Consider the following 144,179-nt stretch of genomic DNA (forward strand, 5'->3'; position numbering starts at 1 on the left):
TGGAAAATTATGCCGCATTATCCCCTTTCCTCCTCCTCTTCCTCCTCCTCTTCCTCCTCCCCAACTTCGTATCTGAATATATAACCTACATAGCCTAAAGCCCTTGTTGGAAAAAAATGGTTAGTTTGAACATTTTAAATTGGATTTCATGTAGCAAGAGAAGAATCTTCCGGATGTCATCCAATTTAGAGGAAATATATTTTTGACCATTCAAAAAAAAAAACGATGAGATTGAAGATGTTACATGTTACCATGTTTTTTTTTTGTGATGAAAGACACATCTCATTTGGGATTTAAATGATGAGAACATCAATAACCTGATGATACATCATGTCCCAAGCAGGTAGTCAACTATATCAACAGGAGCCAACAGCGAATAGCAGGTAAATGTCACTGCAAACCAACAGTAAGGATCTGAAGTCATTCAGACAATGATACAGTGGTGAATCACTGGCTACAAATATAACACTATAATCAATGAGGCTATTACTACAGCAGACTATACTGGCTACAAATATAACACTATAATCAATGAGGCTATTACTACAGCAGACTACACTGACTACAAATATAACACTATAATCAATGAGGCTATTACAAATATAACACTATAATCAATGAGGCTATTACTACAGCAGACTACACTGACTACAAATATAACACTATAATCAATGAGGCTATTACTACAGCAGACTATACTGACTACAAATATAACACTATAATCAATGAGGCTATTACTACAGCAGACTATACTGGCTACAAATATAACACTGACTACAGAAACTTGGCTACAAATATACCACTATAATCATGAGGCAGAAACAACCGACTACAAATATAACACTATAATCAATGAGGCTATTACTACACAGCAGACTACACTGACTCTATTGCCATAAATAAGAGACAATGTGATCATTTATGAGAAATAGAAATCATTCCCACATCCTTCTTTACCTTGAGGTAGTCGTTTTCAGAACGTAGGTCTTCAATTTCCCGTATCAAATCCTCCTCGATTATCTCCTCGCTGCATTCCAGTTTTATAAATGATGCGCTTGTTAATGATTTCTCCAGTTTATCTCCTCCGTGACCGTGAGCACCTGCTCCTGGAGCCTGAGACATGCCGCCTTTCCCCGCTGCTGCCACTACCGCACCCTCCGCGGTGCGCAATGAAACCCCACCACTACAAGCAGTAGCCCCTGCCGCGTCTGTTGCTGATGCTCCTGCCTGCAGAGGATAATCCGCTCCCACATGATCCCTGTCGCTGGGCCCAGAGCCCCCCGACTCCCCGTCGCTGCTGGCGGCCGCGGTCAGGCGTTGTTCTTCGGATAGGGGCTCAGAGGGACAGTCGGAGAGATCGGAGTTGCTGTCCGTCTGACTGACCCTGCCGACAGGAATAGCACCGGTTGGGACGCGGATTGGTGAGCCATGGCTGAGTGGGCGGTGGTGAGACGCGGTCAGAGTGGCTATTTTACTCTTCTTGGCTTTGAGGGCGAGGTGTTGACTGCTGTCCGATGTCGGTTTGCTGGCGGCGGTCGTTTTATGCTCCGGGGCTGCATGTTGGATTACCTTAACAGTCTTTCTCGTGCCTGTGGAGGACTTGGTGCTGTGACTTTTCACCGCGGCCGGTTTCTTATCCTTCGCTCCGGTTGGGGCGGTTCGCCTGGTGATGCGGCTTTGATTGGATGACACGGGCACAGGAGAAGAGTGCTGATGCTTGGTCAGTTTGGGGGATTTTGGTACCATAACCGTTGGTTTGGGCGAGGAGCGGAAGGAGTGGACATCCTTCAGGAACGGCCTGGCCGGAGACGATGCTCGGTTTAACCGTTTCTTCTCCAACTGGTGGTTTGGCGGTTTGGTGGATTCGCTGATCCCAGAGCCACTGGAGCTCTCCATGTTACAACCCCCAGACGACACCGGTGGAGGAGGGGAGGAGGAGGGTGCTGGAAGAATAAATGTTCAGTCCACAACACACATGAAGAATACCCTTGACAGGCGACAGCAGAAACACGGTCCTGTCTCCCGGTGGTTCTTCTCATCACTCCCGGTTGGTGATGCTCACTCGGAACGGTCCTTTATTCCGGTTGTATTGCATTCCTTTGGTTAGATAGATTATCCTACATTCACCAGGTTGTCATTGTACTCCGCTCTATGATAGTAGCCAGGTGGCTCTCCGCTTTTTCTCCTTGAATGAAGGAATCGCTGTAATACACACGGGATTATTGTACAAACCGATGCTAAACAGATGGCATCTGCGGTGTCGCTGGTTGTGAAGTGTAATGGTTTGAATTATTAATCCAGCCGTTTTCTTATTCCGTGATATGATTCCTTCATCTCGTCCTCTCTCTCTCTCTCTCTCTCTGGGCCCCTGTCTGTCCGTGTGTCAGTGGCTCCTTTCTCATTCCTTCCGTCTGTCTGACAGGGAAAATCTGCAATCACTGCCGTGTGGAGCCTGACGCCGGCCGTGCGGTGGTTCCTACCAGGGCGCATGCGCGTTATTTCTCACAAATACCGAAAACATGGCACCCAGGTCAGACCTGCCTTCGTGCGCATGCCCCAATATCGCACACTCAGTCACGCACGGGAGACAAGCACGAACACACACCATTTAAGATGACGGATATCAAAAAGTGAGTCACTCATCCACTACCTCTCCATACCCTGTTCAATTGTATTATAAAGATACTCATATTGTCCTACTACAAACTTTTTAGAAATGAGCAAGTGGTTGTTGTATAAAAGGGGAAATACACAAGAGATGGTGCTGAAGCAGGTGCTGAAGCAGGTGCGGTGCTGAAGAAGGTGCGGTGCTGAAGCAGGTGCTGAAGCAGGTGCTGAAGCAGGTGCGGTGCTGAAGCAGGTGCTGAAGAAGGTGAGGTGCTGAAGCAGGTGCTGAAGCTGAAGCAGGTGCTGAAGCAGGTGCTGAAGCAGGTGCTGAAGCTGAAGCAGGTGCTGAAGCAGGTGCTGAAGCAGGTGAGGTGCTGAAGAAGGTGCGGTGCTGAAGCAAGGTGCTGAAGCAGGTGCTGAAGCAGGTGAGGTGCTGAAGCAGGTGCGGTGCTGAAGAAGGTGCTGAAGCAGGTGCGGTGCTGAAGCAGGTGCTGAAGCAGGTGCTGAAGCAAGGTGAGGTGCTGAAGCAGGTGCGGTGCTGAAGCAAGGTGCTGAAGCAGGTGCTGAAGCAAGGTGCTGAAGCAAGTGCTGAAGCAGGTGCTGAGGGGTTTATAATGGTTTCTATATAACCGAAATGCTGACGTCGAACAAACTGAGTTTCAAGTAGCAAACGGAGGCAGAAAAAATACATTTCATTCACATAAATCCTTCACTTTCAAAGAATAAAATACATTTTAGTGTTTATATTCACTATCAAACAACACTGTCAGGTGGTCTACTGTCATCCTCACTCAGTAGTTGTGGTAATACAATTTTTAAACGCCTAACAGCCCTTAGCCATGATATATTGGTCATATACCCCCCCCCCCCCCCAGGTCTTCATGCTTAAATCTCTATGGAGGGACACTGCATTTTCCTGGGGTGGCAGCGTAGCCTAGTGGTTAGTGTTGGACTAGTAACCGAAAGGTTGTTAGATCGAATCCCCCGAGCTGCCAAGGTAAAAATCTGTCGTTCTGCCGCTGAACAAGGCAGTTAAACACACTGGTAGGCCATCATTGTAAATAAGAATTTGTTCTCAACTGACTTGCCTAGTTAAATCAAAAATGTCAACATAAAGGAGAGCAAAACCAATGGAAGATGGTCCAACTGTGAAACAGCAACATGCATCGACACATTGAACAGAGCAGTTTGGGTAATAAATATATATCTTTATTCGCACTTCATTAGTTAAAGAATGCAACAAAAAAATGTTATCAATACCAAAAATCCACTTCAAAACATGACAACTGTTTTTTTATTTTCCAAATAACTCAAACTTGTTTTATATAAAAGCAGGCTTGAGGTGAATTCAGTCAATTCAGGAAGTAAACTATAATTGGAACAAAAATTACTTCTAAGTAAACTGACATTTATATGAAAACTTATTTTACAAAATTCAATTTTAAATTCATATAATTTCCTTAATAAGTCACTGAGTTTAATACAAATGAACCCCAACTCTAATACACAGTGATGTCTTTCATCTTTAAAAAGATGGAATCTGCGGGGGGCACATGGACACGGTCCTCCCCCAGCATCGTTGGTATGGGTTTTGCTCTGTTGATGAAGCAGTGTTGGGGATCACCAAGGGAAAATAAATAGCAGGACATATACTGCTGTTCTAATCGCATGTGCAATGATGTCAGAGGGGGGAGGGGCCATGTTGGTTGTTTGTTTGCAATCATTTTGTTGTTGTTGTTGTTGTAATATCTCAAACAGACGTGTCAGTTTGAGTAGATTACAGCTTTAAAAGGATGTGTGTAACAGGTACCTGCCAAAACAAAGGTACCTGCCAAAACACAGGTACCTGCCAAAACAAAGGAAACAGCCAAAACACAGGTACCTGCCAAAACAAAGGAAACAGCCAAAACACAGGTACCTGCCAAAACAAAGGTACCTGCCAAAACAAAGGAAACAGCAGCATAAAGTAACCTCATAGGGCGTTAGGCCAACGCGAGCCGCCGGGCCAACGCGAGCCGCCGGGCCAACGCGAGCCGTCGGGCCAACGCGAGCCGTCGGGCCAATCCCTCTCCTCTTCCGAACCCCCCCACCAGAGAGTATAGATAGACTTGTCTGTAGAACGGAGATGGTCAATGCCATGTTTATTACTAACTGAGGGGGGGGGGGGGTAGTGTACATTTATTTAATACTTGATCTCAATCAATCTATCGATCTTTTGATTGATTGATTGATACTTGATCGGACTCCTTCTCAATCTAACAATCTAAAACATGTAACCAGGAGTGGAATTGAAGGTGGGGAAAAAGGCGAGTCACAACTGTTGTATCACTGAATGAATGTATCACATTCAGCTCAAAAATGTGGAGATTTTTTACGTGTCAATTCCACTCCTGTATGTAACCCGTAACCCGCACCAGAAACACATCCAAGAACCACAAAGAAATACGACCAAGAAAACAATAGACAATAGCAGCTCAAAGGGTTAAATTAGAGTTAATGTTATCATAGCCTAACAGTCAGCTGGTGACAGTCCAGCTGGTGACAGTCCCGTTGGTGACAGTCCCGTTGGTGACAGTCCAGCTGGTGACAGTCCGTTGGTGACAGTCCCGTTGGTGACAGTCCCGTTGGTGACAATCCAGCTGGTGACAGTCCAGCTGGTGACAATCCAGCTGGTGACAGTCAGCTGGTGACAGTCCCGTTGGTGACAGTCAGGTAAGGTCGGGCATTAGATTCTAAAAGATGTACTGGACTAGCCAATCAGCAATGACCAGTGCCTTGAGGGTTGGACCAGTGTAGCAGCTGAAGATGGGACCCTAAGTATGATGGGATGTGAATTGCTTAATTAACTCAGGAACCACACCTGTGTGGAAGCACCGGTTTTTCAAATGTATCCTTTCTTTGGCAGTTACCTGTATCTTGACTATGCATTTTGACCTAAACTATTATGTGTATATTGATAGGACAATCTAGACAACAATCAATTTGAGTGGGAGCCTTTCTTGACCCTTGACCCAACATTTCCATCACTGACATTTCATTAACAGTTGAAAGGTATAAACCTTCAATCTGAGGCCTTTCAAACAACCATTACTAAAGACAACCATTACTAAAGACAACTATTACTAAAGACAACCATTACTAAAGACAACTATTACTAAAGACAACCATTACTAAAGACAACTATTACTAAAAGACAACTATTACTGAAATACAACTATTACTAAAAGACAACTATTACTGAAATACAACTATTACTAAATACAACCATTACTAAAGACAACTATTACTAAAGACAACTATTACTGAAATACAACTATTACTAAAAGACAACTATTACTAAAGACAACTATTACTAAAAGACAACTATTACTCAATACAACTATTACTGAAATACAACTATTACTAAAAGACAACCATTACTAAAGACAACTATTACTAAAAGACAACTATTACTGAAATACAACCATTACTAAATACAACTATTACTGAAATACAACTATTACTGAAATACAACCATTACTAAATACAACTATTACTAAAGACAACTATTACTGAAATACAACTATTACTCAATACAACTATTACTAAAGTCACAATGACAAGAATCCTCCCCAGATAGCTGGTGTAACGGTACAAAAGCATTCCAAAACACATATCTTTAACTTCACAGAGATTTCTTGTTTTTGACCATTTCAATCATTTCTTGTTGGGGTTTGATCTATGTAGTAGACCTACCATGTTGAATTTAAGGAGTAGTTCACCATTAAAATGATCTACACGAGCCAATCGAGTCACTCAAAATCAATTCCTAATTCATCCCAAAACTGAATGTTGCACCACCAAAAACTTTCCCCGATAAACAAAACGAACATGTCGTCTTTACACTTTCATTTCTGTCCGCTCTAAAATGCAACACAGAAATAGTAACATATCTATGGAGGGACACAGATCACTTTTTTTTGGTAGTATTTCAACTTAAGAGGAAGTGAAAAACATGAGGATAATAACATTACCATGACAATATTAGTACCAAAAATAAAGTGTACTTCAAAAGCAACATGTTTTTTTGGAGTCTGTACAAAGAGAGAACCCTGTGACTGACTGTATAGACACCTCATATAGACTGACTATATAGACACCTCATATAGACTGACTGTATGTAGACACCTCATATAGACTGACTGTATGTAGACACCTCATATAGACTGACTGTATAGACACCTCATATAGACTGACTGTATGTAGTCAGTCTATATGAGGTGTCTACATAGACTGACTGTATGTAGACACCTCATATAGACTGACTGTATGTAGACACCTCATATAGACTGACTGTATGTAGACACCTCATATAGACTGACTGTATGTAGACACCTCATATAGACTGACTGTATGTAGACACCTCATATCTTCATAGAGACCTCATATAGACTGACTGTATGCAGACACCTCATATAGACTGACTGTATGTAGACACCTCATATAGACTGACTATATAGACACCTCATATAGACTGACTGTATGTAGACACCTCATATAGACTGACTATATAGACACCTCATATAGACTGACTGTATGCAGACACCTCATATAGACTGACTATATAGACACCTCATATAGACTGACTATATAGACACCTCATATAGACTGACTGTATGTAGACACCTCATATAGACTGACTATATAGACACCTCATATAGACTGCCTATGTAGACACCTCATATAGACTGACTGTATGTAGACACCTCATATAGACTGACTGTATAGACACCTCATATAGACTGACTGTATGTAGTCAGTCTATATGAGGTGTCTACATAGACTGACTGTATGTAGACACCTCATATAGACTGACTGTATGTAGACACCTCATATAGACTGACTGTATGTAGACACCTCATATCTTCATAGAGACCTCATATAGACTGACTGTATGCAGACACCTCATATAGACTGACTGTATGTAGACACCTCATATAGACTGACTGTATGTAGACACCTCATATAGACTGACTATATAGACACCTCATATAGACTGCCTATGTAGACACCTCATATAGACTGACTGTATGTAGACACCTCATATAGACTGACTATATAGACACCTCATATCGTCATAGACTGACTATATAGACACCTCATATCGTCATAGACTGACTATATAGACACCTCATATCGTCATAGACTGACTATGTAGACACCTCATATAGACACCTCATATAGACTGACTGTATGCAGACACCTCATATAGACTGACTATATAGACACCTCATATAGACTGACTATATAGACACCTCATATAGACTGACTATATAGACACCTCATATAGACTGACTATGTAGACACCTCATATAGACTGACTGTATGTAGACACCTCATATAGACTGACTATATAGACACCTCATATCGTCATAGACTGACTATATAGACACCTCATATCGTCATAGACTGACTATATAGACACCTCATATAGACTGACTATATAGACACCTCATATAGACTGCCTATGTAGACACCTCATATAGACTGACTATATAGACACCTCATATAGACTGCCTATGTAGACAACTCATATAGACTGACTATATAGACACCTCATATAGACTGACTATATAGACACCTCATATCATCATAGACTGACTATATAGACACCTCATATCATCATAGACTGACTATATAGACACCTCATATAGACTGACTGTATGTAGACACCTCATATAGACTGACTATGTAGACACCTCATATAGACTGACTATATAGACACCTCATATAGACTGACTATATAGACACCTCATATCTTCATAGAGATTGAGAGACTGAAATAGGGGACTAACCCAATTAGGGGGGGCAAAGTTTGTTGTTGTTGCAAAACGGTTTTGGTATAGTGTGCACGAATGAATGTGACCCCAGGAGTGGCACTGATAAGGTTTAACACTGAAAACAAGGTATTTGGGCATTATTAGTGCTGCTAACTAGTTTAATACTGAATCCATTTTAACCTGCCTTGCCTCACTTCAGCATAGGACCTGAACTAGCTATCGTGGATTGTAGTGCAAAACACTACAATGAAAACTAAAACGGATCAGAAAACCATCCAAGCCACTCATAATGAATGTAAGGCAACACAAAGTGTATTCGGGGAAAATAATTCAGACCGCTTCACTTTTTGTTACGTTAAAGCCTTACTCTAAAATGTATTAAATTGTTATTCAATTAAGCAAAAACAAGTTTAGATTTTTTTCTTTCTTCAAATTCATAAAAAATATAAAACTGAAACATCACATTTACATAAGTATTCAGACCCTTTATTCAGTACTTTGTTGAAGCACCTTTGCGATTATAGCCTCCAGTCTTCTTGGGTATGATGCTACAAGCTTGGCACACCTGTATTTGGGGAGTTTCTCCCATTCTTCTCTGCAGATCTTCTCAAGCTCTGTCAGGTTGGATGGGGAGTGTCGCTGCACAGTTATTTTCAGGTCTCTCCAGAGATGTTCGATTGGGTTTAAGTCTGTGCTCTGGCTGGGCCACTCAAGGACATTCAGAGACTTGTCCCGAAGCCACTCCTGCGTTGTCTTGGCTGTGTGCTTAGGGTCGTTGTCCTGTTGGAAGGTGAACCTTCGCCCCAGTCTGAGGTCCTGAGCAGGTTTTCATCAAGGATCTCTCTGTACTTTTCTCCGTTCATCTTTCCCTCAATCCTAACTAGTTGCCACCACGATGCTTCACCGTAGGGAAGGTGCCAGGTTTCCTCCAGATGTGATGCTTGGTTTCATCAGACCAGAGAATCTTGTTTCTCATGGGCAGAGTCCTTTAGGTGCCTTTTGGCAAACTCCAAGAGGGCTGTCATGTGCCTTTTACTGAGGAGTGGCTTCCATCTGGCCACTCTATCATAAAGGCCTGATTGGGGGAGTGCTGCAGAGATGGTTGTCCTTCTGGAAGGTTTTCCCATCTCCACAGAGGAGCTATGGAGCTCTGTCAGAGTGACCATCTGGTTCTTGGTCACCTCCCTGACCAAGGCCCTTATCCCCCGATTGCTCAGTTTGGCTGGGCGGCCAGCTCTAGGAAAAGTATTGGTGGTTCCAAACTTCTTCCATGTAAGAATGGAGGCCACTGTGTTCTTGGGGACCTTCAATGCTGCAGAAATGTTTTGGTACCCTTCCCCAGATCTGTGCCTCGACACAATCCTCTCTCAGAGCTCTACAGACAATTCCAACCTCATGGCTTGGTTTTTGCTCTGACATGCACTGTCAACTGTGAGACCTTATATAGACAGGTGTGTGCCTTTCCAAATCGTGTCCAATCAATTGAATTTACCACAGGTGGACTCCAATCAAGTTGTAGAAACATCTCAAGGACGATCAATGGAAACAGGATGCACCTGAGGTCAATGTTGAGTCTCATAGCAAAGGGTCTGAATATTTATGTCAATAAGGTATTTCTGTTTTTGTCATTATGGGGTATTGATGTCATTATGGGGTGTTGTGATGTCATTATAGCGTATTGTGATGTCATTATGGCGTATTGTGATGTCATTATGAGGTATTGTGATGTCATTATGGGGTATTGTGTGTAGATTGATGAGGACATTATTTTATTTAATCCATTTTAGAATAAGGCTGTAACTTTAACAAAATGTGGAAAAAGTCAAGGGGTCTGAATACTTTCCTAATGCACTGTAAATTAACACGACACCGGCGATTTGGCATTATTGTCCGTTTAAAAAAGAAAACACGTTGAAATTGTTGACACAGATGGTCCTGTCCAATACAAAATGGCCGCTAGGCGGTTTTCTGATAGAATATCCATGACGTCAGCCCCAAAATGACAACATATACAGTACCAGTCAAAAGTTTGAGTTTTTCTTTAGTTTTACTATTTTCCACATTGAATAATAGTGAAGACATCAAAACTATGAAATAACACATATGGAATCATATACTAACCCAAACATTTATATTTAAGATTCTTCAAAGTAGTCACCCTTTGCCTTGATGACAGCGTTACACCCTCTTGGCATTCTCTCAACCAGTAGTCACCTGGAATGCATTTCAATTAACAGGTGTGCCTTGTTAAAAGTTCATTTGTAGAATTTCTTTCCTTCGTAATGCGTTTGAGCCAATCAGGTGTGTTGTGACAATGTAGGGGTGGTATACAGAAGATAGCCCTATTTGGTAAAAGACCAAGTCCATATTATGGCAAGAACATCTCAAATAAGCAAAGAGAAATGAGTCCATAATTACTTTAAGCCATGACAGTCAGTCAACCCGGAACAATTCAAGAACTTTGAAAGTTCCTTCAAGTGCAGTCGCAAAAACCATCAAGCGCTAGGATGAAACTGGCTCTCATGAGGACCGCCACAGGAAATGAAGACCCAGAGTTACCTCTGCTGCAGAGGATACATTCACTGGAGTTACCAGCCTCAGATAGCAGCCCAAATAAATGTTTCAGAGAGTTCAAGTAACAGACACATCTCAACATCAACTGTTCAGAGGAGACTGTGTGAATCAGGCCTTCCTGGTCAAATTGCTGCAAAGAAACCACTACTAAAGAACACCAATAAGAAGAGACTTGTGTGGGCCAATAAACAATGTCCTTTGGTCTGATGAGTCCAAATTCGAGATCTTTGTTTCCAAACAACGTGTCTTTGTGAGACGCAGAGTAGGTGAACGGATGATCTCCGCATGTGTGGTTCCCACCGTGAAGCATGGAGGAGGAGGTGTGAGGGTGCTTTGCTGGAGACACTGTCAATGATTTATTTAGAATTCACGGCACACAACTAGCATGGTTACCACAGCATTCTGCAGCAATACGCCGCCATCCCATCTGGTTTGCTCTTAGTGGGACTATAATTTATTTTTCAACAGGACAACGACCCAACACACCTCCAGGCTGTGTAAGGGCTATTTGACCAAGAAGGAGAGTGATGGAGTGCTGCCTCAGATGACTTGGCCACCACAATCACCCGACCTCAACTCTATTGAGATGGTTTGGGACGAGTTGGACCGCAGAGCGAAGGAAAAGAAGCCAACAAGTGCTCAGCATACGTGGGAACTCCTTCAAGACAGTTGGAAAAGCATTCCAGGTGAAACTGGTTGAGAGAATGCCAAGAGTGTGCAAAAGGTGGCTACTTTGAAGAATCTCAAATATATTTTGATTTGTTTAACACTTTTTTTGGTTCCTACATGATTCCATATGTGTTATTTCATAGTTTTGACGTCTTCACAATTAGTCTACAATGTAGAAAATATATTTCTTTTTAAATGAAGAAAAACCCTTGAATGAGTAGGTTTGTCCAACATTTTGACTGGTACAGTACATCTGATTCTACACTAACTACCGTGTCTGTCTACTTGTATTTTTTTTGACCTAAGTTACTACGTGATAATCTATCATTTAAAAAAAAAACTGTCTATATTAAACTATGTACAAAAATACATTTCCATCCAAATGTACCTAAAGAAAGAATTGTGCAATGTGACACGTGTCCTTTTTCCATGTTGTTCAGTAGAGATACAGAGTCCTTACAGTTACTAGGTCTACAGAGCAGGAGGAACAAGGAGCTCCCTCATATAGAGTGTGTGTGTGTGTGTTGAACTGTGTTGAGCTATATGTGTGTGTGTGTGTGTGTGTGTGTAGGGTTCTCTCTCTCTCTCTCTAACTAGGATGCACCTGGCTGCAAGGCACAGCTAGCCAAGCGGGCCCCGGGACGAAGTAGTCTGGGGCAGGTATATACTGTACGTGTGTGTGTACAGGTGTATACTGTACGTGTGTGTGTGTACAGGTGTATACTGTACGTGTGTGTGTACAGGTGTATACTGTACGTGTGTGTGTACAGGTGTATACTGTACGTGTGTGTGTGTGTGTGTGTCTTAACAAGGTCTCTGTATTAGTTAGTGTGTGTGTCATATCATACAGCCCCAGAAGTAGAACTGGGAGGACGTCTATCAGAGCAGGTGTGTCTAAGCAGGAACACCTGAGCAGGTGTGTCTAAGCAGGAGCACCTGAGCCTGCGTCCCAAATGACAGCCTGTCCCCTAGAAAGACTGGTCAAAAGTAGTGCACTATGAAGAGAATAGTGCAATTTGGGAGGCTTCCAGACTGCTGCTTGGTTCTGCTGCCCTCCGGTGGCCAGAAGGGTTCTGCTCTCCTCCAGTGGCCAGAAGGGTTCTGCTCTCCTCCAGTGGCCAGAAGGGTTCTGCTCTCCTCCAGTGGCCAGAAGGGTTCTGCTCTCCTCCAGTGGCCAGTAGGGTTCTGCTCTCCTCCAGTGGCCAGAAGGGTTCTGCTCTCCTCCAGTGGCCAGAAGGGTTCTGCTCTCCTCCAGTGGCCAGAAGGGTTCTGCTCTCCTCCAGTGGCCAGAAGGGTTCTGCTCTCCTCCAGTGGCCAGAAGGGTTCTGCTCTCCTCCGGTGGCCAGAAGGGGTAGGGGGTCTCCGCAGGGTGGATGGTGGAAGGGGTAGGGGGTCTCAGCAGGGAGGATGGAGGATGGTGGAAGGGGTAGGGGGGTCTCAGCAGGGTGGATGGTGGACGGGGTAGGGGATCTCAGCAGGGTGGAGGGAGGATGGTGGAAGGGGGTCTCAGCAGGAAGGATGGTGGAAGGGGTAGGGGTTCTCAGCAGGGTGGAGGGAGGATGGTGGAAGGGGGTCTCAGCAGGAAGGATGGTGGAAGGGGTAGGGGTTCTCAGCAGGGTGGATGGTGGAAGGGGTAGGGGGTCTCAGCAGGGAGGATGGAGGATGGTGGAAGGGGTAGGGGGTCTCAGCAGGGAGGATGGATGATGGTGGAAGGGGTAGGGGGTCTCAGCAGGGAGGATGGAGGATGGTGGAAGGGGTTCTCAGCAGGGTGGATGGTGGAAGGGGTAGGGGGTCTCAGCAGGAAGGATGGTGGAAGGGGTAGGGGTTCTCAGCAGGGTGGATGGTGGAAGGGGTAGGGGGTCTCAGCAGGGAGGATGGAGGATGGTGGAAGGGGTAGGGGGTCTCAGCAGGGAGGATGGATGATGGTGGAAGGGGTAGGGGGTCTCAGCAGGGAGGATGGAGGAAGGGGTAGGGGGTCTCAGCAGGGAGGATGGAGGATGGTGGAAGGGGTAGGGGGTCTCAGCAGGGTGGAAGGGGTAGGGGGTCTCAGCAGGGAGGATGGAGGATGGTGGAAGGGGTAGGGGGTCTCAGCAGGGAGGATGGAGGATGGTGGAGGTGGAAGGGGTAGGGAGTCTCAGCAGGGAGGATGGTGGAAGGGGTAGGGGGTCTCAGCAGGGAGGATGGAGGAAGGGGTAAGGGTTCTCAGCAGGGAGGATGGAGGATGGTGGAGGTGGAAGGGGTAGGGGGTCTCAGCAGGGAGGATGGAGGATGGTGGAGGTGGAAGGGGTAGGGGGGTCTCAGCAACAGCGCATGCGTGGCGGGTTGAACTCAGGAGGAACGTCTGGTTCAGGCTGCAGAGACAGGATACTGTTGGAAAGCTCCCTACTGGGAATCTCCAGAGGCATCTGATGAGACAGGAAGACAGAACAGGAAGTTAACAGACAGTAGAAACAGAACATCTTTATTACAGGCTACAGCTACATGTTATTACAGGCTACATGTTATTACAGGCTACAGCTACATGTTATTACAGGCTACAGCTACATGTTATTACAGGCTACAGCTCCATGTTATTACAGGCTACAGCTACATGTTATTACAGGCTACATGTTATACAGGCTACAGCTCCATGTTATTACAGGCTACATGTTATTACAGGCTACAGCTACATGTTATTACAGGCTACAGCTACATGTTATTACAGGCTACATGTTATTACAGGCTACAGCTACATGTTATTACAGGCTACAGCTACATGTTATTACAGGCTACAGCTACATGTTATTACAGGCTACATGTTATTACAGGCTACAGCTACATGTTATTACAGGCTACATGTTATTACAGGCTACAGCTACATGTTATTACAGCTACATGTTATACAGGCTACAGCTACATGTTATTACAGGCTACATGTTATACAGGCTACAGCTACATGTTATTACAGGCTACAGCTACATGTTATACAGGCTTCAGCTACATGTTATTACAGGCTACAGCTACATGTTATACAGGCTTCAGCTACATGTTATTACAGGCTACAGCTACATGTTATTACAGGCTACATGTTATACAGGCTACAGCTACATGTTATTACAGGCTACATGTTATACAGGCTTCAGCTACATGTTATTACAGGCTACAGCTACATGTTATACAGGCTTCAGCTACATGTTATACAGGCTTCAGCTACATGTTATACAGGCTACAGCTACATGTTATTACAGGCTACAGCTACATGTTATTACAGGCTACAGCTACGTGTTATTACAGGCTACAGCTACGTGTTATTACAGGCTACAGCTACGTGTTATTACAGGCTACAGCTACATGTTATACAGGCTACAGCTACATGTTATACAGGCTACAGCTACATGTTATACAGGCTACAGCTACATGTTATTACAGGCTACAGCTACATGTTATTACAGGCTACATGTTATTACAGGCTACATGTTATTACAGGCTACAGCAACATGTTATTACAGGCTACAGCTACATGTTATTACAGGCTACAGCTACGTGTTATTACAGGCTACAGCTACGTGTTATTACAGGCTACAGCTACATGTTATTACAGGCTACAGCTACATGTTATTACAGGCTACAGCTACATGTTATTACAGGCTACAGCTACATGTTATTACAGGCTACAGGTACGTGTTATTACAGGCTACATGTTATTACAGGCTACAGCTACATGTTATTACAGGCTACAGCTACATGTTATTACAGGCTACAGCTACATGTTATTACAGGCTACAGCTACATGTTATTACAGGCTACAGCTACATGTTATTACAGGCTACAGCTACATGTTATTACAGGCTACAGCTACATGTTATTACAGGCTACATGTGATACAGGCTACAGCTACATGTTATTACAGGCTACAGCTACATGTTATTACAGGCTACAGCTACATGTTATACAGGCTACAGCTACATGTTATTACAGGCTACAGCTACATGTTATTACAGGCTACAGCTACATGTTATACAGGCTACAGCTACATGTTATTACAGGCTACAGCTCCATGTTATTACAGGCTACAGCTCCATGTTATTACAGGCTACAGCTCCATGTTATTACAGGCTACAGCTCCATGTTATTACAGGCTACAGCTCCGTGTTATTACAGGCTACAGGTACGTGTTATTACAGGCTACATGTGATACAGGCTACAGCTACATGTTATTACAGGCTACAGCTACATGTTATACAGGCTTCAGCTACATGTTATACAGGCTACAGCTACATGTTATTACAGGCTACAGCTACATGTTATTACAGGCTACAGCTACATGTTATTACAGGCTACAGCTACATGTTATTACAGGCTACATGTTATACAGGCTACATGTTATTACAGGCTACAGCTACATGTTATTACAGGCTACATGTTATTACAGGCTACAGCTACATGTTATTACAGGCTACATGTTATACAGGCTTCAGCTACATGTTATTACAGGCTACAGCTACGTGTTATTACAGGCTACATGTTATACAGGCTTCAGCTACATGTTATACAGGCTACAGCTACATGTTATTACAGGCTACAGCTACATGTTATTACAGGCTACAGCTACATGTTATACAGGCTTCAGCTACATGTTATTACAGGCTACAGCTACATGTTATTACAGGCTACAGTAACACACAAGACAATATTGGGAATTATAGGAAAACATTTAGGAAATACTCCATAGGCATTTGGTGAGACAGGAAGAAGACAGGAAGACAGGAAGCAGACAGGAAGAAGACAGGAAGAAGACAGGAAGTAGACAGGAAGTAGACAGGAAGAAGACAGGAAGTATACAGGAAGTAGACAGGAAGTAGACAGGAAGAAGAAGTAGTTAATAGGTACACACCTGATCACCAGATCACAAAGAATAGAAAATAGGGTTCAACGACCATCCTTCCTTGTCTGAGTCAATGCTTAAAGCAGCAGTTGGTGTGGCAAACAAAAATGACTAATCACAATACTATAAAACACATTCAAGACTATTATCACTTAATAATATACGTACAGTAACAGGAAACTATTGATTTCCTAACTAATACTGAAGAAAAAAAATCATTACATTGAAAATAATAAAAAATATATATATATATATATATATATTTGTTTTTTAGTTATAGCAGAGATAACAAGAGCACAGTGAGGTAACTACTCACCTTTGCTAGAATGTCGTCCACTAGTTTCAGAAAGCACTCCTCCACGTTAAAGTTATCCTTGGCACTGGCCTCGCAGAATCGCAACCCAGATATCCTGGAGACAAACTGCGGAGAGAAATGGAACTTCTGTAGTGTTGTTTCTCGGGGGAATAAGGAAAGATTATAATTTACCCCTTTTTTTCTCCCCAATTTCGTGATATCAAATTGGTAGTTACAGTCTTGTCCCATCGCTGCAACTCCCTGTACGGACTCGGGAGAGGCGAAGGTCGAGAGCCCTGCGTCCTCCAAAACACGACCCGCCAAGCCGCACTACTTCTTAACACACCGCTCGCTTAACCCGGAAGCCAGCCGCACCAATGTGTCGGAGGAAACATCGTCCAGCTGGTGACTATGTCGACTATGCGCCCGGCCCGCCACAAGGAGTCGCTAGGGCGCGATGGGTCAAGGAAATCATGGCCGGCCAAACCCTCCCCTAACCCGGACGACGCTGGGCCAAATGTGCGCCGCCTCATCGGTCACGGCCAGCTGTGGACACAGCCTGGGATTGAACCCGGGTCTGTAGTGACGCCTCAAGCACTGCGACACAGTACCTTAGACCTCTGTGCCACTTGGGAGGCTCCTGACCAAATTTTAAAGCACTCAGAACTCTGGTTAATGTACAACTTAAAGGCTTTCCAATTTGTAAGTCGCTCTGGATAAGAGCGTCTGCTAAATGACTTAAATGTAAATGTAAATGTAACTGTCAGATTTTTCAGTGGATCTTCAGAGGAATGTGAAGGAAGCAGTGACATTTACATTGTGCATTGATGAGGTGAGCAACAGTAACAGGAGCGACGTCTAACAGGAGCGACGTCTAACAGGAGCGACGTCTAACAGGAGCGACGTCTAACAGGAGCGACCTCTGTAACAGGAGCGACCTCTGTAACAGGAGCGACCTCTGTAACAGGAGCGACCTCTGTAACAGGAGCGACCTCTGTAACAGGAGCGACCTCTGTAACAGGAGCGACCTCTGTAACAGGAGCGACCTCTGTAACAGGAGCGACCTCTGTAACAGGAGCGACCTCTGTAACAGGAGCGACCTCTGTAACAGGAGAGACCTCTGTAACAGGAGAGACCTCTGTAACAGGAGCGACCTCTGTAACAGGAGCGACCTCTGTAACAGGAGCGACCTCTGTAACAGGAGCGACCTCTGTAACAGGAGCGACGTCTAACAGGAGCGACGTCTAACAGGAGAGACCTCTGTAACAGGAGCGACCTCTGTAACAGGAGCGACCTCTGTAACAGGAGCGACCTCTGTAACAGGAGCGACCTCTGTAACAGGAGCGACCTCTGTAACAGGAGCGACCTCTGTAACAGGAGCGACCTCTGTAACAGGAGCGACCTCTGTAACAGGAGCGACCTCTGTAACAGGAGCGACCTCTGTAACAGGAGCGACCTCTGTAACAGGAGCGACCTCTGTAACAGGAGCGACCTCTGTAACAGGAGCGACCTCTGTAACAGGAGCGACCTCTGTAACAGGAGCGACCTCTGTAACAGGAGAGACCTCTCTAACAGGAGCGACGTCTGTGTTTAATCTAGAGTGGAATTAACCCTTTACACTCGTGGGAATTGGCCTATATGGATAGGGCTCTATGGTAGAAGCTCTCAAGGGGGTTAAACACATTGAACGCTGCAGGTAGAAATGTAGTGAATAGAGCCGGCATGATTCCTCTCTCTACATGTCAGAGATGCATGCATGTTCTGTGTAATATGTTTATATCTGAACGTTCCACAGTGTGCAAACTGTTGTTGTGTTTCAGTATTCTGGCAGGTCTAGTCTGGCTTCTACTGTTTTTTGTTTTTTTTGTGGATTCTGATTGGTTGCTTGTATGATGGAATAGAAGCTCTATGGTGGTCCCCCTTCCCACTCCTTCATGTTACTCTGCCTCTCCTGGTTTAAGGATTTAACCACATCTTTTCTTTTTATTTAAACATCTTTGTCATTTTAAAACATATTCAGTGGGCATACTCTCCATGTTGTTGACCTCTAAGCCTTTACACTCTTGGGAATTGGCCTATATGGATAGGGCTAAATTGAAACGTTTCTAACAGAACAACTATAAAAGCAAATGCATAACAATGGTAGCAATTGAAAGAGAACAGTTTGGAGATAAATGGGGAAATAATTAGACCAAAAAGTTGAGGACACAACAGTTCACCTGACCAGACTGAATCCAAACATCACACTGTTGATGTGAATGTTACATTTACTGAACTTTTGACAGCATTTATTAATAACGACATCTGAATATACTGTGATACATTCAGTAACATAAGAATATTCCTGGACAATGTGGGGTAGGTGAAATATAAAACAAAACAAAAATGACGACAATGGGTTTGAGGGAGAGGACTAACTGGAGTCTCCAAGTCGACACACGACTCTCTTTCTGTGAGTCATTTCAAGTCATTTCAATGCAATGTGGGGTAGGTGAAATATAAAACAAAACAAAAATGACGACAATGGGTTTGAGGGAGAGGACTAACTGGAGTCTCCAAGTCGACACACGACTCTCTTTCTGTGAGTCATTTCAAGTCATTTCAATGTCATTCAAGTCATTTCAATTCAAGTCATTTCAAGTCATTTCAATGCAGTTTTATGACTCAAGGACGGATCCTCCAACTATAAGAGGTGTTTTTTTTTTGTAGCTCTCCTAGCTGTGTCGTTGAGGAACTGAAGTCAAGGACATTTGTCATTTTTGTTTTGTTTGGAACACAGCCCTGCATTCCCACCATCACACAACTACTGTTGCTGATTAACACAATCCTAAAAAATATCCATTATAAATCGCAATCTGGGTCAGGTGGGCTAGCTAAGTTATAAAATACAAAAACTTACAGTGTTAGGCTTTCAAGACGCACTTCAGACAGATTGTAATTATGGTGAGAATAGAACAGAGTGCATTCTGGTCCTCAACGTCTCCTCTTTCAGAACATATGGACTCCTCTTGACTTACAGCATTTCCCCTCACTCAGAAAAACAACAAAAGTTACCCAATGAATGGGCGGAATGGGGTCGACTTCTTGACGTTTCGCGCAGTGCTCAAGTTCAAAACGTCTGTCAGTCAAAACCCGTACAGAGCTGTGAAGCGGAGAGACGGAACTCCGACCTCATTGATACATTTCCTCCCTCTAATGATTTGAGGCGAGGATAACGTCGGTTATCTGATCCTAGATCAGTGTGTAACTCACCCTCTCGGCAGTCTGTTTAGTGACGATGCGGTCCGTCTCACAGTCCAGCTTGTTCCCCACTAGCAGCAGCTCTGCCTCCTCTGAAGCATACTGACCAATGAAAGAGGAGAGATTAGTGCACTAGTATGTCCTCTAAAAAGCGTTCTGACAAGGGAGGAAGGAAGGCAGGACCAGGGTTGGGGGGTACTGGAGGACCAGGGTTGGGGGGGTACTGGAGGACCAGGGTTGGGGGGTACTGGAGGACCAGGGTTGGGGGGGTACTGGAGGACCAGGGTTGGGGGGGGTACTGGAGGACCAGGGTTGGGGGGGGGTACTGGAGGACCAGGGTTGGGGGGGTACTGGAGGACCAGGGTTGGGGGGTACTGGAGGACCAGGGTTGGGGGGGGTACTGAAGGACCAGTGTTGGGGGGGGTACTGAAGGACCAGGTTTGGGGGGTACTGAAGGACCAGGGTTGGGGGTGGTACTGAAGGACCAGGGTTGGGGGGTGGTACTGGAGGACCAGGGTTGGGGGCGGGGTGGGGGGGGGGTACTGAAGGACCAGGGTTGGGGGGTACTGTAGGACCAGTGTTGGGGGGGGGAGTTACTGGAGGAAAAACACTGCTCTACTACATTGGGATTCTAAAACTCACTCTCTGAAAACCCACCAAGCTATCAAAAGCTGTTCCAAGAGTTTTTAGTCTGACCTTGTCGATCATCTTCATCCACTTGGGAAGGTCGTCGAAGGTTTCCTGCTTGGTGATGTCATAGACCAGTACTATCCCTTTGGCCCCACGGTAGTAGGCGGAGGTTATACTGTTGAACCTCTCCTGACCAGCTGTATCCCTGGAGGTACAGGACACGTCACATATCAGACTGGATCCATGAGTTAGAGAAAGGACACATCACAGACTGGATCCATGAGTTAGAGACAGGACACATCGCATATCAGACTGGATCCATTAGAGACAGGACACATCACATATAAGACTGGATCTATTAGAGACAGGACACGTCACATATCAGACTGGATCTATTAGAGACAGGACACATCACATATCAGACTGGATCCATTAGAGACAGGACACATCACAGACTGGATCCATTAGACAGGACACATCACAGACTGGATCCATTAGAGACAGGACACATCACATATCAGACTGGATCCATTAGAGACAGGACACATCACAGACTGGATCCATTAGAGACAGAACACATCACATATCAGACTGGATCCATTAGAGACAGAACACATCACATATCAGACGGAATATATTAGATAGAGATGGGACACATCACAGACTGGATCCATTTGTTAGGTTTTCCCAGAACATCTGACAAATTAGGGCCAGGAGGTTTTCCAGACCATCTGTCTAGACTGAGTGTGTCTTGTACAATGTTTTTTAAATATTTTTTGTTTACCTTTATTTAAATTAGGCAAGTCAGTTAATGAGAACAAATTCTTATTTACAATGACGACCTACAATGACGACCTGCACTCAGCACTGTCAACACTTCGTATTCAACACTTCTATACGACATAAAATGTACGTTCTTCCTATTTCCACTCAGCACTACAACAAGCACTGCAGCAGTAATGAACGAATAGGACAGTGTATCTATAGGCTTGCCTTGTTGTTATTATTAGTGGCTTGGGTCTACAGGCTTGCCTTGTTGTTATTATTAGTGGCTTGGGTCTATAGGCTTGCCTTGTTGTTATTATTAGTGGCTTGGGTCTATAGGCTTGCCTTGTTGTTATTATTAGTGGCTTGGGTCTATAGGCTTGCCTTGTTGTTATTATTAGTGGCTTGGGTCTATAGGCTTGCCTTGTTGTTATTATTAGTGGCTTGGGTCTATAGGCTTGCCTTGTTGTTATTATTAGTGGCTTGGGTCTACAGGCTTGCCTTGTTGTTATTATTAGTGGCTTGGGTCTATAGGCTTGCCTTGTTGTTATTATGAGTGGCTCGGGTCTGTAGGCTTGCCTTGTTGTTATTATTAGTGGCTCGGGTCTATAGGCTTGCCTTGTTGTTATTATTAGTGGCTCGGGTCTATAGGCTTGCCTTGTTGTTATTATTAGTGGCTCGGGTCTATAGGCTTGCCTTGTTGTTATTATTAGTGGCTCGGGTCTATAGGCTTGCCTTGTTGTTATTATTAGTGGCTCGGGTCTATAGGCTTGCCTTGTTGTTATTATTAGTGGCTCGGGTCTATAGGCTTGCCTTGTTGTTATTATTAGTGGCTCGAGTCTATAGGCTTGCCTTGTTGTTATTATTAGTGGCTTGGGTCTATAGGCTTGCCTTGTTGTTATTATTAGTGGCTTGGGTCTATAGGCTTGCCTTGTTGTTATTATTAGTGGCTTGGGTCTATAGGCTTGCCTTGTTGTTATTATGATTGGCTTGGGTCTATAGGCTTGCCTTGTTGTTATTATTAGTGGCTCGGGTCTATAGGCTTGCCTTGTTGTTATTATTAGTGGCTCGGGTCTATAGGCTTGCCTTGTTGTTATTATTATTAGTACGTACATATCCCAACCAGAAGCCATGGATTACAGGCAACATCCGCACTGAGCTAAAGGGTAGAGCTGCGGCTTTCAAGGAGCTGGACTCTAACCCGGAAGCTGATTAGAAATCCCGCTATGCCCTCTGAAGAACCATCAAACAGGCAAAACGTCAATTCAGGACTAAGATCGAACCGTACTACACCGGCTCTGATGCTCGTCGGCTGTAGCAGGGCTTGCAAACCATTACAGACGACAAAGGGAAGCACAGCCGAGAGCTGCCCAGTGACACGAGCCTACCAGACGAGCTAAACTACTTCTATGCTCGCTTCGAGGCAAAAAACACTGAAAGATGCATGAGAGCCCCAGCTGTTCCGGACAACTGTGTGATCACGCTCTGCGCAGCCGATGTGAGTAAGACCTTTAAACAGGTCAGCATTCACAAAGCCGCAGGGCCAGACGGATTACCAGGACGTGTACTGCGAACATGCGGTGACCAACTGGCAAGTGGCTTCACAGACATTTTCAACCTCTCCCTGTCCGAGTCTGTAATACCAACATGTTTTAAAAAGACCACCATAGTGCCTGTGCCCCAGAACACTAAGGTAACCTGCCTAAATGACTACCGACCCATAGCACTCACATCTGTAGCCATGAAGTGCTTTGAAAGGCCTTCATGGCTCACATCAACACCACTATCCCAGAAACCCTAGACCCACTCCAATTTGCATACCGCCCCAACAGATCAACAGATGATGCAATCTCTATTGCACTCCACACTGCCCTTTCCCATCTGGACAAAAGGAACACCTATGTGAAAAGTATGTTTATTGACTACAGCTCAGCGTTCAACACCATTGTGCCCTCAAAGCTCATCACTAACCTAAGGATCCTGGGACTAAACACCTCCCTCTGCAACTGGATCCTGGACTTCCTGACGGGCCGCCCCCAGGTGGTAAGGGTAGGTAACAACAAATCCGCCACGCTGATCCTCAACACAGGGGCCCCTCAGGGGTGCGTGCTCAGTCCACTCCTGTACTCCCTGTTCACTCATGACTGCACGGCCAGGCACGACTCTACACTAGAGGTCGACCGATTATGATTTTTCAACGCCGATACCAATTATTGGAGGACCCCCAAAAAAAAGCAGATACCGATTAATCTGACGATTTTTTAAATGTATTTATAATAATGACAATTACAACAATACTGAATTAACACTTATTTTAACTTAATATAATACATCAATAAAATAAATGTAGCCTCAAATAAATAATGAAACATGTTCAATTTGGTTTAAATAATGCAAAAACAAAGTGTTGGAGAAGAAAGTAAAAGTGCAATATGTGCCATGTAAAAAAGCTAACGTTTAAGTTCCTTGCTCAGAACATGAGAACATATGAAAGCTGGTGGTTCCTTTTAACATGAGTCTTCAATATTCCCAGGTAAGAAGTTTTAGGTTGTAGTTGTTATAGGAATTATAGGACTATTTCTCTTTATACCATTTGTATTTCATTAACCTTTGACAATTGGAAGTTCTTATAGGCACTTTAGTATTGCCAGTGTAACAGCATAGCTTCCGTCCCTCTCCTCGCCCTTACCTGGGCTCGAACCAGGAACACAACAGCCACCCTCGAAGCAGCGTTGCCAATGCAGAGCAAGGGGAACAACTACTCCAAGTCTCAGAGCGAGTGACGTTTGAAACGCTATTAGCAAGCACCCCGCTAACTAGCTAGCCATTTCACATCGGTTACACCAGCTTCATCTCGGGAGTTGATAGGCTTGAAGTCATAAACAGCTCAATGCTTGAAGCACAGCGAACAGCTGCTGGCAAAACGCACAAAAGTGCTGTTTGAATGAATGCTTACGAGTCTGCTGCTGCCTACCATCGCTCAGTCAGACTGCTCTATCAAATCATAGACTTAGTTATAACATAATAACACACAGAAATACGAGCCTTAGGTCATTAATATGGTCGAATCCGGAAACTATCATCTCGAAAACAAGATGTTTATTCTTTCAGTGAAATACAGTCATTGAAAATAAGAATGTGTTCTTAACTGACTTGCCTAGTTAAATAAAGATGAAATAAAGGTGTTAAAAAAAACAATATATATATATTTTAAATCGGCCAAATCGGTGTCCAAAAATACTAATTTCCGATTGGTATGAAAACTTGAAATCGGCCATTCCGACTAAACGGTCGACTTCTACTCTACACCATTAATAAGTTTGGCTATGACACAACAGCGTCATCACCAACAACGATGAGACAGCATATAGGGAGGAGATCAGACCTGGCCGTGTGGTACCAGGACAACAACCTCAATGTGATAAAGACAAAGGAGATGATCGTGGACTACAGGAAAAAGAGGACCGAGCACGCCCCCATTCTCATCGACGGGGCTGTAGTGGAGCAGGTTGAGAGCTTCAAGTTCCTCTGTGATCACATCACCAACTAACTAACATGATCCAAACACACCAAGATTGTCGTGAAGAGGGCACGACAAAACCTATTCCCCCTCGGGAGATTGAAAAGATTTGGCATGTGTCCTCAGATCCTCAAAAGGTTCTACAGCTGCACCATCGAGAGCATCCTGACTGGTTGCATCACTGCCTGGTATGGCAACTGCTCAGCCTCCGACCGCAAGGCATTACAGAGGGTAGTGCGTACGGCCCAGAACATCACTGGGGCCAAGCTTCTTGACATCCAGGACCTCTATACCAGGCGGCGTCGGAGGAAGGCCCTAAAAATTGTCAAGGACTCCAGCCACCCTAGTCACAGACTGTTCTCTCTGCTACCGCACGGCAAGTAGTACCGGAGCGCCAAAGTCTAGGTCCAAAAAGCTTCTAAACAGCTTCTACCTCCAAGCCATAAGACTCCTGAACACCTAATCAAAATGGCTACCCAGACTATTTGCATTGCCCCTCCCCCTCTCACACCGCTGCTACTCTCAGTTGTCATCAATGCATAGTCACTTTAATAACTCTACCTACATGTACATATTACCTCAATTACCTCGACACCGGTGCCCCCGCACATTGACTCTGTACCGGTACCCCCATGTATATAGTCTCGCTATTGTTATTTTACTGCTGCTCTTTAATTACTTTTATTTCTTATTCTTATCCACATTGTTTTTAAACTGCATTGTTGGTTAGGGGCTCATAAGTCAGCATTTAGCTGTATTCTGCACATGTGACTAATAAATCAAATTTGATTTGCTGTATCCTAGGTAGAGCAGGGTTACATAGAGGCTGACTGACAGTGGTGGAGCCCAGATCAATGGGTACAGTCCAGTACACTACTGTGCAGTAAGTCAGTCTGTGTGAGGTAGTGAGACAGAACAGTGAGACAGAGGAAATACACCAGGAAGTTATTAAAGAGACTGACTGATGATGACTTCCTGTTTCCGTTTGACTCACCAGATTTGCAACCTGATCTTCTTCCCTCTCAGCTCCACCGTCTTGATCTTAAAATCTACTCCTGCAGGGAGAGGGAAGAGGGAGAGAGAAAGAGCCTGAAAAAAGTAGTCATGTGCTCTACTCTAGTGCTCTACTGCAATGATCTACTACTCTAGTGCTCTACTACTCTAGTGCTCTACTACTCTAGTGCTCTGCCCTAGTGCTCTACTACTCTAGTGCTCTACTACTCTAGTGCTCTACCCTAGTGCTCTACTGCTCTACTCTAGTGCTCTACTGCTCTGCCCTAGTGCTCTACTGCTCTACTCTAGTGCTCTACTGCTCTACCCTAGTGCTCTACTCTAGTGCTCTACTACTACTCTACTCTAGTGCTCTACTCTAGTGCTCTGCCCTAGTGCTCTACTGCTCTGCCCTAGTGCTCTACTGCTCTACTACTCTAGTCTAGTGCTCTACTACTCTCGTCTAGCTCTCTGCCCTAGTGCTCTACTCTACTTTAGTGCTCTACTCTAGTGCTCTACTACTCTACTCTAGTGCTCTACTGCTCTACTCTAGAGCTCTACTGCTCTACTCTAGAGCTCTACTGCTCTACTCTAGAGCTCTACTGCTCTGCCCTAGTGCTCTACTGCTCTGCCCCAGTGCTCTACTGCTCTGCCCCAGTGCTCTACTACTCTACTGCTCTGCCCTAGTGCTCTACTACTCTACTCTAGTGCTCTACTGCTCTGCACTAGTGCTCTACTGCTCTGCCCTAGTGCTCTACTGCTCTGCCCTAGTGCTCTACTGCTCTGCCCTAGTGCTCTACTCTAGTGTTCTACTGCTCTACTCTAGTGCTCTACTCTAGTGCTCTACTGCAGTGCTCTACTGCAGTGCTCTACTGCTCTACTCTAGTGCTCGACTCTAGTGCTCTACTAATCTACTCTAGTGCTCTACTCTAGTGCTCTACTAATCTACTCTAGTGCTCTACTACTCTACTCTACTGCTCTACTCTAGTGCTCTACTAATCTACTCTAGTGCTCTACTAATCTACTCTAGTGCTCTACTCTAGTGCTCTACTCTAGTGTTCTACTCTAGTGTTCTACTCTAGTGCTCTACTATAGTGTTCTACTGCTCTACTCTAGTGCTCTACTGCACTGCTCTACTCTAGTGCTCTACTGCTCTACTATAGTGTTCTACTATAGTGCTCTACTATACTGCACTGCTCTACTCTAGTGTTCTGATACTGCCTGAGCAGAGTTGAGATGACTTTAAGGAATTAAAAATAATTACGTCATCAAATAAAAAACTAAGTGATTTCTAAGTGATTTCCCCCCCCGACAGAGACAATGGAATATTTTCAATGTTCTGGCAATTGAATGTTAACTATTTTTGGTTTTGGAATTAACTTTAAAAAGCTCTAAAATCATTGTAATATCATTATTTCTTAATGCACTTCATGTTTTTTAATTTTTTAAAAATATTAATTATCAAAATGAAATCCGTGATTTTTTTTTAAACGAATCGAACCGAAACCAATCAGACCTTAAAATGCACTGACCTAACAACAACAATCTCTAGCAAGAGAACAGTTCGTTCCCTCAGTCAGTAGTACCAAAGATCTGCATAACTAAACCCAGATACACCACAGCCTGTCTTTTCCAACGGGAACTATTGAGTCAAAGTGGGCAGAGCCAATCACGACATTGCGAGTTCCTATTGACGCGTTCATCTGCATATTTCCGTCAGGGAACGCCTCCTGCGTGAAGTACGCATGCGTGATAACTCTATTCGCTTTTGCAATGGGTAAAAGTCTACATAACTTAGTCCACTCTGTTTATAACAGTTTGTAGTTTTGGGTACCGAAAAATGTAATTGCGGACAAATGTTTAATCGATGATAAAATATGCAGAATTTCGGTAAGAATGAATCTCGATTCAAGCTTCTCCCACTGTCGGCCATATTTGTTAGTGAGTGGAAACGTCAAGCGGATGCTTCACATTTATACATCCGGTGACATATCTGTCTCATTGTTCTATCTGTGGTCGTACTGCTACATCTGCTGGACATGGCTCAAGTTACAGTAGTACTAGATGGCTGCTCTGTTGTCAGATTAGTGTCAACACATTCTCAAGGGTAATTCACCATATGGCAGTCTTTCCTTTTAGTTATTTACCAACTTCTGCTTTTCAGATAAGATTTTACGACAACTTTTGTCAACTACCATGGCCACACAGTAACGGGTGGGTATACGTTGTGTTACGTTCAAAACTGGAATCTGTTCCAAAATAACAAGGTTGTTCAACAAACAACGCATACCAAAGTAGCTCGATCAAATCAACTAGTTAACGAAATAGGCATCAACTCACCACGTAGTTTATTCTTAACGTTTGTCCATGGGATACCAGGAGTGAGGACAAACATTTTCCGGAATAAAACGTAGTGAGTGAAAAACTCCATGAAATTAACCCACTCCTTTACCCCTGGCATCTTATTCTGCAGTTAAACAACTTGTGTATGCGTTGTTTATTGAACAACCTTGTTATTTATGAAGTTTGTGTAATAGATTCCTGTTTTGAACGAAACACAAATTTATACCCACCCCACAGTAAGTAGATGTTCCAACGATAAAGGTTGGTTGCATTTCTCACTGACAAGTCATGCAACGCTGCAACGCAAACATGACCTAGACTTGGATAAAAAAAAACAACAACTTGCTTTCAGATAGTTTGGCTAGTAAAGGACCTTAGATGACCATTCCTTACCAACAGTTGATTTGCATGCTTCACAGAAAGTGTCGTCTGTAAATCTTTCCATTAGACTGGTTTTTCCCACGCCACGGGAGCCGATAATGATAATTTGAAGTTTGTAATCAGCGGGCCTCGGCGGCATCTTCCTGCGGCGAGACTGTGCCCCCAAAGCGGGGGAAGCATTCGCTGATCCCCCGCCACCGGCCATCCGCTTGATTTCATACCTCGAATCCATCAATAATTACACATTTGAACCCCTAGCTATATACGCTTTAAAATGGGAGAAGATCACTTTCCTATAGTCTTTTAAATGAGTTAGTTCAGGAAAGTTGTTCAACTTCCAAGTATGTTGTTTAGCTGCTGACTGTCAAGCGGATCCTGGGAGCATGTTCATTACGTCACCGCAGGCACCATAGAACCTCGCCAGTCTTCTTCTTCTTCGTTGGGATTTGGTTGGCAGGATCGCATCCAACTTTCAGGTGCATACATCGCCACCTACTGTACTGGTGTGTGTGAGCCCATTCATGTCCTTTCTACATTATATTCTTTTGATACAATAATGCAACATTGGGGGAAATTGCCCTGACAACTATTGTCCCTCTCTAAAAACCCACCACCCATTCCACTATTTAACCCTATAAAAATCCACCACACATTCCACTATTTAACCCTATAAAAACCCACCACCCATTCCACTATTTAACCCTATATTTAACCCTATAAAAATCCACCACACATTCCACTATTTAACCCTATAAAAACCCACCACCCATTCCACTATTTAACCCTATAAAAACCCACCACCCATTCCACTATTTAACCCTATAAAAACCCACCACCCATTACACTATTTAATAACCCACCACCCATTCCACTATTTAATAACCCTATCTAATCTGACTCCAGACCAACGGTTTGAGGATGTATCACGACCCTGCAGCGCTGTTCTGCAGTAAGTACTTCTCAGCCGCTGCCACCACAACCTCCTATTGTCTGTGACTTTGATCCATTTCTGCAGTATAATTAACAACCATGGCTATAAATGCTCAAATAAAAAATAAAAACACTTTACTGAAGCACTTATTCTTCCCATCGCTCTCTCATGGTCTCTGCCTACTCACAGGAATCCTCTCTGGATCCCTCACCCTGCACCCATCTCCCTCTACCACTCTCTCATGGTCTCTGCCTACTCACAGGAATCCTCTCAGGATCCCTTACCCTGTACCCATCTTCCTCTACCACTCTCTCATGGTCTCTGCCTATTCACAGGAATCCTCTCAGGATCCCTCACCCTGTACCCATCTTCCTCTACCACTCTCTCATGGTCTCTGCCTATTCACAGGAATCCTCTCAGGATCCCTCACCCTGTACCCATCTTCCTCTACCACTCTCTTCACTGCTTCAGCATACAACACTTTCTGTACTACTGTAACCCTGGCAACCTCAATCTGCCTTTCTCTCACCGGACACCTCCGATCTAACAGCCCTATAATCACCCCCACAACTAAACACACACAACTTTCTCCACCGATACCACAACTGCCTTTGTCTCATGCCCTCCTGCACACTTCTCACATCCACAACTGCCTTTGTCTCATGCCCTCCTGCACACTTCTCACATCCACAACTGCCTTTGTCTCATGCCCTCCTGCACACTTCTCACATCCACAACTGCCTTTGTCTCATGCCCTCCTGCACACTTCTCACATCCACAACTGCCTTTGTCTCATGCCCTCCTGCACACTTCTCACATCTAGGCATTTCCCTCCAACACCCTTCCATAAATTTGACACCTAAAACACGGTCCTATTTTCAGAACATAAAACTCTCGCGGGATAACTAACACTTCCTACCTTGACCTTATCTGGTCAAATAAAATAACCTCAGCATGATAGATAATGTCTTCTCCTTTCCCCCCACCGTAGTTACGTATCACCAACCGACAGGTGTCCCAGACACCAGGAATCTCCACTTTTAAACTGCTCCTCAACACTTAAATGCCACCCCCGTTTATCATTCCTTTCGACCTGCTCCTCCTCAACACTTAAACTCCACCCCGTTTATCATTCCTTTCGACCTGCTCCTCCTCAACACTTAAACTCCACCCCGTTTATCATTCCTTTCGACCTGCTCCTCCTCAACACTTAAACGCCACCCCCATTATCATTCCTTTCAACAGCGCCCTGCTCCAGAAAGGAAAACACGTCGCAATACTTGTCCCTTAATCTCGTAATCCAGAGAGCCCTTTCTCTCTGGACGGAGGAAACGCAATAAAATCGTCATGTCCACTCCGAGTTACCTTCACCAACTCAACAGTCCCCAAACCTCTCCTTCACCCAACCTGATATCACGTATGGATCAACCACAAAAAAAACACAATGGTGTTTTACAGTTTGATAAATAACATTGCTATGACCCAGTGTAACAAATGATGGCTTCTATTAATTGTGCAGTGTACCCTGGGATTAGCCTTGGATGTAATATATCCTAGACACGTTGGTAAACTAACGTTAGCTAGCCATGCTGCCTCATGCTAATTGTGTTAAACCAAGCTATAGTTTTGTTTCGTTACTGGTAGCTAGCATGTTTCAATTTATCAGTGATCATTGCTTTGGTGATATGATTCGATGGGTAGTCATGGATACAGCACCACTACTGATTACACAGCCAACTAATGTGTGCCTCACCATACAATAATTACTCCAAATGACATCTTCTCATGATTTATTACATACATTTGAACGTCTGTTAGAAACCCCCAGACGTCTCCAGGGATGGAGTCCATATAAACTAATAACTATAGCAGGACACGGTCAGTGACGATGTTAGAGGAGTAGCAACAAAGGCTGCTTTTCTTCTGACTTCTACATCACGTTCCTCTCACGCATACGGAGAGAGAAAAACAACAAAATGGCTGCCGTCTGAATGAACCGTAGAGTACTATTAAAAACAAATCAGGGTGAATAACAGAGATAGAGGACATAAACTATAAACTAGTATCTACAAACTACACTATACTACCACAGATGTTATAACAACCATGACACTACTAAATTAACTATTAAGCATAGACCCAACATCCAGCAGAAACTAGAGGAGAGAAAGAGAACAGGAGACCTTAAGCATAGACCCAACATCCAGCAGAAACTAGAGGAGAGAAAGAGAACAGGAGACCTTAAGCATAGACCCAACATCCAGCAGAAACTAGAGGAGAGAAAGAGAACAGGAGACCTTAAGCATAGACCCAACATCCAGCAGAAACTAGAGGAGAGAAAGAGAACAGGAGGCCTTAAGCATAGACCCAACATCCAGCAGAAACTAGAGGAGAGAAAGAGAACAGGAGACCTTAAGCATAGACCCAACATCCAGCAGAAACTAGAGGAGAGAAAGAGAACAGGAGACCTTAAGCATAGACCCAACATCCAGCAGAAACTAGAGGAGAGAAAGAGAACAGGAGACCTTAAGCATAGACCCAACATCTAGCAGAAACTAGAGGAGAGAAAGAGAACAGGAGACCTTAAGCATAGACCCAACATCCAGCAGATGATGCCTAATGTAGTTCAGATGGTCTGCAGGAGGTTCAGGTGACAGGAGGTGTCTTCAGACTCACGAGCATCTAAAGAACTATTTAAAACGTCAGTGTAGATGTATAAGAGAACGACGATGGATAACACAACCCTCACATTTAAACAGAACACTGGCCTATATACCCACACACACACACACACACACAATGGCCTGGAGTCCCAGAGAAGACATTAAAAAACAACTGGTGTTGTAGATTCCCAGAAACTGCTCAGGCCTCTTCTACTCCTGGAGAGGGTAGAAACTGCTCAGGCCTCTTCTACTCCTGGAGAGGGTAGAAACTGCTCAGGCCTCTTCTACTCCTGGAGAGGGTAGAAACTGCTCAGGCCTCTTCTACTCCTGGAGAGGGTAGAAACTGCTCAGGCCTCTTCTACTCCTGGAGAGGGTAGATGCTGCTCAGGTCACTTCTACTCCTGGAGAGGGTAGAAGCTGCTCAGGCCTCTTCTACTCCTGGAGAGGGTAGAAGCTGCTCTTGTAAGGCTCGAGATAATGGTCAGTCATGTTTCCATAAAATAAAATAAAAACAAAGCGTGAAATTCAATAAAAATGTGAGATTAAATCTTACACACTTTTTGCAATTATTCAGGAGGAAGATATGGCTGAGAAACATCAGGCGTAGAGGGGACATCAGTCAGAAGAGGTCCTTCAAGGACCTGAAGTAATGGGGCCATGCTGTGTGAGAAGAGCACTTTGAATAGCGTTTTTTTTTTTAAATTCTGATTAAAGATGCATCTACTATATTTTGTCAATAAAAATACATTTCAGTCATATGATATTTTTCTGGTCATAACGTCTCTTTCAACAACGCTCGCGGAAGACACTGTCCTGCGAGGCAGTACCTACCAGAATGCATTGCATGAATCCACCCCCTTCAATCTGCACAGGGAAATGCTTACTTACAGGCCCAATGCTGAATACAACAGGTGTAGGTAGACCTCACAGTGAAATGCTGAATACAACAGGTGTAGGTCGACCTTACAGTGAAATGCTGAATACAACAGGTGTAGTAGACCTCACAGTGAAATGCTGAATACAACAGGTGTAGGTCGACCTCACAGTGAAATGCTTAATAAAACAGGTGTAGGTAGACCTCACAGTGAAATGCTGAATACAACAGGTGTAGGTAGACCTCACAGTGAAATGCTGAATACAACAGGTGTAGGTCGACCTCACAGTGAAATGCTGAATGCAACAGGTGTAGTAGACCTTACAGTGAAATGCTGAATACAACAGGTGTAGGTAGACCTCACAGTGAAATGCTGAATGCAACAGGTGTAGTAGACCTTACAGTGAAATGCTGAATACAACAGGTGTAGTAGACCTGACAGTGAAATGCTGAATACAACAGGTGTAGTAGACCTGACAGTGAAATGCTGAATACAACAGGTGTAGTAGACCTTACAGTGAAATGCTGAATACAACAGGTGTAGTAGACCTTACAGTGAAATGCTGAATACAACAGGTGTAGGTCGACCTTACAGTGAAATGCTTAATACAACAGGTGTAGGTCGACCTCACAGTGAAATGCTGAATACAACAGGTGTAGGTAGACCTCACAGTGAAATGCTGAATACAACAGGTGTAGGTAGACCTCACAGTGAAATGCTGAATACAACAGGTGTAGGTCGACCTCACAGTGAAATGCTGAATGCAACAGGTGTAGTAGACCTTACAGTGAAATGCTGAATACAACAGGTGTAGGTAGACCTCACAGTGAAATGCTGAATACAACAGGTGTAGTAGACCTTACAGTGAAATGCTGAATACAACAGGTGTAGTAGACCTTACAGTGAAATGCTGAATACAACAGGTGTAGTAGACCTTACAGTGAAATGCTGAATACAACAGGTGTAGGTCGACCTTACAGTGAAATGCTGAATACAACAGGTGTAGTAGACCTCACAGTGAAATGCTGAATACAACAGGTGTAGTAGACCTCACAGTGAAATGCTGAATACAACAGGTGTAGTAGACCTCACAGTGAAATGCTGAATACAACAGGTGTAGTAGACCTCACAGTGAAATGCTGAATACAACAAGTGTAGACCTTACAGTGAAATGCTGAATACAACAGGTGTAGTAGACCTCACAGTGAAATGCTTAATACAACAAGTGTAGTAGACCTCACAGTGAAATGCTGAATACAACAGGTGTAGTAGACCTCACAGTGAAATGCTGAATACAACAGGTGTAGGTAGACCTTACAGTGAAATTCTGAATACAACAGGTGTAGGTAGACCTTACAGTGAAATGCTGAATACAACAGGTGTAGGTAGACCTTACAGTGAAATTCTGAATACAACAGGTGTAGGTAGACCTTACAGTGAAATGCTGAATACAACAGGTGTAGTAGACCTCACAGTGAAATGCTGAATACAACAAGTGTAGACCTTACCGTGAAATGCTTACTTTACAAGCCCTTAACCAACAGTGCAGTTCAAGAAGAGTTAAGAAAATATTTACCAAATTAACTAAAGTAAAAAGTCACATAATTACTTAACAATAACGAGGTTATATACAGGGGCTACCGGTACTGAGTCAGTGTGCGAGGTTAGAGGTCATTTGTACATGTAGGTAGGGGTAAAGTGACTATGCATAGATAATAAATAGAGAGTAGCAGCAGTGTACAAAACAAATGGGGGGGGTCAATGTAAATAGTCAGTGGGGGGGTCAATGTAAATAGTCAGGGGGGGGTAAATAGTCAGTGGGGGGGGGGTCAATGTAAATAGTCAGTGGGGGGTCAATGTAAATAGTCTGGTGGCGATTTGATTAATTGTTCAGCAGTCTTATGGCTCGGGGGTAGAAGCTGTTTAGAAGCCTCTTGGACCTAGATTTGGCGCTCCGGTTCAGTTTGTCGTGCGGTAGCAGAGAAAACAGTCTATGACTTGGGTGACTGGAGTCTCTTGACAATTTTATGGGCTTTCATCTGACACTGGTCCTGGATAACAGGAAGCTTGGCCCCAGTGATGTCCTGGGCCGTTCACACTACCCTCTGTGGCGCCTTACGGTCAGATGCCGAGCAGTTGCCATACCAGGCGGTGATGCAACTGGTCAGGATGCTCTCGATGGTGCAGCTGTAGAACCTTTTGAGGATCAGGGGACCCATGTCAAATCTTTTGAGTCTCCTGAAGGGGAAAAGTTTTTTATATTTTTTAAATACTTATTTCCCTCATTAAAATACAAATCAATTTATAACATTTTTGACATGTGTTTTTCTGGATTTTGTTGTTGTTATTCTGTCTCTCACTATTCAAATAAACCTTCCATTACAATTATAGACTGATCATTTCTTTGTCAGTGGGCAAACATACAAAATCAGCAGGGGATCAAATACTTTTTTCCCTCACTGTATATGAGAACTATGTCAAGATGTTACTATTCCCTCTGCTAAAATGTACTGGAATGCAGCCCTAAGACAAGTAAACTGGAACAAAGTCTCGTTGTCCTGCAAATATTGTATATCTAATAAAGTGAAAGAAGTATCATACAAACTCATTCATAGAATCTACCCTGTAAAGACCTTTATCATACACAGATTTAAAATAGCTATTGATAACAAATGTGTATTTTGTGGTTGTGACCCAGAAACTCAACCATTTATTTTGGGACTGTTCTTACGTCAGAACATCTTGGAGTTAGAAGATTTTATTTTAAAATAAATGACTAATGTTAATTTGAGAGACTCTGATATGTTTTTATTTTGATCCAAAATGATATGGAACCTGATTTAACTTTCATTGTTCATTTGTTTATCTTTCATGGAAGATTCTTTATCCATAAAATGAAGTGGGCGCAGAACAAACCCCCCTCTTCACATTATTTACGATATAATTTTTATATTATTTAGAAATTATCAGTAAATTTAAAAACAAAAAAAGCAATACTCACCATAAAACCTTTTGACAAATTGAAAATGTATCTCGATATGTAATACCTATCTGTTAGGTTTATGTACTCCTTTTGTATATTTCTGTTTTTGTTTTGTTCATAATTATAAAACAAATAAATGATAAAAATGACGAATTATATAAAAATATAAAAAACAGTGATGTATTAGACCTAGTGATGATTTCAAATGATTATTTAAAAAACTGCATGGGGAGCTTTAAATGATCCTAATAAAAAAGCACGTGCATTACTATGCCACAGAGACATATATTTTCATAAGTACAGTTTAGTTGAATAACTATTTTGTTGAATGAAAATCGATGAAATCGAATGAAAACCGTAAACACAATGTTATCAGATCTCTCTGTGATTGTGACCAATCTGTTTCTTTCTCGACAAGGAAATACTATCTTTTGGCTCTAAATTTATATTTTCTATTGACTAGCACATATATCTTTTCTACTATTAAAACCCTGTCTCAAATCTGTATACTCGAGTTTCCTCAAAAAGCAATAGATATTATAACAATTTTGATGTTGAAATGTTTTATAGAGCTCGCCAGTTTGTAGTCCTAAAATCCAGAAATGAGTGACCTCTGGTTCATTCAGCCATCCCTATGACAACAATGAATGGGGGAAAAATAATAGGGTTTTGGAATAAACGCCGAGAATAAGTTCGGAGTTTAACACAGGTTTAAGAGAGCTTGCACATTTTGTTCTATGAGATAATAGCAGTCAGTTAACATGACCTTATATGATCTTTAAAAAATATATATTATACATAAATTCTTCAAAATTCACAAAAAAAAGTGGAGTTAGTTGATGAATATAATTTCATAGAACAAAAAGTATCATATCTAACCCTGTGTTTTCTACATACGTGTTTATCCAAATGACCCATTCATTTTGTCCGACGAAGCATGGCGTGGTTAGTGCCTACAAAAAGACGCCATTACTATTTCTCTCTACGTCCAGCCTATAAAGAATTCTGCTGGTGCATTGCGCAATGACATCCGGGGAATCTGTAGTTCGACGTTGTGGACATATTTTATTTATCTTCTCTCTTCCATCCAAACACCAACAGAATTTGTTTATCATCGTCCTCGGTTAGATTTTTCCACAAATAACATCTGCTCGACAGATTGTCGAAGACCACAGACAGCACCATGGCCTCCAAAATAAACGAAGCCCATGAACACATCGCTAAAGCGGAGAAAAAGTATGTTGATGTAGCTAACGGTAGCTAACGGTAACTAACGGTACTGTAGCTAGCTAGCATCGCTGACCCGGTTAGACGCTTCATCGGTTCCTAGCTAACGTTAGTAACATTGTCCCTCAAAAAATATCTGACCTTAGTTGTTGACAAGATGTGAAATAACCCGAGTTTACTTACGAAATTGTCATTGAATTACAGTTAATGAATTAGTTGTATTTGTAGGAAGTAGCTAGCTAGCTATCTTCTAATCCGGCCGGTCAGCGGATGCATTCATTCATCACCTAGTTAACGTCAGCCAGCGAGCTGCGATAACGCTGCTTAGCTGTCCGCTCAGAGGCTGTGCATGCCTTTACATTTTAATATGCATATCCATTGTAATCCACAACAAGGCCACTTGTGTTATAGTGATATGCTGTTCGCCAACGATTCGTTTGTTGTTGTTGAACGACTCTGTTTACTGACTCGAGAGTCATGATTTCGTTTTCTCCCAAGTGATTCGTTCGTTTGACCTGACTGTAATTATTTCGACTACACAGTATAAGACGCGCTCAGCCTGCTCCGGAGATGCGCTCCGACCTGTATTCATGCGCGCAGAAAAATAAATAGATCATGTTGCAGGCAGCATAAGAGAATGAAAAAAAATACACTGATAATTGATATCATCATGGTGCAATAATTAATGTTCATGTTAGTGATATTACACCTCATTGTAGAACCAAAACACACACTGCCATTCTCTGATCAACACTCGAGGTGCAGTTTCTGCCAAGAGTCATTCACAGTCTAGTCCGGTTGTGGCCGCAACTATGTAACGTTTTTTTTAAAAGGCATCAATAAATAATCTTATTTGTATGTCTAGTAATCACAAATGCACATTGTTTGAAGCACACTTTTATAAGTCTGTCACAAACAACAACTCCAAATATGCGACAGCAACGGACAGGGTGACAGAAGATTAGTTGGAGAACAAAGCAAGCACTCGTGTAGGAACTTTTTTTTTTTGCTTGATGTGCAATCAAAATCTGGTAGGAACGTGATTTATGGTTAATGAGGAGATGATTGCAAATTATTTTTAGCATTCGCGTTAAATATTTATATAGATTTTTTTTTTTTATTTATTTTTTAGATATCAATACCAAATGGTGGTCAATCTTAGGGGACGTCCATGACAAGCGATGACATGTTTCAAGTTGATAAACCACTGTGGAGTGGATTCACAGTGATTTGATTGGTCAATAACTCCAATACATCTTTTGACCAATCCCTTAGCTTCAAACTGTGTTAAGACATGTACCATGGGCCTACATTCTAAATATGGTGTCATTTGGTACCGTGGTTCATGAGGAGACCATTTTTTAAGTATTTTGTTTGTGTAAGTGCTAATATGCAGTCTACTGGTGGCCATCTTGGAATGCATCAATGCTATTTTCTCAAAGTCTTTGGGGGACTATTGTGATCTGACTTTTAGTGCATAAGAATAATATTTTTTTTAAGCATAACTGTTACATACATAATTAACTTATTACATACTGCATTTGATTTTATTTGGACTTATTTCATGAGAATACATTTTTCCAAGATGGAGGAAAAATCAATTCTGATGGACCTTATGGGTCCTTGAGGCAAATTTGTTCACTATGAGGAAAGACTTCAACATACAACGTTTCATGTCTCGGTCAAACAGGGCAACGGATATGAAGGTTTAAGTGAGGACTGCTTATAACAGCGCCACCTATAGGCCAATCAGTGCCATTCTTTTAGACCAAGTTACTCATGGCTTTTTTAGTTTGGTAACTTTTTTTATTATTTCTAAATGAAAAACAATCTATGCTTTGAGTTATTGAACTGAAAAACAAAAACCTTATGGTGCACGAGACTTGTAGAGTCATGATTCTTTCGAGTTTTTAGTTCATCGTTTGCCAATAGGGGTGTGCTGGGTGGTATTGAATCAAATGAACAAAATTAGTTGAAAGAATAGTTATTTTTGACTGAATCAGTTGAAAAGACCTGATTCAGTAAACAGAGTCTAACTTCCCATCACTACTGTCTTAATGACTCACCTGATGTAGGTCAGCTCTTCTGTCCAGGTCTATTGTTATGGCTGTGTGTGTTGTTAACCCCTGAAAATAGACATTTTTCTTGCATGTCATTTTGCAGTTTAAAGACAAGCATGACAAAGTGGAAGCCAGATTTTGACAGTGCTGCATCAGAATATGCCAAAGCTGGTCAGTATGCCTACAGTCTGTAAACGTAGAGGAAGGATAACACTCCATACCATGTATTTACAGTCTGATAAATAATCTGTGTTTTGTATTCCCAGCGGTGTGCTTCAAGAATGCCAAACAGTTTGAGCAGGCTAAGGATGCCTACCTGAAGGAGGCAGAGTACCACACAGAAAATAAAGCTTTGTTTCACGCAGCAAAGTAAGGTTTTCCATATGAATACTTGAGATTAAGGGGCCAATGCAGATGTTTTTATTTTCGATTATCAAATCATTTCTGGGTAACAATTAACTACCTTACTGTGATTGTTGTCCATTTTTAAAATGGTTAAAAAAATATAAAAAAATATAAAAAATAGCTTCTTATAGCAAAGAACAATTTCTCAAGAAAGAATTTTGCTAAGACTGTCGGGGAGGGGGAAACTGAAAACTAGCCCTTATTGGCAGAGTGGTTTGGAACTCTTTCTTATTGGTCTATTAATTCATTTACCGCCTGGTGATGTCACCAGGCAGGCCAAAAACTCCATCCCACCAAAACAGGTAGAAATTTCAGGCTGTCTTTTCCAACAGAAAAATCACTTCTTTTTTTGGACTCCACTAAGGCCTTTTTTTTTTTTTTAAAGATTATTAATACCATTCAATACTTTTATATCTGAGACCCCTTCCCCCCTTTCTAAGAAATGCATTTATTTTTCAGAGCAATCGAACAAGCAGGTATGATGATGAAGGTGAGTTTCCCCCAATGTCCATGTAATATCGGTGTAATACCTCAAATAGAAACGCGTACACACATGGGAGAGAACAAGCTTTTATTTTTGATGTGATCGAGAGCATCATTCTCTCACAAAAAAATATATATTGATATTCTACCACAACATAGTATGTGTTAATAGAGGTCATTGAGGTAGCCATGTTTTCTGCTGTGTGACAGGACTTGAAGAAGATGCCTGAGGCGATCCAGTACATAGAAAAAGCCAGTATGATCTACGTAGAGAACGGTACTCCAGACACCGCTGCTATGGCTCTGGACAGAGCCGGGAAGTAAGTACTACTCTAGACTATACATGTCCGTCTACTTTATTGATTCGGTGGTTTTTGATATGTTCCTGACCATTGTTGTTTTTGGGGGAGTACATCACCCTGTTTTTTAAATTTGTATCGTACTTTAACATTCTTTTCCTATCTAGACTTATTGAGCCTGTGAGTTTAGAGAAAGCTGTGGACCTGTATCAGCAGGCTGCCGGTGTGTTTGAGGTTAGTCGGACGTTTCAATGTCATATTCTTAAGTAAGAGAAGTTGGCCTTTTAATAAGTTGATTTGATTCAACGGATTGTTTTGTGTGTGTGTGTGTGTGTGTGTGTGTGTGTGTATGTGCATATGTGTGTGTGTATGTGTGTATGTGCATGTGTGTGTGTATGTGTATGTGCGTATGTGTGTGTGTGTGTGTGTGTATGTGCATATGTGTGTGTGTATGTGCGTGTGTGTGTGTGCGTGTGCGTATGTGTGTGTGTGTGTGTGTGTGTGTGTGTGTGTGTGTATGTGCGTGTGTGTGTGTATGTGCGTGCGTGCGTGTGTGTATGTGCGTGCGTGCGTGTGTGTGTGTGTGTATGTGCGTGCGTGTGTGTGTAGAATGAGGACCGCCTACGTCAGTCAGCTGAGCTCCTGGGGAAAGCTTCCAGACTGTTGGTCAGATTACGCAGGTAAAGACAACGTTACGGCTTCATAAGCACTACATAGGATGCTTCATAAGCACTACATAGGATGCTTCATAAGCACTACATAGGATGCTTCATAAGCACTACATAAGATGCTTCATAAGCACTACATAGGATGCTTCATAAGCACTACATAGGATGCTTCATAAGCACTACATAGGATGCTTCATAAGCACTACATAGGATGCTTCATAAGCACTACATAGGATGCTTCATAAGCACTACATAGGATGCTTCATAAGCACTACATAGGATGCTTCATAAGCACTACATAGGATGCTTCATAAGCACTACATAGGATGCTTCATAAGCACTACATAGGATGCATTTATAAGCAGCAAAAGTATTGTGGCCGGTCCTGACCCACCTGTCTTTGTGAACTGGACGACAGACTGGATGAAGCAGCGACCGCCCTTCAAAAAGAGAAGAACATGTATAAAGATATAGAGAATTATCCCACTTGCTTTAAGGTACGTTCTTATGTCATTTGCATGTGCATTCTATTGGAATTATATCCTATTTGTGGATTTTCCAGCATTTCCCTTTCAAGCTATGTTCGGTGCAATGGTATTGGTGGAGGTGTAAAATTACAGATCAGTAAATGTTGATGAGGGGTCTTTTTTCTCTTAGAAAACAACAGCACAGGTGTTGGTTCATCTTCACAGAAATGACTTTGTGGCTGCAGACAAGTGTGTCAGAGAGAGCTACAGGTATGAACTTCCTTATGACTGAATACATTAGCGTGGCTAACGTCTATCTGACTGCGTGGCTAACGTCTATCTGACTGCGTGGCTAATGTCTATCTGACTGAGTGGCTAACGTCTATCTGACTGCGTGGCTAACGTCTATCTGACTGAGTGGCTAATGTCTATCTGACTGAGTGGCTAACGTCAATCTGACTGAGTGGCTAACGTCAATCTGACTGAGTGGCTAACGTCTATCTGACTGAGTGGCTAATGTCTATCTGACTGAGTGGCTAATGTCAATCTGACTGCGTGGCTAATGTCTATCTGACTGCGTGGCTAATGTCTATCTGACTGAGTGGCTAATGTCTATCTGACTGTGTGGCTAATGTCTATCTGACTGAGTGGCTAACGTCTATCTATCTGACTGAATACGTTAGCGTGGCTAATGTCTATCTGACTGCGTGGCTAATGTCTATCTGACTGAGTGGCTAATGTCTATCTGACTGAGTGGCTAACGTCTATCTGACTGAGTGGCTAATGTCTATCTGACTGAGTGGCTAACGTCTATCTGACTGAGTGGCTAACGTCTATCTGACTGAGTGGCTAATGTCTATCTGACTGAGTGGCTAATGTCTATCTGACTGAGTGGCTAACGTCTATCTGACTGAGTGGCTAACGTCTATCTGACTGAGTGGCTAACGTCTATCTGACTGAGTGGCTAATGTCTATCTGACTGAGTGGCTAATGTCTATCTGACTGCGTGGCTAACGTCTATCTGACTGCGTGGCTAATGTCTATCTGACTGAGTGGCTAATGTCTATCTGACTGTGTGGCTAATGTCTATCTGACTGAGTGGCTAACGTCTATCTGACTGAGTGGCTAATGTCTATCTGACTGTGTGGCTAACGTCTATCTGACTGCGTGGCTAACGTCTATCTGACTGAGTGGCTAATGTCTATCTGACTGAGTGGCTAATGTCTATCTGACTGTGTGGCTAATGTCTATCTGACTGCGTGGCTAATGTCTATCTGACTGAGTGGCTAATGTCTATCTGACTGAGTGGCTAATGTCTATCTGACTGAGTGGCTAATGTCTATCTGACTGCGTGGCTAACGTCTATCTGACTGAGTGGCTAACGTCTATCTGACTGAGTGGCTAACGTCTATCTGACTGAGTGGCTAACGTCTATCTGACTGAGTGGCTAATGTCTATCTGACTGCGTGGCTAACGTCTATCTGACTGCGTGGCTAACGTCTATCTGACTGCGTGGCTAACGTCTATCTGACTGCGTGGCTAACGTCTATCTGACTGCGTGGCTAACGTCTATCTGACTGCGTGGCTAACGTCTATCTGACTGAGTGGCTAACGTCTATCTGACTGCGTGGCTAATGTCTATCTGACTGCGTGGCTAATGTCTATCTGACTGAGTGGCTAATGTCTATCTGACTGAGTGGCTAATGTCTATCTGACTGCGTGGCTAATGTCTATCTGACTGTGTGGCTAATGTCTATCTGACTGAGTGGCTAATGTCTATCTGACTGCGTGGCTAACGTCTATCTGACTGCGTGGCTAACGTCTATCTGACTGAGTGGCTAACGTCTATCTGACTGCGTGGCTAATGTCTATCTGACTGCGTGGCTAATGTCTATCTGACTGAGTGGCTAATGTCTATCTGACTGAGTGGCTAATGTCTATCTGACTGCGTGGCTAATGTCTATCTGACTGTGTGGCTAATGTCTATCTGACTGAGTGGCTAATGTCTATCTGACTGCGTGGCTAACGTCTATCTGACTGCGTGGCTAACGTCTATCTGACTGCGTGGCTAATGTCTATCTGACTGCGTGGCTAATGTCTATCTGACTGCGTGGCTAATGTCTATCTGACTGAGTGGCTAATGTCTATCTGACTGAGTGGCTAATGTCTATCTGACTGCGTGGCTAATGTCTATCTGACTGCGTGGCTAACGTCTATCTGACTGCGTGGCTAATGTCTATCTGACTGAGTGGCTAATGTCTATCTGACTGCTTGGCTAATGTCTATCTGACTGCGTGGCTAACGTCTATCTGACTGCGTGGCTAATGTCTATCTGACTGAGTGGCTAATGTCTATCTGACTGAGTGGCTAATGTCTATCTGACTGAGTGGCTAATGTCTATCTGACTGAGTGGCTAATGTCTATCTGACTGCTTGGCTAATGTCTATCTGACTGCGTGGCTAACGTCTATCTGACTGAGTGGCTAATGTCTATCTGACTGAGTGGCTAATGTCTATCTGACTGAGTGGCTAACGTCTATCTGACTGAGTGGCTAATGTCTATCTGACTGAGTGGCTAATGTCTATCTGACTGAGTGGCTAACGTCTATCTGACTGCGTGGCTAATGTCTATCTGACTGAGTGGCTAATGTCTATCTGACTGAGTGGCTAATGTCTATCTGACTGAGTGGCTAATGTCTATCTGACTGAGTGGCTAATGTCTATCTGACTGCGTGGCTAACGTCTATCTGACTGAGTGGCTAACGTCTATCTGACTGAGTGGCTAATGTCTATCTGACTGAGTGGCTGACTGAGTGGCTAACGTCTATGACTCGTATCTGACTGCTATCTGACTGGAGTGGCTAATGTCTATCTGACTGCGTGGCTAATGTCTATCTGACTGCTAATGTCTATCTGACTGCGTGGCTAACGTCTATCTGACTGAGTGGCTAACGTCTATCTGACTGACTGGCTAACGTGGACTAATGGCTAATGTCTATCTGACTGAGTGGCTAATGTCTATCTGACTGAGTGGCTAACGTCTATCTGACTGCGTGGCTAACGTCTATCTGACTGAGTGGCTAACGTCTATCTGACTGCGTGGCTATTGTCTATCTGACTGAGTGGCTAACGTCTATCTGACTGAGTGGCTAATGTCTATCTGAATCGGTGCTTTCCTACTGTTGAATTTAAAAGGAACCAACTGGTGTGAGAAATACAGTGGAAGCCCCTTTTCAGCTCATGCTTTTCACTCGACGGCCAACGACTATTCAGCGATAACCGTAATTTGGGCTACAGACGACGACTTGTGACAGTAGTCTGATGATGTAATTAGCTGTTTTCCTGCAGCCTCCCAGGGTACAGTGGGAGTGAAGACTGCGTGGCCATGGAGACGTTGCTGCAGGGATATGACGAGCAGGACGAGGACCAGGTGCACCGCGTGTGTAACTCCGCTCTGCTGAAGTACATGGACAATGACGTGAGTAACACTTCATACAACTGTACCCTCACGGGGTCTGTACCCTCACGGGGTCTGTACCCTCACTGGGTCTGTACCCTCACGGGGTCTGTTATGTACCCTCATGGGGTCTGTACCCTCACGGGGTCTGTTATGTACCCTCACGGGGTCTGTACCCTCACGGGGTCTGTTATGTACCCTCACAGGGTCTGTTATGTACCCTCACGGGGTCTGTTATGTACCCTCACGGGGTCTGTACCCTCACGGGGTCTGTACCCTCACAGGCTCTGTTATGTACCCTCACAGGGTCTGTTATGTACCCATCACAGGGGTCTGTTACGCTATGTACCCATCACAGGGTATGTTACGTTATGTACCCATCACAGGGTCTGTTATGTACCCATCACAGGGTCTGTTATGTACCCATCCCAGGGTCTGTTATGTACCCATCACAGGGTCTGTTATGGTATGTACCCATCACAGGGTCTGCTACGTTATGTACCCATCACAGGGTCTGTTCCGTTATGTACCCATCACAGGGTCTGTTATGTACCCATCACAGGGTCTGTTATGGTATGTACCCATCACAGGGTCTGCTACGTTATGTACCCATCACAGGGTATGTTACGTTATGTACCCATCACAGGGTATGTTACGTTATGTACCCATCACAGGGTATGTTACGTTATGTACCCATCACAGGGTCTGTTATGTACCCATCACAGGGTCTGTTATGTACCCATCCCAGGGTCTGTTATGTACCCATCACAGGGTCTGTTATGGTATGTACCCATCACAGGGTCTGCTATGTTATGTACCCATCACAGGGTCTGTTACGTTATGTACCCATCACAGGGTCTGTTCCGTTATGTACCCATCACAGGGTCTCTTCCGTTATGTACCCATCACAGGGTCTGTTATGTAGCCATCACAGGGTCTGTTATGTACCCTTCACATGGTCTGTTACGTTATGTACCCATCCCGGGGTCTGGTATGTGCCCATCACAGGGTCTGTTACGTTATGTGCCCATCACAGGGTCTGTTCCGTTATGTACCCATCACAGGGTCTGTTATGTACCCATCACAGGGTCTGTTACGTTATGTACCCATCACCGGGTCTGGTCTGTTATGTACCCATCACAGGGTCTGTTACATTATGTACCCATCACCGGGTCTGGTCTGTTATGTACCCATCACAGGGTCTGTTATGTTATGTACCCATCACAGGGTCTGTTGCGTTATGTACCCATCACAGGGTATGTTGCGTTATGTACCCATCACAGGGTCTGTTGCGTTATGTACCCATCACAGGGTCTGTTACGTTATGTACCCATCACAGGATCTGTTACGTTATGTGCCCATCACAGGGTCTGTTGCGTTATGTAACCATCACAGGGTCTGGTCTGTTATGTACCCATCACCGGGTCTGGTCTGTTATGTACCCATCACGGGGTCTGTTATGTAACCATCACAGGGTCTGTTACGTTATGTACCCATCACGGGGTCTGTTATGTAACCATCACAGGGTCTGTTACGTTATGTACCCATCACAGGGTCTGGTCTGTTATGTAACCATCACAGGGTCTGTTACGTTATGTACCCATCACAGGGTATGTTACGTTATGTACCCATCACATGGTCTGTTATGTTATGTACCCATCACAGGGTCTGTTACGTTATGTACCCATCACAGGGTCTGTTATGTTATGTACCCATCACAGGGTCTGTTACATTATGTACCCATCACCGGGTCTTTTATGTACCCATCACAGGGTCTGTTATGTAGCCATCACAGGGTCTGTTATGTACCCATCCCAGGGTCTGTTCCGTTATGTACCCATCACGGGGTCTGTTATGTACCCATCACAGGGTCTGTTATGTTATGTACCCATCACAGGGTCTGTTACGTTATGTACCCATCACCGGGTCTTTTATGTACCCATCACAGGGTCTGTTATGTTATGTACCCATCACAGGGTCTGTTATGTACCCACCACAGGGTCTGTTACGTTATGTACCCATCACAGGGTCTGTTACGCTATGTACCCATCACAGGGTATGTTATGTACCCATCACAGGGTCTGGTCTGTCCCTGACCGAACTCTCACTCTGTCTAGCGATGGGTCCCTGACCGAACCCTCACTCTGTCTAGCGATGGGTCCCTGACCGAACCCTCACGCTGTCTAGCGATGGGTCCCTGACCGAACCCTCGCGCTGTCTAGCGATGGGTCCCTGACCGAACCCTCACTCTGTCTAGCGATGGGTCCCTGACCGAACCCTCACTCTGTCTAGCGATGGGTCCCTGACCGAACCCTCACGCTGTCTAGCGATGGGTCCCTGACCGAACCCTCACGCTGTCTAGCGATGGGTCCCTGACCGAACCCTCACGCTGTCTAGCGATGGGTCCCTGACCGAACCCTCACTCTGTCTAGCGATGGGTCCCTGACCGAACCCTCACTCTGTCTAGCGATGGGTCCCTGACCGAACCCTCACTCTGTCTAGCGATGGGTCCCTGACCGAACCCTCACGCTGTCTAGCGATGGGTCCCTGACCGAACCCTCACGCTGTCTAGCGATCTAGCGATGGGTCCCTGACCGAACCCTCACGCTGTCTAGCGATGGGTCCCTGACCGAACCCTCACGCTGTCTAGCGATGGGTCCCTGACCGAACCCTCACTCTGTCTAGCGATGGGTCCCTGACCGAACCCTCACTCTGTCTAGCGATGGGTCCCTGACCGAACCCTCACGCTGTCTAGCGATGGGTCCCTGACCGAACCCTCACTCTGTCTAGCGATGGGTCCCTGACCGAACCCTCACTCTGTCTAGCGATGGGTCCCTGACCGAACCCTCACTCTGTCTAGCGATGGGTCCCTGACCGAACCCTCACGCTGTCTAGCGATGGGTCCCTGACCGAACCCTCACTCTGTCTAGCGATGGGTCCCTGACCGAACCCTCACGCTGTCTAGCGATGGGTCCCTGACCGAACCCTCACTCTGTCTAGCGATGGGTCCCTGACCGAACCCTCACTCTGTCTAGCGATGGGTCCCTGACCGAACCCTCACTCTGTCTAGCGATGGGTCCCTGACCGAACCCTCACTCTGTCTAGCGATGGGTCCCTGACCGAACCCTCACTCTGTCTAGCGATGGGTCCCTGACCGAACCCTCACGCTGTCTAGCGATGTTGACACTTAACTCCTGTATAGAGGGTTACCCTCTGCAGGTTATCTTTTACACGGCCAGTCTGCCAATCTGCTACCACTGTCGATCGGTATTTGAAACCAATGCTTTTTTAAGACCCAATTCCACAAGTTTCATACACTTGAAGAAGCAATACTTGAGGTAGGAACAACCCTGTTGATGTAATCTATCCCCCGTTTACTCTCAGTATGCCAAGCTGGCCATCTCCCTGAAGGTTCCCGGAGGAGGAGCGAAGAAGAAGACTGCAAAGCCGCCACAGGGGGGCGCCGGAGCGCCTGCTGCTTCCGCCGAGGACGACGACGACTACGAGGGAGGGCTGTGTTAGCCGCAGAAAACACTGACCGCTATATACACACAATGCTAAACATACCAGGAAGTCCTGCTCATTGAGGTGAAACTCTCAGAATATGTTGCTCCACCCTGAACTAGACCCCAATATGTTGCCACCCCCTGAACTAGACCCCAATATGTTGCTCCCCCTGAACTAGACCCCAATATGTTGCTCCCCCCCTGAACTAGACCCCAATATGTTGCTCCCCCCCAAACTAGACCCCAATATGTTGCTCCCCCCTAAACTATACCCCAATATGTTGCCACCCCTGAACTAGACCCCAATATGTTGCTCCCCCTAAACTACACCCCAATATGTTGCTCCCCCCTAAACTACACCCCAATATGTTGCCACCCCTGAACTAGACCCCAATATGTTGCTCCCCCTGAACTAGACCCCAATATGTTGCTTCCCCTGAACTAGACCCCAATATGTTGCTCCCCCTAAACTAGACCCAATATGTTGCTTCCCCTGAACTAGACCCCAATATGTTTCTCCCCCTGAACTAGACCCCAATATGTTTCTCCCCCTGAACTAGACCCCAATATGATGCTCCCACTTATACTAGACCCAAATATGTTGCTCCCCCTATACTAGACCCCAATATGTTGCTTCCCCCTATACTAGACCCCAATATGTTGCTCCCCCTATACTAGACCCAATATGTCCCAATATGGTGCTCCCCCTGAACTAGACCCCAATATGTTGCTTCCCCTGAACTAGACCCCAATATGTTGCTCCCCCTGAACTAGACCCCAATATGTTGCTCCCCCTGAACTAGACCCCAATATGTTGCTCCCCCTGAACTAGACCCCAATATGTTGCTCCCCCTATACTAGACCCAATATGTCCCAATATGGTTCTCCCCCCCGAGCTAGACCCCAATATGTTGCTCACCCCTGAACTAGACCCCAATATGTTTCTCCCCCTGAACTAGACCCCAATATGTTGCTTCCCCCTGAACTAGACCCCAATATGTTGCTCCCCCTGAACTAGACCCCAATATGTTGCTTCCCCTGAACTAGACCCCAATATGTCCCCTCCCCCCCAAACTAGGTATCTAATTCCCTCCAGTCCCCTCAGTGTGAAACATGTCGATATCAGTGAAGTATACTCTTCCTATGTGTGGATCCATCCTCTTTAATGTATTCACATCAAACATCCTCCTCCCCCAAAAAAAAAACTAGATTAAATTCCAAGTGAAGGAAAGTTTTGACTAGGTCTATATCTATACTACAGAAAAGTATTTTACTTTGTCTACTGTTTTATACAGTGTAACAAAGACATATCGCCTGTGTGTTTTAAGATGTCTATTGAACATAACTTCCATCCGTTGTAAATGTTCATATTTTGTTGATCATGAATTCTCTTTAACTGTCAATCAGGGTTGTCAAACTAATTTTGGTCCGACGAGCCGCATTCGTTCTTCACCGAGGTCCGGAGGGCTGCACTTTAGAATTGGTTTATATTTGCAAAATCATCCATCTCTTTTGGGATGATAAATCATCCATCTCTTTTGGGATGATAAATCATCCATCTCTTTTGGGATGATAAATCATCCATCTCTGTTGGATGATAAATCATCCATCTCTGTTGGATGATAAATCATCCATCTCTGTTGGATGATAAATCATCCATCTCTTTTGGATGATAAATCATCCATCTCTTTTGGATGATAAATCATCCATCTCTTTTGGATGATAAATCATCCATCTCTTTTGGAAATTCGATGCTCACTTCTACAGTTTAAATTGCTGTTAGCACGTCGGACAGAGTAAAGAGACTATAGATGTAGGCTCGTTGTCACTTCTACAGTTTAAATTGCTGTTAGCACGTCGGACAGAGTAAAGAGACTATAGATGTAGGCTCGTTGTCACTTCTACAGTTTAAATTGCTGTTAGCACGTCGGACAGAGTAAAGAGACTATAGATGTAGGCTCGTTGTCACTTCTACAGTTTAAATGTAGTTTGAGATGGTTTTCTTCACCCCCACCTTGAAAAGAAAAAGGATCTGAATGGGCTCGAGGACCGGATGCGTGTGATACCCCTGCTGTATATGGTGCAGTTTTTGTAGGTATGTGTACAGATAAAACAAATATTTATTCATATATTGTTTATATTGTCGTGACTGATCAGTCTTATTGTCATATAGAGTGGGGAAATAAAAATTATATATATATATATACTACCGTTCAAAGGTTTGGGGTCACTTAGAAATGTCCTTGTTTTTGTTTGGTCCATTTTAAAATAACATCAAATTGATCAGAAATACAGTGTAGACATTGTTAATGTTGTAGCTGGAAATGGCAGATTTTTTATGGAATATCTACATAGGCGTACAGAGGCCCATTATCAGCAACCATCACTCCTGTGTTCCAATGGCACGTTGTGTTAGCTAATCCAAGTTGATCATTTTAAAAAGGCTAATTTATCCTTATAAAACGCTTTTGCAATTATGTTAGCACAGCTGAAAACTTTAAAGAAGCAATTAAACTGTCCTTCTTTAGACTAGTTGAGTATCCGGAGCATCTGCATTTGTGGGTTCGATTACAGGCTCAAAATGGCCAGAAACAAAGACCTTTCTTCTGAAACTCGTCAGTCTGTACTTGTTCTGAGATATGAAGGATATTCCATGTGATAAATTGCCAAGAAACTGAAGATCTCGTACAACACTGTGTACTACTCCCTTCACAGAACAGAGCAAACTGGCTCTAACCAGAATAGAAAGAGGAGTGGGAGGCCCCAGTGCACAACTGAGCAAGAGGACAAGTACATTAGAGTGTCTAGTTTGAGAAACAGACGCCTCACAAGTCCTCAACTGGCAGCTTCATTAAATATAGTACCCACAAAACACCAGTCTCAACGTCAACAGTGAAGAGGTGACTCCGGAATGCTGGTCTTCTAGGCAGAGTTGCAAAGAAAAAGCCATCTCTCAGACTGGCCAATGAAAAGCAAAGATTAAGATAGGCAAAAGAACACAACCACTGGACAGAGGAACTCAAAAGTGACCCCAAACTTTTGAACGGTAGCGTGTGTGTGTGTGTGTATAAATATATTACTATATTAGATGTTCAGTATGGTTTAATGTATGTTTATGTGTGTCTGTACAGATGTTTAAGGCTTTGAAATGTCAAAGATAACAGTTGCTGGGGCAATATGCAATACAGATATAGTGTAGTGGGATTGTAAATAATGTGTGTGTGTGTGAGGAAGAGAAACAGAAGTGTATTGACGGTTGAATACCGTTGCGACGGTTGAATACCGTTGCGAGGGTTGAATACCGTTGCCACGGTTGAATACCGTTGCCATGGTTGAATACCGTTGCCACGGTTGAATACCGTTGTGATGGTTGAATACCGTTGCGAGGGTTGAATACCGTTGCGAGAGTTGAATACCGTTGCGAGGGTTGAATACCGTTGCGAGGGTTGAATACCGTTGCCACGGTTGAATACCGTTGCGAGGGTTGAATACCGTTGCCACGGTTGAATACCGTGGCCACGGTTGAATACGGTTGAATACTGTTTGTGTTTGGAATGGATATACAAAAAGAGTCCTGAGTAAGATGAGGCATAGCAAAGATTTACATGACAGCAAGTTTTAAATTCATCGACCTTGGGGATGGTGTGTAGCATATGGTGAAGATATGTCTTCGTACCTTGCCATACAAACAGAGCGGATGTGACAGGATACTTTAAAAACAATTATAATAATGTATCTTTGTTCTATATTGTTGTTCAATTCCCGGAGACCGTAAAAGTGAGACCATGAACATGTGATTTTTGATTCCATTGTGTATTCCCATTATAATGTTCTAATTGGAAAATGTTGTTGTTATCTAGTTAGAGGTTCTAGCTTCTCCTCTTGTGTAAATGCACATGCAAGCAACTGGACTTATTTAAGCAAGCAAAATAGACATCTAGGCAGAGATCTATGTTTAAAAGAAGCTTATACATAGACCAGGGTTCTCCAACGCTGTTCCAGGAGAACATTCTTTCTGTAGGGTTTAATAGACCAGGGTTCTTCAACTCTGTTCCAGGAGAACATCCTTTCTGTAGGGTTTAATAGACCAGGGTTCTTCAACTCTGTTCCAGGAGAACATCCTTTCTGTAGGGTTTAATAGACCAGGGTTCTCCAATGCTGTTCCTGGAGAACATCCCCCTGTAGGTTTGAACTCCGACCCTGTTCCTGGAGAACATCCTCCTGTAGGTTTGAACTCTGACCCTGTTCCTGGAGAACATCCTTCCTGTAGGGTTTAACTCCAACCCTGTTCCTGGAGAGCTTCTGTCCTGTAGGATTTAACCGGGTTGGAGTTAAAACCTACAGGAGGGATGTTCTCCAGGAACAGGGTCGGAGTCAGAGTTCAAACCTACAGGAGGGATGTTCTCCAGGAACAGGGTCAGAGTTCAAACCTACAGGAGGGATGTTCTCCAGGAACAGGGTCAGAGTTCAAACCTACAGGAGGATGTTCTCCAGGAACAGGGTCAGAGTTCAAACCTACAGGAGGATGTTCTCCAGGAACAGGGTCAGAGTTCAAACCTACAGGAGGATGTTCTCCAGGAACAGGGTCAGAGTTCAAACCTACAGGAGGGATGTTCTCCAGGAACAGGGTCAGAGTTCAAACCTACAGGAGGGATGTTCTCCAGGAACAGGGTCAGAGTTCAAACCTACAGGAGGGATGTTCTCCAGGAACAGGGTCAGAGTTCAAACCTACAGGAGGGATGTTCTCCAGGAACAGGGTCGGAGTCAGAGTTCAAACCTACAGGAGGGATGTTCTCCAGGAACAGGGTCGGAGTTCAAACCTACAGGAAGGATGTTCTCCAGGAACAGGGTCAGAGAGCCCTGGTATAGACACTGTAGGTTTTGTTCTGTATTTCTTGTGGCTAAACTATATATATACGCCGACTGCGAGCCAGGCCTAATCGTCCAACATCAGTGCCCGACCTCACTAATGCTCCTGTGGCTGAATGGAAGCAAATCCTTGCAGTAATGATCCAACATCTAGTGAAAAGCCTTCCCAGAAGAGTGTAGGCTGTTATAGCAGCAATGTTCCAACATCTAGTGGAAAGCCTTCCTAGAAGAGTGGAGGCTGTTATAGCAGCAATGTTCCAACATCTAGTATAAAGTCTTCCCAGAAGAGTGGAGGCTGTTATAGCAGCAATGTTCCAACATCTAGTGGAAAGCCTTCCCAGAAGAGAGGAGGCTGTTATAGCAGCAATGTTCCATCATCTAGCGGAAAGCCTTCCCAGAAGAGTGGAGGCTGTTATAGCAGCAATGTTCCAACATCTAGTATAAAGTCTTCCCAGAAGAGTGGAGGCTGTTATAGCAGCAATGTTCCAACATCTAGTGGAAAGCCTTCCCAGAAGAGTGGAGGCTGTTATAGCAGCAATGTTCCAACATCTAGTGGAAAGCCTTCCCAGAAGAGTGGAGGCTGTTATAGCAGCAATGTTCCAACATCTAGTGGAAAGCCTTCCCAGAAGAGTGGAGGCTGTTATAGCAGCAATGTTCCAACATCTAGTGGAAAGCCTTCCCAGAAGAGTGGAGGCTGTTATAGCAGCAATGTTCCAACATCTAGTGGAAAGCCTTCCCAGAAGAGTGGAGGCTGTTATAGCAGCAATGTTCCAACATCTAGTGGAAAGCCTTCCCAGAAGAGTGGAGGCTGTTATAGCAGCAATGTTCCAACATCTAGTATAAAGTCTTCCCAGAAGAGTGGAGGCTGTTATAGCAGCAATGTTCCAACATCTAGTGGAAAGCTTTCCCAGAAAAGTGGAGGCTGTTATAGCAGCAATGTTCCAACATCTAGTGGAAAGCCTTCCCAGAAGAGTGGAGGCTGTTATAGCAGAAAAGGGGGGGGGGGCCAACTCCATATTAATGCCCACGATTTTGAAATGAGATGTTCGACGAGCAGTTGTCCACAGACTTTTGGTCATGTAGTGTATGTATTTCATGTGCATTCCTTTAAAGAAAAATGACCTCCCATTTAATTGATTTATTTAATTAACCTCATCGTCTATGGTTACAGCCGTGTCATGTTGTTGTAGTCCCTGTACCTACAGTACCGTGGTTACAGCCGTGTCATGTTGTTGTAGTCCCTGTACCTACAGTACCGTGGTTACAGCCGTGTCATGTTGTTGTAGTCCCTGTACCTACAGTACCGTGGTTACAGCCGTGTCATGTTGTTGTAGTCCCTGTACCTACAGTACCGTGGTAACAGCCGTGTCGTGTTGTTGTAGTCCCTGTACCTACAGTACCGTGGTTACAGCCGTGTCGTGTTGTTGTAGTCCCTGTACCTACAGTACCGTGGTTACAGCCGTGTCATGTTGTTGTAGTCCCTGTACCTACAGTACCGTGGTAACAGCCGTGTCGTGTTGTTGTAGTCCCTGTACCTACAGTACCGTGGTTACAGCCGTGTCATGTTGTAGTAGTCCCTGTACCTACAGTACCGTGGTAACAGCCGTGTCGTGTTGTTGTAGTCCCTGTACCTACAGTACCGTGGTTACAGCCGTGTCATGTTGTAGTAGTCCCTGTACCTACAGTACCGTGGTTACAGCCGTGTCACGTTGTCTTGGTCCCTGTACCTACAGTACCGTGGTTACAGCCGTGTCATGTTGTTGTAGTCCCTGTACCTACAGTACCGTGGTTACAGCCGTGTCATGTTGTTGTAGTCCCTGTACCTACAGTACCGTGGTTACAGCCGTGTCACGTTGTCTTGGTCCCTGTACCTACAGTACCGTGGTTACAGCCGTGTCGTGTTGTTGTAGTCCCTGTACCTACAGTACCGTGGTTACAGCCGTGTCATGTTGTAGTCCCTGTACCTACAGTACCGTGGTTACAGCCGTGTCATGTTGTTGTAGTCCCTGTACCTACAGTACCGTGGTTACAGCCGTGTCGTGTTGTTGTGGTCCCTGTACCTACAGTACCGTGGTTACAGCCGTGTTGTGTTGTTGTGGTCCCTGTACCTACAGTACCGTGGTTACAGCCGTGTCATGTTGTTGTAGTCCCTGTACCTACAGTACCGTGGTTACAGCCGTGTCATGTTGTTGTAGTCCCTGTACCTACAGTACCGTGGTTACAGCCGTGTCATGTTGTTGTAGTCCCTGTACCTACAGTACCGTGGTTACAGCCGTGTCATGTTGTTGTAGTCCCTGTACCTACAGTACCGTGGTTACAGCAGTGTCATGTTGTCGTAGTCCCTGTACCTACAGTACCGTGGTTACAGCCGTGTTACCGTGGTTACAGCCGTGTCATGTTGTTGTAGTCCCTGAGAATACTAGATGTTTGGGACGTATCCCGAGAGTTAATTCTAACAAGGTTCTCCCAGAAATGAACCGTGGAAAGGAAGCACCTTGTAATGGATGTCTAGCTTCTTAAGTCTCTGTGTGTATTTTAATGAGAGAGTTAGATCGTCTACCAATGCCTCTGTCCTTTTCCTTAGCAATGTCCTGTTTTTAAATGCACACCGGTGCTGCTTCTGTTGTGATGTTCTGTGTTTTGTGCATTAGTGACAATCCAAAATGGGGAGTGTACAACATACATGTGTCCATCCAGGGAAAATAAAAGGGACAAATCTCTTACAAATCTCTTACCTTTGTAACTGGAGTCGTGTTGAATGGAAAGTTCCTCCGTCTCCATGTGTTGCTAGTGAACACTGAACTCTGCTAACTAGCATTACAAAGCATTTATAGTCATGTATAATGGCTTATCAATAAAGGCCGAATAAATTCTGACTTGACAATTCATGATTTCTACACCTGTAAGTAAAATAAAGAAATGTTCTTCTGAAAGCTGTAAGTTGACCTTGTTTTAATTGTTGGCCATTAAAACCATACCTTTTAAACATACAACTGGCCCATAGCCATACCTTTTAAACATACAACTGGCCCATAGCCATACCTTTTAAACATACAACTGGCCCATAGCCATACCTTTTAAACATACAACTGGCCCATAGCCATACCTTTTAAACATACAACTGGCCCATAGCCATACCTTTTAAACATACAACGGGCCCATAGCCATACCTTTTAAACATACAACGGGCCCATAGCCATACCTTTTAAACATACAACGGGCCCATAGCCATACCTTTTAAACATACAACGGGCCCATAGCCATACCTTTTAAACATACAACGGGCCCATAGCCATACCTTTTAAACATACAACGGGCCCATAGCCATACCTTTTAAACATACAACTGGCCCATAGCCATACCTTTTAAACATACAACTGGCCCATAGCCATACCTTTTAAACATACAACTGGCCCATAGCCATACCTTTTAAACATACAACTGGCCCATAGCCATACCTTTTAAACATACAACGGGCCCATAGCCATACCTTTTAAACATACAACTGGCCCATAGCCATACCTTTTAAACATACAACTGGCCCATAGCCATACCTTTAAACATACAACTGGCCCATAGCCATACCTTTTAAACATACAACTAGCCATACCCATAAACATACAACTGGCCCATAGCCATACCTTTAAACATACAACGGGCCCATAGCCATACCTTTTAAACATACAACTGGCCCATAGCCATACCTTTTAAACATACAACGGGCCCATAGCCATACCTTTTAAACATACAACTGGCCCATAGCCATACCTTTTAAACATACAACGGGCCCATAGCCATACCTTTTAAACATACAACGGGCCCATAGCCATACCTTTTAAACATACAACTGGCCCATAGCCATACCTTTAAACATACAACGGGCCCATAGCCATACCTTTTAAACATACAACGGGCCCATAGCCATACCTTTTAAACATACAACAGGCCCATAGCCATACCTTTTAAACATACAACGGGCCCATAGCCATACCTTTTAAACATACAACGGGCCCATAGCCATACCTTTTAAACATACAACAGGCCCATAGCCATACCTTTTAAACATACAACGGGCCCATAGCCATACCTTTTAAACATACAACTGGCCCATAGCCATACCTTTTAAACATACAACTGGCCCATAGCCATACCTTTTAAACATACAACTGGCCCATAGCCATACCTTTTAAACATACAACTGGCCCATAGCCATACCTTTAAACATACAACTGGCCCATAGCCATACCTTTTAAACATACAACGGGCCCATAGCCATACCTTTTAAACATACAACTGGCCCATAGCCATACCTTTTAAACATACAACGGGCCCATAGCCATACCTTTTAAACATACAACGGGCCCATAGCCATACCTTTTAAACATACAACTGGCCCATAGCCATACCTTTTAAACATACAACTGGCCCATAGCCATACCTTTTAAACATACAACGGGCCCATAGCCATACCTTTTAAACATAAAACGGGCCCATAGCCATACCTTTTAAACATACAACGGGCCCATAGCCATACCTTTTAAACATACAACGGGCCCATAGCCATACCTTTTAAACATACAACGGGCCCATAGCCATACCTTTTAAACATACAACGGGCCCATAGCCATACCTTTTAAACATACAACGGGCCCATAGCCATACCTTTTAAACATACAACGGGCCCATAGCCATACCTTTTAAACATACAACTGGCCCATAGCCATACCTTTTAAACATACAACGGGCCCATAGCCATACCTTTTAAACATAAAACGGGCCCATAGCCATACCTTTTAAACATACAACAGGCCCATAGCCATACCTTTTAAACATACAACGGGCCCATAGCCATACCTTTTAAACATACAACTGGCCCATAGCCATACCTTTTAAACATACAACGGGCCCATAGCCATACCTTTTAAACATACAACGGGCCCATAGCCATACCTTTTAAACATACAACGGGCCCATAGCCATACCTTTTAAACATACAACGGGCCCATAGCCATACCATGTTTAAACCTTTAACCGTTGTGTGGTGTTCATGTTTTTGTTGTTCACCTAATGTTCTCAGGTCTGATGGACCCACAACGTCATTGGGTTTTTAAAACTATACAGCCATAACAATTAAGATGACATACATCTACATAACAATTTACATAAAAATAATTCATACTTAGATGTTGACTTATATAAATTACAATCAATATAGACACCATACATGGTTCAGAAACAGTATACATGGTTAATATAGACAGTATACAGTATACATGGTTAATATAGACAGTATACAGTATACATGGTTAATATAGACAGTATACATGGTTAATATAGACAGTATACAGTATACATGGTTAATATAGACAGTATACATAGTTCAGAAACAGTATACATGGTTAATATAGACAGTATACATGGTTAATATAGACAGTATACAGTATACATGGTTAATATAGACAGTATACATGGTTCAGAAACAGTATACATGGTTAATATAGACAGTATACATGGTTAATATAGACAGTATACATGGTTAATATAGACAGTATACATGGTTAATATAGACAGTATACAGTATACATGGTTAATATAGACAGTATACATGGTTAATATAGACAGTATACATGGTTAAGAAACAGTATACAGTATACATGGTTAATATAGACAGTATACATGGTTAATATAGACAGTATACATGGTTAATATAGACAGTATACATGGTTAATATAGACAGTATACATGGTTAATATAGACAGTATACATGGTTAATATAGACAGTATACATGGTTAATATAGACAGTATACATGGTTAATATAGACAGTATACATGGTTAAGAAACAGTATACAGTATACATGGTTAATATAGACAGTATACATGGTTAATATAGACAGTATACATGGTTAATATAGACAGTATACATGGTTAATATAGACAGTATACATGGTTAATATAGACAGTATACATGGTTAATATAGACAGTATACAGTATACATGGTTAATATAGACAGTATACATGGTTAATATAGACAGTATACATGGTTAATATAGACAGTATACATGGTTAATATAGACAGTATACATGGTTAATATAGACAGTATACATGGTTAATATAGACAGTATACATGGTTAATATAGATACAGTATACATGGTTAATATAGACAGTATACATGGTTAATATAGACAGTATACATGGTTAATATAGACAGTATACATGGTTAATATAGACAGTATACATGGTTAATATAGACAGTATACATGGTTAATATAGACAGTATACATGGTTAATATAGACAGTATACATGGTTAACATAGACAGTATACATGGTTAATATAGACAGTATACAGTATACATAGTTAATATAGACAGTATACAGTATACATGGTTAATATAGACAGTATACATGGTTAATATAGACAGTATACATGGTTAATATAGACAGTATACATGGTTAATATAGACAGTATACATGGTTAATATAGACAGTATACATGGTTAATATAGACAGTATACAGTATACATGGTTAATATAGACAGTATACATGGTTAATATAGACAGTATACAGTATACATGGTTAATATAGACAGTATACAGTATACATGGTTAATATAGACAGTATACATGGTTAATATAGACAGTATACATGGTTAATATAGACAGTATACATGGTTAATATAGACAGTATACAGTATACATGGTTAATATAGACAGTATACATGGTTAATATAGACAGTATACATGGTTAATATAGAATACAGTAGTATACATGGTTAATATAGACAGTATACATGGTTAATATAGACAGTATACATGGTTAATATAGACAGACAGTATACATGGTTAATATAGACAGTATACAGTATACATGGTTAATATAGACAGTATACATGGTTAATATAGACAGTATACAGTATACATGGTTAATATAGACAGTATACATGTTAATATAGACAGTATACATGGTTAATATAGACAGTATACATGGTTAATATAGACAGTATACAGTATACATGGTTAATATAGACAGTATACATGGTTAATATAGACAGTATACATGGTTAATATAGACAGTATACATATACATGGTTAATATAGACAGTATACATGGTTAATATAGACAGTATACATGGTTAATATAGACAGTATACAGTATACATGGTTAATATAGACAGTATACATGGTTAATATAGACAGTATACATGGTTAATATAGACAGTATACATGGTTAATATAGACAGTATACATGGTTAATATAGACAGTATACATGGTTAATATAGACAGTATACAGTATACATGGTTAATATAGACAGTATACATGGTTAATATAGACAGTATACATGGTTAAGAAACAGTATACATGGTTAATATAGACAGTATACATGGTTAATATAGACAGTATACATGGTTAATATAGACAGTATACATGGTTAATATAGACAGTATACAGTATACATGGTTAATATAGACAGTATACATGGTTAATATAGACAGTATACATATACATGGTTAATATAGACAGTATACATGGTTAATATAGACAGTATACATGGTTAATATAGACAGTATACATGGTTAATATAGACAGTATACATGGTTAATATAGACAGTATACATGGTTAATATAGACAGTATACATGGTTAATATAGACAGTATACAGTATACATGGTTAATATAGACAGTATACATGGTTAATATAGACAGTATACATGGTTAATATAGACAGTATACATGGTTAATATAGACAGTATACATGGTTAATATAGACAGTATACATGGTTAATATAGTTAATATAGACAGTATACATGGTTAATATAGACAGTATACATGGTTAATATAGACAGTATACATGGTTAATATAGACAGTATACATGGTTAATATAGACAGTATACATGGTTAATATAGACAGTATACATGTTAATATAGACAGTATACATGGTTAATATAGACAGTATACATGGTTAATATAGACAGTATACATGGTTAATATAGACAGTATACAGTATACATGGTTAATATAGACAGTATACAGTATACATGGTTAATATAGACAGTATACATGGTTAATATAGACAGTATACAGTATACATGGTTAATATAGACAGTATACAGTATACATGGTTAATATAGACAGTATACATGGTTAATATAGACAGTATACATGGTTAATATAGACAGTATACATGGTTAATATAGACAGTATACATGGTTAATATAGACAGTATACATGGTTAATATAGACAGTATACATGGTTAATATAGACAGTATACAGTAGACAGTATACATGGTTAATATAGACAGTATACATGGTTAATATAGACAGTATACATGGTTAATATAGACAGTATACATGGTTAATATAGACAGTATACAGTATACATGGTTAATATAGACAGTATACATGGTTAATATAGACAGTATACATGGTTAATATAGACAGTATACATGGTTAATATAGACAGTATACATGGTTAATATAGACAGTATACATGGTTAATATAGACAGTATACAGTATACATGGTTAATATAGACAGTATACATGGTTAATATAGACAGTATACATGGTTAATATAGACAGTATACATGGTTAATATAGACAGTATACATGGTTAATATAGACAGTATACATGGTTAATATAGACAGTATACATGGTTAATATAGACAGTATACATGGTTAATATAGACAGTATACATGGTTAATATAGACAGTATACATGGTTAATATAGACAGTATACATGGTTAATATAGACAGTATACATGGTTAATATAGACAGTATACAGTATACATGGTTAATATAGACAGTATACATGGTTAATATAGACAGTATACATGGTTAATATAGACAGTATACATGGTTAATATAGACAGTATACATGGTTAATATAGACAGTATACATGGTTAATATAGACAGTATACATGGTTAATATAGACAGTATACAGTATACATGGTTAATATAGACAGTATACATGGTTAATATAGACAGTATACATGGTTAATATAGACAGTATACATGGTTAATATAGACAGTATACATGGTTAATATAGACAGTATACATGGTTAATATAGACAGTATACATGGTTAATATAGACAGTATACATGGTTAATATAGACAGTATACATGGTTAATATAGACAGTATACATGGTTAATATAGACAGTATACATGGTTAATATACAGTATACATGGTTAATATAGACAGTATACATGGTTAATATAGACAGTATACATGGTTAATAGACAGTATACATGGTTAATATAGACAGTATACATGGTTAATATAGACAGTATAGACATGGTTAATATAGACAGTATACATGGTTAATATAGACAGTATAGATGGTTAATATAGACAGTATACATGGTTAATATAGACAGTATACAGTATACATGGTTAATATAGACAGTATACATGGTTAATATAGACAGTATACATGGTTAATATAGACAGTATACATGGTTAATATAGACAGTATACATGGTTAATATAGACAGTATACATGGTTAATATAGACAGTATACATGGTTAATATAGACAGTATACATGGTTAATATAGACAGTATACATGGTTAATATAGACATACATGGTTAATATAGACAGTATACATGGTTAATATAGACAGTATACATGGTTAATATAGACAGTATACATGGTTAATATAGACAGTTATGGTTAATATAGACAGTATACATGGTTAATATAGACAGTATACATGGTTAATATAGACAGTATACATGGTTAATATAGACAGTATACATGGTTAATATAGACAGTATACATGGTTAATATAGACAGTATACATGGTTAATATAGACAGTATACATGGTTAATATAGACAGTATACATGGTTAATATAGACAGTATACATGGTTAATATAGACAGTATACATGGTTAATATAGACAGTATACAGTATACATGGTTAATATAGACAGTATACATGGTTAATATAGACAGTATACATGGTTAATATAGACAGTATACAGTATACATGGTTAATATAGACAGTATACATGGTTAATATAGACAGTATACATGGTTAATATAGACAGTATACATGGTTAATATAGACAGTATACATGGTTAATATAGACAGTATACATGGTTAATATAGACAGTATACATGGTTAATATAGACAGTATACATGGTTAATATAGACAGTATACATGGTTAATATAGACAGTATACATGGTTAAGAAACAGTACACAGTATACATGGTTAATATAGACAGTATACATGGTTAATATAGACAGTATACATGGTTAATATAGACAGTATACATGGTTAATATAGACAGTATACATGGTTAATATAGACAGTATACATGGTTAATATAGACAGTATACATGGTTAATATAGACAGTATACAGTATACATGGTTAATATAGACAGTATACATGGTTAATATAGACAGTATACATGGTTAATATAGACAGTATATAGACAGTATACATAGTTAATATAGACAGTATACAGGTTATACATACATGGTTAATATAGACAGTATACATGGTTAATATAGACAGTATACATGGTTAATATAGACAGTATACATGGTTAATATAGACAGTATACATGGTTAATATAGACAGTATACATGGTTAATATAGACAGTATACATGGTTAATATAGACAGTATACATGGTTAATATAGACAGTATACATGGTTAATATAGACAGTATACATGGTTAATATAGACAGTATACATGGTTAATAGTATATACATGGTTAATATAGACAGTATACATGGTTAATATAGACAGTATACAGTATACATGGTTAATATAGACAGTATACATGGTTAATATAGACAGTATACAGTATACATGGTTAATATAGACAGTATACAGTATACATGGTTAATATAGACAGTATACATGGTTAATATAGACAGTATACATGGTTAATATAGACAGTATACAGTATACATGGTTAATATAGACAGTATACAGTATACATGGTTAATATAGACAGTATACATGGTTAATATAGACAGTATACATGGTTAATATAGACAGTATAGACAGTATACATGGTTAATATAGACAGTATACATGGTTAATATAGACAGTATACATGGTTAATATAGACAGTATACATGGTTAATATAGACAGTATACAGTATACATGGTTAATATAGACAGTATACATGGTTAATATAGACAGTATACAGTATACATGGTTAATATAGACAGTATACATGGTTAATATAGACAGTATACAGTATACATATACATGTTAATATAGACAGTATACATGGTTAATATAGACAGTATACATGGTTAATATAGACAGTATACATGGTTAATATAGACAGTATACAGTATACATGGTTAATATAGACAGTATACATGGTTAATATAGACAGTATACAGTATACATGGTTAATATAGACAGTATACATGGTTAATATAGACAGTATACATGGTTAATATAGACAGTATACATGGTTAATATAGACAGTATACATGGTTAATATAGACAGTATACATGGTTAATATAGACATACATGGTTAATATAGACAGTATACATGGTTAATATAGACAGTATACATGGTTAATATAGACAGTATACAGTATACATGGTTAATATAGACAGTATACAGTATACATGGTTAATATAGACAGTATACATGGTTAATATAGACAGTACACAGTATACATGGTTAATATAGACAGTATACATGGTTAATATAGACAGTATACAGTATACATGTATTAATATAGACAGTATACAGTATACATGGTTAATATAGACAGTATACATGGTTAATATAGACAGTATACATGGTTAATATAGACAGTATACATGGTTAATATAGACAGTATACATGGTTAATATAGACAGTATACATGGTTAATATAGACAGTATACAGTATACATGGTTAATATAGACAGTATACAGTATACATGGTTAATATAGACAGTATACATGGTTAATATAGACAGTATACATGGTTAATATAGACAGTATACATGGTTAATATAGACAGTATACAGTATGGTTAATATAGACAGTATACATGGTTAATATAGACAGTATACAGTATACATGGTTAATATAGACAGTATACATGGTTAATATAGACAGTATACATGGTTAATATAGACAGTATACATGGTTAATATAGACAGTATACAGTATACATGGTTAATATAGACAGTATACATGGTTAATATAGACAGTATACATGGTTAATATAGACAGTATACATGGTTAATATAGACAGTATACAGTATACATGGTTAATATAGACAGTATACAGTATAGATGGTTAATATAGACAGTATACATGGTTAATATAGACAGTATACAGTATACATGGTTAATATAGACAGTATACAGTATACATGGTTAATATAGACAGTAGACAGTATACATGGTTAATATAGACAGTATACAGTATACATGGTTAATATAGACAGTATACATGGTTAAGAAACAGTATACAGTATACATGGTTAATATAGACAGTATACAGTATAGATGGTTAATATAGACAGCATGGTTAATATAGATAGTATTCATGGTTAATATAGACAGTATACATGGTTAATATAGACAGTATACATGGTTAATATAGACAGGATACATGGTTAATATAGACAGTATACATGGTTAATATAGACAGTATACATGGTTAATATAGACAGTATACATGGTTAATATAGACAGTATACATGGTTAATATAGACAGTATACATGGTTAATATAGACAGTATACATGGTTAATATAGACAGTATACATGGTTAATATAGACAGTATACATGGTTAATATAGACAGTATACATGGTTAATATAGACAGTATACAGTATACATGGTTAATATAGACAGTATACATGGTTAATATAGACAGTATACATACATGGTTAATATAGACAGTATACATGGTTAATATAGACAGTATACATGGTTAATATAGACAGTATACATGGTTAATATAGACAGTATACATGGTTAATATAGACAGTATACATGGTTAATATAGACAGTATACATGGTTAATATAGACAGTATACATGGTTAATATAGACATGTATACATATACATGGTTAATATAGACAGTATACATGGTTAATATAGACAGTATACATGGTTAATATAGACAGTATACATGGTTAATATAGACAGTATACATGGTTAATATAGACAGTATACATGGTTAATATAGACAGTATACATGGTTAATATAGACAGTATACATGGTTAATATAGACAGTATACATGGTTAATATAGACAGTATACATGGTTAATATAGACAGTATACATGGTTAATATAGACAGTATACAGTATACATGGTTAATATAGACAGTATACATGGTTAATATAGACAGTATACATGGTTAATATAGACAGTATACATGGTTAATATAGACAGTATACATGGTTAATATAGACAGTATACATGGTTAATATAGACAGTATACATGGTTAATATAGACAGTATACATGGTTAATATAGACAGTATACATGGTTAATATAGACAGTATACAGTATACATGGTTAATATAGACAGTATACAGTATAGATGGTTAATATAGACAGTATACATGGTTAATATAGACAGTATACATGGTTAATATAGACAGTATACATGGTTAATATAGACAGTATACAGTATACATGGTTAATATAGACAGTAGACAGTATACATGGTTAATATAGACAGTATACAGTATACATGGTTAATATAGACAGTATACATGGTTAAGAAACAGTATACAGTATACATGGTTAATATAGACAGTATACAGTATAGATGGTTAATATAGACAACATGGTTAATATAGACAGTATACATGGTTAATATAGACAGTATACATGGTTAATATAGACAGTATACATGGTTAATATAGACAGTATACATGGTTAATATAGACAGTATACATGGTTAATATAGACAGTATACATGGTTAATATAGACAGTATACATGGTTAATATAGACAGTATACATGGTTAATATAGACAGTATACATGGTTAATATAGACAGTATACATGGTTAATATAGACAGTATACATGGTTAATATAGACAGTATACATGGTTAATATAGACAGTATACATGGTTAATATAGACAGTATACATGGTTAATATAGACAGTATACATGGTTAATATAGACAGTATACAGTATACATGGTTAATATAGACAGTATACATGGTTAATATAGACAGTATACATGGTTAAGAAACAGTATACAGTATACATGGTTAATATAGACAGTATACATGGTTAATATAGACAGTATACATGGTTAATATAGACAGTATACATGGTTAATATAGACAGTATACAGTATACATGGTTAATATAGACAGTATACATGGTTAATATAGACAGTATACAGTATACATGGTTAATATAGACAGTATACATGGTTAATATAGACAGTATACAGTATACATGGTTAATATTAATATAGACAGTATACATGGTTAATATAGACAGTATACATGGTTAATATAGACAGTATACATGGTTAATATAGACAGTATACATGGTTAATATAGACAGTATACATGGTTAATATAGACAGTATACATGGTTAATATAGACAGTATACAGTATACATGGTTAATATAGACAGTATACATGGTTAATATAGAAGTACAGTTAATATAGACAGTATACATGGTTAATATAGACAGTATACATGGTTAATATAGACAGTATACATGGTTAATATAGACAGTATACATGGTTAATATAGACAGTATACATGGTTAATATAGACAGTATACATGGTTAATATAGACAGTATACATGGTTAATATAGACAGTATACATGGTTAATATAGACATGGTTAATATAGACAGTATACATGGTTAATATAGACAGTATACATGGTTAATATAGACAGTATACAGTATACATGGTTAATATAGACAGTATACAGTATACATGGTTAATATAGACAGTATACATGGTTAATATAGACAGTATACATGGTTAATATAGACAGTATACATGGTTAATATAGACAGTATACATGGTTAATATAGACAGTATACATGGTTAATATAGACAGTATACATGGTTAATATAGACAGTATACAATATAGACAGTATACATGGTTAATATAGACAGTATACATGGTTAATATAGACAGTATACATGGTTAATATAGACAGTATACAGTATACATGGTTAATATAGACAGTATACATGGTTAATATAGACAGTATACATGGTTAATATAGACAGTATACATGGTTAATATAGACAGTATACATGGTTAATATAGACAGTATACAGTATACATGGTTAATATAGACAGTATACATACATGGTTAATACATACATGGTTAATATAGACAGTATACATGGTTAATATAGACAGTATACATGGTTAATATAGACAGTATACATGGTTAATATAGACAGTATACAGTATACATGGTTAATATAGACAGTATACATGGTTAATATAGACAGTATACATGGTTAAGAAACAGTATACAGTATACATGGTTAATATAGACAGTATACATGGTTAATATAGACAGTATACATGGTTAATATAGACAGTATACATGGTTAATATAGACAGTATACAGTATACATGGTTAATATAGACAGTATACATGGTTAATATAGACAGTATACAGTATACATGGTTAATATAGACAGTATACATGGTTAATATAGACAGTATACAGTATACATGGTTAATATAGACAGTATACATGGTTAATATAGACAGTATACATGGTTAATATAGACAGTATACATGGTTAATATAGACAGTATACAGTATACATGGTTAATATAGACAGTATACATGGTTAAGAAACAGTATACAGTATACATGGTTAATATAGACAGTATACATGGTTAATATAGACAGTATACATGGTTAATATAGACAGTATACATGGTTAATATAGACAGTATACATGGTTAATATAGACAGTATACAGTATACATGGTTAATATAGACAGTATACATGGTTAATATAGACAGTATACATGGTTAATATAGACAGTATACATGGTTAATATAGACAGTATACAGTATACATGGTTAATATAGACAGTATACAGTATACATGGTTAATATAGACAGTATACATGGTTAATATAGACAGTAGACAGTATACATGGTTAATATAGACAGTATACATGGTTAATATAGACAGTATACAGTATACATGGTTAATATAGACAGTATACAGTATACATGGTTAATATAGACAGTATACATGGTTAATATAGACAGTATACATGGTTAATATAGACAGTATACATGGTTAATATAGACAGTATACATGGTTAATATAGACAGTATAGGTTAATATAGACAGTATACATGGTTAATATAGACAGTATACATGGTTAATATAGACAGTATAATATAGACAGTATACATGGTTAATATAGACAGTATACATGGTTAATATAGACAGTATACATGGTTAATATAGACAGTATACATGGTTAATATAGACAGTATACATGGTTAATATAGACAGTATACATGGTTAATATAGACAGTATACAGTATACATGGTTAATATAGACAGTATACATGGTTAATATAGACAGTATACATGGTTAATATAGACAGTATACATGGTTAATATAGACAGTATACAGTATACATATACATGGTTAATATAGACAGTATACATGGTTAATATAGACAGTATACATGGTTAATATAGACAGTATACATGGTTAATATAGACAGTATACAGTATACATGGTTAATATAGACAGTATACAGTATAGATGGTTAATATAGACAGTATACATGGTTAATATAGACAGTATACAGTATACATGGTTAATATAGACAGTATACAGTATACATGGTTAATATAGACAGTAGACAGTATACATGGTTAATATAGACAGTATACAGTATACATGGTTAATATAGACAGTATACATGGTTAATAAACAGTAGACAGTATACATGGTTAATATAGACAGTATACATGGTTAATATAGACAGTATACAGTATACATGGTTAATATAGACAGTATACATGGTTAATATAGACAGTATACATGGTTAATATAGACAGTATATACATGGTTAATATAGACAGTATACATGGTTAATATAGACAGTATACATGGTTAATATAGACAGTATACATGGTTAATATAGACAGTATACATGGTTAATATAGACAGTATACATGGTTAATATAGACAGTATACATGGTTAATATAGACAGTATACATGGTTAATATAGACAGTATACATGGTTAATATAGACAGTATACATGGTTAATATAGACAGTATACAGTATACATGGTTAATATAGACAGTATACATGGTTAATATAGACAGTATACAGTATACATGGTTAATATAGACAGTATACATGGTTAATATAGACAGTATACATGGTTAATATAGACAGTATACATGGTTAATATAGACAGTATACATGGTTAATATAGACAGTATACATGGTTAATATAGACAGTATACATGGTTAATATAGACAGTATACATGGTTAATATAGACAGTATACAGGTATATATAGACAGTATATACATGGTTAATATAGACAGTATACATGGTTAATATAGACAGTATACATGGTTAATATAGACAGTATACATGGTTAATATAGACAGTATACATGGTTAATATAGACAGTATACATGGTTAATATAGACAGTATACATGGTTAATATAGACAGTATACATGGTTAATATAGACAGTATACATGGTTAATATAGACAGTATACATGGTTAATATAGACAGTATACATGGTTAATATAGACAGTATACAGTATACATGGTTAATATAGACAGTATACATGGTTAATATAGACAGTATACATGGTTAATATAGACAGTATACATGGTTAATATAGACAGTATACATGGTTAATATAGACAGTATACAGTATACATGGTTAATATAGACAGTATACATGGTTAATATAGACAGTATACATGGTTAATATAGACAGTATACATGGTTAATATAGACAGTATACATATACATGGTTAATATAGACAGTATACAGTATATGGTTAATATAGACATGTTATACGTATACATGGTTAATATAGACAGTATACAGTATACATGGTTAATATAGACAGTATACATATACATGGTTAATATAGACAGTATACATGGTTAATATAGACAGTATACAGTTAATATAGACAGTATACATGGTTAATATAGACAGTATACATGGTTAATATGTATACAGTATACATGGTTAATATAGACAGTATACATATACATGGTTAATATAGACAGTATACATGGTTAATATAGACAGTATACATGGTTAATATAGACAGTATACATGGTTAATATAGACAGTATACATGGTTAATATAGACAGTATACATGGTTAATATAGACAGTATACATGGTTAATATAGACAGTATACATGGTTAATATAGACAGTATACATGGTTAATATAGACAGTATACATGGTTAATATAGACAGTATACATGGTTAATATAGACAGTATACATGGTTAATATAGACAGTATACATGGTTAATATAGACAGATACATGGTTAATATAGACAGTATACATGGTTAATATAGACAGTATACATGGTTAATATAGACAGTATACATGGTTAATATAGACAGTATACATGGTTAATATAGACAGTATACATGTTAATATAGACAGTATACATGGTTAATATAGACAGTATACATGTAATACAGTATACATGGTTAATATAGACAGTATACATGGTTAATATAGACAGTATACATGGTTAATATAGACAGTATACATGGTTAATATAGACAGTATACAGTATACATAATATAGACAGTATACATGGTTAATATAGACAGTATACATGGTTAATATAGACAGTATACATGGTTAATATAGACAGTATACATGGTTAATATAGACAGTATACATGGTTAATATAGACAGTATACAGTATGGTTAATATAGACAGTATACATGGTTAATATAGACAGTATACATGGTTAATATAGACAGTATACATGGTTAATATAGACAGTATACATGGTTAATATAGACAGTATACATGGTTAATATAGACAGTATACATGGTTAATAGTATACAGTATACATGGTTAATATAGACAGTATACATGGTTAATATAGACAGTATACATGGTTAATATAGACAGTATACATGGTTAATATAGACAGTATACATGGTTAATATAGACAGTATACATGGTTAATATAGACAGTATACATGGTTAATATAGACAGTATACATGGTTAATATAGACAGTATACATGGTTAATATAGACAGTATACATGGTTAATATAGACAGTATACATGGTTAATATAGACAGTATACATGGTTAATATAGACAGTATACATGGTTAATATAGACAGTATACATGGTTAATATAGACAGTATACAGTATACATGGTTAATATAGACAGTACAGTATATAGACAGTATACATGGTTAATATAGACAGTATACATGGTTAATATAGACAGTATACATGGTTAATATAGACAGTATACATGGTTAATATAGACAGTATACATGGTTAATATAGACAGTATACATGGTTAATATAGACAGTATACATGGTTAATATAGACAGTATACATGGTTAATATGACAGTACATGGTTAATATAGACAGTATACATGGTTAATATAGACAGTATACATGGTTAATATAGACAGTATACATATACATGGTTAATATAGACAGTATACATGGTTAATATAGACAGTATACATATACATGGTTAATATAGACAGTATACATGGTTAATATAGACAGTATACATGGTTAATATAGACAGTATACATGGTTAATACATAGACAGTATACATGGTTAATATAGACAGTATACATGGTTAATATAGACAGTATACAGTATAATGGTATACATATAGACAGTATACATGGTTAATATAGACAGTATACATGGTTAATATAGACAGTATACATGGTTAATATAGACAGTATACATGGTTAATATAGACAGTATACATGGTTAATATAGACAGTATATAGACAGTATACATGGTTAATATAGACAGTATACATGGTTAATATAGACAGTATACATGGTTAATATAGACAGTATACATGGTTAATATAGACAGTATACATGGTTAATATAGACAGTATACATGGTTAATATAGACAGTATACATGGTTAATATAGACAGTATACATGGTTAATATAGACATATAGACAGTATACATGGTTAATATAGACAGTATACATGGTTAATATAATATACAGTATACATGGTTAATATAGACAGTATACAGTATACATGGTTAATATAGACAGTATACATGGTTAATATAGACAGTATACATGGTTAATATAGACAGTATACATGGTTAATATAGACAGTATACAGTATACATGGTTAATATAGACAGTATACATGGTTAATATAGACAGTATACATATACATGGTTAATATAGACAGTATACATGGTTAATATAGACAGTATACATGGTTAATATAGACAGTATACATGGTTAATATAGACAGTATACACAGTATACATGGTTAATATAGACAGTATACATGGTTAATATAGACATACATGGTTAATATAGACAGTATACATGGTTAATATAGACAGTATACATGGTTAATATAGACAGTATACATGGTTAATATAGACAGTATACAGTATACATGGTTAAATAGACAGTATACAGTATACATATTAATATAGACAGTATACATGGTTAATATAGACAGTATACAGTATACATGGTTAATATAGACAGTATACATGGTTAATATAGACAGTATACATGGTTAATATAGACAGTATACAGTTAATACATGGTTAATATAGACAGTATACATGGTTAATATAGACAGTATACATGGTTAATATAGACAGTATACATGGTTAATATAGACAGTATACATGGTTAATATAGACAGTATACATGGTTAATATAGACAGTATACATGGTTAATATAGACAGTATACATGGTTAATATAGACAGTATACATGGTTAATATAGACAGTATACATGGTTAATATAGACAGTATACAGTATACATGGTTAATATAGACAGTATACATGGTTAATATAGACAGTATACATGGTTAATATAGACAGTATACATGGTTAATATAGACAGTATACATGGTTAATATAGACAGTATACATGGTTAATATAGACAGTATACAGTATACATGGTTAATATAGACAGTATACATGGTTAATATAGACAGTATACATGGTTAATATAGACAGTATACATGGTTAATATAGACAGTATACAGTATACATGGTTAATATAGACAGTATACAGTATAGATGGTTAATATAGACAGTATACATGGTTAATATAGACAGTATACAGTATACATGGTTAATATAGACAGTATACATGGTTAATATAGACAGTAGACAGTATACATGGTTAATATAGACAGTATACATGGTTAATATAGACAGTATACATGGTTAATATAACATATACAGTATACATGGTTAATATAGACAGTATACAGTATACATGGTTAATATAGACAGTATACATGGTTAATATAGACAGTATACATGGTTAATATAGACAGTATACATGGTTAATATAGACAGTATACATGGTTAATATAGACAGTATACATGGTTAATATAGACAGTATACATGGTTAATATAGACAGTATACATGGTTAATATAGACAGTATACATGGTTAATATAGACAGTATACATGGTTAATATAGACAGTATACATGGTTAATATAGACAGTATACATGGTTAATATAGACAGTATACATGGTTATACATGGTTAATATAGACAGTATACATGGTTAATATAGACAGTATACATGGTTAATATAGACAGTATACAGTATACATGGTTAATATAGACAGTATACATGGTTAATATAGACAGTATACATGGTTAATATAGACAGTATACATGGTTAATATAGACAGTATACATGGTTAATATAGACAGTATACATGGTTAATATAGACAGTATACATGGTTAATATAGACAGTATACATATACATGGTTAATATAGACAGTATACAGTATACATGGTTAATATAGACAGTATACATGGTTAATATAGACAGTGGTTAATATAGACAGTATACATGGTTAATATAGACAGTATACAGTATACATGGTTAATATAGACAGTAGACAGTATACATGGTTAATATAGACAGTATACAGTATACATGGTTAATATAGACAGTATACATGGTTAAGAAACAGTATACAGTATACATGGTTAATATAGACAGTATACATGGTTAATATAGACAGTATACATGGTTAATATAGACAGTATACATGGTTAATATAGACAGATAGTATACATACATGTTAATATAGACAGTATACAGTATACATTAATATAGACAGTATACATGGTTAATATAGACAGTATACATGGTTAATATAGACAGTATACATGGTTAATATAGACAGTATACATGGTTAATATAGACAGTATACATGGTTAATATAGACAGTATACATGGTTAATATAGACAGTATACATGGTTAATATAGACAGTATACATGGTTAATATAGACAGTATACATGGTTAATATAGACAGTATACATGGTTAATATAGACAGTATACATGGTTAATATAGACAGTATACAGTATACATGGTTAATATAGACAGTATACATGGTTAATATAGACAGTATACATGGTTAATATAGACAGTATACATGGTTAATATAGACAGTATACATGGTTAATATAGACAGTATACATGGTTAATATAGACAGTATACATGGTTAATATAGACAGTATACAGTATAGATGGTTAATATAGACAGTATATACAGTATACATGGTTAATATAGACAGTATACATGGTTAATATAGACAGTATACATGGTTAATATAGACAGTATACATGGTTAATATAGACAGTATACATGGTTAATATAGACAGTATACATGGTTAATATAGACAGTATACATGGTTAATATAGACAGTATACATGGTTAATATAGACAGTATACATGGTTAATATAGACAGTATACATATACATGGTTAATATAGACAGTATACATGGTTAATATAGACAGTATACATAGACAGTATACATGGTTAATATAGACAGTATACATGGTTAATATAGACAGTATACATGGTTAATATAGACAGTATACATGGTTAATATAGACAGTATACATGGTTAATATAGACAGTATACATGGTTAATATAGACAGTATACATGGTTAATATAGACAGTATACAGTATACATGGTTAATATAGACAGTATACATGGTTAATATAGACAGTATACATGGTTAATATAGACAGTATACATGGTTAATATAGACAGTATACATGTTAATATAGACAGTATACAGTATAGATGGTTAATACAGACAGTATACATGGTTAATATAGACAGTATACATGGTTAATATAGACAGTATACATGGTTAATATACAGGTTACATGGTTAATATAGACAGTATACATGGTTAATATAGACAGTATACATGGTTAATATAGACAGTATACAGTATACATGGTTAATATAGACAGTATACATGGTTAATATAGACAGTATACATGGTTAATATAGACAGTATACATGGTTAATATAGACAGTATACATGGTTAATATAGACAGTATACATTAATATAGACAGTTAAATATAGACAGTATACATGGTTAATATAGACAGTATACATGGTTAATATAGACAGTATACAGTATACATGGTTAATATAGACAGTATACATGGTTAATATAGACAGTATACATGGTTAATATGACAGTATACATGGTTAATATAGACAGTATACATGGTTAATATAGACAGTATACATGGTTAATATAGACAGTATACATGGTTAATATAGACAGTATACATGGTTAATATAGACAGTATACATGGTTAATATAGACAGTATACATGGTTAATATAGACAGTATACATGGTTAATATAGACAGTATACATGGTTAATATAGACAGTATACATGGTTAATATAGACAGTATACATGGTTAATATAGACAGTATACATGGTTAATATAGACAGTATACATGGTTAATATAGACAGTATACAGTATACATGGTTAATATAGACAGTATACATGGTTAATATAGACAGTATACATGGTTAATATAGACAGTATACATGGTTAATACAGTATACATGGTAATACAGTATACATGGTTAATATAGACAGTATACAGTATAGATGGTTAATATAGACAGTATACATGGTTAATATAGACAGTATACAGTATACATGGTTAATATAGACAGTATACAGTATACATGGTTAATATAGACAGTATACATGAATAGTATACATGGTTAATATAGACAGTATACATATACATGGTTAATATAGACAGTATACAGTATACATGGTTAATATAGACACTATACATGGTTAATATAGACAGTATACATGGTTAATATAGACAGTATACATGGTTAATATAGACACTATACATGGTTAATATATACAGTATACATGGTTAATATAGACAGTATACAGTATACATGGTTAATATAGACAGTATACATGGTTAATATAGACAGTATACATGGTTAATATAGACAGTATACATGGTTAATATAGACAGTATACATGGTTAATATAGACAGTATACATGGTTAATATAGACAGTATACATGGTTAATATAGACAGTATACAATATTAGTATACATGGTTACAGTATACATGGTTAATATAGACAGTATACATGGTTAATATAGACAGTATACATGGTTAATATAGACAGTATACATGGTTAATATAGACAGTATACATGGTTAATATAGACAGTATACATGGTTAATATAGACAGTATACATGGTTAATATAGACAGTATACATGGTTAATATAGACAGTATACATGGTTAATATAGACAGTATACAGTATACATGGTTAATATAGACAGTATACATGGTTAATATAGACAGTATACATGGTTAATATAGACAGTATACATGGTTAATATAGACAGTATACATGGTTAATATAGACAGTATACATGGTTAATATAGACAGTATACATGGTTAAGAAACAGTATACAGTATACATGGTTAATATAGACAGTATACATGGTTAATATAGACAGTATACAGTATACATGGTTAATATAGACAGTATACATGGTTAATATAGACAGTATACAGTATACATGGTTAATATAGACAGTATACATGGTTAATATAGACAGTATACATGGTTAATATAGACAGTATACAATATAGACAGGTTAATATAGACAGTATACATGGTTAATATAGACAGTATACATGGTTAATATAGACAGTATACATGGTTAATATAGACAGTATACAGTATACATGGTTAATATAGACAGTATACATGGTTAATATAGACAGTATACAGTATACATGGTTAATATAGACAGTATACATGGTTAATATAGACAGTATACATGGTTAATATAGACAGTATACATGGTTAATATAGACAGTATACATGGTTAATATAGACAGTATACATGGTTAATATAGACAGTATACATGGTTAATATAGACAGTATACATGGTTAATATAGACAGTATACATACATGGTTAATATAGACAGTATACATGGTTAATATAGACAGTATACAGTATACATGGTTAATATAGACAGTATACATATACATGGTTAATATAGACAGTATACATGGTTAATATAGACAGTATACATGGTTAATATAGACAGTATACATGGTTAATATAGACAGTATACATGGTTAATATAGACAGTATACATGGTTAATATAGACAGTATACATGGTTAATATAGACAGTATACATGGTTAATATAGACAGTATACATGGTTAATATAGACAGTATACATGGTTAATATAGACAGTATACAGGTTAATATAGACAGTATACATGGTTAATATAGACAGTATACATGGTTAATATAGACAGTATACATGGTTAATATAGACAGTATACATGGTTAATATAGACAGTATATAGACAGTATACATGGTTAATATAGACAGTATACATGGTTAATATAGACAGTATACAGTATACATGGTTAATATAGACAGTATACAGTATACATGGTTAATATAGACAGTATATACATGGTTAATATAGACAGTATACATGGTTAATATAGACAGTATACATGGTTAATATAGACAGTATACATGGTTAATATAGACAGTATACAGTTACATGGTTAATATAGACAGTATACATGGTTAATATAGACAGTATACATGGTTAATATAGACAGTATACAGTATACATGGTTAATATAGACAGTATACATGGTTAATATAGACAGTATACATGGTTAATATAGACAGTATACATGGTTAATATAGACAGTATACAGTATACATGGTTAATATAGACAGTATACATGGTTAATATAGACAGTATACAGTATACATGGTTAATATAGACAGTATACATGGTTAATATAGACAGTATACAGTATACATGGTTAATATAGACAGTATACATGGTTAATATAGACAGTATACATGGTTAATATAGACAGTATACATGGTTAATATAGACAGTATACAGTATACATGGTTAATATAGACAGTATACATGGTTAAGAAACAGTATACATGGTTAATATAGACAGTATACATGGTTAATATAGACAGTATACATGGTTAATATAGACAGTATACATGGTTAATATAGACAGTATACATGGTTAATATAGACAGTATACAGTATACATGGTTAATATAGACAGTATACATGGTTAATATAGACAGTATACATGGTTAATATAGACAGTATACATGGTTAATATAGACAGTATACAGTATACATGGTTAATATAGACAGTATACAGTATACATGGTTAATATAGACAGTATACATGGTTAATATAGACAGTAGACAGTATACATGGTTAATATAGACAGTATACATGGTTAATATAGACAGTATACAGTATACATGGTTAATATAGACAGTATACAGTATACATGGTTAATATAGACAGTATACATGGTTAATATAGACAGTATACATGGTTAATATAGACAGTATACATGGTTAATATAGACAGTATACATGGTTAATATAGACAGTATACATGGTTAATATAGACAGTATACATGGTTAATATAGACAGTATACATGGTTAATATAGACAGTATACAGTATACATGGTTAATATAGACAGTATACATGGTTAATATAGACAGTATACATGGTTAATATAGACAGTATACATGGTTAATATAGACAGTATAGATGGTTAATATAGACAGTATACATGGTTAATATAGACAGTATACAGTATACATGGTTAATATAGACAGTATACATGGTTAATATAGACAGTATACATGGTTAATATAGACAGTATACATGGTTAATATAGACAGTATACATGGTTAATATAGACAGTATACAGTATAGATGGTTAATATTACAGTATACATATACATGGTTAATATAGACAGTATACATGGTTAATATAGACAGTATACATGGTTAATATAGACAGTATACATGGTTAATATAGACAGTATACATGGTTAATATAGACAGTATACATGGTTAAGTATACAGTATACATGGTTAATATAGACAGTAATACAGTATACATGGTTGGTTAATATATACAGTATACATGGTTAATATAGACAGTATACATGGTTAATATAGACAGTATACATGGTTAATATAGACAGTATACATGGTTAATATAGACAGTATACATGGTTAATATAGACAGTATACATGGTTAATATAGACAGTATACATGGTTAATATAGACAGTATACATGGTTAATATAGACAGTATACATGGTTAATATAGACAGTATACATGGTTAATATAGACAGTATACATGGTTAATATAGACAGTATACATGGTTAATATAGACAGTATACATGGTTAATATAGACAGTATACATGGTTAATATAGACAGTATACAGTATACATGGTTAATATAGACAGTATACATGGTTAAGAAACAGTATACAGTATACATGGTTAATATAGACAGTATACATGGTTAATATAGACAGTATACATGGTTAATATAGACAGTATACATGGTTAATATAGACAGTATACATGGTTAATATAGACAGTATACAGTATACATGGTTAATATAGACAGTATACATGGTTAATATAGACAGTATACATGGTTAATATAGACAGTATACATGGTTAATATAGACAGTATACAGTATACATGGTTAATATAGACAGTATACATGGTTAATATAGACAGTATACATGGTTAATATAGACAGTATACATGGTTAATATAGACAGTATACATGGTTAATATAGACAGTATACATGGTTAATATAGACAGTATAGATGGTTAATATAGACAGTATACATGGTTAATATAGACAGTATACAGTATAGATGGTTAATATAGACAGCATGGTTAATATAGACAGTATACATGGTTAATATAGACAGTATACATGGTTAATATAGACAGTATACATGGTTAATATAGACAGTATACATGGTTAATATAGACAGTATACATGGTTAATATAGACAGTATACATGGTTAATATAGACAGTATACATGGTTAATATAGACAGTATACATGGTTATACAGTATACATGGTTAATATAGACAGTATACATGGTTAATATAGACAGTATACATGGTATAATGGTTAATATACAGTATACATGGTTAATATAGACAGTATACATGGTTAATATAGACAGTATACATGGTTAATATAGACAGTATACATGGTTAATATAGACAGTATACATGGTTAATATAGACAGTATACATGGTTAATATAGACAGTATACATGGTTAATATAGACAGTATACATGGTTAATATAGACAGTATACAGTATACATGGTTAATATAGACAGTATACATGGTTAATATAGACAGTATACATGGTTAATATAGACAGTATACATGGTTAATATAGACAGTATACATGGTTAATATAGACAGTATACATGGTTAATATAGACAGTATACATGGTTAATATAGACAGTATACATGGTTAATATAGACAGTATACATGGTTAATATAGACAGTATACATGGTTAATATAGACAGTATACAGTATACATGGTTAATATAGACAGTATACATGGTTAATATAGACAGTATACATGGTTAATATAGACAGTATACATGGTTAATATAGACAGTATACATGGTTAATATAGACAGTATACATGGTTAATATAGACAGTATACATGGTTAATATAGACAGTATACATGGTTAATATAGACAGTATACAGTATACATGGTTAATATAGACAGTATACATGGTTAATATAGACAGTATACATGGTTATACATGGTTAATATAGACAGTATACATGGTTAATATAGATGTTATATAGACAGTATACAGTATACATGGTTAATATAGACAGTATACATGGTTAATATAGACAGTATACATGGTTAATATAGACAGTATACAGGTTAATATTAGACAGTATACAGTATACATGGTTAATATAGACAGTATACATGGTTAATATAGACAGTATACATGGTTAATATAGACAGTATACATGGTTAATATAGACAGTATACATGGTTAATATAGACAGTATACATGGTTAATATAGACAGTATACATGGTTAATATAGACAGTATACATGGTTAATATAGACAGTATACATGGTTAATATAGACAGTATACATGGTTAATATAGACAGTATACAGTATACATGGTTAATATAGACAGTATACAGTATACATGGTTAATATAGACAGTATACATGGTTAATATAGACAGTATACAGTATACATGGTTAATATAGACAGTATACATGGTTAATATAGACATGGTTATACAGTATACATGGTTAATATAGACAGTATACAGTATACATGGTTAATATAGACAGTATACATGGTTAATATAGACAGTATACATGGTTAATATAGACAGTATACATGGTTAATATAGACAGTATACATGGTTAATATAGACAGTATACATGGTTAATATAGACAGTATACATGGTTAATATAGACAGTATACAGTATACATGGTTAATATAGACAGTATACATGGTTAATATAGACAGTATACATGGTTAATATAGACAGTATACATGGTTAATATAGACAGTATACATGGTTAATATAGACAGTATACATGGTTAATATAGACAGTATACATGGTTAATATAGACAGTATACATGGTTAATATAGACAGTATACATGGTTAATATAGACAGTATACATGGTTAATATAGACAGTATACATGGTTAATATAGACATACAGTATACATGGTTAATATAGACAGTATACATGGTTAATATAGACAGTATACATGGTTAATATAGACAGTATACATGGTTAATATAGACAGTATACATGGTTAATATAGACAGTATACAGTATATAGACATGGTTAATATAGACAGTATACATGGTTAATATAGACAGTATACATGGTTAATATAGACAGTATACATGGTTAATATAGACAGTATACAGTATACATGGTTAATATAGACAGTATACATATACATGGTTAATATAGACAGTATACATGGTTAATATAGACAGTATACAGTATACATGGTTAATATAGACAGTATACATGTATACATGACAGTTATATAGACATATAGACAGTATACATGGTTAATATAGACAGTATACATGGTTAATATAGACAGTATACATGGTTAATATAGATAGTATACATGGTTAATATAGACAGTATACAGTATAATGGTTAATATAGACAGTATACATGGTTAATATAGACAGTATACATGGTTAATATAGACAGTATACATGGTTAATATAGACAGTATACATGGTTAATATAGACAGTATACATGGTTAATATAGACAGTATACATGGTTAATATAGACAGTATACATGGTTAATATAGACAGTATACATATACATGGTTAATATAGACAGTATACATGGTTAATATAGACAGTATACATGGTTAATATAGACAGTATACATGGTTAATATAGACAGTATACAGTATACATGGTTAATATAGACAGTATACATGGTTAATATAGACAGTATACATGGTTAATATAGACAGTATACATGGTTAATATAGACAGTATACATGGTAATACAGTATACATGGTTAATATAGACAGTATACATGGTTAATATAGACAGTATACATGGTTAATATAGACAGTATACATGGTTAATATAGACAGTATACATGGTTAATATAGACAGTATACATGGTTAATATAGACAGTATACATGGTTAATATAGACAGTATACATGGTTAATATAGACAGTATACATGGTTAATATAGACAGTATACAGTATACATGGTTAATATAGACAGTATACATGGTTAATATAGACAGTATACAGTATACATGGTTAATATAGACAGTATACATGGTTAATATAGACAGTATACATGGTTAATATAGACAGTATACATGGTTAATATAGACAGTATACATGGTTAATATAGACAGTATACATGGTTAATATAGACAGTATACATGGTTAATATAGACAGTATACAGTATACATGGTTAATATAGACAGTATACATGGTTAATATAGACAGTATACAGTATACATGGTTAATATAGACAGTATACATGGTTAATATAGACAGTATACATGGTTAATATAGACAGTATACATGGTTAATATAGACAGTATACATGGTTAATATAGACAGTATACATGGTTAATATAGACAGTATACATGGTTAATATAGACAGTATACATGGTTAATATAGACAGTATACATGGTTAATATAGACAGTATACATGGTTAATATAGACAGTATACATGGTTAATATAGACAGTATACAGTATACATGGTTAATATAGACAGTATACATATACATGGTTAATATAGACAGTATACATGGTTAATATAGACAGTATACATGGTTAATATAGACAGTATACATGGTTAATATAGACAGTATACATGGTTAATATAGACAGTATACATGGTTAATATAGACAGTATACAGTATACATGGTTAATATAGACAGTATACATGGTTAATATAGACAGTATACATGGTTAATATAGACAGTATACATGGTTAATATAGACAGTATACATGGTTAATATAGACAGTATACATGGTATAATGGTTAATATAGACAGTATACATGGTTAATATAGACAGTATACATGGTTAATATAGACATATACAGTATACATGGTTAATATAGACAGTATACATGGTTAATATAGACAGTATACATGGTTATACAGTATACATGGTTAATATAGACAGTATACATGGTTAATATAGACAGTATACATGGTTAATATAGACAGTATACATGGTTAATATAGACAGTATACAGTATACATGGTTAATATAGACAGTATACAGTATACATGGTTAATATAGACAGTATACATGGTTAATATAGACAGTATACATGGTTAATATACAGTATACATGTTATATAGACATGGTTAATATAGACAGTATACATGGTTAATATAGACAGTATACATGTATACATGGTTAATATAGACAGTATACATGGTTAATATAGACAGTATACATATACATGGTTAATATAGACAGTATACATGGTTAATATAGACAGTATACATGGTTAATATAGACAGTATACATGGTTAATATAGACAGTATACATGGTTAATATAGACAGTATACATGGTTAATATAGACAGTATACAGTATACATGGTTAATATAGACAGTATACATGGTTAATATAGACAGTATACATGGTTAATATAGACAGTATACATGGTTAATATAGACAGTATACATGGTTAATATAGACAGTATACATGGTTAATATAGACAGTATACATGGTTAATATAGACAGTATACATGGTTAATATAGACAGTATACACATGGTTAATATAGACAGTATACATGGTTAATATAGACAGTATACAGTATACATGGTTAATATAGACAGTATACAGTATACATGGTTAATATAGACAGTATACATGGTTAATATAGACATGGTATAAATGGTTAATATAGACAGTATACATGGTTAATATAGACAGTATACATATACATGGTTAATATAGACAGTATACAGTATACATGGTTAATATAGACAGTATACATGGTTAATATAGACAGTATACATATACATGGTTAATATAGACAGTATACATGGTTAATATAGACAGTATACATGGTTAATATAGACAGTATACATGGTTAATATAGACAGTATACATGGTTAATATAGACAGTATACATGGTTAATATAGACATGGTTATAGACAGTATACATGGTTAATATAGACAGTATACATGGTTAATATAGACAGTATACATGGTTAATCTAGACAGTATACATGGTTAATATAGACAGTATACATGGTTAATATAGACAGTATACATGGTTAATATAGACAGTATACAGGTATGATGGTTAATATAGACAGTATACATGGTTAACATCACTCAGTTTACATGGTTAATATAGACAGTTGTACATGGTTAATATGACAGTATACATGGTTAATATAGACAGTATACATCCTCCTTTAATCCTCCCTCACGATGGCTGCAGAAGCTGGGGGGTCCTTAGGATATGTTGCCCCCTCTGGATTTGAGGTCTTACCAGCTCCTCGAGAAAGAGACATCTCCTCTGGATGTGAGGTCTTACCAATGCCTTGCCCAGCTCCTCGAGAAAGAGACATCTCCTCTGGATGTGAGGTCTTACCAATGCCTTGCCCAGCTCCTCGAGAAAGAGACATCTCCTCTGGATGTGAGGTCTTACCAATGCCCTGCCCTGCCCAGCTCCTCTAGAAAGAGCCGTCTCCTCTGGATTTGAGGTCTTACCAATGCCTTGACCAGCTCCTCGAGAAAGAGCCATCTCTTCTGGAGCTTCCCTCTGTTCCAATCTGGATTCAGCGCCATCCAGATGCCAAACGCGTTGTACGCCGAGATGTCCAAGATGTTGAAGTATATCACAAGACGCCAGCGTAGGGTTCTTCTTTTGAAGCTGTAGCCAGTCACCAGCTTGTCGAAATTGTCCACCCCTCCTTTTGTGGCATTGTAATCCATTATTATTTCTGGTTGTTGATGTTCCTGGTCACAGATTCTCCCATCCCTATACAGCGTACTCATGAGTACCACATTGTTGCCCTTCTTTGGCACGTAGGACACTAGGGACGAGTCGGACGTGAACACAAACGTAGAGGGATTGATAGGCCTGTTCGGTGTATTTAACACCTGAGGTGGGAGCTCTGGCTTGTTGTTTCATACTGTTCCTACCATCGTCAGCTTCCTCCTGAGGACCTCCTGTCCCAGCTTGTGTGAAGTAAAAGAGTTATCGCATGTGATGTTGTGGCCACTGTGTCCCTGTGTCACATCCAGGACAACCTGCATCCCTTGGTTCTTCTCAGGGGCTCCTCCATCTGGCTTCTCCGTATACACTTGCAAGTTCCACGCATATGATGAAGCAGCATCACAGATCACAGGCAGCAGCATCACAGGCAGCAGATTCACAGGCAGCAGCATCACAGGCAGCCCACATCTTGTCTCTCTGCACTGACCTGATAGCAGCTAGCTTGTCTCTCTGCACTAACCTGATTGCAGCTAGCTTGTCTCTCTGCACTGACCTGATTGCAGCTAGCTTGTCTCTCTACACTGACCTGATTACAGCTAGCTGGTCTCTCTGCACTGACCTGATAGCAGCTAGCTTGTCTCTCTGCACTGACCTGATAGCAGCTAGCTTGTCTCTCTGCACTAACCTGATAGCAGCTAGCTTGTCTCTCTGCACTGACCTGATAGCAGCTAGCTTGTCTCTCTGCACTAACCTGATAGCAGCTAGCTTGTCTCTCTGCACTGACCTGATAGCAGCTAGCTTGTCTCTCTGCACTGACCTGATAACAGCTAGCTTGTCTCTCTGCACTGACCTGATTGCAGCTAGCTTGTCTCTCTGCACTGACCTGATTACAGCTAGCTTGTCTCTTTGCTCTGACCTGATTACAGCTAGCTTGTCTCTCTGCACTGACCTGATAGCAGCTAGCTTGTCTCTCTGCACTGACCTGATTACAGCTAGCTTGTCTCTCTGCACTGACCTGATTACAGCTAGCTTGTTTCTCTGCACTGACCTGATTACAACTAGCTTGTCTCTCTGCACTGACCTGATTACAGCTAGCTTGTTTCTCTGCACTGACTGACCTGATTACAGCTAGCTTGTCTCTCTGCACTGACCTGATTACAGCTAGCTTGTCTCTCTGCACTGACCTGATTACAGCTAGCTTGTTTCTCTGCACTGACCTGATTACAGCTAGCTTGTCTCTCTGCACTGACCTGATTACAGCAGCTAGTTGGTCTCTCTGCACTGACCTGATTACAGCAGCTAGTTGGTATCTCTGCACTGACCTGATTACAGCAGCTAGCTTGTCTCTCTGCACTGATCTGATAGCAGCTAGCTTGTCTCTCTGCCGCCGAGCTGGTCTGGAGTCTCGGTTATCGAAGCGGATAATCCTGGAAATAATATGGAAGTTTTCCAGAGACGTTGTTGCACAGATAAGTTCTCTGCCAGTTTCTGCATCCCACAGGGATTCTGGAGATTCCCCCATTGGATCTGAAAACACCAGCAAGGATAACAACCCACAAAACTATGCATGAGTTTGGTCGATCTCTCTCCAAAAACATGCCTTCCCTCCAAATTAGTGCAGTTCAGTATGATTTTCTGGATGGTGTCTGGAATTAACAGTTAGTAGACTCTATGTCCTGCACATGAGTAACCGCCATCCACGTTGGCCCTGGTTGCATCCTTATCACTTTGGCAGACATGCGGGGGGTGGCTCATTCCTTGGGCAAAGAAAACCATTCAATTTCACAATTTTTTTTACATCCATATTTCTCCTCCTGCAGGCTGCTGATGAGCTGGTTGCTGACGGGCTGGTCCTGGTTGCTGATGGGCTGGTTGCTGATGGGCTGGTTGCTGACGGGCTGGTCCTGGGGCTGGTTGATGACGGGCTGGTCCTGGGGCTGGCTGCTGATGGGCTGGTCCTGGGGCTGGCTGCTGATGGGCTGGTCCTGGGGCTGGCTGCTGACGGGCTGGTCCTGGGGCTGGCTGCTGACGGGCTGGTCCTGGTCCTGAGGCTGGTTGCTGACGGGCTGGTCCTGGTTGCTGACGGGCTGGTCCTGGGGCTGGTTGCTGACGGGCTGGTCCTGGGGCTGGTTGCTGACGAGCTGGTCCTGGGGCTGGTTGCTGATGGGCTGGTCCTGGGGCTGGCTGCTGACGGGCTGGTCCTGGTCCTGAGGCTGGTTGCTGAAGGGCTGGGTCCTGGTTGCTGATGAGCTGGTTGCTGACGGGCTGGTCCTGGGGCTGGTTGCTGATGGGTTGGTCCTGGGGCTGGCTGCTGATGGGCTGGTCCTGGGGCTGGCTGCTGACGGGCTGGTCCTGGGGCTGGTTGCTGATGGGCTGGTCCTGGTTGCTGATGAGCTGGTTGCTGACGGGCTGATTGCTGACGGGCTGGTCCTGGGGCTGGTTGCTGATGGGCTGGTCCTGGTTGCTGATGAGCTGGTTGCTGACGGGCTGGTCCTGTTTGCTGATGAGCTGGTTCTGGTTGCCTATGAGCTGGTTGCTGAAGGGCTGGTACTGGGGCTGGTTGCTGATGGGCTGGACCTGGTTGCTGATGAGCTGGTTGCTGACGGGCTGGTCCTGTTTGCTGATGAGCTGGTTCTGGTTGCCTATGAGCTGGTTGCTGAAGGGCTGGTACTGGGGCTGGTTGATGACGGGCTGGTCCTGTTTGCTGATGAGCTGGTTCTGGTTGCCTATGAGCTGGTTGCTGAAGGGCTGGTACTGGGGCTGGTTGCTGAAGGGCTGGTTGCTGGTGGGCTGGTCCTGGTTGCTGATGAGCTGGTTGCTGACGGGCTGGTCCTGTTTGCTGATGAGCTGGTTCTGGTTGCCTATGAGCTGGTTACTGATGGGCTGGTCCTGGTTGCTGATGAGCTGGTTGCTGAAGGGCTGGTACTGGGGCTGGTTGCTGAAGGGCTGGTCGCTGGTGGGCTGGTCCTGGGGCTGGCTAAGGGTCAATCTCATCCTCCAACTCACTGTCAGACTCTGAATTGACAGAGACATGATCCTTATATTCTGAAAATTCTTCACCTTCCAAAGTGTAAGACGCTCCTTCCATGCTAGCTTCTCTCTCTACAAAAAATATTTCTAAAGCCCTCTGAGCAGAGATTATTTTTGCCATACTGATTGTGGTAAGGAACCACACATGCAAAGCTATTCATTTGTTGTGTCCCTCCCCCAATTTGCACCTGCTGGGGTAGAGTGTAGGGAAAATACAGATTTTAATTGTAATTTCTATAATGTATTGAAATAATATATTGTAATAACATTGTGCAGGTTCCCACAATACAAAGGGTAAAGAGTGTGAGAAAAGCGGGAGACAGGCAGACAGGCAGGGAGACCGACAGACAGGGAGACAGGCAGACAGACAGGCAGACAGGCAGGCAGACAGGCAGGGAGACAGGCAGGGAGACAGGCAGACAGGCAGGGAGACAGGCAGGGAGACAGACAGGGAGACAGACAGACAGGCAGGGAGACAGACAGGGAGACAGGCAGGGAGACAGGCAGACAGGCAGGGAGACAGACATGGAGACAGGCAGGGAGACAGGCAGGGAGACAGACAGACAGACAGACAGACAGGCTGACAGGGAGGGAGACAGACAGGGAGACAGACAGACAGGCAGGGAGACAGGCTGACAGGCAGGGAGACAGACAGACAGACAGGCAGGGAGACAGGCTGACAGGCAGGGAGACAGGCTGACAGGCAGGGAGACAGACAGACAGGCAGGGAGACAGGCTGACAGGCAGGGAGACAGACAGACAGGCAGGGAGACAGGCTGACAGGCAGGGAGACAGACAGACAGGCAGGGAGACAGGCTGACAGGCAGGGAGACAGGCGGACAGGTTCTTGGTGCTGTGTTGAAACAGCAGGCCCAGAGAGGAGGAAGACCGAGTGAAGGCACACAGCTTACTTTTTTGTTTCATTTTTACTTGTTTTCACCTATACACACACTTTTCCACATTTTTATTACCCTCGGGTCCAGTGGACCTGAACACCACATATGTAATAAATGTGTGTGTGTGTGTGTGTGTGTGTGTGTGTGTGTGTGTGTGTGTGTGTATTTGACATGTTCTTCACAGAAAATGAGCCAAAGCCAATGAGTCGCAGGTTGAAAAGATTATTCATTGTATCATTTTTCTTTTTGTAAACATTGAAAATGGGTCCTACAGACCCAAACAAGGGTTAAACATACAACTGGACCATTAAAACCATCCCTTTAAAACTGGACCATAGCTATACCATGTTTTATACCTTTAAACATACAACTGGACCATTAAAACCATCCCTTTAAAACTGGACCATAGCTATACCATGTTTTATACCTTTAAACATACAACTGGACCATTAAAACCATCCCTTTAAAACTGGACCATAGCTATACCATGTTTTATACCTTTAAACATACAACTGGACCATTAAAACCATCCCTTTAAAACTGGACCATAGCTATACCATGTTTTATACCTTTAAACATACAACTGGACCATTAAAACCATCCCTTTAAAACTGGACCATAGCTATACCATGTTTTATACCTTTAAACATACAACTGGACCATTAAAACCATCCCTTTAAAACTGGACCATAGCTATACCATGTTTTATACCTTTAAACATACAACTGGACCATTAAAACCATCCCTTTAAAACTGGACCATAGCTATACCATGTTTTATACCTTTAAACATACAACTGGACCATTAAAACCATCCCTTTAAAACTGGACCATAGCTATACCATGTTTTATACCTTTAAACATACAACTGGACCATTAAAACCATCCCTTTAAAACTGGACCATAGCTATACCATGTTTTATACCTTTAAACATACAACTGGACCATTAAAACCATCCCTTTAAAACTGGACCATAGCTATACCATGTTTTATACCTTTAAACATACAACTGGACCATTAAAACCATCCCTTTAAAACTGGACCATAGCTATACCATGTTTTATACCTTTAAACATACAACTACTTTTATTAAAGCTCCTTTAAGACAAAGAGACAAAATGACAGTTTACATTTAATCCCCCCTCACCCCCTTCCTTCCCTCCCTCCCTAAAACAGCTATGTATGTAATGGAAAATTATTCATGACAATACTGGACGTTTTCTTTCATGCTACAATGTCCTCTGGTGCATAGCTCGGAACCAAAGGTTCTAACAAAACATTGTCCTCTGATGCATAGCTCGGAACTAAAGGTTCTAACAAAACAATGTCCTCTGGTGCATAGCTCGGAACCAAAGGTTCTAACAAAACAATGTCCTCTGGTGCATAGCTCTCGGAACCAAAGGTTCTAACAAAACATTGTCCTCTGGTGCATAGCTCGGAACCAAAGGTTCTAACAAAACATTGTCCTTTGGTGCATAGCTCGGAACCAAAGGTTCTAACAAAACATTGTCCTCTGGTGCATAGCTCGGAACCAAAGTTCTAACAAAACATTGTCCTCTGGTGCATAGCTCGGAACCAAAGGTTCTAACAAAACCATGCGTGTTTGTGTTTTTGTATGAATAGCTGTTTTCTCCATTATCTTATCTTTTGAATGTTGATGAAACTCAAGTCCTATTGATGTCATACGGAAGTCATTCTGTACATGAGACGAGAGTTCTACAAATCGCTGGACGAAGTCGAACAATGGATGAGTCCAGCAACAGTGTCCACGAGAACGCTCCAGACAGTCCAGTAGCTTCATGATACAGTATATTAAACTCTTGAGTCAAAATACACCCACTGCCTCGGGCTTGGGTCAAACTGTAGAAGATCAACTGTGTGTGGGTGTGGTGTCTGAGGAGAAGCCCATCTCCTCTCTAAATGGGTCCTTGGAGCCAGAGAGAACAGGAAAATAAGATGATCTAATAGCAGCTATATCCTGAACAGAGCCTGTATTCAGCTCTTGAAGTTGATTGCAATACATGCAAGTACTCATGTTTAGGTGCCGGTACTCTGCAATACTTTGAAGACAATATTGTATAAGAGGTGCCAGTATTCAATCAGGAGAAGATCTGACTATCTACACAATTAACATATCATTGTACCCATTGGTCAAAAGATGCGTTAATATTCAGTGAACTACTTTTGACCAGATCCTTATATGGGCCTTGATAAAAACATACTGGAAACGGGTTTCAATTTGGATAAAGAACATGTTCTTCTTCTCAATTACTTACAGACAGTCTGGAGTGGTCCCCCCCCCCCCCCAGCTAATATACATACTGGGAAATAGACCAACAGGAAATAGACCAACAGGAAATAGACCAACATCAATCTTAAATCTATCACAGTTTTGTTTTTATATTATATTATTATTTTATATTATTCTCATCTTTTTATGATCTTTAAGTAGGTCAATCAATTCAACCGTCTATTAGCTACCAAAACAACATATTAAAGTGTCTATACTCTAAACATTACATTGAGTAAAAGTGAAACCTTTCTTGATGAAACAACAACAACTCTTGTCCTTTCCTGAGAAATCATTAACACAGGTTTAGTTTCTCATACAAACAAACAAACTAAACAAGTATAGAAGTTTAGAAGTAGTTCTCTGTTTTAGACATAAACAAGATGGCGTAGTCGCCTGCAATCTTGGTCGTCTCGTATGGAATAATGACAACACCCTTCAAAATGGCCGTCTCGTATGGAATAATGACAACACCCTTCAAAATGGCCGTCTCGTATGTAGCAATGACAACATCCTTCAAAATGGCCGTCTCGTATGGAATAATGACAACACCCTTCAAAATGGCCGTCTCGTATGGAATAATGACAACACTCTTCAAAATGGCCGTCTCGTATGGAATAATGACAACACCCTTCAAAATGGCCGTCTCGTATGGAATAATGACAACACCCTTCAAAATGGCCGTCTCGTATAATGACAACACTCTTCAAAATGCAAATAATGACAACACCCTTCAAAATGGCCGTCAAAATGACAACATCCTTCAAAATGGCCGTCTCGTATGTAGCAATGACAACATCCTTCAAAATGGCCGTCTCGTATGGAATAATGACAACACCCTTCAAAATGGCCGTCTCGTATGTAGCAATGACAACACCCTTCAAAATGGCCGTCTCGTATGTAGCAATGACAACATCTTTCAAAATGGCCGTCTCGTATGTATCAATGACAACATCTTTCAAAATGGCCGTCTCGTATGTAGCAATGACAACATCTTTCAAAATGGCCGTCTCGTATGTAGCAATGACAACATCTTTCAAAATGGCCGTCTCGTATGTAGCAATGACAACATCTTTCAAAATGGCCGTCTCGTATGTAGCAATGAAAACGTCCTTCAAAATGGTCGTCTCGGGGGACACGACGAAGAGCTCTATAATATTGCACAATCACATGAACCAGGAGCTCCAATCAGGAAAAAGTTGGAAATTTAAACTGACCAATCCTGTGTAAGGTCATTTTCATGGTTATCATCCATTGGTGGGAAGCCCTTTTTAAAACACTGACCTGTATCATCCACACTGCTGTCGGGAAAAGACAACGAGGAACGATACAGGGGACAGGGGGTTACTTTGTAGTATTTGACACATCATTGGTCTAAAGTAGAATAGTCAGGCCAGTATTTGAAGCTCATACCACCAGAGCTTTGTAGATAATATTTAACCTCACCCATATGTCCTCTCAGTGAAGACCCCCGTTCTTTGTCCTAATTTTCATTGTTTCCTGACGCCTCGGTCACGTTATTTTAGCAATTGTGTTCTAAGGCAGTGTTTCTCAACCGTTTTCTCAACCGTTTTCTCAACAGGGGCCGGCAAGCTTCGGTCCTTCCTTCCTTTCTTACATAAAAGTCAATAACAATAGTTCTCAGGTCAGTCAGTAACATCAACGTCCCAGAGACTGGTCAAGTATTCACGGACTAGTCAGAGGTTGAGAAACACTGTTAAACTTCTAATGGATAACTACCCTATACAACCAGGCTCACTGAGTCTTGTCCCTGGTCCATTTGATAATAGTCTCAGGCGAGCGATAGAGGAAGATGAGTTTAGCGTACATGTCTTCCTCCAGGTCCAGCTCTCCCGTCTCTCGGACCAGGAAGATGTCGACGCAGAGCTTCAGGATGCGGTCCACGTTGGGCAGCTCCTCGAACATGATGGTGTGGGAGACACCGCTGAAGAACTCACGGACGAACTTACCGATGACGAGCACCACGGAGGCGTACAGACCCATGATCCTGGAGGGAAAGATCCATACATACTTAGTTAATGTAGTTATGCCCATTATACACAGCACAGTACAGAGTATACGTTTTCTTATTCAACATCGATGGGTACTTGACTAACTATGTTGGAGTAAGTATCTCTACTTGCACATCATCATCTGTGCATCAATCACTCCCATGTTTAACTGCTAAATTTTAATTATTTCGCCACTATTGGCCTATTTATTGCCTTACCTCCCAATTCTTACTACATTTGCACACACTGTACATTGATTTTTCTATTGAGTGTTATTGACTGTATGTTTGTTTATCCCATCTGTCACTCTGTGTTGTTTGTGTCTTGGCCAGGTCACAGTTGTAAATGAGAACTTGTTCTCAACTAGCCTACCTGGATATATAAAGGTGAAATAAAATTTAAAAAAAATAAAAAATTGACTGGTACACCTGCACTACAGGTCCTGTCTGCTATGTGATGGGATGGACACAAGCTACTGCTTGGTTAGCGGATGGCTTACAGGAGCCGATACTTTCATGAGATCAAATTAAATACTTGTGTGACGGGATGCTATGCTATATTATGCCATTCCATGCTACGCTATGCTCTGTTTTTTGTTGTCTACTCACCCGTATCCAGCCAGGAAACCCAGACTAGGAGGGCTGACCTGGTCACTGAAGACATAGAGCTCCAGCCCAGCGTCGTACAGGTGCTTGGGCCTACGAACGCTGATCTGTCCCGGATCTGTCTGGTTCACGATCCACCACTCCTGGACCTCTGCTGAGTCGTTATGGGAACGCTCCAACGCCAAAGTGATGCTCATGTACACCTTCTCTGGAATTGAATAGAATGAAATATATTATAAGAAAATAGAATACAATAAAATAAAATATTGTTTTTAATGTTCATATACACCTTCTCTGAATTGAATAGAATGAAATATATAATAAAATAGAACAAAATAGAATAAAATAACACCCCTACTCTTACGATGAGTACCATGGTATCTTTAATGACCTCAGACAGTCAGGACACCGGGGTTAACACCCCTACTCTTACGATAAGTACCATGGTATCTTTAATGACCTCAGAGAGTCAGGACACCGGGGTTAACACCCCTACTCTTACGATGAGTACCATGGTATCTTTAATGACCTCAGACAGTCAGGACACCGGGGTTAACACCCCTACTCTTACGATAAGTACCATGGTATCTTTAATGACCTCAGAGAGTCAGGACACCGGGGTTAACACCCCTACTCTTACGATAAGTACCATGGTATCTTTACTGACCTCAGAGAGTCAGGACACCGGGGTTAACACCCCTACTCTTACGATAAGTACCATGGTATCTTTAATGACCTCAGAGAGTCAGGACACCGGGCTTAACACCCCTACTCTTACGATAAGTACCATGGTATCTTTAATGACCTCAGAGAGTCAGGACACCGGGCTTAACACCCCTACTCTTACGATAAGTACCATGGTATCTTTAATGACCTCAGAGAGTCAGGACACCGGGCTTAACACCCCTACTCTTACGATAAGTACCATGGTATCTTTACTGACCTCAGAGAGTCAGGACACCGGGCTTAACACCCCTACTCTTACGATAAGTACCATGGTATCTTTACTGACCTCAGAGAGTCAGGACACCGGGCTTAACACCCCTACTCTTACGATAAGTACCATGGTATCTTTAATGACCTCAGACAGTCAGGACACCGGGGTTAACACCCCTACTCTTACGATAAGTACCATGGTATCTTTAATGACCTCAGACAGTCAGGACACCGGGGTTAACACCCCTACTCTTACGATGAGTACCATGGTATCTTTAATGACCTCAGAGAGTCAGGACACCGGGGTTAACACCCCTACTCTTACGATAAGTACCATGGTATCTTTAATGACCTCAGACAGTCAGGACACCGGGGTTAACACCCCTACTCTTACGATGAGTACCATGGTATCTTTAATGACCTCAGACAGTCAGGACACCGGGGTTAACACCCCTACTCTTACGATGAGTACCATGGTATCTTTAATGACCTCAGACAGTCAGGACACCGGGGTTAACACCCCTACTCTTACGATGAGTACCATGGTATCTTTAATGACCTCAGACAGTCAGGACACCGGGGTTAACACCCCTACTCTTACGATAAGTACCATGGTATCTTTAATGACCTCAGAGAGTCAGGACACCGGGGTTAACACCCCTACTCTTACGATAAGTACCATGGTATCTTTAATGACCTCAGAGAGTCAGGACACCGGGGTTAACACCCCTACTCTTACGATAAGTACCATGGTATCTTTAATGACCTCAGAGAGTCAGGACACCGGGGTTAACACCCCTACTCTTACGATAAGTACCATGGTATCTTTAATGACCTCAGAGAGTCAGGACACCGGGCTTAACACCCCTACTCTTACGATAAGTACCATGGTATCTTTAATGACCTCAGACAGTCAGGACACCGGGGTTAACACCCCTACTCTTACGATGAGTACCATGGTATCTTTAATGACCTCAGACAGTCAGGACACCGGGGTTAACACCCCTACTCTTACGATGAGTACCATGGTATCTTTAATGACCTCAGACAGTCAGGACACCGGGGTTAACACCCCTACTCTTACGATGAGTACCATGGTATCTTTAATGACCTCAGAGAGTCAGGACACCGGGCTTAACACCCCTACTCTTACGATGAGTACCATGGTATCTTTAATGACCTCAGAGAGTCAGGACACCGGAGTTAACACCCCTACTCTTACGATAAGTACCATGGTATCTTTAATGACCTCAGACAGTCAGGACACCGGGCTTAACACCCCTACTCTTACGATAAGTACCATGGTATCTTTAATGACCTCAGACAGTCAGGACACCGGGGTTAACACCCCTACTCTTACGATGAGTACCATGGTATCTTTAATGACCTCAGACAGTCAGGACACCGGGGTTAACACCCCTACTCTTACGATGAGTACCATGGTATCTTTAATGACCTCAGAGAGTCAGGACACCGGGGTTAACACCCCTACTCTTACGATGAGTACCATGGTATCTTTAATGACCTCAGACAGTCAGGACACCGGGGTTAACACCCCTACTCTTACGATAAGTACCATGGTATCTTTAATGACCTCAGACAGTCAGGACACCGGGCTTAACACCCCTACTCTTACGATGAGTACCATGGTATCTTTAATGACCTCAGAGAGTCAGGACACCGGGGTTAACACCCCTACTCTTACGATGAGTACCATGGTATCTTTAATGACCTCAGACAGTCAGGACACCGGGGTTAACACCCCTACTCTTACGATGAGTACCATGGTATCTTTAATGACCTCAGAGAGTCAGGACACCGGGCTTAACACCCCTACTCTTACGATAAGTACCATGGTATCTTTAATGACCTCAGACAGTCAGGACACCGGGGTTAACACCCCTACTCTTACGATAAGTACCATGGTATCTTTAATGACCTCAGACAGTCAGGACACCGGGGTTAACACCCCTACTCTTACGATGAGTACCATGGTATCTTTAATGACCTCAGAGAGTCAGGACACCGGGGTTAACACCCCTACTCTTACGATAAGTACAATGGTATCTTTAATGACCTCAGACAGTCAGGACACCGGGCTTAACACCCCTACTCTTACGATAAGTACCATGGTATCTTTAATGACCTCAGACAGTCAGGACACCGGGCTTAACACCCCTACTCTTACGATGAGTACCATGGTATCTTTAATGACCTCAGACAGTCAGGACACCGGGGTTAACACCCCTACCCTTACGATGAGTACCATGGTATCTTTAATGACCTCAGAGAGTCAGGACACCGGGGTTAACACCCCTACTCTTACGATGAGTACCATGGGATCTTTACTGACCTCAGAGAGTCAGGACACCCGGGGTTAACACCCCTACTCTTACGATGAGTACCATGGTATCTTTAATGACCTCAGAGAGTCAGGACACCCGTTTAACGTCCCGGGCCGAAAGACGGCACCCGACACAGGGTATTTGTTTACAATGCAGGGGTAAATGTGAAAATAAAAGCCTCCAGATGAAAGGAACACCCCCATCTCTCTGTCATGGTTTAATCCATTTATTTCTATATGACACGCTGTCCATTCAGTAGAGATGAATTTGAACTCCTTTATGCATCCATTTTCCTTTTGACTTCCTCATTTTCTCCATTTGTTCGCCATGCGTCCTTGATTTAAAAAAAAATAAAAAATAGCCTTTATTCCAAAGCATCAGATTGAACGTTCTGTTGTGTAGTTGAGCCCACGAGTGGATAACTCATGACATTCCATGCCAAGATGTGTGTAGTGAGTGGATAACTCATGACATTCCATGCCAAGATGTGTGTAGTGAGTGGATAACTCATGACATTCCATGCCAAGATGTGTGTAGTGAGTGGATAACTCATGACATTCCATGCCAAGATGTGTGTAGTGAGTGGATAACTCATGACATTCCATGCCAAGATGTGTGTAGTGAGTGGATAACTCATGACATTCCATGCCAAGATGTGTGTAGCGAGTGGATAACTCATGACATTCCATGCCAAGATGTGTGTAGCGAGTGGATAACTCATGACATTCCATGCCAAGATGTGTGTGGATAGCATTCCAGTGGATAACTCATGACATTCCATGCCAAGATGTGTGTAGTGAGTGGATAACTCATGACATTCCATGCCAAGATGTGTGTAGTGAGTGGATAACTCATGACATTCCATGCCAAGATGTGTGTAGTGAGTGGATAACTCATGACATTCCATGCCAAGATGTGTGTAGTGAGTGGATAACTCATGACATTCCATGCCAAGATGTGTGTAGTGAGTGGATAACTCATGACATTCCATGCCAAGATGTGTGTAGTGAGTGGATAACTCATGACATTCCATGCCAAGATGTGTGTAGTGAGTGGATAACTCATGACATTCCATGCCAAGATGTGTGTAGTGAGTGGATAACTCATGACATTCCATGCCAAGATGTGTGTAGTGAGTGGATAACTCATGACATTCCATGCCAAGATGTGTGTAGTGAGTGGATAACTCATGACATTCCATGCCAAGATGTACACATTCTGTAATTGACAGCGGCCTTGTCAAGCCTCCCTCAAGACAAACAGACCACTCTTCCCAACATCCTGTCACGAACAGAAATGGTCGGGTGAATGTCATACACATTGTCATCTAGTCTAGTAGGTTCACTGTGTGTTGACTGTGTATTGACTGTGTGTTAGGGTGACCATCATGTTTTAAGGCACATTGTTGTCTAGTCTAGTAGGTTGACTGTGTGTTGACTGTGTGTTAGGGTGACCATCATGTTTTAAGGCACATTGTAGTCTAGTCTAGTAGGTTGACTGTGTGTTGATTGTGTATTGACTGTGTGTTAGGGTGACCATCATGTTTTAAGGCACATTGTAGTCTAGTCTAGTAGGTTCACTGTGTGATGACTGTGTATTGACTGTGTGTTAGGGTGACCATCATGTTTTAAGGCACATTGTTGTCTAGTCTAGTAGGTTGACTGTGTGTTGACTGTGTGTGTTAGAGTGACCATCATGTTTTAAGGCACATTGTAGTCTAGTCTAGTAGGTTCACTGTGTGTTGACTGTGTGTTGACTGTGTGTTAGGGTGACCATCATGTTTTAAGGCACATTGTAGTCTAGTCTAGTAGGTTCACTGTGTGTTGACTGTGTGTTGACTGTGTGTTAGGGTGACCATCATGTTTTAAGGCACATTGTAGTCTAGTCTAGTAGGTTCACTGTGTGGTTCATCACATTTATCTCGGGACAGTTTTAGCCCCATTTGAGGTGTCCTGACTTTTCAGGCTACAAAAAAAGTTACATTTGTCAGGAAGACGCATCAGTCAATATAGACCTACTCAATATAGACCTAATCGATATAGACCTAATCAATATAGACCTACTCAATATAGACCTACTCAATATAGACCTACTCAATATAGACCTAATCAATATAGACCTACTCAATATAGACCTACTCAATATAGACCTAATCAATATAGACCTACTCAATATAGACCTACTCAATATAAACCTACTCAATATAGACCTAATCAATATAGACCTACTCAATATAGACCTACTCAATATAGACCTAATCAATATAGACCTACTCAATATAGACCTACTCAATATAGACCTACTCGATATAGACCTACTCGATATAGACCTACTCGATATAGACCTAATCGATATAGACCTACTCGATATAGACCTAATCGATATAGACCTAATCGATATAGACCTAATCGATATAGACCTACTTGATATAGACCTAATCGATATAGACCTAATCAATATAGACCTAATCAATATAGACCTACTCAATATAGACCTACTCAATATAGACCTAATCAATATAGACCTACTCAATATAGACCTACTCAATATAGACCTACTCGATATAGACCTACTCGATATAGACCTAATCGATATAGACCTAATCAATATAGACCTAATCAATATAGACCTACTCAATATAGACCTACTCAATATAGACCTAATCAATATAGACCTACTCAATATAGACCTACTCAATATAGACCTAATCAATATAGACCTACTCAATATAGACCTACTCAATATAGACCTACTCAATATAGACCTACTCGATATAGACCTAATCGATATAGACCTACTCGATATAGACCTAATCGATATAGACCTACTCGATATAGACCTAATCGATATAGACCTAATCGATATAGACCTAATCGATATAGACCTAATCGATATAGACCTAATCAATATAGACCGAATCAATATAGACCTACTCAATAGCTGAATGTCACTAGGAACACTTCAGGTGTTTTGTAACAGATGTCTATTTACATGCACAAGTACACATGCAGTTTGGTTGGAGTGGATGAACATGCACAGGTAGCCTGCTTTTTGAAGTGATTTATTTAGACAATCATATGAAAATACCACGACTGGTTGTGTTCATGTCACATTGAAAAGTAATGCATGTTTACAGTTTAAATGGCATCTGTATTCTTAGACGCCATCTTTATTCTTAGACTCCCAAGCGAATATCACGGTGTAATTCACACGGTGTTTAAATGCTGCTTTACCTTTATACAGTTGTTCTATTGGCTTGGCCTCGGAGTCACTAGGGGCTCGGAGGTACCGCGGGAAGACATGTTTTATCACCCTGGTAACAGAAGAACACAACAGGCTGTTTGTTACTAACAACAGTTATGACATAGAGAAATATGTCAGATTAAGTTTATAAAGCTAGAATACTTATGACATCCATTTTTGGAGATTTATAAATAAATGATATACACAACACATTAAGAACACCTGCTCTTTCCATGACGTAGACTGACCAGGTGAATCCAGGTAAAAGCTGTGATCCCTTATTGATGTCACCTGTTAAATCCACTTCAATCAGTGTAGGTGAAGGGGAGGAGACCAGTTAAAGAAGGATTTTTAAGCCTTGAGACAATTGAGACATGGATTGTGTATCTGTGCCATTCAGAGGATGAATGGGCAAGACAAAATATTTAAGTGCCTTTGAGCTGGGTAGGTTCCTGTGTTTATCAAGAATGGTCCCCCACCTAGCCAAATTTACACAACTGTGAGAAGCATTGGAGTCAACATGGGTCAGCATCCCTGTGGAATGCTTAAGACACCTTGTAGAGTCCTGACGAACTGAGGCTGTTCTGAGGAAAAAGGGTTCCTAATGTTTGATGTAATCAGAATATAACATGCCGTAAAACTTAAATTAATAGCCTGGGCCTTTATTTGCGTAAATCACTGAACAGGCGCTTATTAATCTTGGCGCACCGATCCCTTTAGCGGGATCATTTTCGTCAACATCCGGTGAATTGCAGAGCGACAAATTCAAATTAAATTACTAAAAATATTTAATTTTCATGAAATCATAAGTGCAATATACCAAAACACAGTTTAGCTTGTTCTTAATCCACCTGACGTGTCAGATTTCAAAAAAGCTTTACGGTGAAATCAAACCATGCGATTATGTGAGGACAGCTCTCTCAGCAGACAAAACATTACAAACAGCTAGCAGCAAAGTAGATTGGCCACGAATGTCAGAAAAGCAATACAATTAATCTCTTACCTTTGATGATCTTCGTATGTTTGCACTCACGAGGCTCCCAGTTAAACAATAAATGTTGGTTTTGTTCGATAAAGATTATTTTTCTATCCAAAAACCTCGCGTTAGGTTCAGAAATCCACAGGCTCTTTCGGTCACGACGGGGCAGATGAAAATTCCAAATAGTATCCGTAAAGTTCGTAGAAACAAACGTTTTTTATAATCAATCCCCAGGTTGTTTTTACAATAAATAATCGATAATATTTCAAGCGGACGGTAGCCTTTTCAATAGGAGAGAGTGAGAAAAGGTCTCGCTCCAGTGGCTCTCGCATGCACAAATCTGGGGACACCTAGCTATCCACTGACGCGATGTGATCATTCTCGCTCATTTTGCAGAATAAAAGCCTGAAACTATGTCTAAAGACTGTTAACACCCTGTGGAAGCCATAGGGAAAGGAATCTGGTTGATATCCCTTTAAATTGAGGATAGGCTTGCAATGAAAAAGAGAGGTTTCAGAAAAACAGCACTTCCTGGTTGGATTTTCCCCAGGTTTTCGCCTGCAATATCAGTTCTGTTATACTCACAGACAATATTTTGACAGTTTTGGAAATTATATGCATATTCTCGCTTCTGAGCCTGGGAAATAGGCAGGTTATTCTGGGCACATTTTTCATCCAAACATCAAAATACTGCCCCCTAGTCTCAAGAGGTTTTAAAGACAGGCTTCTATTTGAGCCAGTCGTCTATTTCCTTAATGCACACAGCTTTTGCTCATTTGCTCATAGTTAATTGTTTAATTCCAGCATTTACTTTCAGCAATTTAATCAATTTCTTAATTTCCTGCACTAACCTGTTATCATTTACACACAGTAACCAAGTTTCCTTCCAACCTTTTTATGCGAGTAGAGTAGGTTGGACACAAAATGTCACAACGGGCCTGATGGAAACAGCTATTTTTTCCGGTAAACTTTCCAAATGTCGACAAGATAACATACGCTAGACAAGGTGCGATCTTTTTGTGTCAGTAAAAATTAATTATGTGAGAAATGGCGGAGGAAACACTTTAATGTGTAAATATTAATATAATAACCATATCGTGATCCTCCCACTATGACTCGGGGTTGCATGCAGCTTATTAGATGAAATATGTTACACTATTACACACAAAAGTATGTGGACTGGAAGCAACGTCAGCACAATAACTGTTTGTTGGGGTTTACATGGCTCACCACTATTGGACTCTGGAGCAGTGGAAACCTGTTCTCTGGAGCAATGTTCTCTGGAGCAGTGTTCTCTGGAGTAGTGGAAACCTGTTCTCTGGAGTAGTGGAAACCTGTTCTCTGGAGCAGTGGAAACCTGTTCTCTGGAGCAGTGGAAACCTGTTCTCTGGAGCAGTGGAAACCTGTTCTCTGGAGCAGTGTTCTCTGGAGTAGTGGAAACCTGTTCTCTGGAGCAGTGGAAACCTGTTCTCTGGAGCAGTGTTCTCTGGAGCAGTGGAAACCTGTTCTCTGGGGCAGTGGAAACCTGTTCTCTGGAGCAGTGGAAACGTGTTCTCTGGAGCAGTGGAAACCTGTTCTCTGGAGCAGTGGAAACCTGCTCTCTGGAGCAGTGGAAACCTGTTCTCTGGAGCAGTGTTCTCTGGAGTAGTGGAAACCTGTTCTCTGGAGCAGTGGAAACCTGTTCTCTGGAGCAGTGGAAACCTGTTCTCTGGAGCAGTGGAAACCTGTTCTCTGGAGCAGTGGAAACCTGTTCTCTGGAGCAGTGGAAACCTGCTCTCTGGAGCAGTGGAAACCTGTTCTCTGGAGCAGTGTTCTCTGGAGTAGTGGAAACCTGTTCTCTGGAGCAGTGGAAACCTGTTCTCTGGAGCAGTGGAAACCTGTTCTCTGGAGTAGTGGAAACCTGTTCTCTGGAGCAGTGGAAACCTGTTCTCTGGAGCAGTGGAAACCTGTTCTCTGGAGTAGTGGAAACCTGTTCTCTGGAGCAGTGGAAACCTGTTCTCTGGAGTAGTGGAAACCTGTTCTCTGGAGCAGTGGAAACCTGTTCTCTGGAGCAGTGGAAACCTGTTCTCTCTGGAGCAGTGGAAACCTGTTCTCTGGAGCAGTGGAAACCTGTTCTCTGGAGCAGTGGAAACCTGTTCTCTGGAGCAGTGGAAACCTGTTCTCTGGAGCAGTGTTCTCTGGAGTAGTGGAAACCTGTTCTCTGGAGCAGTGGAAACCTGTTCTCTGGAGCAGTGGAAACCTGTTCTCTGGAGCAGTGTTCTCTGGAGCAGTGGAAACCTGTTCTCTGGGGCAGTGGAAACCTGTTCTCTGGAGCAGTGGAAACCTGTTCTCTGGAGCAGTGGAAACCTGTTCTCTGGAGCAGTGGAAACCTGTTCTCTGGAGCAGTGTTCTCTGGAGTAGTGGAAACCTGTTCTCTGGAGCAGTGGAAACCTGTTCTCTGGAGCAGTGGAAACCTGTTCTCTGGAGTAGTGGAAACCTGTTCTCTGGAGCAGTGGAAACCTGTTCTCTGGAGTAGTGGAAACCTGTTCTCTGGAGCAGTGGAAACCTGTTATCTGGAGTAGTGGAAACCTGTTCTCTGGAGCAGTGGAAACCTGTTCTCTGGAGCAGTGGAAACCTGTTCTCTCTGGAGCAGTGGAAACCTGTTCTCTGGAGCAGTGGAAACCTGTTCTCTGGAGCAGTGTTCTCTGGAGTAGTGGAAACCTGTTCTCTGGAGCAGTGGAAACCTGTTCTCTGGAGCAGTGTTCTCTGGAGTAGTGGAAACCTGTTCTCTGGAGCAGTGGAAACCTGTTCTCTGGAGCAGTGTTCTCTGGAGCAGTGGAAACCTGTTCTCTGGAGCAGTGGAAACCTGTTCTCTGGAGCAGTGGAAACCTGTTCTCTGGAGCAGTGTTCTCTGGAGTAGTGGAAACCTGTTCTCTGGAGCAGTGTTCTCTGGAGTAGTGGAAACCTGTTCTCTGGAGCAGTGGAAACCTGTTCTCTGGAGCAGTGGAAACCTGTTATCTGGAGCAGTGGAAACCTGTTCTCTGGAGCAGTGTTCTCTGGAGTAGTGGAAACCTGTTCTCTGGAGCAGTGGAAACCTATTCTCTGGAGCAGTGTTCTCTGGAGCAGTGGAAACCTGTTCTCTGGAGCAGTGGAAACCTGTTCTCTGGAGCAGTGGAAACCTGTTCTCTGGAGCAGTGTTCTCTGGAGTAGTGGAAACCTGTTCTCTGGAGCAGTGTTCTCTGGAGTAGTGGAAACCTGTTCTCTGGAGCAGTGGAAACCTGTTCTCTGGAGCAGTGGAAACCTGTTATCTGGAGCAGTGGAAACCTGCTCTCTGGAGCAGTGAAAACCTGTTCTCTGGAACAGTGGAAACCTGTTCTCTGGAACAGTGGAAACCTGTTCTCTGGAGCAGTGTTCTCTGGAGCAGTGGAAACCTGTTCTCTGGAGTAGTGGAAACCTGTTCTCTGGAACAGTGGAAACCTGTTCTCTGGAACAGTGGAAACCTGTTCTCTGGAGCAGTGAAAACCTGTTCTCTGGAGCAGTGGAAACCTGTTCTCTGGAGCAGTGGAAACCTGTTCTCTGGAGCAGTGGAAACCTGTTCTCTGGAGCAGTGGAAACCTGTTCTCTGGAGCAGTGGAAACCTGTTCTCTGGAGCAGTGGAAACCTGTTCTCTGGAGCAGTGGAAACCTGTTCTCTGGAGCAGTGTTCTCTGGAGCAGTGGAAACCTGTTCTCTGGAGCAGTGGAAACCTGTTCTCTCTGGAGCAGTGGAAACCTGTTCTCTGGAGTAGTGTTCTCTGGAGCAGTGGAAACCTATTCTCTGGAGCAGTGGAAACCTGTTCTCTGGAGCAGTGTTCTCTGGAGTAGTGGAAACCTGTTCTCTGGAGCAGTGGAAACCTGTTCTCTGGAGCAGTGTTCTCTGGAGTAGTGGAAACCTGTTCTCTGGAGCAGTGTTCCCTGGAGTAGTGGAAACCTGTTCTCTGGAGCAGTGTTCTCTGGAGTAGTGGAAACCTGTTCTCTGGAGCAGTGGAAACCTGTTCTCTGGAGCAGTGGAAACCTGTTATCTGGAGCAGTGGAAACCTGCTCTCTGGAGCAGTGGAAACCTGTTCTCTGGAGCAGTGGAAACCTGCTCTCTGGAGCAGTGGAAACCTGCTCTCTGGAGCAGTGGAAACCTGTTCTCTGGAGCAGTGGAAACCTGTTCTCTGGAGCAGTGGAAACCTGTTCTCTGGAGCAGTGGAAACCTGTTCTCTGGAGCAGTGGAAACCTGTTCTCTGGAGCAGTGTTCTCTGGAGCAGTGGAAACCTGTTCTCTGGAGTGATGAATCACGCTTCACCATCTGGTAGTCCGACGGACGAATCTGGGTTTGGCGGATGCCAGGAGAATGCTACCTGGTCGAATGCATAGTGCCAACTGTACAGTTTGGTGGTCGAGGACTGTTTTTCAGTGAAGTGAAATCTGAACTATTTCTGAGTTTTGTGTCGTGCCTGGCGGGTTGAAGTATGATTTTCATGTGTTTGTTTGATGGGGTGCTGTCCTCAGATAATAGCATGGTTTGCTTTTGCCGTAAAGCCTTTTTGAAATCTGACACTGTGGATTAACAAGAAGTTCATCTTTAAACTGATGGATAACACTTGTATGATTTATGAATTATTATTGAGTATTTCTGTTTTTGAATTTGGCGCACTGCTATTTCACTGGGTGTTGTCAAATCAATCCCATAAACGGGATTGGCGCGCGAAGGGATCACTATAAGGAATTTGAAATGATTTATACTTCTTATATTTAAAACCAAATACTTTTAGACTTTTATTCAAGTAGTATTTTACTGGGTGACTTTCATTTTTACTTGAGTCATTTTCTTTTAAGGTATCTTTCCTTATACTTGAGTATGACAATTGGATACTTTTTCCACCACTGAATGTAACAAATCAAACATGAAACCTCAAACAATTCATGGTAATTAATTGTGACCTCGTAAATAGTTCATTTAGACCCGGCATTAATGTGACTCAGCGTTGAAGTTTTACGATATAAATGCCTCATGAGCTTAATTCAACTGTCGTACTTCATCAGAACCCCAAAATATATATATATATATTTTTTTTAAATTTGACCTTTATTTAACCAGGTAGGCTAGTTGAGAACAAGTTCTCATTTGCAACTGCGACCTGCGATATGTTTGTAAACAACGTAAATGTAAACAAACACGGCATAGGCTTAAAACATTGTTACAATTTTGAAAGTGGTTCTATTTCTCCAAAACAGAGACGCTTGAGCTTCATTATTGTTTCAACTCCTGATTCAAGCTATATAATAAAAGTAGTTTGATATATATCTATATATTTTTTTAAAAATTAATTGACAAATAAATAGAAAGTACACTCACACTCTGTCTCGTCTGGTCCCGTTGAGCAGTAGGCTCAGCTCCAGTTTGGTTGCATCATCCAGGAACGTCACTTTCTTCCCAGTCGCAAACTCAGCCTTCGCTCCCAGAGTCAGGTTCCTGGTTGAAATGATCAGATCATTTCACGTCTCAAACAGGTGTATGAGATTATAAAGCCAAAAAGTAACATGACACATTTATGTGACTAAAATGAATCTGTATGGCTGAGAAAATAAAGATCCTTTTATCTCTACTCTACTATTCTCTACTCTACTCTACTATTCTCTACTCTACTAATCTCTACTCTACTAATCCCTACTCTACTAATCCCTACTCTACAAAACTCTACTAATCCCTACTCTACTCTACTAAACTCTACTCTACTAATCTCTACTCTACTAATCCCTACTCTACTCTACTAAACTCTACTAATCTCTACTCTACTAAACTCTAATCTACTAATCTCTACTCTACTAAACTCTAATCTACTAATCTCTACTCTACTAATCCCTACTCTACTAATCTCTACTCTACTAATCTCTACTCTACTAAACTCTACTCTACTAATCCCTACTCTACTCTACTAAACTCTACTCTACTCTACTAAACTCTACTAATCTCTACTCTACACTACTAATCCCTACTCTACTAAACTCTACTCTACTCTACTAAACTCTACTCTACTAATCCCTACTCTACTCTACTAAACTCTACTCTACTCTACTAATCCCTACTCTTACTCTACTAATATCTACTCTACTAATCCCTACTCTACTCTACTAAACTCTACTCTACTAATCCCTACTCTACTCTACTAAACTCTACTCTACTCTACTAAACTCTACTAATCTCTACTCTACCAAACTCTACTCTACTAATCCCCACTCTACTCTACTCTACTAAACTCTACTAATCAGTACTCCTTTTATTTGTATTCCAGAGGGGAGAGAGAGAGACACAGCCGCATGTGAGCTCCTGCATTTTTCAGCATGTTTTTATAAAAAGATAGATTTGAAGTTAGATAAACTTGGAGTTTTTGGCAGGGACATATACAGGATGCTTCCCTCCACAGCATAACCTTCACCCCAGATAAAAACTCCAAACCTACAACCTGATTTTGGGCAAAATTACCTGGAAGGATTCCTACTACCAAGGATTCCTTTTTCCAAGATATACAGTGGGTGCTCTGGCAAACAAACAGCAGAGACCTGAGGACACCATCCAACCTGGAACTGGAGTGAGTCATGTTTGGTTTGATGCTATTTTGGAAGCCAAGATGAAAAATAAAAAATAAAGTACATTACAATGCTATATTTTACTTTATGGGGACTGAACGCTAAGTTCAGGCTGCCAAGCCTACTAGGACAGACAAGATACAACTTCAATTACCACTGAGGTGTGAAGTGAGAGGTGTCAAAACCTTTGAGCCCAGCAATGGCAGGAGTCTCTCCCAGCCTATCCCACCCAAATCCAGAGGCTAATTAAGCCCCGCTGTTCAGAGACCATCCCCAGGCATTTTCAACAAGAACTCTGCCTCCTGAAAAATGGTTCTCCCAAGTGGGTGTGACACCTACTCCTGTTGCCTGCTGCGCCCCCAGCGAAAAAGGTGCAGGAAGATCAGGCTCTATAGGGCGGCGAAACTATTTGTTGTTTCCTCTCCGGGCCTCTCGCTGGGAGAGTAGGCTGCTTTGCGGCAGGCCGCTGTCTTCGGCTTCCATGGCTCGTGACATGCCACCAACGTTGGTTGTCATGCTCTTCTTGCTGTGCTCCTTCGACTCCGCTATCAGATAGGGAGAGGAGAGGCAGGAGATGGCTCCCCTGGCGAACAAACTCCGGGCAACACCGGCCAGTCGGATAACGACAAACGACAAGACGGAGATGCATTCAACATGCGTGAACGCCGACCCAGCCACCGGTGTAGAAAAGGTAAGAATTCAGTTACTGTTCGATTGAATGTTAGAATGGGCAAAACTAGTGACCTAAGTGACATTGAGTGTGGTATTATCGTTCGTGACAGGTGTGTCAGTTCCAGTATCTCAGAAACGGCCTCCTGGGCTTTTCACGCACGACAGTGTGCAGGGTTTACCGAGAAAGGTGAGACAAACAAAACACATCCAGTCAGCGGCAGTCCTGTGGCTGAAAACAGCTCGTTGATGAGAGAGGTCGAAGGAGAAAGGCAAGAATCGTGCAAGCTAACAGGCTGTGCAGAACGGCATCTCGGACCGCACAACCCGTAGGTTCTTGTCACGGATTGGCTATTGGCGGCAGACAACCACACTGGATTTGCGGCACACAACCACACTGGATTGGCGGCAGACAACCACACTGGATTGGCGGCACACAACCACACTGGATTGGCGGCAGACAACCACACTGGATTGGCGGCAGACAACCACACTGGATTGGCGGCACACAACCACACTGGATTGGCGGCAGACAACCACACTGGGTTCCTATCAGTGGGAAAACATTGCCTGGCCCGACGAAATCCCAGATCCTGTTGCGTCATGCTGGCGGCAGAGTCAGTATTTGGCGTAATCAGCATGAGTCCATGGTCCCATCCCGCCTGGTGTCAACGGTACACACATTTTAAAGAAAAATAAGAGTTCTATAAAAAAAGAAATTCACTAAATAAACTAAAAGTGAGCGGACCAAAGTCATTTGGCGTCACTCTAAAGCGGAAAGGTGGAATAAACGAGTCAGGAGTAGGTTTTCTTGATCGAACACAGCTCTCTATTGAGGGATTTCTGTCAATACAAGTTGGGCTACTATCCGTGAGTCCAGCCTGCCCTCTGGTGGTCCTTCCACATTAACTAAAAAACTAAAGAGCAAAAATAACGAGGCTATATACAGGGGGTACCGGTACAGAGTCAATGTGGAGGCTATATACAGGGGGTATCGGTACAGAGTCAATGTGGAGGCTATATACAGGGGGTACCGGTACAGAGTCAATGTGGAGGCTATATACAGGGGGTACCGGTACAGAGTCAATGTGGAGGTTATATACAGGGGGTACCGGTACAGAGTCAATGTGGAGGCTATATACAGGGGGTACCGGTGCAGAGTCAATGTGGAGGCTATATACAGGGGGTACCGGTACAGAGTCAATGTGGAGGCTATATACAGGGGGTACCAGTACAGAGTCAATGTGGAGGCTATATACAGGGGGTACCGGTGCAGAGTCAATGTGGAGGCTATATACAGGGGTACCGGTACAGAGTCAATGTGGAGGCTATATACAGGGGTACCGGTACAGAGTCAATGTGGAGGCTATATACAGGGGGTACCAGTACAGAGTCAATGTGGAGGCTATATACAGGGGGTACCAGTACAGAGTCAATGTGGAGGTTATATACAGGGGGTACCGGTACCGAGTTAATGTGTGGGGGTACAGGTTAGTCGAGGTAATTGAGGTCATATGTACAGTACCAGCCAAAGGTTTGGACACACCAACTCATTCAAGGGTTTTTCTTTATTTTTTTATACTATTTTCTACATTGTAGAATAAGCAGTTTACCCTACTATACTGCTCTACTCTACTATACTGCTCTACTCTACTATACTGCTCTACTCTACCCTACTATACTGCTCTACTCTACTATACTGCTCTACTCTACTATACTGCTCTACTCTACCCTACTATACTGCTCTACTCTACTATACTATACTGCTCTACCCTACTATACTGCTCTACTCTACTCTACTGCTCTACTCTACTATACTGCTCTACCCTACTATACTGCTCTACTCTACTATACTACTCTACCCTACTATACTGCTCTACTCTACTATACTGCTCTACTATACTGCTCTACTCTACTATACTACTCTACTCTACTATACTACTCTACCCTACTATACTGCTCTACTCTACTATACTGCTCTACTCTACCCTACTATACTGCTCTACTCTACTATACTGCTCTACTCTACCCTACTATACTGCTCTACTCTACTCTACTATACTGCTCTACCCTACTATACTACTCTACTATACTCTACTATACTGCTCTACTCTACTCTACTATACTGCTCTACTCTACTCTACTATACTGCTCTACTCTACTATACTGCTCTACCCTACTATACTGCTCTACTCTACTATACTACTCTACCCTACTATACTGCTCTACTCTACTATACTGCTCTACTATACTGCTCTACTCTACTATACTACTCTACTCTACTCTACTACTCTACCCTACTATACTGCTCTACTCTACTGCTCTACTCTACCCTACTATACTGCTCTACTCTACTATACTGCTCTACTCTACTGCTCTACTCTACCCTACTATACTTCTCTACTCTACCCTACTATACTGCTCTACTCTACTATACTGCTCTACTCTACCCTACTATACTGCTCTACTCTACTATACTGCTCTACCCTACCCTACTATACTGCTCTACTCTACTATACTGCTCTACTCTACTATACTGCTCTACTCTACTATACTGCTCTACCCTACTATACTGCTCTACTCTACTATACTGCTCTACTCTACTATACTGCTCTACTCTACTATACTGCTCTACTCTACTATACTGCTCTACTCTACTATACTGCTCTACTCTACTATACTGCTCTACCCTACTATACTGCTCTACCCTACTATACTGCTCTACTCTACTATACTGCTCTACTCTACTATACTGCTCTACCCTACTATACTGCTCTACTCTACTATACTGCTCTACTCTACTAACTGCTCTACTCTACTATACTGCTCTACTCTACCCTACTATACTGCTCTACTCTACTATACTGCTCTACTCTACTATACTGCTCTACTCTACTATACTGCTCTACTCTACTATACTGCTCTACTCTACTATACTGCTCTACTCTACTATACTGCTCTACTCTACTAACTGCTCTACTCTACTATACTGCTCTACTCTACCCTACTATACTGCTCTACTCTACTCTACTATACTGCTCTACCCTACTATACTGCTCTACTCTACTCTACTATACTGCTCTACTCTACTATACTGCTCTACTCTACTATACTGCTCTACCCTACTATACTGCTCTACTCTACTATACTACTCTACCCTACTATACTGCTCTACTCTACTATACTGCTCTACTATACTGCTCTACTCTACTATACTACTCTACTCTACTATACTACTCTACCCTACTACACTGCTCTACTCTACTATACTGCTCTACTCTACCCTACTATACTGCTCTACTCTACTATACTGCTCTACTCTACTATACTGCTCTACTCTACCCTACTATACTGCTCTACTCTACCCTACTATACTGCTCTACCCTACTATACTGCTCTACTATACTCTACTATACTGCTCTACTCTACTCTACTATACTGCTCTACTCTACTATACTGCTCTACTCTACTCTACTGCTCTACCCTACTATACTGCTCTACTCTACTATACTACTCTACCCTACTATACTGCTCTACTCTACTATACTGCTCTACTATACTGCTCTACTCTACTATACTACTCTACTCTACTATACTACTCTACCCTACTATACTGCTCTACTCTACTATACTGCTCTACTCTACCCTACTATACTGCTCTACTCTACTATACTGCTCTACTCTACTATACTGCTCTACTCTATCCTACTATACTGCTCTACTCTACCCTACTATACTGCTCTACTCTACTATACTGCTCTACTCTACCCTACTATACTGCTCTACTCTACTATACTGCTCTACTCTACCCTACTATACTGCTCTACTCTACTATACTGCTCTACTCTACTATACTGCTCTACTCTACTATACTGCTCTAACTATACTGCTCTACTCTACTATACTGCTCTACTCTACTATACTGCTCTACTCTACTATACTGCTCTACTCTACTATACTGCTCTACTCTACTATACTGCTCTACCCTACTATACTGCTCTACCCTACTATACTGCTCTACTCTACTATACTGCTCTACTCTACTATACTGCTCTACTCTACTATACTGCTCTACCCTACTATACTGCTCTACCCTACTATACCGCTCTACTCTACCCTACTATACTGCTCTACTCTACCCTACTATACTGCTCTACCCTACTATACTGCTCTACTCTACTGCTCTACCCTACTATACTGCTCTACTCTACTATACTGCTCTACTCTACTATACTGCTCTACTCTACTCTACTATACTGCTCTACTCTACTATACTGCTCTACTCTACTCTACTATACTGCTCTACTCTACTATACTGCTCTACTCTACTCTACTATACTGCTCTACTCTACTATACTGCTCTACTCTACTCTACTGCTCTACTCTACTATACTGCTCTACTCTACTATACTGCTCTAAACTCTACTGCCTACTCTACTATACTGCTCTACTCTACTCTACTATACTGCTCTACCCTACTATACTGCTCTACTCTACTATACTGCTCTACTCTACTCTACTATACTGCTCTACTCTACTATACTGCCTACTCTACTACTCTACACTCTACTATACTGCTCTACTCTACTATACTGCTCTACTCTACCCTACTATACTGCTCTACTCTACCCCTACTATACTGCTCTACTCTACCATACTGCTCTACTCTACCCTACTATACTGCTCTACTCTACCCTACTGCTACTGCCCTACTACTCTACCCTACTATACTGCTCTACTCTACTATACTATACTGCTCTACTCTACCCTACTATACTGCTCTACTCTACCCTACTATACTGCTCTACTCTACCCTACTGCTCTACTCTACCCTACTATACTCTACTCTACCCTACTATACTGCTCTACTCTACCCTACTATACTGCTCTACTCTACCCTACTATACTGCTCTACTCTACTATACTGCTCTACTCTACTGCTCTACCCTACTGCTCTACTCTACTGCTCTACCCTACTATACTGCTCTACTCTACTGCTCTACTATACTGCTCTACCCTACTATACTGCTCTACCCTACTATACTGCTCTACTCTACTGCTCTACTCAACTATACTGCTCTACTCAACTGCTCTACTCTACTGCTCTACCCTACTATACTGCTCTACTCTACTATACTGCTCTACTCTACTATACTGCTCTACTCTACTGCTCTACACTACTATACTGCTCTACTCTACTGCTCTACTCTACTCTACTGCTCTACTCTACTGCTCTACACTACTATACTGCTCTACTCTACTGCTCTACTCTACTGCTCTACACTACTATACTGCTCTACTCTACTCTACTGCTCTACTCTACTATACTGCTCTACTCTACACTATTATAATGCTCTACTCTACACTACTATACTGCTCTACTATACTGCTCTACACTACTATACTGCTCTACCCTACTATACTGCTCTACTCTACTATACTGCTCTACTCTACTGCTCTACTTGCTCTACACTACTATACTGCTCTACTCTACTCTACTGCTCTACCCTACTATACTGCTCTACACTACTATACTGCTCTACTCTACTCTACTGCTCTACACTACTATACTGCTCTACTCTACTCTACTGCTCTATACTACTATCCTGCTCTACTCTACTCTACTGCTCTACCCTACTATACCGCTCTACTCTACTATACTGCTCTACTCTACACTACTATACTGCTCTACTCTACACTATTATAATGCTCTACTCTACTGCTCTACTCTACACTACTATACTGCTCTACTATACTGCTCTACTCTACTCTACTGCTCTACTATACTGCTCTACACTACTATACTGCTCTACACTACTATACTGCTCTACACTACTGCTCTACTCTACTGCTCTACACTACTATACTGCTCTACTCAACTATACTGCTCTACTCAACTGCTCTACTCTACTGCTCTACCCTACTATACTGCTCTACTCTACTATACTGCTCTACTCTACTATACTGCTCTACTCTACTGCTCTACTCTACTCTACTGCTCTACTGCTCTACACTACTATACTGCTCTACTCTACTGCTCTACACTACTATACTGCTCTACTCTACTGCTCTACTCTACTGCTCTACACTACTATACTGCTCTACTCTACTCTACTGCTCTACTCTACTATACTGCTCTACTCTACACTATTATAATGCTCTACTCTACACTACTATACTGCTCTACTATACTGCTCTACTCTACTGCTATACTATACTGCTCTACCCTACTATACTGCTCTACTCTACTATACTGCTCTACTCTACTATACTGCTCTACTCTACCTACTGCTCTACTCTACTGCTCTACTGTACTGCTCTACACTACTATACTGCTCTACTCTACTGCTATACTCTACTCTACTGCTCTACCCTACTATACTGCCTACTCTACTGCTCTACTCTACTGCTCTACTCTACTTACTGCTCTACACTACTATACTACTCTACTCTACTGCTCCACACTACTATACTGCTCTAACTCTACTGCTCTACCCTACTATACCGCTCTACTCTACTATACTGCTCTACTCTACACTATTATAATGCTCTACTCTACTGCTCTACTCTACTATACTGCTCTACTCTACTCTACTGCTCTACTCTACTATACTGCTCTACACTACTATACTGCTCTACTATACTGCTCTACTCTACTCTACTGCTCTACTCTACTATACTGCTCTACTCTACCCTACTATACTGCTCTACTCTACTCTACTATACTGCTCTACTCTACTCTACTGCTCTACACTACTATACTGCTCTACTATACTGCTCTACTCTACTCTACTGCTCTACTCTACTATACTGCTCTACACTACTATACTGCTCTACACTACTATACTGCTCTACACTACTGCTCTACTCTACTTTACTGCTCTACTGCTCTACACTACTATACTGCTCTACACTACTATACTGCTCTACACTACTACTCTACTATACTGCTCTACTCTACTGATCTACTCTACTGCTCTACACTACTATACTGCTCACTCTACTATACTGCTCTACTCTACTATACTGCTCTAACTCTACTCTACTGCTCTACTCTACTCTACTGCTCTACTCTACAATATGATACGGCTCTACTCTACTGCTCTGCTATACTGCTCTACTCTGCTCTACTCTACTCAACTCTACTGCTCTACACTACTATACTGCTCTACTCTACACTAATCTACTATACTGCTCTACTCTGCTCTACTCTACTGCTCTACTCTACTCAACTCTACTACTCTACACTACTATACTGCTCTACTATACTGCTCTACTCTACTCTACTGCTCTACTATACTGCTCTACACTACTATACTGCTCTACACTACTATACTGCTCTACACTACTGCTCTACTCTACTGCTCTACACTACTATACTGCTCTACTCAACTATACTGCTCTACTCAACTGCTCTACTCTACTGCTCTACCCTACTATACTGCTCTACTCTACTATACTGCTCTACTCTACTATACTGCTCTACTCTACTGCTCTACTCTACTGCTCTACACTACTATACTGCTCTACTCTACTGCTCTACACTACTATACTGCTCTACTCTACTCTACTGCTCTACTCTACTATACTGCTCTACTCTACAACTATACTGCTCTACTCAACTGCTCTACTCTACTGCTCTACCCTACTATACTGCTCTACTCTACTATACTGCTCTACTCTACTATACTGCTCTATTACTGCTCTACACTACTATACTGCTCTACTCTACTGCTCTACTCTACTCTACTGCTCTACTCTACTGCTCTACACTACTATACTGCTCTACTCTACTGCTCTACTCTACTGCTCTACACTACTATACTGCTCTACTCTACTCTACTGCTCTACTCTACTATACTGCTCTACTCTACACTATTATAATGCTCTACTCTACACTACTATACTGCTCTACTATACTGCTCTACACTACTATACTGCTCTACCCTACTATACTGCTCTACTCTACTATACTGCTCTACTCTACTGCTCTACTCTACTGCTCTACACTACTATACTGCTCTACTCTACTCTACTGCTCTACCCTACTATACTGCTCTACACTACTATACTGCTCTACTCTACTCTACTGCTCTACACTACTATACTGCTCTACTCTACTCTACTGCTCTATACTACTATCCTGCTCTACTCTACTCTACTGCTCTACCCTACTATACCGCTCTACTCTACTATACTGCTCTACTCTACACTACTATACTGCTCTACTCTACACTATTATAATGCTCTACTCTACTGCTCTACTCTACACTACTATACTGCTCTACTATACTGCTCTACTCTACTCTACTGCTCTACTATACTGCTCTACACTACTATACTGCTCTACACTACTATACTGCTCTACACTACTGCTCTACTCTACTGCTCTACAAACTATACTGCTCTACTCAACTATACTGAGCTCTACTCAACTGCTCTACTCTACTGCTCTACCCTACTATACTGCTCTACTCTACTATACTGCTCTACTCTACTATACTGCTCTACTCTACTGCTCTACTCTACTCTACTGCTCTACTGCTCTACACTACTATACTGCTCTACTCTACTGCTCTACACTACTATACTGCTCTACTCTACTGCTCTACTCTACTGCTCTACACTACTATACTGCTCTACTCTACTGCTCTACTCTACTGCTCTACTCTACTCTACTGCTCTACTCTACTATACTGCTCTACTCTACACTATTATAATGCTCTACTCTACACTACTATACTGCTCTACTATACTGCTCTACTCTACTGCTCTACTATACTGCTCTACCCTACTATACTGCTCTACTCTACTATACTGCTCTACTCTACTATACTGCTCTACTCTACTCTACTGCTCTACTCTACTGCTCTACTGTACTGCTCTACACTACTATACTGCTCTACTCTACTGCTATACTCTACTCTACTGCTCTACCCTACTATACTGCTCTACTCTACTGCTCTACTCTACTGCTCTACTCTACTCTACTGCTCTACACTACTATACTACTCTACTCTACTGCTCTACACTACTATACTGCTCTACTCTACTCTACTGCTCTACCCTACTATACCGCTCTACTCTACTATACTGCTCTACTCTACACTATTATAATGCTCTACTCTACTGCTCTACTCTACTATACTGCTCTACTCTACTCTACTGCTCTACTCTACTATACTGCTCTACACTACTATACTGCTCTACTATACTGCTCTACTCTACTCTACTGCTCTACTCTACTATACTGCTCTACTCTACCCTACTATACTGCTCTACTCTACTCTACTATACTGCTCTACTCTACTATACTACTCTACCCTACTATACTGCTCTACTCTACTATACTGCTCTACTATACTGCTCTACTCTACTATACTACTCTACTCTACTATACTACTCTACCCTACTATACTGCTCTACTCTACTATACTGCTCTACTCTACCCTACTATACTGCTCTACTCTACTATACTGCTCTACTCTACTATACTGCTCTACTCTATCCTACTATACTGCTCTACTCTACCCTACTATACTGCTCTACTCTACTATACTGCTCTACTCTACCCTACTATACTGCTCTACTCTACTATACTGCTCTACTCTACCCTACTATACTGCTCTACTCTACTATACTGCTCTACTCTACTATACTGCTCTACTCTACTATACTGCTCTACCCTACTATACTGCTCTACTCTACTATACTGCTCTACTCTACTATACTGCTCTACTCTACTATACTGCTCTACTCTACTATACTGCTCTACCCTACTATACTGCTCTACCCTACTATACTGCTCTACTCTACTATACTGCTCTACTCTACTATACTGCTCTACTCTACTATACTGCTCTACCCTACTATACTGCTCTACCCTACTATACCGCTCTACTCTACCCTACTATACTGCTCTACTCTACCCTACTATACTGCTCTACCCTACTATACTGCTCTACTCTACTGCTCTACCCTACTATACTGCTCTACTCTACTATACTGCTCTACTCTACTATACTGCTCTACTCTACTCTACTATACTGCTCTACTCTACTATACTGCTCTACTCTACTCTACTATACTGCTCTACTCTACTATACTGCTCTACTCTACTCTACTATACTGCTCTACTCTACTATACTGCTCTACTCTACTATACTGCTCTACTCTACTCTACTGCTCTACTCTACTATACTGCTCTACTCTACTATACTGCTCTACTCTACTCTACTGCTCTACTCTACTATACTGCTCTACTCTACTCTACTATACTGCTCTACCCTACTATACTGCTCTACTCTACTATACTGCTCTACTCTACTCTACTATACTGCTCTACTCTACTATACTGCTCTACTCTACTATACTGCTCTACTCTACTCTACTATACTGCTCTACTCTACTATACTGCTCTACTCTACCCTACTATACTGCTCTACTCTACCCTACTATACTGCTCTACTCTACCATACTGCTCTACTCTACCCTACTATACTGCTCTACTCTACCCTACTATACTGCTCTACTCTACCCTACTATACTGCTCTACTCTACTATACTATACTGCTCTACTCTACCCTACTATACTGCTCTACTCTACCCTACTATACTGCTCTACTCTACCCTACTGCTCTACTCTACCCTACTATACTGCTCTACTCTACCCTACTATACTGCTCTACTCTACCCTACTATACTGCTCTACTCTACCCTACTATACTGCTCTACTCTACTATACTGCTCTACTCTACTGCTCTACCCTACTGCTCTACTCTACTGCTCTACCCTACTATACTGCTCTACTCTACTGCTCTACTATACTGCTCTACCCTACTATACTGCTCTACCCTACTATACTGCTCTACTCTACTGCTCTACTCAACTATACTGCTCTACTCAACTGCTCTACTCTACTGCTCTACCCTACTATACTGCTCTACTCTACTATACTGCTCTACTCTACTATACTGCTCTACTCTACACTACTATACTGCTCTACTCTACTGCTCTACTCTACTCTACTGCTCTACTCTACTGCTCTACACTACTATACTGCTCTACTCTACTGCTCTACTCTACTGCTCTACACTACTATACTGCTCTACTCTACTCTACTGCTCTACTCTACTATACTGCTCTACTCTACACTATACTGCTCTACTCTACACTACTATACTGCTCTACTATACTGCTCTACACTACTATACTGCTCTACCCTACTATACTGCTCTACTCTACTATACTGCTCTACTCTACTGCTCTACTCTACTGCTCTACTATACTGCTCTACTCTACTATACTGCTCTACTCTACTGCTACTACTGCTCTACACTACTATACTGCTCTACTCTACTCTACTGCTCTATACTACTATACTGCTCTACTCTATACTGCTCTACCCTACTATACCTGCTCTACTCTACTATACTGCTCTACTACTACCGCTCTACTACTATACTGCTCTACTACTACTACTGCTCTACTATTATAATGCTCTACTCTACTGCTCTACTCTACACTACTATACTGCTCTACTATACTGCTCTACTCTACTCTACTGCTCTACTATACTGCTCTACACTACTATACTGCTCTACACTACTGCTCTACTCTACTGCTCTACACTACTATACTGCTCTACTCAACTATACTGCTCTACTCAACTGCTCTACTCTACTGCTCTACCCTACTATACTGCTCTACTCTACTATACTGCTCTACTCTACTATACTGCTCTACTCTACTGCTCTACTCTACTCTACTGCTCTACTGCTCTACACTACTATACTGCTCTACTCTACTGCTCTACACTACTATACTGCTCTACTCTACTGCTCTACTCTACTGCTCTACACTACTATACTGCTCTACTCTACTCTACTGCTCTACTCTACTATACTGCTCTACTCTACACTATTATAATGCTCTACTCTACACTACTATACTGCTCTACTATACTGCTCTACTCTACTGCTATACTATACTGCTCTACCCTACTATACTGCTCTACTCTACTATACTGCTCTACTCTACTATACTGCTCTACTCTACTCTACTGCTCTACTCTACTGCTCTACTGTACTGCTCTACACTACTATACTGCTCTACTCTACTGCTATACTCTACTCTACTGCTCTACCCTACTATACTGCTCTACTCTACTGCTCTACTCTACTGCTCTACTCTACTCTACTGCTCTACACTACTATACTACTACTGCTCTACACTACTATACTGCTCTACTCTACTCTACTGCTCTACCCTACTATACCGCTCTACTCTACTATACTGCTCTACTCTACACTATTATAATGCTCTACTCTACTGCTCTACTCTACTATACTGCTCTACTCTACTCTACTGCTCTACTCTACTATACTGCTCTACACTACTATACTGCTCTACTATACTGCTCTACTCTACTGCTCTACTCTACTATACTGCTCTACTCTACCCTACTATACTGCTCTACTCTACTCTACTATACTGCTCTACTCTACTCTACTGCTCTACACTACTATACTGCTCTACTATACTGCTCTACTCTACTCTACTGCTCTACTCTACTATACTGCTCTACACTACTATACTGCTCTACACTACTATACTGCTCTACACTACTGCTCTACTCTACTTTACTGCTCTACTGCTCTACACTACTATACTGCTCTACACTACTATACTGCTCTACACTACTACTCTACTATACTGCTCTACTCTACTGATCTACTCTACTGCTCTACACTACTATACTGCTCTACTCTACTATACTGCTCTACTCTACTATACTGCTCTACTCTACTCTACTCTACTGCTCTACTCTACTCTACTGCTCTACTCTACAATATGATACGGCTCTACTCTACTGCTCTGCTATACTGCTCTACTCTGCTCTACTCTACTGCTCTACTCTACTCAACTCTACTGCTCTACACTACTATACTGCTCTACTCTACACTAATCTACTATACTGCTCTACTCTGCTCTACTCTACTGCTCTACTCTACTCAACTCTACTACTCTACACTACTATACTGCTCTACTATACTGCTCTACTCTACTCTACTGCTCTACTATACTGCTCTACACTACTATACTGCTCTACACTACTATACTGCTCTACACTACTGCTCTACTCTACTGCTCTACACTACTATACTGCTCTACTCAACTATACTGCTCTACTCAACTGCTCTACTCTACTGCTCTACCCTACTATACTGCTCTACTCTACTATACTGCTCTACTCTACTATACTGCTCTACTCTACTGCTCTACTCTACTGCTCTACACTACTATACTGCTCTACTCTACTGCTCTACACTACTATACTGCTCTACTCTACTCTACTGCTCTACTCTACTATACTGCTCTACTCTACTCAACTATACTGCTCTACTCAACTGCTCTACTCTACTGCTCTACCCTACTATACTGCTCTACTCTACTATACTGCTCTACTCTACTATACTGCTCTACTCTACTGCTCTACACTACTATACTGCTCTACTCTACTGCTCTACTCTACTCTACTGCTCTACTCTACTGCTCTACACTACTATACTGCTCTACTCTACTGCTCTACTCTACTGCTCTACACTACTATACTGCTCTACTCTACTCTACTGCTCTACTCTACTATACTGCTCTACTCTACACTATTATAATGCTCTACTCTACACTACTATACTGCTCTACTATACTGCTCTACACTACTATACTGCTCTACCCTACTATACTGCTCTACTCTACTATACTGCTCTACTCTACTGCTCTACTCTACTGCTCTACACTACTATACTGCTCTACTCTACTCTACTGCTCTACCCTACTATACTGCTCTACACTACTATACTGCTCTACTCTACTCTACTGCTCTACACTACTATACTGCTCTACTCTACTCTACTGCTCTATACTACTACCTGCTCTACTCTACTCTACTGCTCTACCCTACTATACCGCTCTACTCTACTATACTGCTCTACTCTACACTACTATACTGCTCTACTCTACACTATTATAATGCTCTACTCTACTGCTCTACTCTACACTACTATACTGCTCTACTATACTGCTCTACTCTACTACTGCTCTACTATACTGCTCTACACTACTATACTGCTCTACACTACTATACTGCTCTACACTACTGCTCTACTCTACTGCTCTACACTACTATACTGCTCTACTCAACTATACTGCTCTACTCAACTGCTCTACTCTACTGCTCTACCCTACTATACTGCTCTACTCTACTATACTGCTCTACTCTACTATACTGCTCTACTACTGCTCTACTCTACTCTACTGCTCTACTGCTCTACACTACTATACTGCTCTACTGCTCTACACTACTATACTGCTCTACTCTACTGCTCTACTCTACTGCTCTACACTACTATACTGCTCTACTCTACTGCTCTACTCTACTATACTGCTCTACTCTACACTATTATAATGCTCTACTCTACACTACTATACTGCTCTACTATACTGCTCTACTCTACTGCTCTACTATACTGCTCTACCCTACTATACTGCTCTACTCTACTATACTGCTCTACTCTACTATACTGCTCTACTCTACTCTACTGCTCTACTCTACTGCTCTACTGTACTGCTCTACACTACTATACTGCTCTACTCTACTGCTATACTCTACTCTACTGCTCTACCCTACTATACTGCTCTACTCTACTGCTCTACTCTACTGCTCTACTCTACTCTACTGCTCTACACTACTATACTACTCTACTCTACTGCTCTACACTACTATACTGCTCTACTCTACTCTACTGCTCTACCCTACTATACCGCTCTACTCTACTATACTGCTCTACTCTACACTATTATAATGCTATCTACTGCTCTACTCTACTATACTGCTCTACTCTATCTACTGCTCTACTCTACTATACTGCTCTACACTACTATACTGCTCTACTATACTGCTCTACTCTACTCTACTGCTCTACTCTACTATACTGCTCTACTCTACCCTACTATACTGCTCTACTCTACTCTACTATACTGCTCTACTCTACTCTACTGCTCTACACTACTATACTGCTCTACTATACTGCTCTACTCTCTACTCTACTGCTCTACTCTACTATACTGCTCTACACTACTATACTGCTCTACACTATACTGCTCTACACTACTGCTCTACTCTACTTTACTGCTCTACTGCTACACTACTATACTGCTCTACACTACTATACTGCTCTACACTACTACTACTATACTGCTCTACTCTACTGATCTACTCTACTGCTCTACACTACTATACTGCTCTACTCTACTATACTGCTCTACTATACTGCTCTACTCTACTACTCTACTGCTCTACTCTACTATACTGCTCTACTCTACAATATGATACTGCTCTACTCTACTGCTCTGCTATACTGCTCTACTCTGCTCTACTCTACTGCTCTACTCTACTCAACTCTACTGCTCTACACTACTATACTGCTCTACTCTACACTAATCTACTATACTGCTCTACTCTGCTCTACTCTACTGCTCTACTCTACTCAACTCTACTACTCTACTATACTGCTCTACTATACTGCTCTACTCTACTCTACTGCTCTACTATACTGCTCTACACTACTATACTGCTCTACACTACTATACTGCTCTACACTACTGCTCTACTCTACTGCTCTACACTACTATACTGCTCTACTCAACTATACTGCTCTACTCAACTGCTCTACTCTACTGCTCTACCCTACTATACTGCTCTACTCTACTATACTGCTCTACTCTACTATACTGCTCTACTCTACTGCTCTACTCTACTGCTCTACACTACTATACTGCTCTACTCTACTGCTCTACACTACTATACTGCTCTACTCTACTCTACTGCTCTACTCTACTATACTGCTCTACTCTACACTATTATAATGCTCTACTCTACACTACTATACTGCTCTACTATACTGCTCTACTCTACTGCTCTACTATACTGCCCTACTACTACTGCTCTACTCTACTATACTGCTCTACTCTACTCTACTGCTCTACTCTACTGCTCTACTGTACTGCTCTACACTACTATACTGCTCTACTCTACTGCTATACTCTACTCTACTGCTCTACCCTACTATACTGCTCTACTCTACTGCTCTACTCTACTGCTCTACCCTACTATACTGCTCTACTCTACTGCTCTACTCTACTGCTCTACTCTACTCTACTGCTCTACACTACTATACTACTCTACTCTACTGCTCTACACTACTATACTGCTCTACTCTACTCTACTGCTCTACCCTACTATACCGCTCTACTCTACTATACTGCTCTACTCTACACTATTATAATGCTCTACTCTACTGCTCTACTCTACTATACTGCTCTACTCTACTCTACTGCTCTACTCTACTATACTGCTCTACACTACTATACTGCTCTACTATACTGCTCTACTCTACTCTACTGCTCTACTCTACTATACTGCTCTACTCTACCCTACTATACTGCTCTACTCTACTCTACTATACTGCTCTACTCTACTCTACTATACTGCTCTACTCTACTGCTCTACTCTACTATACTGCTCTACTCTACACTATTATAATGCTCTACTCTACACTACTATACTGCTCTACTATACTGCTCTACCCTACTATACTGCTCTACTCTACTATACTGCTCTACTCTACTATACTGCTCTACTCTACTCTACTCTACTGCTCTACTCTACTGCTCTACTGTACTGCTCTACACTACTATACTGCTCTACTCTACTGCTATACTCTACTCTACTGCTCTACCCTACTATACTGCTCTACTCTACTGCTCTACTCTACTGCTCTACTCTACTCTACTGCTCTACACTACTATACTACTCTACTCTACTGCTCTACACTACTATACTGCTCTACTCTACTCTACTGCTCTACCCTACTATACCGCTCTACTCTACTATACTGCTCTACTCTACACTATTATAATGCTCTACTCTACTGCTCTACTCTACTATACTGCTCTACTCTACTCTACTGCTCTACTCTACTATACTGCTCTACACTACTATACTGCTCTACTATACTGCTCTACTGCTCTACTGCTCTACTCTACTATACTGCTACTCTACCCTACTATACTGCTCTACTCTACTCTACTATACTGCTCTACTCTACTCTACTACTCTACACTACTATACTGCTCTACTATACTGCTCTACTCTACTCTACTGCTCTACTCTACTATACTGCTCTACACTACTATACTGCTCTACACTACTGCTCTACTCTACTTTACTGCTCTACTGCTCTACACTACTATACTGCTCTACACTACTATACTGTTCTACACTACTACTCTACTATACTGCTCTACTCTACTGATCTACTCTACTGCTCTACACTACTATACTGCTCTACTCTACTATACTGCTCTACTCTACTATACTGCTCTACTCTACTCTACTGCTCTACTCTACTCTACTCTACTGCTCTACTCTACTCTACTGCTCTACTCTACAATATGATACGGCTCTACTCTACTGCTCTGCTATACTGCTCTACTCTGCTCTATACTGCTCTACTCTACTGCTCTACACTACTATACTGCTCTACTCTACACTAATCTACTATACTGCTCTACTCTGCTCTACTCTACTGCTCTACTCTACTCAACTCTACTACTCTACACTACTATACTGCTCTACTATACTGCTCTACTCTACTCTACTGCTCTACTATACTGCTCTACACTACTATACTGCTCTACACTACTATACTGCTCTACACTACTGCTCTACTCTACTGCTCTACACTACTATACTGCTCTACTCAACTATACTGCTCTACTCAACTGCTCTACTCTACTGCTCTACCCTACTATACTGCTCTACTCTACTATACTGCTCTACTCTACTATACTGCTCTACTCTACTGCTCTACTCTACTCTACTGCTCTACTCTACTGCTCTACACTACTATACTGCTCTACTCTACTGCTCTACACTACTATACTGCTCTACTCTACTGCTCTACTCTACTGCTCTACACTACTATACTGCTCTACTCTACTCTACTGCTCTACTCTACTATACTGCTCTACTCTACACTATTATAATGCTCTACTCTACACTACTATACTGCTCTACTATACTGCTCTACTCTACTGCTCTACTATACTGCTCTACCCTACTATACTGCTCTACTCTACTATACTGCTCTACTCTACTCTACTGCTCTACTCTACTGCTCTACTGTACTGCTCTACACTACTATACTGCTCTACTCTACTGCTATACTCTACTCTACTGCTCTACCCTACTATACTGCTCTACTCTACTGCTCTACTGCTCTACTCTACTCTACTGCTCTACACTACTATACTACTCTACTCTACTGCTCTACACTACTATACTGCTCTACTCTACTCTACTGCTCTACCCTACTATACCGCTCTACTCTACTATACTGCTCTACTCTACACTATTATAATGCTCTACTCTACTGCTCTACTCTACTATACTGCTCTACTCTACTCTACTGCTCTACTCTACTATACTGCTCTACACTACTATACTGCTCTACTATACTGCTCTACTCTACTCTACTGCTCTACTCTACTATACTGCTCTACTCTACCCTACTATACTGCTCTACTCTACTATACTGCTCTACTCTACTCTACTATACTGCTCTACTCTACTCTACTGCTCTACACTACTATACTGCTCTACTATACTGCTCTACTCTACTCTACTGCTCTACTCTACTATACTGCTCTACACTACTATACTGCTCTACACTACTATACTGCTCTACACTACTGCTCTACTCTACTTTACTGCTCTACTGCTCTACACTACTATACTGCTCTACACTACTATACTGCTCTACACTACTACTCTACTATACTGCTCTACTCTACTGATCTACTCTACTGCTCTACACTACTATACTGCTCTACTCTACTATACTGCTCTACTCTACTATACTGCTCTACTCTACTCTACTGCTCTACTCTACTCTACTCTACTGCTCTACTCTACTCTACTGCTCTACTCTACAATATGATACGGCTCTACTCTACTGCTCTGCTATACTGCTCTACTCTGCTCTACTCTACTGCTCTACTCTACTCAACTCTACTGCTCTACACTACTATACTGCTCTACTCTACACTAATCTACTATACTGCTCTACTCTACTCTATACTGCTCTGCTCTACTCTACTCTATACTGCTCTACACTACTCTACTACTCTTGGATAGACTAAGCTACAGTGATGGGGAACTGTTCTTACCGTTGGACAGACCAATCTACAGTGATGGGAGACTGTTCTTACCGTTGGATAGACCAAGCTACAGTGATGGGGAACTGTTCTTACCGTTGGACAGACCAAGCTACAGTGATGGGGGACTGTTCTTACCGTTGGATAGACCAAGCTACAGTGATGGGGGACTGTTCTTACCGTTGGATAGACCAAGCTACAGTGATGGGGGACTGTTCTTACCGTTGGATAGACCAAGCTACAGTGATGGGGAACTGTTCTTACCGTTGGATAGACCAAGCTACAGTGATGGGGAACTGTTCTTACCGTTGGATAGACCAAGCTACAGTGATGGGGAACTGTTCTTACCGTTGGATAGACCAAACTACAGTGATGGGAACTGTTCTTACCATTGGATAGACCAAACTACAGTGATGGTGAACTGTTCTTACCGTTGGATAGACCAAGCTACAGTGATGGGAGACTGTTCTTACCGTTGGACAGACCAAGCTACAGTGATGGGGACTGTTCTTACCGTTGGATAGACCAAGCTACAGTGATGGTGAACTGTTCTTACCGTTGGATAGACCAAGCTACAGTGATGGGAGACTGTTCTTACCGTTGGATAGACCAAGCTACAGTGATGGTGAACTGTTCTTACCGTTGGACAGACCAAGCTACAGTAATGGGGAACTGTTCTTACCGTTGGATAGACCAAGCTACAGTGATGGGGAACTGTTCTGACCGTTGGATAGACCAAGCTACAGTGATGGGGAACTGTTCTGACCGTTGGATAGACCAAGCTACAGTGATGGGGAACTGTTCTGACCGTTGGATAGACCAAGATACAGTGATGGGGAACTGTTCTTACCGTTGGACAGACCAAGCTACAGTGATGGGAGACTGTTCTTACCGTTGGATAGACCAAGCTACAGTGATGGGAGACTGTTCTTACCATTGGACAGACCAAGCTACAGTGATGGGGAACTGTTCTTACCGTTGGATAGACCAAGCTACAGTGATGGGGGACTGTTCTTACCTTTGGATAGACCAAGCTACATTGATGGGGAACTGTTCTTACCATTGGATAGACCAAGCTACAGTGATGGGGAACTGTTCTTACCGTTGGATAGACCAAGCTACAGTGATGGGGAACTGTTCTTACCGTTGGACAGACCAAGCTACAGTGATGGAGAACTGTTCTTACCGTTGGACAGACCAAGCTACAGTGATGGAGAACTGTTCTTACCGTTGGACAGACCAAGCTACAGTGATGGGAGACTGTTCTTACCGTTGGATAGACCAAGCTACAGTGATGGGGAACTGTTCTTACCGTTGGATAGACCAAACTACAGTGATGGGAACTGTTCTTACCATTGGATAGACCAAACTACAGTGATGGTGAACTGTTCTTACCGTTGGATAGACCAAGCTACAGTGATGGGAGACTGTTCTTACCGTTGGACAGACCAAGCTACAGTGATGGGGGACTGTTCTTACCGTTGGATAGACCAAGCTACAGTGATGGTGAACTGTTCTTACCGTTGGATAGACCAAGCTACAGTGATGGGAGACTGTTCTTACCGTTGGATAGACCAAGCTACAGTGATGGTGAACTGTTCTTACCGTTGGACAGACCAAGCTACAGTAATGGGGAACTGTTCTTACCGTTGGATAGACCAAGCTACAGTGATGGGGAACTGTTCTGACCGTTGGATAGACCAAGCTACAGTGATGGGGAACTGTTCTGACCGTTGGATAGACCAAGCTACAGTGATGGGGAACTGTTCTGACCGTTGGATAGACCAAGATACAGTGATGGGGAACTGTTCTTACCGTTGGACAGACCAAGCTACAGTGATGGGAGACTGTTCTTACCGTTGGATAGACCAAGCTACAGTGATGGGAGACTGTTCTTACCATTGGACAGACCAAGCTACAGTGATGGGGAACTGTTCTTACCGTTGGATAGACCAAGCTACAGTGATGGGGGACTGTTCTTACCGTTGGATAGACCAAGCTACAGTGATGGGGGACTGTTCTTACCTTTGGATAGACCAAGCTACATTGATGGGGAACTGTTCTTACCATTGGATAGACCAAGCTACAGTGATGGGGAACTGTTCTTACCGTTGGATAGACCAAGCTACAGTGATGGGGAACTGTTCTTACCGTTGGACAGACCAAGCTACAGTGATGGAGAACTGTTCTTACCGTTGGACAGACCAAGCTACAGTGATGGAGAACTGTTCTTACCGTTGGACAGACCAAGCTACAGTGATGGGAGACTGTTCTTACCGTTGGATAGACCAAGCTACAGTGATGGGGAACTGTTCTTACCGTTGGACAGACCAAGCTACAGTGATGGGGGACTGTTCTTACCGTTGGACAGACCAAGCTACAGTGATGGGGAACTGTTCTTACCGTTGGATAGACCAAGCTACAGTGATGGGGGACTGTTCTTACCGTTGGATAGACCAAGCTACAGTGATGGGGAACTGTTCTTACCGTTGGATAGACCAAGCTACAGTGATGGGGAACTGTTCTTACCGTTGGATAGACCAAACTACAGTGATGGGAACTGTTCTTACCATTGGATAGACCAAACTACAGTGATGGGGGACTGTTCTTACCGTTGGACAGACCGAGCTACAGTGATGGGGAACTGTTCTTACCGTTGGATAGACCAAGCTACAGTGATGGGGGACTGTTCTTACCGTTGGATAGACCAAGCTACAGTGATGGGAAATGTTCTTACCGTTGGATAGACCAAACTACAGTGATGGTGAACTGTTCTTATCGTTGGATAGACCAAGCTACAGTGATGGTGAACTGTTCTTACCGTTGGACAGACCAAGCTACAGTGATGGGGAACTGTTCTTACCATTGGATAGACCAAGCTACAGTGATGGGGAACTGTTCTGACCGTTGGACAGACCAAGCTACAGTGATGGGGAACTGTTCTTACCGTTGGACAGACCAAGCTACAGTGATGGGGAACTGTTCTTACCGTTGGACAGACCAAGCTACAGTGATGGGGGACTGTTCTTACCGTTGGACAGACCAAGCTACAGTGATGGGGAACTGTTCTTACCGTTGGATAGACCAAGCTACAGTGATGGGGGACTGTTCTTACCGTTGGATAGACCAAGCTACAGTGATGGGGAACTGTTCTTACCGTTGGATAGACCAAGCTACAGTGATGGGGAACTGTTCTTACCGTTGGATAGACCAAGCTACAGTGATGGGGAACTGTTCTTACCGTTGGATAGACCAAACTACAGTGATGGGAACTGTTCTTACCATTGGATAGACCAAACTACAGTGATGGTGAACTGTTCTTACCGTTGGATAGACCAAGCTACAGTGATGGGAGACTGTTCTTACCGTTGGACAGACCAAGCTACAGTGATGGGGAACTGTTCTTACCGTTGGACAGACCAAGCTACAGTGATGGAGAACTGTTCTTAGCGTTGGACAGACCAAGCTACAGTGATGGAGAACTGTTCTTAGCGTTGGACAGACCAAGCTACAGTGATGGGAGACTGTTCTTACCGTTGGATAGACCAAGCTACAGTGATGGGGAACTGTTCTTACCGTTGGACAGACCAAGCTACAGTGATGGGGGACTGTTCTTACCGTTGGATAGACCAAGCTACAGTGATGGGGAACTGTTCTTACCGTTGGACAGACCAAGCTACAGTGATGGGAGACTGTTCTTACCGTTGGATAGACCAAGCTACAGTGATGGGGAACTGTTCTTACCGTTGGACAGACCAAGCTACAGTGATGGGGGACTGTTCTTACCGTTGGATAGACCAAGCTACAGTGATGGGGAACTGTTCTTACCGTTGGATAGACCAAGCTACAGTGATGGGGAACTGTTCTGACCGTTGGACAGACCAAGCTACAGTGATGGGGAACTGTTCTTACCGTTGGACAGACCAAGCTACAGTGATGGGGAACTGTTCTTACCGTTGGACAGACCAAGCTACAGTGATGGGGGACTGTTCTTACCGTTGGACAGACCAAGCTACAGTGATGGGGAACTGTTCTTACCGTTGGATAGACCAAGCTACAGTGATGGGGGACTGTTCTTACCGTTGGATAGACCAAGCTACAGTGATGGGGGACTGTTCTTACCGTTGGATAGACCAAGCTACAGTGATGGGGAACTGTTCTTACCGTTGGATAGACCAAGCTACAGTGATGGGGAACTGTTCTTACCGTTGGATAGACCAAGCTACAGTGATGGGGAACTGTTCTTACCGTTGGATAGACCAAGCTACAGTGATGGGGAACTGTTCTTACCGTTGGATAGACCAAACTACAGTGATGGGAACTGTTCTTACCATTGGATAGACCAAACTACAGTGATGGTGAACTGTTCTTACCGTTGGATAGACCAAGCTACAGTGATGGGAGACTGTTCTTACCGTTGGACAGACCAAGCTACAGTGATGGGGAACTGTTCTTACCGTTGGACAGACCAAGCTACAGTGATGGAGAACTGTTCTTACCGTTGGATAGACCAAGCTACAGTGATGGGGGACTGTTCTTACCGTTGGATAGACCAAGCTACAGTGATGGGAACTGTTCTTACCGTTGGATAGACCAAACTACAGTGATGGTGAACTGTTCTTACCGTTGGATAGACCAAGCTACAGTGATGGTGAACTGTTCTTACCGTTGGACAGACCAAGCTACAGTGATGGGGAACTGTTCTTACCGTTGGATAGACCAAGCTACAGTGATGGGGAACTGTTCTGACCGTTGGACAGACCAAGCTACAGTGATGGGGAACTGTTCTTACCGTTGGACAGACCAAGCTACAGTGATGGGGAACTGTTCTTACCGTTGGACAGACCAAGCTACAGTGATGGGGGACTGTTCTTACCATTGGATAGACCAAGCTACAGTAATGGGGGACTGTTCTTACCGTTGGATAGACCAAGCTACAGTGATGGTGAACTGTTCTTACCGTTGGACAGACCAAGCTACAGTGATGGAGAACTGTTCTTACCGTTGGATAGACCAAGCTACAGTGATGGGAGACTGTTCTTACCGTTGGATAGACCAAGCTACAGTAATGGGAGACTGTTCTTACCGTTGGATAGACCAAGCTACAGTGATGGGGAACTGTTCTGACCGTTGGACAGACCAAGCTACAGTGATGGGAGACTGTTCTTACCGTTGGATAGACCAAGCTACAGTAATGGGGAACTGCTCCTTGGAGCTGAGCATCTCCATGATGTTAGTTCTACTGGGAGGACTGATGGTCCACAGACTGTTTGAGCTTCCCTCCAACTCAGCTATGGTCAGATCCTCTGGCATGTAGTACTCCAACCACCGCATCGCTTCCTGTTGGGAGGAGGAGAGATGAGAATATTGTTCCCTCGGTTACTATGGAGATTTGTCCCATATTCGGCCCACCCATCCCAGTGAGACAACACACATAGTAGTCGCATAAAATAATTGTAACCGTGTACTTACAGGATAGGACTGGTATGAGCTCATGAAGGTGCCATGGATGTCATGTTTGGAGACTTCTCTGAGCTGGTTCTGCTGAGCACTCATAGTGAAGATCGGCTGCAAAACATAACATAGAGATGTAATCTACAGAACAAACAAACAAAAAAAACTGTTTGACTGACTGATCCCGATCAACTGATGGACCTATCAGTAGTAGAGCCTAGGTTCTGAGCTGCTACAGCACCTGGAACCCGGCCAGGGTGATGGAGAAAGAGACGTCCAGTGGTCTGTTGACCACCCCCACCACAGACTTGATCAGAGACATGAAGAGTAGAGGGAACCAGATGATACAGATCAAGAGCATGACGATCATCCCTCCCATCCCGTACTTCACCACCGGCTTCTTCGCCTGGCCCCGCGGCTGGGGGTATCTCTGGAGGGGGAGAGCAGGACTAGAGTTATGGACTGAGGATACCACTGGAGAGGAGAGGACTAGAGTTATGGGCTGAGGATACCACTGGAGAGGAGAGGACTATAGTTATGGACTGAGGACACCACTGGAGAGGAGAGGACTATAGTTATGGACTGAGGATACCACTGGAGAGGAGAGGACGATAGTTATGGACTGAGGAAACCACTGGAGAGGAGGACTATAGTTATGGACTGAGGAAACCATTGGAGTGGAGGACTATAGTCATGGGCTGAGGATACCACTGGAGAGGAGAGGACTATAGTTATGGACTGAGGATACCACTGGAGAGGAGAGGACTATAGTCATGGGCTGAGGAAACCACTGGAGAGGAGGACTGTAGTTATGGACTGAGGAAACCACTGGAGAGGAGGACTATAGTCATGGACTGAGGATACCACTGGAGAGGAGAGGACTATAGTTATGGACTGAGGATACCACTGGAGAGGAGAGGACTATAGTCATGGGCTGAGGATACCACTGGAGAGGAGAGAACTATAGTTATGGACTGAGGATACCACTGGAGAGGAGAGGACGATAGTTATGGACTGAGGAAACCACTGGAGAGGAGGACTGTAGTTATGGACTGAGAAAACCACTGGAGAGGAGGACTATAGTTATGGACTGAGGATACCACTGGAGAGGAGAGGAGAGGACTATAGTTATGGACTGAGGATACCACTGGAGAGGAGAGGACGATAGTTATGGACTGAGGAAACCACTGGAGAGGAGGACTGTAGTTATGGACTGAGGATACCACTGGAGAGGAGGACTATAGTTATGGGCTGAGGATACCACTGGAGAGGAGAGGACTATAGTTATGGGCTGAGGATACCACTGGAGAGGAGGACTATAGTTATGGGCTGAGGATACCACTGGAGAGGAGGACTATAGTTATGGACTGAGGATACCACTGGAGAGGAGGACTGTAGTTATGGGCTGAGGATACCACTGGAGAGGAGGACTGTAGTTATGGGCTGAGGATACCACTGGAGAGGAGAGGACTGTGCTTATGGACTGAGGATACCACTGGAGAGGAGAGGACGATAGTTATGGACTGAGGATACCACTGGAGAGGAGAGGACGATAGTTATGGACTGAGGATACCACTGGAGAGGAGAGGACTGTGGTTATGGACTGAGGATACCACTAGAGAGGAGAGGACGATAGTTATGGACTGAGGATACCACTGGAGAGGACAGGAGGACTATAGTTATGGACTGAGGAAACCACTGGAGGGGAGAGGACTATAGTTATGGACTGATGATACCACTGGAGGGGAGAGGACTATAGTTATGGACTGAGGAAACCACTGGAGGGGAGAGGACGATAGTTATGGACTGATGATACCACTGGACAGGACAGGAGGACTATAGTTATGGGCTGAGGATACCACTGGAGAGGAGAGGAGGACTATAGTTATGGACTGAGGATACTACTGGAGAGGAGGACTATAGTTATGGACTGAGGATACCACTGGAGAGGAGAGGAGGACTATAGTTATGGACTGAGGATACCACTGGAGAGGAGAGGAGGACTATAGTTATGGACTGAGGATACCACTGGAGAGGAGAGGACTATAGTTATGGACTGAGGATACCACTGGAGAGGAGGACTATAGTTATGGACTGAGGATACTACTGGAGAGGAGAGGAGGACTATAGTTATGGACTGAGGATACCACTGGAGAGGAGTTATGGACTGAGACCACTGGAGAGGAGAGGAGGACTATAGTTATGGACTGAGGATACCACTGGAGAGGAGAGGAGGACTATAGTTATGGACTGAGGATACCACTGGAGAGGAGAGGAGGACTATAGTTATGGACTGAGGATACCACTGGAGAGGAGAGGAGGACTATAGTTATGGACTGAGGATACCACTGGAGAGGAGGACTATAGTTATGGACTGAGGATACCACTGGAGAGGAGGGACTATAGTTATGGACTGAGGAAACCACTGGAGAGGAGGACTGTAGTTATGGACTGATGGAGAGGAGGACTATAGTCATGGACTGAGGATACCACTGGAGAGGAGAGGACTATAGTTATGGACTGAGGATACCACTGGAGAGGAGAGGACTATAGTCATGGACTGAGGATACCACTGGAGAGGAGAGACTATAGTTATGGACTGAGGATACCACTGGAGAGGAGAGGACTATAGTTATGGACTGAGGAAACCACTGGAGAGGAGGACTGTAGTTATGGACTGAGAAAACCACTGGAGAGGAGGACTATAGTTATGGACTGAGGATACCACTGGAGAGGAGAGGAGGGACTATAGTTATGGACTGAGGATACCACTGGAGAGGAGAGGGACTATAGTTATGGACTGAGGAAACCACTGGAGAGGAGGACTGTAGTTATGGACTGAGGATACCACTGGAGAGGAGGACTATAGTTATGGACTGAGGATACCACTGGAGAGATACCACTGGAGAGGAGAGGACTATAGTTATGGACTGAGGATACCACTGGAGAGGAGGACTATAGTTATGGGCTGAGGATACCACTGGAGAGGAGGACTATAGTTATGGACTGAGGATACCACTGGAGAGGAGGACTGTAGTTATGGGCTGAGGATACCACTGGAGAGGAGGACTGTAGTTATGGGCTGAGGATACCACTGGAGAGGAGAGGACTGTGCTTATGGACTGAGGATACCACTGGAGAGGAGAGGACTATAGTTATGGACTGAGGATACCACTGGAGAGGAGAGGACTATAGTTATGGACTGAGGATACCACTGGAGAGGAGAGACTGTGGTTATGGACTGAGGATACCACTAGAGAGGAGAGGACGATAGTTATGGACTGAGGATACCACTGGAGAGGACAGGAGGACTATAGTTATGGACTGAGGAAACCACTGGAGGGGAGAGGACTATAGTTATGGACTGAGGATACCACTGGAGGGGAGAGGACTATAGTTATGGACTGGACTATAGTTATGGACTGAGGATACCACTGGAGAGGAGAGGACTATAGTTATGGACTGATGATACCACTGGACAGGACAGGAGGACTATAGTTATGGGCTGAGGATACCACTGGAGAGGAGAGGAGGACTATAGTTATGGACTGAGGATACTACTGGAGAGGAGGACTATAGTTATGGACTGAGGATACCACTGGAGAGGAGAGGAGGACTATAGTTATGGACTGAGGATACCACTGGAGAGGAGAGGAGGACTATAGTTATGGACTGAGGATACCACTGGAGAGGAGAGGACTATAGTTATGGACTGAGGATACCACTGGAGAGGAGGACTATAGTTATGGACTGAGGATACTACTGGAGAGGAGAGGAGGACTATAGTTATGGACTGAGGATACCACTGGAGAGGAGAGGACTATAGTTATGGACTGAGGATACCACTGGAGAGGAGAGGACTATAGTTATGGACTGAGGATACCACTGGAGAGGAGAGGAGGACTATAGTTATGGACTGAGGATACCACTGGAGAGGAGAGGAGGACTATAGTTATGGACTGAGGATACCACTGGAGAGGAGAGGAGGACTATAGTTATGGACTGAGGATACCACTGGAGAGGAGAGGACTATAGTTATGGACTGAGGATACCACTGGAGAGGAGGACTATAGTCATGGACTGAGGATACCACTGGAGAGGAGAGGACTATAGTTATGGACTGAGGAAACCACTGGAGAGGAGGACTATAGTTATGGACTGAGGAAACCACTGGAGAGGAGAGGACTATAGTTATGGACTTAGGATACCATTGGAGAGGAGGACTATAGTTATGGACTGAGGATACCACTGGAGAGGAGGACTGTAGTTATGGACTGAGGATACCACTGGAGAGGAGGGAACTATAGTTATGGACTGAGGATACTACTGGAGAGGAGAGGAGAGGATTATAGTTATGGACTGAGGATACTACTGGAGGGGAGAGGAGAGGATTATAGTTATGGACTGAGGATACTACTGGAGGGGAGAGGAGGACTATAGTTATGGACTGAGGATACAACTGGAGAGGAGAGGACAATAGTTATGGACTGAGGATACCACTGGAGAGGAGAGGACTATAGTTATGGACTGAGGATACCACTGGAGAGGAGGACTATAGTTATGGACTGAGGAAACCACTGGAGAGGAGAGGAGGACTATAGTTATGGACTGAGGAAACCACTGGAGAGGAGAGGAGGACTATAGTTATGGGCTGAGGAAACCACTGGAGAGGAGAGGAGGACTATAGTTATGGACTGAGGAAACCACTGGAGAGGAGAGGAGGACTATAGTTATGGGCTGAGGATACCACTGGAGAGGAGGACTGTAGTTATGGACTGAGGATACCACTGGAGAGGAGGACTATAGGTGTGGACTGAGGAAACCACTGGAGAGGAGGACTGTAGTTATGGACTGAGGATACCACTGGAGAGGAGAGGACTATAGTTATGGACTGAGGAAACCACTGGAGAGGAGAGGACTATAGTTATGGACTGAGAATACCACTGGAGAGGAGGACTATAGGTGTGGACTGAGGAAACCACTGGAGAGGAGGATTGTAGTTATGGACTGAGGATACCACTGGAGAGGAGAGGACTATAGTTATGGACTGAGGATACCACTGGAGAGGAGGACTGTAGTTATGGACTGAGGATACCACTGGAGAGGAGGACTATAGTTATGGACTGAGGATACCACTGGAGAGGAGGACTGTAGTTATGGACTGAGGATACCACTGGAGAGGAGAGGACTATAGTTATGGACTGAGGAAACCACTGGAGAGGAGAGGACTATAGTTATGGACTGAGAATACCACTGGAGAGGAGGACTATAGGTGTGGACTGGGAAACCACTGGAGAGGAGGATTGTAGTTATGGACTGAGGATACCACTGGAGAGGAGAGGACTATAGTTATGGACTGAGGATACCACTGGAGAGGAGAGGACTATAGTTATGGACTGAGGATACCACTGGAGAGGAGGACTGTAGTTATGGACTGAGGATACCACTGGAGAGGAGGACTATAGTTATGGACTGAGGATACCACTGGAGAGGAGGACTGTAGTTATGGACTGAGGATACCACTGGAGAGGAGGACTATAGTTATGGACTGAGGATACCACTGGAGAGGAGGACTGTAGTTATGGACTGAGGATACCACTGGAGAGGAGGACTATAGTTATGGACTGAGGATACCACTGGAGAGGAGAGGACTATAGTTATGGACTGAGGATACCACTGGAGAGGAGAGGACTATAGTTATGGACTGAGGATACCACTGGAGAGGAGAGGACTATAGTTATGGACTGAGGAAACCACTGGAGGGGAGAGGAGGACTGTAGTTATGGACTGAGGAAACCACTGGAGAGGAGAGGAGGACTGTAGTTATGGACTGAGGAAACCACTGGAGAGGAGAGGACTATAGTTATGGGCTGAGGATACCACTGGAGGGGAGAGGACTATAGTTATGGACTGAGGATACCACTGGAGAGGAGGACTATAGTTATGGACCGAGGAAACCACTGGAGAGGAGGACTGTAGTTATGGACTGAGGATACCACTGGAGAGGAGAGGAGGACTATAGTTATGGACTGAGGATACCACTGGAGAGGAGAGGACTATAGTTATGGGCTGAGGATACCACTGGAGGGGAGAGGAGGACTGTAGTTATGGACTGAGGATACAACTGGAGGGGAGAGGAGGACTATAGGTGTGGACTGAGGATACCACTGGAGGGGAGAGGACTATAGTTATGGACTGAGGATACCACTGGAGAGGAGGACTATAGGTGTGGACTGAGGAAACCACTGGAGAGGAGGACTGTAGTTATGGACCGAGGATACCACTGGAGAGGAGAGGACTATAGTTATGGACTGAGGAAACCACTGGAGAGGAGAGGACTATAGTTATGGACTGAGAATACCACTGGAGAGGAGGACTATAGTTATGGACTGAGGAAACCACTGGAGAGGAGAGGACTATAGTTATGGACTGAGGATACAACTGGAGAGGAGGGATATAGTTATGGACTGAGGATACCACTGGAGAGGAGGACTATAGTTATGGACTGAGGATACCACTGGAGATGAGAGGAGGACTATAGTTATGGACTGAGGATACCACTGGAGAGGAGGACTGTAGTTATGGACTGAGGATACCACTGGAGAGGAGGACTATAGTTATGGACTGAGGATACCACTGGAGAGGAGAGGACTATAGTTATGGACTGAGGAAACCACTGGAGGGGAGAGGAGGACTGTAGTTATGGACTGAGGAAACCACTGGAGAGGCGGACTATAGTTATGGACTGAGGATACCACTGGAGAGGAGAGGACTATAGTTATGGACTGAGGATACAACTGGAGAGGAGGGATATAGTTATGGACTGAGGATACCACTGGAGAGGAGGACTATAGTTATGGACTGAGGATACCACTGGAGAGGAGAGGACTATAGTTATGGACTGAGGATACCACTGGAGAGGAGGACTATAGTTATGGACTGAGGAAACCACTGGAGAGGAGGACTGTAGTTATGGACTGAGGATACCACTGGAGAGGAGAGGAGGACTATAGTTATGGACTGAGGATACCACTGGAGAGGAGAGGACTATAGTTATGGGATGAGGATACCACTGGAGGGGAGAGGAGGACTGTAGTTATGGACTGAGGATACAACTGGAGGGGAGAGGAGGACTATAGGTGTGGACTGAGGATACCACTGGAGGGGAGAGGAGGACTATAGGTGTGGACTGAGGATACCACTGGAGAGGAGAGGACTATAGTAATGGGCTGAGATTACCACTGGAGAGGAGGACTATAGGTGTGGACTGAGGAAACCACTGGAGAGGAGGACTGTAGTTATGGACTGAGGATACCACTGGAGAGGAGAGGACTATAGTTATGGACTGAGGAAACCACTGGAGAGGAGAGGACTATAGTTATGGACTGAGAATACCACTGGAGAGGAGGACTATAGTTATGGACTGAGGAAACCACTGGAGAGGAGGACTATAGTTATGGACTGAGGATACCACTGGAGAGGAGAGGACTATAGTTATGGACTGAGGATACCACTGGAGAGGAGAGGACTATAGTTATGGACTGAGAATACCACTGGAGAGGAGGACTATAGTTATGGCCTGAGGATACCACTGGAGAGGAGAGGACTATAGTTATGGACTGAGGATACCACTGGAGAGGAGGACTATAGTTATGGACTGAGGAAACCACTGGAGAGGAGGACTGTAGTTATGGACTGAGGATACCACTGGAGAGGAGGACTATAGTTATGGACTGAGGATACCACTGGAGAGGAGGACGATAGTTATGGACTGAGGATATCACTGGAGAGGAGAGGACTATAGTTATGGACTGAGGATACCACTGGAGAGGAGGACTATAGTTATGGACTGAGGATACCACTGGAGGGGAGAGGACTATAGTTATGGACTGAGGAAACCACTGGAGGGGAGAGGACGATAGTTATGGACTGATGATACCACTGGAGAGGACAGGAGGACTATAGTTATGGGCTGAGGATACCACTGGATAGGAGAGGAGGACTATAGTTATGGACTGAGGATACTACTGGAGAGGAGGACTATAGTTATGGACTGAGGATACCACTGGAGAGGAGAGGAGGACTATAGTTATGGACTGAGGATACCACTGGAGAGGAGAGGAGGACTATAGTTATGGACTGAGGATACCACTGGAGAGGAGAGGACTATAGTTATGGACTGAGGATACCACTGGAGAGGAGAGGAGGTCTATAGTTATGGACTGAGGATACCACTGGA

At 40.9% G+C, this 144,179-nt stretch overlaps 3 protein-coding genes and 1 long non-coding RNA gene across 4 annotated transcripts in view; 1 reads left to right on the forward strand and 3 right to left on the reverse strand.

The window, feature by feature from the left end:
- Nucleotides 1-3,794: 3,794 nt before the first annotated feature.
- Nucleotides 3,795-29,085, reverse strand: LOC115123715 (ras-related protein Rab-12). The gene is made up of 6 exons (XM_029653070.2): nt 28,710-29,085; nt 25,978-26,038; nt 20,765-20,903; nt 20,081-20,170; nt 16,850-16,954; nt 3,795-14,074 (listed from the first exon to the last, which is right to left on the reverse strand). The coding sequence occupies exons 1-6, from the start codon at nt 28,927-28,929 to the stop codon at nt 13,967-13,969; spliced, it is 723 nt and encodes a 240-aa protein (XP_029508930.1). The 5' UTR covers nt 28,930-29,085; the 3' UTR covers nt 3,795-13,966.
- A 2,316-nt stretch (nt 29,086-31,401) lies between these two features.
- LOC115123714 (uncharacterized) lies at nt 31,402-34,901 on the reverse strand. The gene is made up of 2 exons (XR_003862658.2): nt 32,849-34,901; nt 31,402-32,729 (listed from the first exon to the last, which is right to left on the reverse strand). It is a non-coding gene; the product is annotated as an uncharacterized LOC115123714 (long non-coding RNA).
- A 2,263-nt stretch (nt 34,902-37,164) lies between these two features.
- Nucleotides 37,165-49,909, forward strand: napgb (N-ethylmaleimide-sensitive factor attachment protein, gamma b). Its single transcript, XM_029653068.2, has 11 exons — nt 37,165-37,385; nt 39,540-39,607; nt 39,703-39,805; nt 40,301-40,331; nt 40,535-40,644; nt 40,791-40,857; nt 41,233-41,303; nt 41,710-41,788; nt 41,949-42,028; nt 45,106-45,235; nt 48,599-49,909. Exons 1-11 carry the CDS (start codon nt 37,333-37,335, stop codon nt 48,734-48,736), a joined length of 930 nt encoding a protein of 309 aa, XP_029508928.1. The 5' UTR covers nt 37,165-37,332; the 3' UTR covers nt 48,737-49,909.
- A 45,673-nt stretch (nt 49,910-95,582) lies between these two features.
- Nucleotides 95,583-144,179, reverse strand: part of LOC135563129 (piezo-type mechanosensitive ion channel component 2-like) — a 396,954-nt gene continuing 348,357 nt past the window's right edge. Inside the window, 7 exon segments of the mRNA XM_065006107.1 lie at nt 95,583-95,835; nt 96,448-96,652; nt 102,959-103,038; nt 109,308-109,424; nt 135,657-135,826; nt 135,959-136,054; nt 136,182-136,370. Of these exon segments, the coding sequence (XP_064862179.1) occupies nt 95,583-95,835; nt 96,448-96,652; nt 102,959-103,038; nt 109,308-109,424; nt 135,657-135,826; nt 135,959-136,054; nt 136,182-136,370 (1,110 nt within the window).

The sequence above is a fragment of the Oncorhynchus nerka genome, linkage group LG20 (genome assembly GCF_034236695.1).
Source record: "Oncorhynchus nerka isolate Pitt River linkage group LG20, Oner_Uvic_2.0, whole genome shotgun sequence".
Lineage (NCBI taxonomy): Eukaryota > Metazoa > Chordata > Actinopteri > Salmoniformes > Salmonidae > Oncorhynchus > Oncorhynchus nerka.

What these genes read in the sequence shown, in the direction of transcription:
- napgb (XM_029653068.2), top strand. Translation starts at nt 37,333, where the DNA reads ATGGCCTCCAAAATAAACGAAGCCCATGAACACATCGCTAAAGCGGAG. An exon ending in CTGTTGGTCAGATTACGCAG is followed by an intron (nt 41,304 to 41,709) that starts GTAAAGACAACG and finishes ACTGGACGACAG; the next exon opens with ACTGGATGAAGCAGCGACCG. An exon ending in TGAAGTACATGGACAATGAC is followed by an intron (nt 45,236 to 48,598) that starts GTGAGTAACACT and finishes GTTTACTCTCAG; the next exon opens with TATGCCAAGCTGGCCATCTC.
- LOC115123715 (XM_029653070.2), bottom strand. Translation starts at nt 28,929, where the DNA reads ATGGATTCGAGGTATGAAATCAAGCGGATGGCCGGTGGCGGGGGATCA. An exon ending in AGCATGCAAATCAACTGTTG is followed by an intron (nt 26,039 to 28,709) that starts GTAAGGAATGGT and finishes CTCTCCCTGCAG; the next exon opens with GAGTAGATTTTAAGATCAAG. An exon ending in CTAAACAGACTGCCGAGAGG is followed by an intron (nt 16,955 to 20,080) that starts GTGAGTTACACA and finishes TTCTCTCCGCAG; the next exon opens with TTTGTCTCCAGGATATCTGG.